Source organism: Ochlerotatus camptorhynchus, unplaced genomic scaffold (genome assembly GCF_037179485.1).
Source record: "Ochlerotatus camptorhynchus isolate MF236.1 unplaced genomic scaffold, CSIRO-AGI_Acam_v1.1 ptg000529l, whole genome shotgun sequence".
In the NCBI taxonomy this organism is placed as follows: Eukaryota; Metazoa; Arthropoda; class Insecta; order Diptera; family Culicidae; genus Ochlerotatus; species Ochlerotatus camptorhynchus.
The window spans coordinates 110,053-235,320 of NW_027041013.1; the positions used below are offsets into that span (position 1 = coordinate 110,053).

General features: G+C 40.7%; 2 protein-coding genes across 2 annotated transcripts; both read left to right on the top strand.

Annotated features, from left to right (window-relative positions):
• Positions 1-29,816: 29,816 nt before the first annotated feature.
• On the top strand, positions 29,817-75,867 carry LOC135713003 (uncharacterized). The gene is made up of 5 exons (XM_065236089.1): positions 29,817-29,997; positions 30,887-31,032; positions 58,923-59,372; positions 59,437-60,496; positions 75,260-75,867. Exons 1-5 carry the CDS (start codon positions 29,817-29,819, stop codon positions 75,865-75,867), a joined length of 2,445 nt encoding a protein of 814 aa, XP_065092161.1.
• Positions 75,868-82,975: 7,108 nt separating this feature from the next.
• On the top strand, positions 82,976-84,269 carry LOC135713004 (fork head domain-containing protein FD5-like). The gene has a single exon (XM_065236090.1). The coding sequence runs from the start codon at positions 82,976-82,978 to the stop codon at positions 84,008-84,010; it is 1,035 nt and encodes a 344-aa protein (XP_065092162.1). The 3' UTR covers positions 84,011-84,269.
• Positions 84,270-125,268: the final 40,999 nt, after the last annotated feature.

The window sequence follows — 125,268 nt, forward strand, 5'->3', positions numbered from 1 at the left end:
AGCTGGAAGCTTATTTCAAAACGTGTGTGTAATCCATTCATACTTTTCGGAAAAAAAAATGTCTGATCAGTAGACTTTCAATTCATACCACGTGATCAAACACAACGGCCGATTTTGGTTAAAATTATAGCCCAAAGCTCACTCATCAATCGACTACCTCCGGAGCATCGCTTCGTAGCCGCAAAGATCTCCTCTCGCAGCGGGAGAGCCGAATTAACCTGGCGTTGATTATACCGCGCGATATCTCCCGAGAACACGGTCCCGAGCCCACAGCGGTCCAATAAACTCGCCGAAATTAGACTACCATAAAGCCGGTATCCTTTGGTCAAACAAATAAAAATTATCATTTTTCGTGTCCGCGCAGGAATCCCGCAGCGGTCGGAGAAGAATGTCCGGGATTCAAATGATTTCGGATCACCTGGGGCTAAATCAACAGTTTGGGTGTGAAGTGGAATGTTATTGCGCCCGCTCGGAGAGGGGTCGGCTCATCGTCGCTATTGTTGTCGGGGCTGGATGAAAAATGTGGATCCTCCGAGAATGAGGTTCAAATTAGAATCAATAAAAGTGTAATTCTCTGAACGTGGCAACTGGTTTATGGCTTTTCGACTTTGTAGTCGGTATTCTTTATGTTTATTTGATTTGAGTCCCCAGTTGGTGAAATTCATCCCAAAAAGTTAATTAAATTCACCTGACCGCGCTCGGAAACCTGATTTTTTTCCCTCTTTTCTTTGGTGAATCTAGTGAAAAATCAACTTTCAACAAAAGACCACTCTTCCAGGAACTGATCAAACAAACACATTGCACAAGTCACTTGCAACCATAAATCATTTCACACCTATATATGCATGCAAGAAGCCAAGCCGAGATGCTGGTTTGGATAAAGCACCGCACTCACTCATCGTCGTTCGTTTGGCCAGTTTAGGGTTCCTTCTCTTTGCGGCATCGGAACCGATTATTAATTCCACACTTCATCATTTATCCATATATTTGTTATTAAATTTGTGCCTATTTTCTCACTTTTTATCTTGCCGTTTGTGTTCGCCCCCTTTTGCATCTTTTTCTTGTATCGCTTTGATTTTGTTGCGGGGCTGTGAGTGAGTGACCACCCCCTGCAGGGAGTGTGCGAAGGTGCCAGGATCATCATCATCAGCAGCAGCAGCCGCATCATCTCCGATCGTCGTCGCTTCCCTTGAAGAGCTATTACCGACGGATAAAAGGACCCGCTCGGATGTTCGTTCATTGCCAGAAGTGACGTTCCGGTAAATGGAAATCTGTATCGATTAGAGGAAGAGTGGTGCGTCGGGTGTTTTCTCATTTTTCAAATTTTGTTGAAACATTAAGGGGAGAGCAGAGCAGATTGCAGCTTGTTTCAAATAGGCTCTTAGAGTTGTAGCTGGGACTTCTAGTGTTCACCATTAACCCCAGTCTTCTCTAACTGGCAAACGCACTGATGATGATCATCGTCATTGGTGCGAGGGAGATTTCAATCGCCATACCGGTACCGATATTCGGGTGTTTGTTTGAGAGAGTTTTGTCTTGCTTTTGTTGCAATATCTTTTGGAGATTTTTGGTTTTGTGTTTGGTGAGGTCACACAATACAACCCGCTGACAATGCACTGTAGTAGAAAAGGCACCATCATCTAATAATAATGGGAATAGAAAATAAATCTTCTCGCCCTGTCCCCCGGCGTTATTTAACATACCACAGATATCAATCTAATTATTGTTGTAGGTTTGACTCTTTGTGGGCAGATGATTGTTTACTAATTTCAGAGCGGCGGCGTCTTTGACCCGGGTCGGCAAATGGGACTTTTGTGTGTTTTCCACTGTTGCTTGATGCGTCCGGATTGACTGAACGGAAAATTTATGTCAACGTGGGCGAAGAGTGTGGTTTTTAAATTCATTGATCCAAGCACGAGGCAAGGTGACCGTTGGATTAGGAAGATGTCCAAAGGTAAGCAAGTTGGTTAAATGTCTACAACCAAACTACTTCAAATAAATCGGGCTTTTCAAAAGTTTGGTATTTGGGTACGGCGTTGTGGTTAACATCCATACTTATCACGCCAAAGTCACGAGTTCAAATCTAATGCCCGGATAAATTACTCGTCACGAATCACTCAATAATAGTAAAGGGTCTATAATAATAATACGTATGCTCCCGTGCTTGCTTTTCCCGTGTGTGGTGGAGTTTTGTTGTCGGCATCAGCAGTGCTTTCGGCGCGGGGTGTTCAATATTGTTCTCCAGTACCCAACGAAAGGCTGCCTGCAAGCAGTGAGCTGCAACCCACGAGCATCCATAGAAGGAGGAAGAAGACGCACCGCTATTGATCGGAATCAGTAGTTCTTCGTGAGTCGCTGTGGGCCATCTATGTCAAGCGTGTCATACTATAGAGTATAAACAGAGAGAACCCTTCTTAAATTCCTATTCCTACACAAAACACAAGCTCCTGCTGCAGTTAAAAAGTAAGATTTATTATATGTCCCTTGTAGTTTTTATATTACAAGGCCTGTATTTGGACGGGTACAGGTGAGTGTCTGTCTAAGCTTTTCAAACCCTCCTTTCGGTACGTCCTGGTGCGTTCAATCATTCTAGACACTCATCGGAAGTCACCAAACCAGCACCATGTCGGAGGCGAAAATCAAGCAGAAGGAGCTCAAGCAACGCAACATCATGGATTCTATGAATCGCATCGACGAGCTCGTGAGCATGTTCAACGCCGAATGAGATTCCGAGGAGGTAACAATACGGCTGAGCAGATTTGAGGCGCTGATGGAAACCTTTGAAGCAATACAAAGTGAATACGAAGCATTCGATAAATCCAACAAGTTTGTGGGTGCCAATATGAGCATTGGAGCAAAAGTGGAAGAACAATATTTTCAGGTGTAAGGTTGTTTGTTCAACCGCAGTTCAACCGGCACCGGTAGTTCCCACAATTTCCCATTTGATAGGTGTAAAACTTCCGACGATTTCGCTACCGCAGTTTGATGGAGATTTGAACGAGTGATTAACATTTCACGATTCGTTCAATTCATTGATACATTCGTCAGCAGAAAACCGAAGCATCCAAAAATTCCAATACCTTCGATCAGCTTTGAAAGATGATGCACTCAAACTGATTGAATCCTTGACGATCACTGCACATAATTTCGGTGTTGCTTGGGAATCTCTGCTGAATCGGTATACTAACAAATACCTGCTGAAAAAGAAGCACTTGCAAGCCATAACATCCCAACCCAAGACCCAGTGCAAGACTGCTTCAACACTTCATGCCGTGGTGGAAGAATTCCAACGACATGTGAACATTTTGGGACAACTGGATGAACCTACAGCAGAATGGAGCAGCTTATTGGTTCAGTTACTTTGCTCAAGGGACGACGAGCAAACCCTCATGGATTGGCAGGAGTTCGTGTCTGCTGAAAGAAATCCTACGTACACAAATCTTATCGAATTCCTCACCAAGAAAATCCACACGCTGGAATCTCTTTCGATCACTGCTGATCATTTCGCACCATCCTCACAAGGCAAACATAATCTCCCCTCAAGGCAACCAAAGTCGTTCCATGGTCCTCCTTTCTCTCAGATTAGTAGCTATGCTGCAACAGAGAATTGCCTACGTGGATGTCACGCATACAGTCAACATAATCTCCTGTTGAAGTGTCCCGTCTTCGAAAAAATGTCACTGAACGTGGTCAACTCCAAGCAGATTTGCAGCAATTGCTTCCGCGGAAATCACTTCGTCCGCAAATGTTCCTCCAATTTGTCGTGCCGTCGTATTTGCCAAAACCAATACCACACTTTACTGCATCCTAGATTTAAAACATCGGCAACTAGCAACGGACACACTAACCACGGTCATGGTCATGATCAAGGTCAAAGTTCCCAACCCCATCCAGTTTACAACGATGTGAAGTCGAAACAATCTCAATTACTACTGAAGCCATTGCTTCTACCAACTCGGTATCTGACCCTCGAAAAGTGAATGTGTTCCTATCTACTATCGTGCTCGTCGTTGTGGATGGGTATGGGAGAGAGTACCTAGCTAGAGCACTATTGGATTCGGGCTCACAATGCTGTTTGATTAGCGAAAAACTCTGTCAACAATTGCGATTGGTTCGGCGACGAATAAATCAACCCATCTTCGGCGTCGCACAGTGGGGCAGCGAAGCCATTCGTGTGGCCAAAACCTCTAGCGCCGTTGGTTTGATTTGTACAGCAATACAATGTTCTACTAAGTTGCTCAATACTAAAAGCGCCATCTTTTGAATGTTTCATATTAGTTCATTTTTACGCCACATAGGTGACGCTCGAGTCTATCTTTTGAACGAATCATCCTAGCCGAATGGTTTTCAGGGCAAAATTGTGTAATTTGAAGTGTTGAGAAATGTTGTCGAGGACATCAAAACTCTATGACTTATATTAAGCGAAATACCGAGCAATTAGGAAAACTACCCTCTAAAACTGCGTTTTTTCCTTTTTTCACCTATTTACGTCAAATGGTCACTATAGAGCAGAAAGATACCAAAATTCTATCACCCACCGCGCAGTACTGTGAGGATTTCTACAAACGCTCGGTATCCCGGGATTTGACTGGGCGATATATAGTCAAATACCCTAAAACGGAAGCCTATTTCCGTGTGATTGGTAACTCCTATCACAATGCCTTGCGACGGTTGGAGAGTCGCGAACGAAAATTAGATCAGAACGATGAGTTGAAGGAGAAGTAGTATGCGTTCATGCAGGAATTCATAAGCCTTGGGAATATACGCGAAGTTTCGCCGGATGAAGAGGAACTCTCTATTGTTTGCTATTTCCCCCACCACAAGGAATCGAGCACAACCACAAAGGTCCGTGGTGTGTTCGACGCATCGGCGAAAACCAGCTCCGGATATTCCCTGAACGATGCACTTCTGGTTGGCCCCGTTATCCTGGAAGAGCTGTATGTCATTGTTCTATTGTTCCTCAAATACAGCATATATAGCAGATGTACCGCATGATTAATGTGCATCAGTTATTTCGCGGTGGTAAAAATGGCCTCCAAGCGTCACGACAATGGCGTGGTCGATGCTCCTTCCAAAAAGAGCAAGAGCTCCAAGTTAGACCCAGCTCTGAAAGAAATGTCACAAGCCAATTCCAGTAATGCCGTACTTTTTGACGAGCTAGTCAAAGCACAGGAAACGATCCACTCGTTGCAAACCAGTCTGTCTTCCGCGAGAAGCGAATGCGGAGAAGTCAACAGCGTAGAGTTTGAGAACGATCCAGGAGCACAAAGCAACAGACTGGGCACCGGAGCGATCCCACGATCGAATTATCTCGGTTCGTTTCCTCGATGAACCAGATGTCCGTGGCATCAATCAGTGTGTCTGGCGCACGCTAACATCATCTTCTGTCAAACTGTGCTGCGAGCTTAGCAAGAAATTCGTTTATGTTGCCGTGGTAAACTAAAAATAAAGTCGATGAAGGGTTAAGCGAAATGTTAAGCAAGAACTCGCGTGCAAATATGGAAAACAAAATTCACGCTTGAATTTTTCATGCATATTCACTAGACTGATGCAAAATTTGAAATTTTCGCTCCACAGTGCTCAAACGGTTCCAAATTGGGCCCTGATTAGCCTCCCAAAACTTGAACTCATTTAGTGAGAAACTGACTTGGCACAAACCATTTGAAGTTTATATGGAAATTACTATGCGAAAACAAAACTTTTTGTTCATTGTCTTCTTGCCTTTTTACAAACTGTACTTTTAACAAGTTCTATTGCTATTCTTATGGGAATTTTTATCAGCTACAACTTTGCAGAAAATCGTTTTTCAGCCAAACGTCAAATTAAATAGTTATTAATTGTTTAAGAGATTGATAATCTTATGGCAAGATTAAGCAACTGTATTGTGGGCAACACTGTATTCTGCAGTGTGACATAGTAGCCATGATTTTTGTCCTCTATTCTACGCGCCATAAACACCAATGTTGCCTGCTGAACAGTTGATGGAGCATAATCATAAGACATCAGTGACTTGAATCATTAATAACTTTTGTTCCTTATATTTGATCGAAAAGTGGTCTTTGACAAAGTTGTAGCTCAGAAAATTTTCAACAAGTTCAGCTATCATTTTCTAAAGTAGAGTGAACTGGTGAATTTTGATGTAGATATGAACCTAAATTATGGTTTCTCCATAGTAATTCCCATATAAACTTCAAATGGTTTGTGCCAAGTCAGTTTCTCACTAAATGAGTTCAAATTTTGGGAGGCTAATCAGGGCCCAATTTGGAACCGTTTGAGCACTGTGGAGCGAAAATTTCAAATTTTGCATCAGTCTAATATTCACGCACTCACACTCACAAGCAGGAGTAGAAACTGTTGACGTTTTTACGACGCTCGCTTCGTTGTCATGCGCGCCAGTTTGTTTTTATTCGTACTCTCATGCTCTACCGTCGTCTCTCTTACCGAAGACAACAAATCAAGAAGACTGGCAACTTTGCCAGAATCCAAGCGACAGATACAGTGGCGCTGCGCTTGAGTGAAGGTGGAAGCAACGCATAGAAAAATGCTATCAAATTCGTTCGAAGCATTTACCTTTGAGCGGCAGATGACGCGATTGTACCTGTCTCATACACACTTAGAAATAGCTAATTTTACACGTGAAAGAATCCATCTTTGACATAAAGGATGAGACGTAAACTAACATGTAATGTAAAATTAAGTGCTCCGAGACTGAAAAGTTCAAAATTACGTTTGATTGAGCTGAATTTCGTTTCGAATTTGATTTTTTCTAAGTGTGTAGCGTACGTACACCCAACCGAGGGATGTAAGATTCGCTTATAATTATGTGGGATTCATCATCAGAGGATGTTAGTGGAGACCGCATGAACCGAGGATGCGATATACCTAGCTGCGGTCCAATGCAAGAAAATTGGAGACCGAAAAATGTAGAGTGTATTAGTGAGGTAAATTAGTTATGTCGAAAAAAATATGAATCCGATTGCCGACTGTACTCGAACCAAGAACGCTTCGATTATCAGACCTGTGGTTTCTCCACTGCTCTCTCCATGCTCCTGAATATGAATAGCCTAAAAGCAAACATGATGCGCTCATTTTCTCGCATACTCGACTTCGTATGCTTTTTCTGCTGGAGAGATTCGAGGCAAGTGTGTGCGTCGTTCTACAATGTTCTACAATGTGCGTCGTTCTACAAGCTTACTGGTATAGTCGAAAGCGTAGATAGAACACGAAATGAAAAAGACAAAAAACCATTACATCGCCTGTAAGGTCAACTTCTAACATTCGCTGCGATGTTCATGAACAGAGGATGATAGGAAACGAAACTAACATTCATTGTAATAGATTTTTGGTTTGCGTGTATGAGAAAATGGAAGAGTTGTCAGTCTTCTTGATTTGTTGTCTTCGCTCTTATACAACACAAATGGTAGAACAAAATTCGAGCAAAAAGAAAATGATCAAATAACTATCATATGACATGTGTGATTTACTTCTAATTCCTCAATATGGTGTACATTTATTTATTTATTTATTTATTATTATTATTATAGTCCATCTTACTCAATAGTCTCAATGGAACACTTAAATCTAAATGTAGTCACTCGTTAAAAATTAAAAATTGGCCGACAGCAAACGATGACGAAACCTGGAGGCATTGATGTCAAAGTCAAATAGGTCCGAGGCTTCGTTGAATTGATGAATCATGGCGACAAAGGAACTGTTTGCAGCATAGTTGGTTGCATGCACTACTTCATGTAGCAAGGTTCTCGGACGGAGTGTTTGGTCAGGAGCATACAGATTAATTTTGGCCAGTAATTTAGGAACATCATATTCTGCGAGTAAAACTTTAGCAACGAAGACGACCTGCGATATGTTTCGTCGCTTCCCTAGTAGCATTGCAAGTTTTATCACGGTTTTAAAGCATTCTACAAGCTTAAATCATGGTCTTCAGAGCCCTCATAAAACCAAAATTGTTACTTGGGTTAGCAAGAGTATCCAAACCCAGTAAACGACAGCGGTCAGCATACGGTGGCAAATTCAGCGGATCACTCCATGGAAGATAGCGCAGTGCGTATCTGACGAATTTGCGTTGAACAGCTTCGAATCGTCCACTCCATACAGCTTGGTAGGGATTCCAAACTACACTCGCGAATTCCAGTAGTACACTCACTACTGGAATGAACAGTGAAGGGCTTTAAAACACAGAGGATCACGAAATTCCTTAGATATCTTGAACATGAATCCAAGTTGTCGATTAGCTTTGTCGATCGTGGTTGAGAAGTGGCGGGTGTATGTGAGCTTTTCATCCAACATGACACCGAGGTCTTTAACGTGATCGACACGTTGAACTGCAGTCCCAGCAACGTTATAATCAAACAAAACGGCAGTCCTAGTTCGACGGGAACTAATTACGCAGCACTTTGAGACGCACAGGACCATAAAATTACGTTCACACCAATCATTAAAGATTTCAAGAAGGTTTTGTAGTTCTAAACAGTCGGCATAGCCTCGAACGACTAGATAAATCTTCAAGTCATCGGCAAAAAACAATTTACCTCCACGTAGTAGAACAAACGTTACATCGTTCACAAATAAAGAGAAGAGCAGTGGTCCCAAAGTGCTACCCTGTGGAACTCCTGATCTGTCCGAGAAACAGTACGATTAGTAGTTTCCAATGCATACAGTAACTTCCCGTTGCACGAGGTACGATCTAAGCCAGCTACAGAAGAAAACATAACATCCAATTTGTTCAAGCTTTGCTAGCAGAACGTCGTGCACAACTCTATCAAACGCAGCTTTAAGATCAGTGTAGATAGCATCCACTTGAAGTTTCTTGCATACATTTTCCATACAGAACGACGTAAAACTGACGACATTAGTTTCCACGGAGCGGCCAGGAAAGAAACCATGTTGACATGTACTTATGTAATGCTTGCAGGAAGCAAACAATCTCTCATTTAACAGCGACTCAAACAACTTAGATTCGACCGCAAGCGAGGTAATCCCACGGTAGTTTTCCACATTGCGTTTGTCTCGTTGCTTCCTGTATTAAAAAATAATAATCTTTAAAAATGATTTCATTGAAATACAACTGAAGGTTATGCTAACCTTTAAACCAAATGGTGTTACACTTATTTCCTATGATAACTTTTTAAGATGTATGCGGTAAAAAGCAATCTCTGTGATCAACTGCTTGTTTTCACCATTTAAACTCATTTAAGTATCAGATCGAAAGGTACAATTTCTACATTAGGTACAGACAGATGTTTTTGGTGTTCACTACTTCAGTGTTGAGTATTTGACTTATAACCGTTAAGAAGGAATTGCTCCTTCAGTAAGGGTCGCTAGTTTGGACATCATATCACTTTTATTTAGTTCTAGCTCAATATTCATCAAATGATTTTTTTAGTTTTGTTGGTAACGATACCTTTTGATGGTATCAGATGTAATGAATCCTAACTTTTCAATAGGGCCTGTGTAGAAAAACACTAATGAAATAAACATACCTATATGGCAAAAACGGCGTGCTTGATTGCTATGGTGTCTTCGGGAAAGTTGTGCAAAATTAAAATGCGATTCTTGAAAAAATATACACGGTTGAAAAACATGTGTTTTTAATGAGCTTCAATGAGTCTTAAAACGAAAATTTTCAAAAATGCACTTTTTTAATAACAAATATAATTTTTTTCTTTGAAACAAACGAAATTTGTTACAGTGTATATTTTTAACATTATTGCAAAAATAATATCTACAACTTTGCTGAAGACACCAAGTCAATCCAACAACGTTTCAGCAATATATATTTTTTAACTCATTAGTACTATTTTTACACAGGCCCTGTTAGAAAAGTAGTCGTGATTCAATTTGAAAAACTGATAGCACAAATTGGAATTTTTACTAAAACAGAACAACTGTGCAAAATTTTCATCAAAATCGGAGCCGACAAATTAAAAAATATTAAAAAATTCGTCAATCTGTAGAGAATTGCTCAATAACCTGCAGAAAAATCATCAAAGAGAATTTTATTACCATTGGATTTGCTTTGAGCATTATTCCATGAGCGGTGTTCTGCATTAAAATCACCAATAATGAAGAATTTAGACCTATGACGGGTAAGTTTCTGAAAGTCACCCTTGAGCAAATTTTTTTTTTGCTGACCTACGCATTGGAATGGCAAATAGGCAGCTATAAACGTAAGTTGTCCAAATTTTGTTTGGACAGAAACTCCCAAAGTTTTAAAAACTTCTGAATGAAGAGAATATTATGTTTGATTCGTCTATGAACAACGATGGTAACGCCACCACAGGCTCCACCAAGACGATCATTTCTATAAATGAAATAATTTGCGTTCCATTTAACCTTTTAGTCAGGTTGAGAAACGTTTCAGTTATTACGGCAATATGCACGTTATGAACTCTCAAAAATTGAATAGCTCGTCTTCATTATCTTTAAGAGATCGAGCATTCCAATTTAAAATATTTAATGATTTAAAATCCATTACTGAATTTCAATGTCATGACAAAATTTAACTCCAGTTTGAACAGCATCAAACATGGAGTTATTTTAAAGTATATCAGTAATCATGTCAATTCATGATTTCTGTAAAAATTCCATTTTAGGAGCAGTAATAGGAAGTCAAAATTTTCGTTAGAATAACGTTGGCTAGTATTTTGATTTCTACATGCTGCACAAGCAGCATAGGTGGCTCCATTAACTCGTTGAACATTGTTAGCAGCGAGGGGAACAGCTATTTTTTATAATGAGAGAGAGAAGGATTAGTATTTTCCATTTAATTCCACTACTTTATTTGCTTATCCTTGACAGATACGCGTATTTCGTCTACAATGTGCAGACTTCTTCAGTGTCTTGTACTAATACTCGAGTCTTGTACTAAATAACAGTCGAGTATTAGTACAAGACACTGAAGAAGTCTGCACATTGTAGACGAAATACGCGTATCTCTCAAGGATAAGCAAATAAAGTAGTGGAATTAAATGGAAAATACTAATCCTTCTCTCTCTCATTATACAGGTATTCCACTAAGACGCCCACATTCATCAGGAGCTATTTTTTTTTTCTTATCTGTAGAGCCTTTTTACAACTGCGTCCATTACTTAGGAATATTTTTGTCTTACCCATTTTATTTTGGTGCTGGTCACATATCCACTCGTGTCCTACAAAGTTGGGATGGCAGCGGATCTGAAATCCAAAGCAATGTGTTTGGACACATGGCCCTCTGGCATAAGATTCCGGGAGTTCAAAGACACTGGTAAAAAACGGGATTTTTTAAAGCCAGTCCTATTGAACCCACTACCATCGTCAGCTTCCGAGACAGTGAATGCGAGCAAGTAGGCTCTTGCTCTAATCCCGCAAAAATGGTTCAAGCACTTCATCGTCCGAATCCACCAGATGCGCTCCCCCTCACAATTTTTTACCAGAATGTCCGCGGATTAAGAACTAAAACTAGCGATCTTCGTTTGGCATTATCATCTTGTGACTATGACGTCATTGCGCTGACCGAAACGTGGCTTGGCAGCGACATATTAAACTCTGAACTCTCGTCCGACTATGTGATTTATCGTCTCGATCGGAATCCAGCCACATCTCAACTGCTACGTGGTGGCGGCGTACTGATCGGTGTCAAAAAGCATTTACGTTGTAAGTTGGTTCCACTAGTTAATGCCAACTGTTTAGAGCAAGTGGCCGTGCGTGTTTCGTTGCCAATGCAGTCGGTCTACATATGTTGCGTCTACTTAAGGCCTAGCTTGTACTGCGCCATGTACTCCAATCATGCATCTTGTGTTTAAGAATTGTGTGAGCTTGCTGAAACTACCGTTACAGTCATAGTTTTGGGAGACTATAATCTGCCTAGACTATCATGGCAATTTGATGCCGACATGAATTCTTACATCCCGACCAACGCTTCATCTAAACAAGAAATCGCTTTGACCCAGTCGATCCTTGCATGTGAATTACAGCAGGTTCAGGATGTACGTAACGTAAACGAGAGATTACTTGACCTGGCTTTCGTTAGTGATACTGACAGAATCGAACTTTTCGAATCGCCCTGTGGAATTTTTAAACTCGACGCTCATCACAAATCTTTTATCATCAAATTTGACTACCTTCGTAATACTGACGACGTTGGGCTGGACCGCTGTTATTACGATTTCAACTTCTGCAATGAACCCCTTATAAACGCCCGGATAGGCTCGATAGGCTGGACGACGCTTTTGACTGATTGTGACGTTGACGATGCTGTTTTCCGGTTTTATGGTGCCATTTTCGATATCATCCACGAATATACTCCTATTCGACGACATTGCCTCCGTGTTCACTACAATTAACCATGGTGGACAACGGAACTTAGGAACCTCTGAAACAGGTTACGGAAAGCAAGGAAACGTCTTTTCAAACAACGGACTGAGGAAAACAGGTGATTACTTCACGACATAGAGGAGCACTACACCAGCCGGTTGAACACAGTTTTCCATGAATATGTATTGCGCATTGAGTCGGAGGCAAAGTGGGATCCATCGTCTTTTTGGACCTACGTGAAGAAACTTAGGCGGAATGGCGGTATACCACTCGATGTGTCCTATAAAGAAGCTCGTGCTGACTCCGAGAAAGAGGCTTCTGATCTCTTCGCAAAATTCTTCAAGGATGTTTTTTCGACTACCCCTCCTGCTCATTCTCCGGATGATCGTCGTGACTGGATGAGCAGCATAAATAGCTCATTACAACTTGCATTTGCCGCAGTTGAATGTATCTGTTGAAGAGGTGATGAAAGTTCTTTCATCTGTAGATCCTTCTAAAGGCCCTGGTCCAGACTGTTTGCCGCCGTCGTTCATTAAGAAATTTTCTGCATCTCTCGCTTTAACTGTGTCGATTATCTTCATTCGTTCGCTAGTTAGTGGTGTTTTCCCCACAATGTGGAAAGTTGCGTCCATCACACCAATTCACAAAGCTGGAAACATCCACAACGTTGAAAATTATCGCGGAATTTCGATTCTAAGCTGCCTCCCAAAAGCTCTGGAGAAGATCGTACATGAGGTCGTATATCAAGCGGTTAGGCCAATAATTACCAAACATCAGCACGGCTTCGTGAGGAAACGCTCTACAACAACCAACTTAATGGTGTTTGTCAACTCGCTGATCAACTCCATTGAAAAACGACGACAAGTTGATGCGATCTAAGTGGTTCCACATGTGCTTGCAGTGGACAAAATGAGGTGTATGGGATTAGCTAATTGGGCCACGAAGTGGCTACAGTCTTACTTAACTGACCGCTCAACCTATGTGAGCATTAACGGTGTAAATTCGCCTAGTTTCGAGATTCCCTTTGTTGTTCCCCAAAGTAGCCATTTGGGGCCTTTAATTTTCATCCTGTTCGTGAACGATCTGTGTAGTCGACTGTGTTTTTCGAAACTTATGTTCGCCGATGACTTAAAGATCTTTCGTACAATTAAGTCAAGATTTGACTGTTGCGCACTCCAGAAGGATATTGATTCCCTTTTGCGCTGGTGTACATTGAACAGGTTAATGTCACAAAATGCTGCGCAATATCTTTTAGCCGTTCACGCGAGCCCTTACGACATGACTATAGGATAGGATTCAGTAGTTTGCTCTTCGTTTCTTCAGTTAAGGATTTGGGTGTTATCATCGACTCTAAAGTCAGATTCAATGAGCACATCTCTATGATAACTGCTAAAGCATTCGCCACATTAGGTTTCTTGAAACGAAACACAAACGCATTCCAGGACATCTACGCGCTGAAATCACTATACTGTGCTCTCGTCCGCAGTCTTCTAGAGTATGCTGTTGTTGTGTGGGCTCCCTTTCACGCTATTCAAGCTAACAGAATCGAAGCCATTCAGCGAAACTTCGTAAGATACGCTTTACGTGTTTTGCCCTGGAACGATTCGGTAAATTTGCCGCCTTACGAAGAACGGTGCAGGCTGATTGACCTGGACACGTTGGTAGCAAGGAGGAAACTACTTCAGCGACTCTTCGTGTTTTGATTGCTTAACGGTGACTCTCTTGTGAGCCAAATCTACATCAATGCTCCTCAAAGAGTTCTACGTAGTTACACGCTTCTGTGGCAACCTACCCATCGGATTAACTATGGATTCAACGAACCGTGGACTTTCTGCTGTCGTGTGTTTAATGAAACGTTTGATGTATATGATTTTAACATTAGTAAGTCTACTTACAGACATAGAATTCGACACATACACAACAAAAAATAAATTTTAATATTACATCCAAGAGGATGCACTTCAGTCATGTCGAAAATCTCATGTAATTTTTATGGCAACAGAAATAAACAAATGCATTAAAAGCAACGTAATGTCAGTTCATACACTGTATTAATGATAATTTTGCCATATTTTCGACACGATTGAAGTGCATCCACTTTGATGTGATATTAAAATTATTTTTTTACTTTGTAGCCTAGAAAATATCTGTACAACATTATGTTGAAGATTTAATTAAATAAATAAATAAAATTAGACATTTGACATCGGTGTGATAGACATTTGTTGACATTGCACGCTGTCCCAATCAGGCACAACTAGTTTTATATTGTCTAATACCAGTTTTTGAATTGCATTGCCAAACTTCAAAGGGTTCTAATATCCCTTTTCCAAATATTGACATTCTTTGATTGAACAGTGCTCCACAGCTGCAGAGTATATGTTCAGCAGTATCGTTTTCAAATTGACGCTAGACGTAATTTTTCCTATTTTATATAAGTGATATCTGCTAGGGCAGTGACCAGTCATCAGACCAGTTGTAAAGGGTGTCCACGATGAAATTGCCACACTATGAAATTGTTCTAACTTTTTAACCGTTGGGTAGAATTTAATGAAAATTTGGGTGGATTTAGTGCATTATTTACATCCTATAAGTTTTAAAGTCCTGTGATCAAAACTCGCGGAAATGGAGTCGAAAGAACAGCTCGTGCGTGATAAAATCTTGCGCATTCATCACGAGAACAAGGATCTCTCGCATCGTTCCATCGCTAAAACGTTGGGAATCGCGAATTCCACGGTGTCGCGAGTGATTAAGCGGTTCGAGGAACGGTTGACCACCGATCGGAAGCCCAGAAGTGAAGGAAAAAGTATTCCGTACAACACCAAAAATCACAACCGCGTAGTTGGGGCCTTCAACCGAAATCCGAACGCCTCCGTTAGGGATGTGGCTAAGAAGCTGCACCTAAGCCGAAGTTTTGTCCAGAAGGCCAAAACTAAGGCTGGGCTTCGAACGTTCAAGGTACAAAAGGCCCCTAATCGCGACGAGAAGCAGAACAAGTCCGCCAAAACCCGTGCCAGGAAGTTGTACCTCAACATGCTGACGAAAGTTGAATGCTGCATCATGGACGACGAAACATATGTGAAGGTCGACTTCAAACAGATCCCCGGCAACCTGTTTTTCACGGCCAAGGATAAGTTCAGCGTTCCGGAGCATGTCCGCACTCAGAAGATGTCCAAATTTGCAAAGAAATTCCTGGTTTGGCAAGCCATCTGCACGTGCGGGAAGCGGAGTGCACTTTTCGTGACCCAGGACACGATGAACGGACAGGTGTACATAAAAGAGTGCCTCCAGAAGCGGCTGCTTCCTCTCCTGAAGGCCCACAACGTTCCAATAATCTTCTGGCCGGATTTGGTCTCATGCCACTACTCCAAGGACGTGCTGAAGTGGTATGCGGACAATAAGGTCAATTTCGTGCCGAAAATGTTCAACCCTCCCAACACTCCGGAGCTCCGCCCCATCGAGAAGTACTGGGCGATTATGAAGCAGCACCTTCTTAAACGACCTAAGGTAGTGAAGACAGTCGAGGAACTGAAGAAAGTATGGGTTTACATGCAAAAAACGGTTGATTCACAGGTTGTGCAGAATCTTATGGCCGGGGTTAAGGCCAAGGTGCGGGCATTTGCGTATGGACTGTAAATAAAATAACTGTAAGTAAAATGGTAAAATGAAGTTTAATAGTTATTTCTCAATCCCTGAAAATTTGATGGCAATCGGATGAAAACTCGAATTTTGCGAATCAATTTTGTGTGTGGCAATTTCATCGTGGACACCCTTTAAATTACCAAATGTATTTTCTTGTTGGACAGATGTTTGCACATTCTATGATTGCTTGTATTTCTGCCTGAAATACTGTGGGACTATGTCCCATTGGAAAAAAAATTACTGACTTCAGGGCCAAAGACTCTGTCGGTGTAAAATACAATAGATCCTGGACGTATGTTTGGCCCACCACACTCCCATGTATGGCGGCGTGGTTTAACCACACACAATCCTGCCCTACCTCTAAAAGTCTATTTTGACGGTTAAACTGTAAAGCACTTTTTGCTGCCTGTAGTTTAACAAATTGGTGTAAGGGCAAAATATTGAGAACGGCATCCAAAGCATCTGATGATGTGCTTCTCATTGCTCCTGTCATTGATATACAAGCAAGTCTTTCTATTTTTCTTAACTTCAATTGAGCGGTTATTTCATTTGTTTTGGGCCACCATATCAGTGAAGCATAGGTAATTTTTGGTCGAACTATGGCCGAATATATCCAGTGTACCGTATTCGGTCGTAGTCCCCACGTTTTCCCCCATAGCTGTACTACAGACCCATAGCGCATTTGTAGCCTTAGTGATAACCTTGTCCAGATGAGAGTTCTAGTTCAGTTTCATATTCAAAGCAACACCTAGGTATTTAACTTCATCCGCAAACTGAATTCGAACTCCATCGCAGGTATAGATGAAACATTTGAAGCAGGGGTGATATTTGTACCTACGGGTACGAATGTAGATTTTTTTTCTCGCTGATCGTTGTTAACAGCAGAGGAATTTGTACCTGGTCGGGAACGTGAAGCGTTTTCTACCAGACGCTTAGAACGAGATTGTAGGATCGCTTTACGAATCTTACATTCCCAAAAAATGGATGTGTGGTTTTCATCACAATTTGAACATGTGAATTTCTTAGGATCTTTCCTCACAGGATAGTCGTCCTTTGTGTGAGATGAATCACCACAATTCATACATTTAGCTGGCATGTAGCAATTTTAGATTCCGTGACTCCATCCCTGGCACTTACGGCACTGGGTGTGGGATTGTAAATTTCCTCCAGTGTTCCTGAAGTTTTCCCACATCACTCGGGCATGGAGCATAAGGCTAACTTTTTCTTAGGCCTTAGGGTTGTTTAGTTCACTAGACTTGAAGTGAACCAAATAAAATCATTAGAAATCCCGTTGCGCGAATCGCCAGGACGGGCTTCCATTTTCATTTTGATTACTTGGAGTGGCACAACTCCAAGTAATTTTGCCAGCTCATCTTTGATCTATTCCAGGGATTCACCACTGGGCAGTCCTTTCATGACAACCTTGAACACACGTTCAGTTTTGGTGTCGTAAGTAAAAAATTGGTGCTGCTTCTTAGTAAGATACTTGAGAAGACATTTGAATCTGTCCAAGGTTTCAGCCAATACACGGTATTCACCCCGACGTCTAATTTGCAGTGAATACTTAAATTTCACGAAGTTCAAAAGTTCCGTGCGAAGAGCACGGAAATCGAAAGTGGTTATCACAATATGGGAAATCTTTTTCTTCTTGGCATTAAGCCGGAAAGTTTACTGGAATTTTTCCTGGATGATGGATCATTCTCATCATCCGTGAGCAAATCAAATTGATTGCTCAAATTAATTTCATCAGAAGGGGGATCAAGAGTTTGCCCCTTTCTTTTGCGTTTAGGCGCCATGGCGGCAGTAAATTTGTATCCAAATCGACTTCCAAGCAGATTACTATAAGAATCTGTAGGATCGAAGAGGAATTTTCCAAATCGATATCCAAGATGGATTACCTCGGGTAGGGTCCAAACAAGGATCGAAGAGGAATAAAAGTTGAACAAGGTAGAAATTTTCCAGGTTAAGCACTGAAAAGTGCTATTTAAATTTGTTGTAGCTTTAGGTAGTAGTAACACTTCCTTCAGCAAAAAGCAAATAGATCCGCACGGCAAGAGAGCACGATGCGGACTGACGCAACAGGCAGTTGTTTTCCTTATCAGAAGATGATATTTTCAATATTGAGCAAAATGTTGGTTCATATGTCAGCAAAGTAGGAGAGGAAGTGGTAAAACTATCGTACGGGATTTAAGCAACCGATGGAAACTAACGATTTTAAATTGGCTCACTACTTGACTAGCCTATTGGTTCCAAGTACATCTATAATCGTACCCCATTCTAGTCGAAATTCTAGTACTACACTATGTTTGTTTTGATTCGCTATGAAAGTTTGACAGATAAAACTAGGGGTTCGTGGATTTTCCTATGTTTCGAAGGGTGCATCGATTAGCTTGGGACCGAAGATAGTACCAGAGCTGAGCCAAAAAGTTGAGCACGTTTTTTGGGGACTTACTAGTCTCAAACGCTGTCCAGACTCTAGAGTTATAACATGTTATAACGGTTGTCGAATAATTGCAACACCGAAACCACCATCAAGATAGCGCTTTAACATGTTATAACTCTGTAGTCTGAACGTACTATTAGAGTTACCTCTATGGTTTAAGAACCCCTTTGTTCTCTTTTTTGGAGGACAAGCCTAACATAACATTATCATGTATCATTATTATGTAGTTTACAGTATGTTCGCAGAATGATGCAAAATAGAAAACTGTGACTTTTCTCTAATCAAACGTTTGGTTATCAAAGAGTTGATGCTTAGTACAACATTAATTGAAAATAAGGGGGATTCGGTTATCGCAATTCACAGTTTGAGTAAAAGCTCGTATTTAGTTCCTCCACCTGTTCAATGTTTTGATAGTAAGCATCATAGTTAAGGTACACCGGGCTAGTTTGAAACGGTACGTATATCTCTTAGTGGAAGTGAATATTCACTGGGGTGTTTCGTACTAGTTGAACCCTTCGACTCCGTCGCTGGTGATCACGCTGTGATCCACCACTAGAAGTGTTTACATCTGTGCGGATTTGCTAGCGCTAGTGTACTAGCCAACTAGCGAATGCTGGTAGACCCTCATGTCCTGCTTACATTATGCTGGCTACTTTTTTGCACAGTGCTAGTACATCCGCATAGATGTAACACCATATTAAACGCTGACTTACTCCTGCTTGTTGCAGGACCCAGTGCCACGCCGTCCGAAGCTGTAATGAGCAGAGGCACTGTTTTATATCTTTGTTCAACCAAGTGGTACTTTGTCATTTATAGATGAAATTAAAATCCAAATACGCCAATCGATAAGATATGTCTTTACAAATCTGCTGGAATAAATATTTTTCCTATTAAAAAAAATAAACTTTTGAAAACTGTACAAATTGTAATTTTATCACTATTTTCAAGAAATAAACGTAAACGGCGCCGGTGGTGTAGTGGTAAGCGTGATTACCTCTCACCCCAGCAGGCCTGGGTTCAATCCCAGTCGGCGCCGCCGGGATGTTCTGAGGCATAACATCTCTGATCACGCCTTCCTTCGGATGGGAAGTAAAGCCGTTGGTCCCCGGTTCATGATTTGATGGGTCGATAGGTAGGGTCCAGGTGTGGGAGCTGCCTTCCTGGCACGTCGGTAGCATTGGTGCTCAGCACGGAAAACAAGATCGACGGAAAAAACAAACCAAAGGTAAAAAAAAAAAAAAAAGAAATAAACGTTTACTCCAAACCCACTGGGGTTTGACGATTATGACGACTGGGTTTGGAGTAAACGTTTATTTCTTGAAAACAGTGATAAAATTACAATTTGTACACTTATCAAGTTTTGTTTTTTTGAAAAAAAAAAAAAGGGAAAATCTTTATTCCAGCAAATTTGAAAAGTAATATCCTATCGATTGATGTATTTGGATTTTAATTTCATCTATAAATGACAATGTTACAAGCGTTCAAAACCTAACATTATTTACCCACACATATTTTTTTGATTTCCTCAGTATAGTCGACAAAGACGTAGTTCTACGTCAAAACAATCAAATAAGCAAAAATTCGCGAAGAAGAACCACTACAATTCATTCACAAATTATACTATTACATTCAGAACCACTTTCACGCTGATCCACAGTGCTCAAGGTGGGATTTTCCCCTGCTACCAAACTCCCATGAAATTTGTCAGCCACTTATTCATAGTACCGATCTTCTCTTTTTTTTAAAGTTGTCACTTCTCCTTCATATTCCCTCCCTCGCCCCACTTTCCCTTTGTTGATGTTGACGCGTACATAAAAGTGTCCAGAAATTGCTGACAAAGTGGGGAGAAGTAAATTATCTACCGTTAAATTGGATTTTTGTCTTCCACCGTCAGCTCTTTTCTACGGTAATCCCAATTCTTCCCTGTTTCCTATCTCTCTATCTCTCTCTTTCGGTCTCTTTTTATTCTGTGTGACTCTATTTGCGGAAAATTTCTGGTCGTTCCTCTCCACCCAACAACTAACGGACGGCCAGTACCTACCTTTCCTACACTGTTATGTATTTTTCATGACAATTTTTTTTTGATTGCCGATGGGAACGGTGCCGGAGAGAGAAGAGCTTGTTTAGCGAGACTTTTGATTACAAATTAATTAAACTTTTGCGACAAACGTGCCGTTTCCGGAATTTTTCCCATGCCGGGCAGAAGGTGTAGTGCTTGCTTGGCACTTCCCACGGAATCGGGGGAATGGTTTGAAAATCAACAGAAGGCACCTGATTGAATCGTTGCAACGGGCAAGTGATTTATGTACGAGAAGAACGGAATTTGTTATTTCACACTTTGCGGTTAGCCTGTTGCTGCTGCTGAAAAATGGACTCCATCATTTGAGCGTTGGGTTTATCATTGTAACGGATTGTATTTGCTTGCCTTTATCATGGAGCGGTAGGAAACAATTCCGGTGCTTTTGATATGGTCAATTTTTCATCATCAAATGTGTGATTGTGCCCTACTGATGAGAATGGCCGTTGCCGATGGACCACAGTCTTCAGTGAGTCAGATTAGCACAAGTGCTTCGTTGTTATTTTGTTTGTGGTGTGAATGGCTGACGATTGATCGCAATGCTTCCCGATGAGGAAGGCACTTTTCTGAATTGCTACAGGTTTCTTTTTATTGTAGCAATGTTGAACTTTATTTCCCATGATTACAGGGAATGATTGAACATCAAAATGGAGCTATACATTGTTTGCTGAATACTGAGGGTACATATGTGAATAATCATGCAATCAACAAGAAATGATAATGCTGTATTGATAGCACTTGACAATTTTTAAATTCATCCGTTTTGTGAAGATAAGATGAGTCGTATAATTTCAAAGCATTGCTTATTCGTTGTTAGAAGCATATATGTTAATACAATAATGGGTTATTTTGTAGCCGTCAATCAAGAAATAAATCACAGACTTCTACTTGTCACGTGAATTACGTCTCAATTAGAGCTATAAGCCTGCCATCAATTTAATGTTCTGTTACAACTCCCAAGGGTTTTTTTTTTATAGACGTTACCATTTTGGCAATACTGCTCTCCATTTGATTCCACTTAGTATTTTGTATCCATAATTATTTCGTATTTCGACTGCAATGTGCAGTCTTCATCAGTGTCATTCCAACTAAAGACCTATTGGAATCTAACCCTCTTAGGTAATTATCCCCTGTCATGTCAAGATCAGGTATAAAAATGAAACGACAAAATGCCGAATCAAAACCTACGTAACTAATGACCCAAGATTCATCTTTTTTGCTCTTGTGAGTATTCCACAAACAACCCAATTCATAACTTTCATTATGACGGCTACTAACCCTTGGGCATTTCTCCTTGCTAACTAGTTGTTTAGAATGAGAGTTAGATTTCAATGGGTCTTTAGTGGGATTGTAGTTGAAATACGTATCTGTCATGGATACAAAATACTAAGTGGAATTAAAAAGAAAATAATCACTTTTGTGTTTGCTGTTGTGTGTGAGTATTTAACTCACAACCGAATTAATAACTTTCATTTCAATATTGCTCTGCTAAGCATCCCAAGATCACGCCCGCTTTAGTTTGTAATGCATAAAAGCTACAGATTTGAGTTATTGACAAAAGTAAAACCTTCATGCATCATTTTTCGGAATTGTGTTGATGAATCCAGTTAGAGGCAAATTAATGGAATTAATGCACAAAATGAATGTTATTATTTTTCACGCCAGGTTAGAAGAGCAGAGCAACGGGTAAGCATCTAAAATAAGCTTCTGAAAGATTAAATGTTTCATAAAAAAAATATAAAACGAACCGATACTAAATTTTAAATCTGCAAATATAAATGATGAAATGTTCTATAGAAATTTATGGAACATATTTCTATTCATCTGCTATGGCCTCAGCCGGCGCCGGTGGTGCAGTGGTAAGCGTGACTGCTTTCTAACACCCCGATGGGTCTGGGTTCAATCCCAGCCGAGGTCGGTGGGATTTTTCTGAGGCATAAACATCTCTGGTCACGTCTTCCTTCGGAAGGGAAGTAAAGCCGTTGGTCCCGGCCCATGTATGTTGTGAATGAGTGCGATATCCTACGCAGGTGTGGAAGCTGCCTTCCTGCACATTCGATTGCCGTCAATAGATGGCAAACAATCGATGTCCGTCGGTGATTGGCACTAGATTGCGGAACAGAGACCGACGTTAAATAAAGGAAAGGAAGAAAATGCTATGGCCTCAAATTTCAACATCAATCCGAGTAGGAAATTAACCAGTAATAGACCCCAATACGGTAGAGGAAAATATACCCTCGACAACAGCAGCAATTACAAGGTCGCACTTTTTTTTTACTTTTACATTAAATGATCCTTATTTCTTGAATTTGTGTGGTTTACATGTATGAGTTATCAAGTGACACAGATGTGTCTTTTCAACTTTAGTTCATTTGAAATCCAATTATAATTAATCACAGTTCTTAATCCTATTAGGCCTGTTTAAGAGAATGAAAACCTTGGTGGGATTGGTTTGTTTTAAATTGGAAAAAGGAGACTACTTATAACTGCTATACACAACTTCAACTAACCTACAACTACTATATACAAATTACTTATCAAAGCATGTTCTGATTTGTTGTATTTTTGCACAAACCTAGTCTTAATGTCATCAATTTTAAAATCTAGGTTTGGAACGTTCGCCTCTTGGTGGAGGTCTGAAATTCTTGTGTCAAAAGGACGATCAAGAACCATCCTCAGCACTCCATTCTGAGTGACCTGAATTTTGTTCCTGTGAGTCTATGCACCAGAGTTGCGTAGAGGATCGCAGGTGCTATGATTTGTTTATAGACAGCCAGTTTGTTCACCCTTGAGAGGCTAAATCTGTGACAAATCAGCGGATACAGACACCTAACCAAGGCAGAACACTTGACTACAGTTTTCTCTACATGCGAACGGAAGAGGAGCTTTTCATAGAACAACATCCCGAGATAGGTTACTTCGGCAGACCACTCAACCCTTGTGCCATCCATGATTACAGTACAAGAGGGAGCCGGTTTCAGTTTGGGCGATTGCCGATGGAGGAACATGATCGTTTGAGTTTTGAAGGCATTGATTTTGATTTTCCACTTGGTGGCATAATCAGCAAAGGCGTTAAGGCATCGTTGAAGTTTGTTCGTTATTTCGCGAGGCATCCTTCCTTTGACGGCTATTGCGGTATCATCTGCGAACAGGAAGACCACGCAACCGTCTCCGAGGGGAGGAATGTCAGAAGTGTAGATTCTGTAAAGCAAGGGGCTCAGCAGACTGCCTTGCGGGACTCCTGCAGGGATGGAAAACGTGTTTGAAAGGATGCAAAGGAAAGTTGAAGTTACAAAGTTTGTTTACCAGCCCATTGTGTCAGACATTGTCAAACGCTTTCTCAACGTCTAACAATGCCATGGCAGTGGAGTTGGATATAGCCTTGTTTCTTCGGATGTTATTCATCACCCGTACTAGCTGATGATTTGTGGAGTGCCCCTTTCTGAACCCGAACTGATCCGGTAGGAGAATGTTGTTTTCCTCGACAAACTTGAGCAAACTATTGAGAGTAAGTTTCTCGAACAATTTGTTCAGCGCTGAAAGGAGGCTGATCGGTCTGTAGCTTGAAGCTAGCGTTGGGTCCTTCCCGGGTTTGCAGATAGGTATGATTTTCGCTCTCTTCCAGATACTTGGAACGTAATGCGGTTCCAAGCATTTGTTGAAGACAGCGGCCAGCAGAGAGTGAACCTTCATGCGGAGGGATAGCACAAGGGGAGGAATCATGATTGAGTACGCATTGCTTATCCTGAACTTCGAGCGGACTTTGGATGTTGGTGCCAAGCAAGTGCGATTTGACAATAAAGGGTGATACGGTCAAAATTTGGTCAATATCAACTTGACGTATTTCTTTCAATTTTGCATTTAAAAAACCTGAACACCCCTCATTTTGAAGGTGTGTGTGTGTAGAATGTTGCTCTTATTTTGATTTTGGAATTCACTCTTCAGTTGTCAAAATGCCGTCCAAGCAAGAAGAGCAGCGTATCAAAATTTTGCTCGCGCATCGCGAAAATCCGAGCTACTCGCACGCAAAGTTGGCAAAATCGCTAAAAGTTGCCAAATCAACCGTTACAAATGTAATTAAAGTGTTTGGGGAACGTTTGTCGACAGCCAGGAAGTCTGGATCGGGGGGAAATCGAAAACCGGAAGCCGTTGAGACAACAAAGAGAGTTGCCGGTAGTTTCAAGCGAAACCCTAACCTCTCTCTCCGAGATGCCGCAAATAAGCTGGGTGTATCGTCTACAACCGTGCATCGAGCCAAAAAACGAGCCGGACTATCGTAGTGACTCCAAATCGCGATGATAAACAAAATACGACGGCCAAAGCGCGATCCCGGAGGCTGTACACGACGATGCTGACGAAGTTTGACTGCGTGGTAATCGACGACGAAACCTACGTCAAAGCCGACTACAAGCAGCTTCCGGGACAGGAGTTTTATACGGCAAAAGGAAGGGGAAAGGTAGCAGATGTTTTCAAGCACATGGAACTGTCAAAGTTCGCAAAGAAATATCTGGTTTGGCAAGCCATCTGTACCTGTGGCTTGAAAAGCAGCATTTTCATAGCTTCCGGGACTGTCAACCAAGAAATTTACGTGAAAGAGTGTTTGAATAAACGTCTGCTGCCTTTCCTGAAGAAACACGGTTGTTCCGTACTGTTTTGGCCGGATTTGGCATCTTGCCATTACGGTAAAAAGGCCATGGAGTGGTACGCCGCCAACAACGTGCAGGTGGTTCCCAAGGACAAGAACCCTCCCAACACGCCAGAGCTCCGCCCAATTGAGAAATACTGGGCTATTGTCAAGCGGAACCTAAAGAAGACCAAAAAACTGCTAAGGGCGAGCAGCAGTTCAAGGCAAACTGGCTTTCTGCGGCGAAGAAGGTGGACAAGGTGGCTGTACAAAATCTGATGGCAGGGGTCAAGCGTAAGGCCCGGCAATTCGGATTTGGAAAAGTGGAAGCCTAACTAAATATTTTTCCTGAATTTTATACTAATTGAACTTGAAAAAGAAATTTAATTTGATTTTTTAAATAAACGATTTCACCGATTTACACGCGTTTTCCCTTGACCAAATTTTGACCGTATCACCCTTTATGCTCACCAATCGCATTTGCTTTCTCCTGAGGGGTGATTATGAGCCGATCGTCATCATTTTCATCTTTGAGTGGTGAAAGGGGTTTGGGTGCGTCTTTAGGACCTTGGCAACTTTCCAGAATGGTCTGGAGCGGTCGTCCAGATTATGGACGAGCCGCCCGAAACTTTCGTTCCGGAGTGAGACATTCTGGAAGCAATCTCCTTGTTCAGATCGGCCATTTCACGTTTCCTCGCTAGATCTCCGGTTTTTTGGAACTGGCGTCTACGAACATTTCTCAGGCAAATCAAGAGTTGGGTGTGGGAATTAATGGCAATAAACTTACCCCTCACAGGAACTCGTTGGACGCACGCCTCGTCAGCCACGATTATGGCTTGGTGGAGTCCCTCCAACGCTCGGTCGATGTCCTCCACGGTGTCAAGCGGCGGGTTGTCGATGATGTGCCTGTCTACCACGCATCCAAACTGGGCCCAGTTTACGCGGTGGTAGTCCTTGTGCAGACTTGAAGCAGGGGCCACATTGTAGCCCAGTTCAGCCACCACCGGTTGGTGGTCGGAGCTGAGTTCGTTCAAGGCTACCGGCTTGGACAAGCCGGCATTTGTCAGGAACAGGCCTAGCGTCGATGGGTTGCCCGCCAGTGAGATGAATGTTGGCTCATTCGAAAACCAAACGGAGTACAGCCCATGCTGCGAGTGGTCGAACAGCAGACGACCGTTCTAGTTCTGCTGGTAGTTCCGCCAGGCCTCATGGCGAGCATTTAGATCTCCTCCAACTACGAAGCGGGAACCGGTACGGGTGATGGTAGACAGGTCCTTCTTGAATTTAGCCGCTAGTCCACTGCTGGCGGCACACTGTCGAGGGCAGTAGACGGCGATGAACTGGACGTATCCAGTCGACGACTCCACCTCCACACCAAGGGCCTCGATGATAGAGGTGCGAATAAGGGACAGAGTGTGGTATTTTATTCCTTTCTTGACGACGACCGCAACACCCCCCCCCCCCCTGGAGCTGGTGCGATCAAGCCGGATAATGTTGCGGTCAGGCAACCAGAAGCTGCCGCCGGACTTTAGATGGGTCTCGGTAAGAAGGCCCACGTCGATGCTGTGCTTGCGGAGGAAGTCGGCAAGCTCAATCTCTTTTGCTCTTACAGAGCAAGCATTCCAGGTGACGATAGTAAGCGGTTTAAAAGCCATACTGGATAATGAACTTACCGAGCACTTGGATCTGTTCGGGCTTATTGCGGCACTTACGAAGAGCACCGGACATGTTGACGAAAATTTTCATCAGTTCGTCCGCTGAGAACAGATCGGGGTTGTTGTTTTGCGCTGTTGGCTGTTTCCAGAATCCAGGGGGATTGAGAGATTTGGCAAGCAGAATCCCCGGAAGCTTCTTGAGGGGGAGTGGGTTGCACCCGAAAATTCGCTTGCCTTTGCTGGGGACCACGAAGAGGCGGGAAATCCTCCGTCCTGAATGCTGGGGTTTTGTCGTTCTTGCGTCCTGGTTGATTATTGCTTGACGCCTGCTTCCGGATGCGTTTGAAGACCTTGCGTTTGGAGCACTGTCTATCGGAACCTTGATGTGCACCACCAAAGTAGGCGCATTTCAACGCCATGGCTCCATCCGCAGGGCAGTCAGAAGTGGCGTGTTTGCGAGCGCAGTTGCTGCAGCGTTGCTTGATGTTGCAGTTGCGGGTACCGTGTCCAAAATTGAGGCACCGCTGGCAATTCGTTACGTTACGATGGTCGCCACGGTATGGCTCCCACCGTATGATGATGCAGTAGATTGAGCGGATGGCTTGCAGCGCATTTGAGCGTCACCGTCCCTTTCTGGAAGTGCGCCAGGAGAAGGCAATCCGGGTACGTCTTCAAGTTTTCGTCTCTCCTTGTCATCCGAAAGACAGCAATTGGGGCCAGCTTGTACTGATCTTTGATTTCGGCTTCGATCATCTTGGGGTCGAAGTTTGGTAGGCCCCCGATGACTACCTTGAAGGGCTTCTCACCGGGGATGTCATGCGTGAAGAATTCCGCCTTGGAATCCTTCAAATATTTTACGGCCACCTCGTACTCCGCTTTCGTATGGAGCATCAGCTTGGTGCCGATCCTGCCGAGCTTAAACTCAGCTGCAACGTCCAGCGATGAGAGATCGCCAATCAGCATGTTAAGTGGCACTTGCTTCACCACCAGTGGAGCAAGCTCCATTTTTGGCCCTTTCGGACCGGCAGAATTCTCATTGTCGACGGCGTCGCCGAAATCACCGATGACGCTGACGTTCGTCGCGGTAGCATCGTCACGTCCACTCGTACCATCGGACTGGCCCTGATTTTTCTTCCTTTTCTTGGTCCGCTGGAGGTGGTACTACCAAGATCGGTGGGAAGAGTAGCGTACCTTTTCGAAATAGGTACACTCAAGCTACCCTCACCGCTGTTCTTGAACGTTTGGAACAAACTAGACACTTTCAAACAATTCGACAGAGCGAGCAAAAACCGAACTGTACTGCTTGACGATCAAGCAGAGAATGAGCACTCTGATCAATTCTGAAAAAAAAAAAACTCGACGGTATCTCTATTTATGCTAAGAGATACGCATCGTAAGTCCCTCCTACTTGGAGAATTATGCAATCGAACGGCTTGCTATGCCTTGCCCCCATCAGCAAAAAATCTGGGATTTCATGAACCGTTCTAAAGCATAATTTTCCAAGTAGGATGAACTTTCATAGCTTATCTAAAAGCACCCTCTAAAAGGTAACGTCTGATAATTTCAGTGCTTGGTACAGAAATCTGTATGTATTTTTTCCACCACAAAAATACCCCGTTTTCTTATGCAAAACAATGGATGTCGATAAACGAACGAAATCATTAAAAAAGCGATATTTAGTATATTTTTAATTCAATCAATAGATAAAAGATGTACCGAGAATTAAATGGAGGGATTTCAAGCTAACATTTTCTGATCGCGAGATATTCACGATCAATTCCTAAATTTCGCATATATGTCCAACCCGTTTTGTGAGTGTGCTACTGATTTTCACTGTTGCCCAATGCTTAGGGAACTTTCATAAATAACGTAGTAGTTGAGTGAGGAAGAGGGAGGGGGGTTTCAGAAGTTGTGACCGGCCATGCATGGCCACAGGTATAGCAAAACACGCTACGAGGGAAGGGAGGTTAATTGCTTTATACAAATACTACGTTATTCATGGATGGTTCCTAATTTTACTTCCAAGGCTGTGTCCCAATGGGAGAGTTAAATTTAACTCGCGGTTTAAAGTGACGTGAGTTATCGAGATGAGTTATAACTTTCAAAATGTCACGTTTAACCACGAGTTAAATTTAACTTGGCAATTGGGACACAGCCCAAGAGTATTTCTCGATTACTTTTTCGAAGGGACACTTTTGTAAACAACGCAATTGATCGTCGATTGGGGATAACTGGTAGCTCACCCACGCATGCTAACACTACCATCAGATAGGGGAATTTTTCCCCTACCTAATATAGTGATGTTAGTAGTATGCGTGGGCGAGCTATCAGTTACGCCGAACCGACGATAAAATGCGTTGTTTACAAAAGCTGATATGTCCTTTCGAAAAAGTAATCGAGTTTTGTAGAACGCGGGATCATTATCATTCAGGCAAGGTTGATCCACTTCGGAGTGATTGCGTCAGCAGCCAGAGATCTCGACGGGAACGACGCGCAGGGTTCGAGGTGAAAAACTCGAACGCTGCGCGCTTGGCAGATATCCGCTGCCTTCCTACTGTTGCTGCGGCTGCTGCTGCTGCTGCTGCTGCTACCTCCTCACCCGCAGCGATTTTTATATCTTTTCAGATACAAGAAGCACGATGTGAAACCAAATGGTACTCGATTATGACGACTGGGTTTGGGGAGAACGTTAATTTCATGAAAACAGTGAGTGATAACATTATCTATTTTTAGTTGTACATTTTTCAACAGTTTTTATGTAAAATTGAAAAAGCATTATTGTAGTAGATTTTGAGAGTTATGTCCTATCGATGGGTGTACTTGGATTTTAATTTTATCTAAAAATGACAAAGCTATAGGTGTTCAAAACCTTACACCTTAGCGTGACGGTCGCAATTTTAGATTTTTGATTTACCCCCAGTACCTTCCCGTAAGACGTAGTTTACGTCAAAAACAATACGCATCTTGGGCGTTCCAGTTGATCGCCACTTAACCTTCACGCAACACTTCCAGAGCGTTAAGAATAGTTGCAAGACCCACCTAAACCTTATCAAAACAATCTCCATGCCGCACCGCACCAACAACCGAGCTATCCGGCTGCATGTAGCCAAGGCAGTTATTGACAGCCGTCTACTCTACGGTCTGGAGCTCACAGCAATGGCCAAGGACAAACTGTTGCAAGTCCTTGCACTGGTTTACAACGGTTACATCCGGGGAGTTTCAGGTCTCTTGCCCTCGAAGCCGGGTACTTCCTTTCCTGTTTCGAATCGACACCGCAGTCGCCATCAAAGCGGCTGCCTACTTGGCAAAAACATCGGGTAACGAATGGATCTATCTCCTCGAGGAGGGGAACATAATCCTCCATACAGCAGCCAATAGCGACCTCCTCCCAATAGCCAAGAGCCACTGGCTGGGAGGAAACAGTTGGCAATCGAGACCGCTAAACATCGAAAGCCGAATTAAGGACCAGTTTATTCCGACATTCCGTCGCGGAGATGCTAAACTCCGAGTACCCCAGACATACGCACCGTTTTACGGATGGGTCCAAATCGCACAACGGAGTTGAGATAGGCATTGCGGGAAAGATCTCGTCAACGAGCTTGAGCCTACCGCCACAATGCTCTGTTTTTTTTTTTTCTGCAGAGGCAGCGGCGATTTTCGAAGCAGTAATCACACCATCCGACCGACCAGTCCTAATCCTCACTCATTCGCACAGCGTAATTTCTGCTCTCCGGTCCAACATGCCCACTCATCCGTGGATTCAGGGGATCATCAGACATGCCTCACCCCTCCCCCCCCCCCCCCCAAACAGCATTGTGGTATCACTGGCAACTCCAACGTTGGCAGAATGGCCGGGGCGGGACCATCTGGTTATAGGTACACCTATGAAGTTCCCCTTCTGGACAACAAGCGATGGGTTGAAACTTCCATGCAGGCTAGGTGGCAAGAAAAATGGTTGGCAAACCAAGGACCACTTCTAAGGTAAATCAAGGAGAGCACGCGTCCATGGAAGGACCTTGGGAACCTGAAGGAGCAACGAGTCATCTCCAGGCTTCGCACAGGTCACACCAGGCTGTCACACAATTTCGGCAGAGGAGTTTTCCGCAAGACCTGTGTCGTATGTAATAATCCAGCCACCGTCGAGCATATCCTCTGCGAGCACGAGCTCGTGCGGCAACACTACAGCCTTTCGGGGATTATCGGCGACATACTGGGCGACGAACCTTCGATCCTGGCTACCCTGATCTCCTTCCTGAAGGACGCTGGTTTGTTTTTCAATGTTTGTGGAAACGTCACCGTTACTTGGCGCTAGCATCTCCTGATTTCCTGTATACATTTTCCACTTTCGCCCAGTTTGGCGCTAGTGTCGATACATTTTTGGTTGAAAATTACCACTCAGCACTACCGGCACTTAGAGTCTAGTGTGAGTTGAGCAACACCAGCGCCATCTTGTTGTCAAAGAGGGGTTTTAAATGGGGAAGTCGGCGTTGGTGGCGCATAAAAGTTGAATAGGAATCTTTACACAAGTTTTTACAGAAATTTTGTTCGAGCCTCAATGTTTGTTCTTTGTGGTTTTACGTTGTTCTTAAACATTTTCAGAATATTAATCGTAATAAATTCATTCAAATTGTAATGCCTCCTATACTGAATGAGTCTTTAAATATTATAATGATTTATTTTTGTGATGTGATTTCTCCTAAAAACTGTGAGATGAATCAGATTGCGGCTGAAAATCTTGATAAAAGACACATACACACAAATCTCCAAGAACAAAAATGCTTAGAATGAACGTTTTTCCATTTAATGAGTTTTTGTACAATTGTTTTGGTCACTCTTTCACTTTCACTAATTTGACTTTGTGCCAATCTATCCTTATATTTCCGAGTCGTTTTAATTTATCAATTATCTTCTTAAAACGCTCCGTAAATAAGAAAAGCTTAAAATCACCTGGTATACTATGTGGCATGCCCATTCAGTCTGCAACAATCTATAACGGGACCAGGAATCGAACCTTCCTTCAATATTGCTACTAAAATATGTAGGCTTTCTTGCATCGAGTATGACCCTCGAGGTTTGGTAGGCAAAACCATACTTTTAATTTTAAAATGCTTCGTGGAACTATCGATGGAAAAGTCAAGATACTGCACATTAACGTCACGTGACGTCACCCATCTGGAAGCCACTAACCTTTCAAGTATCAATCTAACACCACGAAACCACTCAGAGCGATCTCTATCAGCGTTAAAAACAATTTTGCTACCGATCTCTCAACGCAACAACTTCTCCACCGCCGGCCTAGACAAAGTGGCATCAACCTCAAAGTCCACCCCCTTCACGCGCCCGGATTCTTCGAACCCATACGTGGATCCATTAAACGAAATCCATTTTCCATCTCAAATCTATTGACTTAGGAAATGTTCACCGCGTGCTCGACTCTCACTTTGACCGTATACCTCACCCACCTATAAAGTGTATCTCGAAGCTCAATCTCGCACGCGGGAGAAAGAACGCGTTAATGTTCGCGTCAAACTGATTGGCTAACAAAGAGTTGAAAGAGGCTCAACCGCCGCCGTCCGGCTTAAACGGCAAAACGACGCGAGCCGCCAAAAAATCTACAAGCATAAAACACTTAAACATAACAAATGGTTATTATGATTTTTGATTATTAACTGAATATGTTTCTCCCTAGCACCGAGCAAAAAAAGCGACTCGAAAAATGAGAAATGCTTCTCTCCATCACCGTATGTGTATTATGTGCGAGAGTGTACAATACGCCGCCGCAGGAGGTTCTCCGAAATGAACTCTCCACCACACCAAAGTGCATACGGTCGACGACGGTCCAAATGCTCCCGAGATCCGAACAAAAAGCCATCCCCGTTCACCGTCTGCCTCTCAGTCCGAGTTAACCCAAATAAACGATCCAGAAAGTCCCGTGTGAGGAATCATCATCAAACATCTATAAACATGATATTAATTACCTGAATAACACCTTCATATGTTTGTTCAAAGGACACCGCCTGGTTCTCTGCCGGACGAACCTCAGATCTAAGCCATAAGCACAGGCACCTCCCGGAGGCAATCTTCCCGTCTCTCCCTCGTCCTAATCCCCGAGAAACGTCCTAAAACGAGAAACGGACCGATCATCAACGAAAGAAACGGAACGACCACTAAGCCGGAGCGCTCGACGTGCAAAAAGTGAGGGTGTTTATTAAATTTCTGCTCGTTTCTGGAGTTTGATGTTTCCTCTCATTCACCGCCAAGTCCGAGTTTTCGGGTTTCGGAATCACGAAGCCCAAGCCCCGGCGTGATGGTGTTGATGATGATGATTGCGGGTAGCCACGGCCGGGCGAGAAAATGAGCCCATTCCTAATGGTGTGAAGTTATAGAGCGGCAGCTGACGGGTTTTTCGTTTGAAAAATTGGTTGCGACGGATGATCTTCGACGCGCCAACAACGTGGCAAATGATGGCCAACTGAAGCGCAGGGTGTTATGAGTGGAGCAGCATTGGATGCAACCAGAAATATGCATGATTAGAAAGCGTTTGCATTTTTTTTAAAGATGACTTCTGTTCCGTGGTGACACCTTACGGAGTTCGTGCTTCATTATAGCCCAGCATCTTTCGATCGGCCGCAACTCCGGTGTGTTTGGGGGATTGAGATCCTTCGGCACCAAGGTGACCCCATTCGTCTTGTACTACTTCAGAACGTCCTTGAAGTAGTGACAAGAGGCTAGTGGTTGAAAGCAGAGCAAAATGTCGATTCAACCGTTGTACAAAACCTTATGGGTGACATTAAAGATTTTACTCGAAAAAAATGCAACACTTTCTTATGTGTATAACTTTTTATTGCATTTGTAAAAATTGATGAAATTTTGAGTAAAACTAGTTTAGAGTGCAATGTAATGTGATAAATCTCGTCACAATCTGGCAAGTTGTTATCGAGATGGCTTCCAAGCAATAAGTGCTTCGACAAGTAATTATAGGTGCGGTCGTGGAAAATCCAGGCCAGTTCCACAGGTGGATCGCGAAACAGTTTGGAAGCAACAATTCGACCGTGTTCCGTGTGGTAAAATAGATCAAAGAGACCCAGACGACCCAGCAACGAGCTGGCAGTGGAAGAAAAGCGAAGACGGACGATCCCGTGAACGCAAGGAAGTTACTTCAAGTGCAATCCGATCCTTTCGATTCGGGACGTGACCAAGAAGGTCAATTCTTCCGTCTGGTTCGTCCAGCAGACAATGAAGCAGGCCGGACTTCATGCCTTCAAGGAAAGGAAGGCCCCTAACCGAACCGATAAACAGAATACGGTGGCCAAATCCCACACCAGGAAGCTGTACCGTGCGAGTGGTTGGTGCAGCTGAAATGCATCATAATGGACGACGAGACGTACATTCAAGCGGACACCTAGCAGATCCCCAGCCTGGAGTTTTTCGTCAGCAGTGCGGCAAATTCAGCAAGCCGTACATTACGACCGGCACCATCAATGGCCAAATATATAAAGAAGAATGCCTGCGGAAGCGTGTGCTGTCCTTCCTCCGGCCCCACGAAGGTGACACTTTGTTTTGGCCGGATCTGGCATCGTGCCATTACGCGAAACCGGTAATGAGAGTGGTAAGAAGCCAACGATGTTTTGTTTTGTGCCGAAGGAGGTAAATCCGCCAAACTCGCCAGAACTTCGCCCAATAGAAAAAAATTTGGGCGATTATGAAGGGCATGCTCCGGAAAATAGGGAAGGTATTAAAAAACGCCAAGGATTTGAAGAAAGATTGGGTGAAAATTTTTAAGAAAGATGGCGCAAGTGTTGCACAGGATTTGATGGGTAGCGTTAAGTCCAAGGTACCGGCATTTAGCCTAGGAGAGGAGGTTGAATAATGCGGTGTTTACACTTATGCTATTGCACTAGCGCTAATGAGCCAGCTACTAGCAAAAAAGCTCACCAGCATACCCAACAAACAATTGAGAGCTCTTATAAAACACCTGAGTTGATCAAACGTTGAATAATAGCTTCCAGAGTTGTACAAGAATGTAGTTGTAGTGCCATTTGGTTAAAAGCTTCAAAAACTGCTTGGAGCACTCTTAAATGATTGTTTACGTTCGGTTAAACTGTTTGACAGGAGCCATATAGGATGTGGAATAAACGCATCAAAACAAACCATTGGAAGCTCTTATAAAACACCTGAGTTGATCAAACGTTGAATAATAGCTTCCAGAGTTGTACAAGAATGTAGTTGTATTGCCTTTTTGATTAAAAGCTTCAAAAGCTGCTTGGAGCACTCTTAAATGATTGTTTACGTTCGGTTTACCTATATGCTTTATAAGACCTACGATAACTTTTATAGCACCTTTGTTAAACTGATTGACAAGAGCTATATAGAACGTGAAATAAACGCATCAAAACAAACCATTGGAAGCTCGCTCTTATAAAACACCTGAGTTGATCAAACGTTGAATAATAGCTTCCAGAGCTGAACAAGAATGTAGTTGTATTGCCATTTGGTTAAAAGCTTCAAAAGCTGCTTGGAGCACTCTTAAATGATTGTTTACGTTCGACCAACCACCAACCACAATTTTGTTGCTAAAAATAGCACAAGTGATAGGCACGTTTATATGACCATAAGGCAATGATTATTCGACTGCAAGAGAAGTCACTCAAGATGAGCTTCATATAATTCTCTCATATGATCAAAATATGTATTCAAGAATAGAGCAGATGGAAACAGAAGCTGCTGGCAATCCGGGATCATGAGTTCGAATCTTGCTTCGAGAAACCCTTGGTGGAGTAGAGGTAAATTATATATAGGTGTTATTAATAAATGCAAACATTAATTTAAGACATATATCATATAATCAACGATAACATTTCTAGATAAATTCTCTCAATTAATGATTAGAGAGATTAATTGAAAGAATATCAATCAAAGATTAAACAGATGCTTGTTACTACTTCCTCCATGATCACAGAATGTGAATTATGGCATAATTACATATTTTTTCAATGTGTACAAATAAATTAAATTAATAAAAACTGTACAAGCAATTATTTTGGCGTACCACGACAATTGTTAAACTAATTTTAATCTGTGAATATTGTGAGTACTTACACAACGGTTATTAAGGAGTAATTGAAAAGTGCTATAAACGCTTTTCACCGCTTGCTGTATAGTGATTATTTAGGAGTCATAAAAGAGTGTAACAAACGCCTCTCATGTTCAATCTCTAATACATTTCGAAGCAACTGTTAGGAGGTGTCTACAAACGTTGTATTAGAGCTTTCACCAAAACAATAAAGCTTGAGTTTAAATATGTATCTATAAACGTTGTATAAAAGTTGTTTCTATCCGGTTATTAAGGAGTCATTGAAAAGTGTTATAAACGCTTTTCACCGCTTGCTGTACAATGATTATTTAGGAGTCATAAAAGAGTGCAACAAACGCCTCTCAGGTTTACTCTCTACTAAATTTCAAAGCAGCTGTCAAGAAGTGTCTACAAACGTTGTATAAGAGCTTTCACCAAAATAATAAAGCTTGAGTTTAAATATGTATCTATAAACGTTGTATAAAAGTTGCTTCTACTCCTATACCGCGTATACATATAATGATGTAGTTGAACAGGTTCTCCAAACCAGTGTAAACAAGAGTTTTACAGAAGTTGTAATAAACAAATTGTACAGTTATTATTCAGCATGCAGTTGAATAAAATCACAATGGAAGCATTTCTTCAACAAGAAATTGATTTTGGGTAAACGTTTTGCTGAATACGTTAGACAACACCTTTGTGTTGCAGTTGTATAGGTTCTCCAAACCAGTGTAAACAAGAGTTTTATAAAAGTTGTGGTGAACACATTGTGCAATTATTATTCAACATGCAGCTGAACAAAATCAAAACGAAAGCGTTTATTCAACTGGAAATTGTTACTTGGGTAATGTAAACAGGGCATCAGCGTCTACCAGCATGAGATTTCAAGAGCAACTGAAATTCGTGCTAGTTGGCTAGTACACTAGCGCCAGTAAATCCGCACAGATGTAAACACCCCATAAACCAACTATGCAAAAACATAGCTAATAAGGGAAATGACGGCTTCGACATGACATACTATTTTCGGCAACCCAAATTGAAACGCTGATTTCACTGGATTTTCTTTAGAAAACACTTCGCTGAAAGCATTCAAACTATTCTTTAGGCTTTCAGCTTCAATTTGATTATATGTTTACCACTGAGAAAAAGCAATCTAGCAGGGTTTTCTTGAAATGAAACACACGCACTACAAAATGCTGCTGATTGCGAGTTTCCGATGAAAGCACAGCTGATTACTTCGTAGCTCAAATAGAAAGGTAGCATAATAAAAAGATGCTGTTCCCCCAATAGTCGCTCTCACTAGAGAAGATTGGAGCATTGTAAAAGCGTTTCAAAATAGTTTTTGACAATTCTTTCGACTTAAATTGTTAGAACAGCTGGCAGCAAAAAATTTTAAGCAAACCGCCCTAGTAGCAAGCTTGTCACAAATCAATTGTAGAAACTTATATACGACTTATTTCAGTCATAAACAAGTTGCTGTAACTAATTGTAATGAAAGTGTGCTACTCGGGCAATTCTGTATATGTGTGCGTTCCTTAGAGAAAAAGGCTATAGAAAGATGGTCACTACTTAGGTTGCCGAGAAATTTTAAATTCCCCTATTTTGTGTTGTTTATTAATTTAGTTGATAAGGCTCAAACGAATTAGCTTTACAGAGCCGAGGATTCTTGGTCACTATACAATACATCTTAAAACTATAGTCAAAAGGTACAACACAATAAACACTATATCTTCCGCTATCCAAAACGCCTCCTCCATCAGAACTGGAGCCACATCTAGTGGTTTAATTATATAGCAGTTACGCCAACGGGGGTCAGAGCCCTTCCATTTCAGAAATGGATGCAAAACGTGGTCAGCACTTACACACTCATCACTAAACGGTTGCTTTCCAAAGTCGACGACGCATCGATCGAAGGAACTGCTGATGAAAAACAATGAGGAGGACCACACAATGGTTGCTGTCGAGAAAACAGACGATCGTGTTTCACACATCGAGAGTGGCCTGCTTTTGTCGACAGCCGAGTGAACACTGAAATTCACCTATGTGTTTATTTATTCCCTGAGAGTTTCAAAAATGCCCGGAATGCAGTTTCGAACCCCTTCGAATACGGTTGTGTTTTAAGTTTGCTCTCTGTTTTGTGCGTGCGTTCGCTTTCATAGTTTTTGGCGGCATTTGCCGGATTAGCGCTGGCACTCTGCCTCCCGGACGGTTATACGTGTGTGATTGGTGGTTTTACCGCTTTCCGGGAAGTTTTAGAATCGAGAAAGAAAACGTGATTCATCATGTTTGCAAGCTTCAGATGAGATGTCACTATCTGCGTTGTTGGATTTTTTGTTTCTCCCGGACCAGAAATTTGAAGCATCGCGAGTGATAATTTTTAATTTAAGTTTACTTACCCGCTGTAATGTGCGTGAAAGAGCTCGGCACGGTCGATGTTGATTCACTCGCAATAATTTTTGCAAAAAATTAAGTGTTTTCGACCGAAATTGATACCAAAAGTGTATCAAAAGTGCTTCTGAGCGTGTTTCGCAGTTGGGTGTGGTGAAATTCGTGCATTCCCGGTTGATTTTCAGTGGAAATTCCGTATCACAAAATTGCTCACCGAGTTCCTTTTTTTGCCGTTCGAAAACGGCGGGTTTGCTTTTGCGAGAGTGACGTTTATTGGATCCGTTTCTTTGCGAGGGTGTGTTTTTTGTAACCAGCGGTGTGTAAGTGTGCTTGTGATTCTCATTGCCTACCGGGAGGCCGGTTTTAAGTCACGCTTTCGGCGTGTTGTTCTATCGAGAGTCTCGTCACCGTGTGCGAGTTTGAACACTGTCCGGTTGGTGAATTAGCCGGGGAAAGTGCTGATAATGTGTTCGCCGCGAGTTTTGGTGGTGATTCAATGGCCAACGTTGCCGTGAATCAGCAAAAGTGCTCGTCTGCTGGTCTCTCGCCAGTGTTGAAAATTGTGAGCAAGCTGAAGGATGCCTCACTGGATACGCCCAAGACTTGACGGGCGATAGCTGATTGCCGTGATCGGTTGCTGGGGAAAGCACTAGACGCGGACCTCCTCCCAGATGGCCATAGCAACGCAGGACGTATTACAACAAAGGTAATTGCTATTAGATATTTTTGCAAACAGTGACAGATAGCAGACATGAGGCTCAAGTGGAGGTGCCGTGCAAAGGTGTCATATCCTAGACAAATGGTAAGTTACAAACGCACTGTTTTCGTCGTTGTAGGCGCCGTCGTATTCACCGTCGTAGTTGCTTTCGTAATCGCCGTCGTAGTTGCCGTAGGCAGTACCGTTAGTATATTTAAAATTAGCCATCAACCGCTGAATCTAGGTTTTTGAATAATCGCGTATTTCTGTTGTTCATTACATACAAAGTGAAATTCGAGAACACAATTTCATTTTAATATCTTGTTTAATCAGGGTCTTAACAATCGTTACGTCGGCCATAGCTTGTTATGATGTAAGACACTAGGAGGCACGACCAAATCGAAGCATTGAATGTCGCGTGAAAGTGGAACTTAATGAAAGCCTAAGTACTCTTTCGTTGCTTTTAGTTTTCGGATTTGAAAGATCGTCGGTGGCAGTGGCTTGCTTACTGAGCAGAAAAACACGGTCCCAGGTCTTTTCATATTAAAAATGTATGGGAAGATCGCTTGTTTATCGTGTATTCTGTACAACTTTTCGTTGTCGTCGGAGCCGGGTTTGAATAGTTATAACAACTTGAGTAACGGTATAATGTGATATGAGAGGCTCGGTGGCCTTAGAGCAACCATTTTTGCTTACTGAGTAGAACATCATGAGTCTAATATCAAGCCCATCCACATTGAAGATTTGTCAATCGTTTTAGTTGTTAACATAACTACATAGTAATAACAGCAACTCGATGGTTAAAAAGGAGCTCGTCTGACTAGTGGCAAAAGTTTTTGCTTAGAGAGCAGAGGACCGTGGGTTCAATCCCAAGCTTCTTCGCGTTATATTATCGTTTCGACATCAATTCAGCTTATCGTTTACCAAAACGAACCCTGCTGCAAACCCAACCCTATTACCCAATATCCCAGTGATTCCTCGTGGAAGTGCAGAGGTGTTCTCGGCTTCCATCAAAGCGAGTGTCACGTCAACACATTCCTACCCCTTTCTTTCTTGACCTGTGTTCGGGCGCGGCCGACGCTGATATTGCCTAGTTTGAGATCACCAGTTTTTTCACATTGAGGATGATTGCTAGTACCAAGCATCGTCTATTGGTTCTCTGTGTAATTACAGCTGGTCTGGCAATAACAGAGTAGCATTTTTGTCTGTTGCATTTTTTTCGACAACAGTCCTTAGATACGTAAACCAAGCTTATATAGGGAAAATGGCTCTAATGTTGGCCAATGGATCTAAGATCAGACCCATTGCAAAAAATCTGATATTTATCAATTTTATCTAGATGAACGCGTCATTGGGACGGTACTAATGGATATTTTTGATCGCTATTGAAAATTTAGTCGATTGCTGAATTAATGTATGGGCCCAAATAAGGGGCATTTAGGCCAACATTACATCCATTACCCCTATAGTATTACATTCCCTGAAAATTTCATGAAATCGGTTTAGAGCCTTATTTTTGGCGAGTACTTCTAAGTGATACAATTTAACCCTTTAAGTTAGTAATAGTAGACTGTCTGTAATTTAAAACTCACGTTGGCATCTATGGAGAGGGGGTGTCATTTTGTGTTGTATGAACGATTATTCAAACAAGGGAAGGGAGAATCAAAATTCTATCAAAATCTATTTTCTTAGTTCATGGGCAGTCCTCAATTAATCCTTGCACAACAACAGAGGGAAATACCAGAATCCCGATCCTCCACCATTCGAGGAACGACTAATTTATGAAAAGCTTTATCTTAGTAATAGTAGATAGAGAAACTTACTACAAACTGATTAAAGACAGTTGGTCGTAGATTTCTAAATAGCCGTCGGAACAAATTCAAAATTATTCTCCCTTATTGTTTACACGAAATGATACACTCGCCAGTTGACTAGGTAATATACGGCAGAAATTGATATCGCGTATCATACCCCTGTATGTTTCTACTCTGAAACAACGCTAGAAACGTGTATGATTTATACACTCCTCGGTATCCGGATCCGTTTCCCGCTCTACCATATCCACATTAGCAATGAACGGTACCTACATATATTGTTGTAACACTGTCTTCCACTGTTGCAATGCGCACCCAGAATGTGATTTTTCATTCCACAATACATTTCCTCTCCGCGGTGCAGCCTAACGAGAAACGAACGACTTTTCCGGAACGAACCCTCACCGAATACCGTCTGTTTCGATTCCCGCGCCCAAGGATACGACCGTGGAAAATGCTTGTACTCTACAACAATGGCAAAGGCAAAAGAAAGGGGTAAATATTTGCCCTGTCTTCCCCTCGCCTAGGAAGCCTGAGCTGTGTTCTCAAATCGAATTCATATGAAAGGATTCAGGCGAGCAAGCAAACACATTGCTGTTTCACGGTGCGTATCGGATTTGTTCGTTGGTTGAAGGAACGAAGCTTCTATAAGGGAGAACAGCCCATAATGCACCCCTGGGGTAAAATGCCCACTTATAGAAAAACAGCGATAACTTTTCCTCAGATGCATTTTCCGGGTAACGGATTGTGTTTGTTTTCAACTTGAGGTTTCGCAAATGATTCTTGATCATAAAATCATATATTGACCTACTGATTCCCTTAAAAAATAGCATTTTGTGCAAAATATGATACAGTTGTTAAAATCGTCGACTTCAAATTAAGCTTTTAACAGCATATATCGCAAAAATTTAACTAATTCACTTTTCGTATATTTTTTAGATGTTTTACTTAATGAATCACAGTTTAACACTCTATTGCGACCTTATTTCTGATGTAACATAAAGGAATAATCATCAGGCGTCAGATCACCATGAATCAGGCGTTTTGCCCCGCTATCATATTGAAACCAATTTATAAAATACCTTGAAAATCATGAAAATGCATCTTTCTGTAGTTCGAAATCACTTGATCTTCGTAGAAAACATGGTAATGAACCAAACACCATTACTTTCTTCTTGATTTTAGCTTCCATACGCCAGCAATTGACGATTTTGCTTAAACGGTGCGTTTTGCACCATCCTACCCTATAGGAAAGGAATCCAATTCCGCAAAGTAAATGATCCGTGTAAATGACAGTGAATCTGTTTTGTGCAGAGCCAAAATGTCACTTGTTGTCGTTGTTTCGCATTTGGGCTAGGGTTTGTTGTTGTGGAGAGTTAGTCACACAGGAAGTCATCATAATTGAAAATTACACTGATTTATAGAAGAGCAATGTTTAAGGCTCACTCGGTCCTTTCCTCCCGGGGGCATGGATAATTTGATTATGGCATGTTTAACAAGCGGGATTATGACAGAATTATTAGTTGTCATATTTACGCTGTGGGCCATTAAGCTTTAAGGCGTGCCGCCGCTCTCGGTTCGGAGTCGGGAAATCCGCAATGAGTGGAGAGGTAATTTCGAATCTCAGATTGGATCATTTGTCATCGCTGCAGAGCGTCTGTTTTGACATCTGTTGGTTGGTATGCGAAATGATGGTAGCCAAACAAGATTGACTGAGCATAGGGTCCGTCATACTAAGCAAAAGCCGCACTTAACCTCTCTTTTTCGAACGGGTTAAAACTAAAAATTGAATGTTTTTCTCAAAGATGAGCTCTAAATTGATTTACACACTTAGATAGAATCATGGAACGTAAACAAACATTTCATGTAAAATTAAGTGTTTTCAAACCGAAACATAGGTAAGTCGACGAAGAGAACGTTTGATTGAATTGATTTTCTTTCAACTGATTCTTATGTCAAAAGGGCTGCTTACATGTGTCGGTCACAAGGAACTGAAATATAGTTGTCTTTTTCGTAGTGTGTAGATTTGATAAAGAGTCACACATTGTTAAGATATTGTTAAAATCTAACAATGCTTCTTGATTCCATTTCCGTCATTCCAATTTCAATTCCGTCCAATCACATTGAAACGTCATTTGATTCACTTAGAGCACCCGCATCAATGCGTTGCTATTCGGGCTGCTAGTTTGACAACTTTAGCCATTGCTATTTTAGTTAGCAACTTGTTTACGCACCGGTCATTGCTATCACGATTGTGAATTTACGTTTTCGGCTTTCGCACCGATAGTTGCAAAACTTATCGTCGAACTTCGAACTTAAATTGATCACAAAGTTTCGTGATTGTTTTTTCGACAATATTGATATACCTAAGCACGAAGACTGATGATTGAAGGTTAAGATCCAACTACAGACCCAGGTACTCAAGAAACGGTCTTCCGGAAGATCCAAATAGCCCAGCGATTTTTTTAAATCACTTGTTGTGATGCTACATGATTGAATTTGAATCTGGGACCAGCATACGCACACTGGTGGTTACGAAACTGTCCTCTGGGAGATCCGGAACATCCATAAAAATGGTCAATACGTAAAAATGATCGAAATATCGATCTTCGTAGGCTCATCTTATAAAAGTTGCGCACCAAAATGCATAAAGGCATTTTCGGATGCTCATTTTGATTACTAGATTAAATATTTTTGCTTGTGAATGTATCAAGCTCGGTTGGTCGAATTTAATACGGGTAGATCTATTAACATCAGAAAAAAATTGAAACCTTTAAGAAGTTCTGATTGATAGAAATGTGGGGAAGTTAAAAGATCTTTAAGAGTAAGTTTCTACAGCTCCAGGCAATCTAATAGATTTCAGGACAATTTACTTCATTTACTTACATTAAATTCAGGAAAATTTCAGCTTAATGACCTATGAGTAAGTTACGTGAACTTCGGGTAAGTTCTGAAAATGTTAGGGCAGTTCCATGAATATCAGGAAAACTGTGAGAACTTGAGGGACGTTCCTAAAATCTTAGGTTCGTTTCTAGAACTTTATGGCAGTTCCATTTATTTCAGTAAAATAGAGGATTCCATCAAGAAGTTCCGAAAATTGTAGGATAGTAAACAACTTCAGGGAATGAACTTAAAAACATTAAGAAAGCTACACAGAAGATCTATGTTTAAAGGGAAGTTTAAAGATCTTCTGGGCAGTTCCATTAATTTCTGAACAATTCCAGGAACATCATCAGGAGAACATAAGGGAAGTTCTGTAAGCTTCAGGAAACAATAGAGATCTTCAGGAGAGTCTGAGGAATGATTTAGTACTTAGTACAAGTACTTCAGGAATGCTTCGAGAGCAGAAGGACTGATCAGAGAAACTAAGAACAGTTCAACTAATTTCAAGGAAATTGAAGAATGTTTAAGAAGTTCCAAGAAGCTCAGGGAATTTCCGAAACTTCATCAAAGTACCAAGACCTTTATTTAAATTTCAGAAACATGAGCATCAGGAAAATGTGAGATTATTTTAATGGAGTTCCATGGTTTTCAATGCAGTCTAAAGAACTGCAAAAAAAAATGCAGGAACGATCAGCGACGATCTTTTAAAATGTTCAGAAATCTTCAAGAACGTCTAGAGACCTTCATTGAAGTATATAGATTTTAAGGTAATTTCATTTTTTTTGGGAAGTTCTTGGAACTTGGTAGATGATAAGAGATATCTTCATATCAGTTTCATTTATTTAAGAAAAATTGCAGGATATTTCAAGGAAATCAAAGGAATTATGGGATATTTCAAGAATTTCATGAATTTTGCTATGCTTCAAAAACAATGCGAGGTCTTCAGGAAATTTTATAAAGGGAAAATGTAGGTAATGTCGGCCTACATGTCCCTAATTTGGGCCCATACATAAATTCAGCAATCGACTAAATTTCCAAAAGCGACCAAAAATATCCATTAGTACCTTCCTAATGGCGCGTTCATCTAGATAAAATTGATAAATAGCAGAGTTTTAGCGATGGGCCCAAATTAGGGACATGTAGGCCGACATTACCTACATTACCCTTATGTATGATTAAAATTTCCGGAACAATAGAAAAAATATTACAATTCAGGAAAGATTCAAAACCTCAAGGAAGTCCAAATAAAACTAGAATTTTTACGCGAATTGTCTACTTTTGTGGATTTTCAAAATCTTCCAGAGAACCACACCGCTACCTGATTGCATATGCTAGTCCTAGATCCTAATTCATACATGTACCTTCAGAATAAGTGAATCGTGAAGCTCTTTAATCTTTTTTTTATGAATTGATCACTTTTACGCATGGTCCGGACCTCCCGAAAGACCGGATTGTGGCCACCAGAGTTCGCTGGTCCCAGATCCAAACTCATTAATGTAGTATCAAAATAAGTGTGAACACCGGTACCGTCGAGTTGGTCACCCTACCCTCAACCGGTTCCACCGGTTGACTGACAAGCTGATGGCAACGATGAGAACGAGTAAACAAATGTAGAATAGTAAAAAGATAAACAATACAGATAGACAAGGTGGAGTTTATTTCAATAGTCTACTAAAAATCAGTTGTTCTGCAAATGAATTATTTGCCTAAGTGCTTAAATTTACATTCCTTTACATACTTAAACCTAGTGAAGGTAAGAACGCTTAGTGAAATCTTAAAATTAGACCCTTAACGTTAAATTAATTTTAAACCTACTTAGGACCAAAACGTAACCTAGAAGTTGGACGGTAAATAGAAAGGATTAATTCTATAGGGCCCCTGAAATGTAAGTTTGCATTGTATTACTAAAATTAACCGTTCACTAAATTAAAACAATTGTTACAGTTTTGAAGCATACGTCAATATAGCTGCGAAAATCAGTGCGTTGCCTTTCCTGTCGCAACAATAAATGATTTATAAAATACAGAGCTCTAGGATCTTTTCTATGAATCGGCCCCCTTTACGGATGTCCCGGATCTTTCGAAGGTCCATGGCCACCAGAGTGCACGCACATACTGGTTTCAAATCAAAATTCATTCATGCAGCATAACAACAAGTTGATAAAAAAATCTAGATCCTTTTTACAAATTTTACACATTTATTGATGTTGCGGTTCTTCCAGAGGAATGTTTTACTGTCCCTTGGGTCCACATTTTTGTTCCACATCCAAAATCATTCATATATCACAATGTACAAATGAAAAAAAAATGGTTGGGTTGTGTACAAGACACGACCGCATGGTTGACGTAGACTGCGTTAAGCTGTGTAGTGAAATTCTCGTGCATGTTTTCTAGATATTGATTTAAAATACAACAGAAGTAACCTATGAGTTCGGTCCTAAGCACATATTTTGGATTTCCTACTTAGTCAAACTTGGTTAAATTCAGGACATTATCAAAATGCGAATACATATTCTATTACATTTGGTTCCTAAATTATAATCAGATATGAGTAAGGCTTTCTTCAGGTGATTCATTGAAGCGTCCAATAATGACCGTCGTGATGGATGATATTCCCTATCACTTCAAGATTTCTAGGACACAAATCTTGGATGGTTGTGACATCACTCATGAAATTGAAACACCTTGTGTACTGGACTGCAACAAACGTGAAGTTCCAGTTTCTTTGTTATAAGTTTTGTGAGAGCTGATATCTGTACTCTTGAAATTTGTATGTTGTAATGAGATTGATGCTCAGCGATTCAGCTTCAAAACGATAAAAATAAATGCACACACAAAACCGGAGTTTTGGAGTTGGCGCTGTTCCGCTGGTAGGAAGTGACAAATAAAAATTGAGAGAAGTGGGAATAATTCGCTTTCGGTGCATATTCAGGTGAAAAAAGTGAACGACAACCTAAAGAAATTAATCAGGGTCTTTGTCGTTCAGTTTTTTCCCCGGAAATTATTGTTAAACAAGCTACAATTAATTAAAAATGATTTTTCCTCATACAGTTTTACCTGCTTTACTACCAGTTCCCAGAGAGCCAAAAAATTCAAATTTGAGAGAGAAAATTTGCTCTCACGACCTCAATTACTCAACATGCCATGTATTTTGTTGACACTCGATTTGTGATTTCCCTTTCACAGATTACAAAATAGAGTACCTGACACTACAAAACATGTCTGGTACCTCTATATATGCATTTACTTTAACATTTGAAATCCCTCATTTTTTACATACTCTGCGCAAAAGATAATTTATGCCCCGCTCCATACATAAAATTCGGCGGGAAATTCTGTGAGGGGTGAGTTATTTTGTGTGCAGAATGTGTAAAAAAGGAGGGACTTCGAATAATTTTTTTTTTTTTGTTATAGTCACTTTAACACTCTTGGGTTATTCGTGACTTCGAATAATAATCTAAATGCATATATAGAGGTACCAGACAAGTTTTGCACTGCAGTGTCCTCTGTGAACAATTATAGCAAAACAGATTGTGTGTAGTTTCCGATAGATGTCACCGCAAGCAACAGCAGTGACATCTGATGGAACATGAATGCAGAAGCTTGACAAAATGATTAATTTTGCATCAATGTTATGCAACATTTCAAAGTTGATCGAGATGATATCAATTAGCCATGAATCCCTCCAATAAGTTCTCGGTACACATTTATCTACCGATAAAACAAATAAAAAATACTGAGGTTGTGTTCCATTTGGAAAATTTTCACTCAGATTTGACACTTCGAACATAAATTAAGATGTTCGTAAATCCTTCTGTTTTAGATCGGCCGATTTTCGAGAAAGCGTCTTTCCAATAATTGATTCCTTGTCTGTCAGAAATAAGTCTACAGGAATAGTAGGTTCATTTGAAAACTTTTCATCTGTCAAGTATGAGTAAAAATTCACCAAATGGAACACAGCCTTAATAACTTGAGCACAGAATCGTTTCTTGTTATGGTTGTCGTATTAGATGCTAGATAAAAACTTCTTTTATCGATATGTAGCATAGCATAGCATAGCATAAACCAGGTTGCACAATGTCGTAGGTGGTACGAGCTCTAAACTGTTGTTAAGAAGGAGGCGCATCCTCATCCGTTGCTGTTAGATAGTAATTTGTGATTAATTAAACTTCTTTTATCGATTATGTGTGCTGAAAATACCTGGGCCGAGTGGATTCAAGGAGATAGTCGACGAAGAGAATCTTTTAAGTGTTACTTAGGACTTAATACAATGTTCAGCTTGAATTGTTTCGCTTAGCTGTAGCAATGTAAACAGAAAATCGATAAAGAGAATCGAACATTACAAGTAGGCCCTTTTGAACGCTCACTCTCGAATTTCAGAACCTAGCACTGAAAAAATCTCGACGGTACCTCTATTTATGCTAAGAGATAAACATTGCAAGTCCCTCCTACTTGAAGAACTATGCAATAGAACGGCTTGCTTTGCCTCGCCCCATATGCTATGCCTCGCCAGCATAATTTTCCAAGTAGGAGGGACTTTCATAGCTAATCTAAAAGCATAAATAGAGGTACCGTCTGATAATTTCAGTGCTTGGTACAGAAAACTGTAATCTGTGTAGGAAAATCCTTTTAATCACCACAGAAACACCCCGTTCCCGTTTTCTTATGCAAAATAATGAATGTGCGTTCACAAGAGGCACGAAATCTTAAAAAAACCATAATAAGATTTTTTTTAATCTTTAATATTACTACTTTGGTCCATGATAATAATTTTACTATAACTTGTCTTCACAACTTTCGTTATCAGATTGACTGCTGCTTGTATGAAATCAATCTTAGTTTTATAGTGCTCATAGGTAAAATGAAGTGATACGTATATAATGTTAATGGTTTAGGTATAAATAACAGAAGGGCATATAGAATTATGATGCGATACGTTGACTTCCAAAATCTTTGTTTATTCGAAAGAAGATCTCAATTTAAATTTTATTCATACCTAATTCTTTATGGATAATTTGAGCTAAGAATTCTAAGTTCCTATAGGAGTATCGGATTGTGCCTCAGTAGTAGACAATATAATCAATTATATTATTTTCTAATGATATAAGCCCTTTTCATATGGAATTCTTGATTAATCCAAGTGATTAGTTGCTGATTAGACAAAATTGAATCACAAATGGAGCTTCATTGGGTTTTGAGATGATTTTGAGCTTCACTGGTTTAGTTTTGTGTAAAAATGGTACGTTAAAAAAAATCAGTTCAGGCATGAAAAAGTTTTTGTAAGAAAAACTATTTTTTTCTTAAAAGTGCCCATCTCGCGATGTATGGACGGTTGGTAGTAAACATAATTACCTATCTTGAGGCAAAGTTTCATCCAAATCAAACATGGCCATTTTTTTTTTAAATCAACTTTAAATTTTAAAAATCAATTTTTTTTCAGTTTTTTTTTTTTTTTTTTTTTTTTGATAACTTGGACAATTTCCTAAAAGTCATCCATACAACACATTTTTGTAGGAGTTGTCATTTTTCCATAATATTTTTGTGAACAAAATCGGCAGAAAAAGTTTGACCCTTCTCAAATGTTAGTCTAGATAAATTTTGGAAAAACTAAGTATGCAAAGTGGCATATTTAGTCAAGGTCCACACATCCAGAAAGTTTCATTGAAATCTGAGAGGGTGCTGCCAGCTCCGAATACGATTTGGCACGAAATGTGTCAATTGGTACACAGCCCAAGAAGTATTTCTCGATTACTTTTTCGAAGGGACGTATCAGCTTTCGTAAACAACGCATTTGATCGTCGATTTGGCGTAACTGGTAGCTCGCCCACACATGCTAGTACAACTATCAAATAGGGGAAAATTTTCCCAACCTGTTAGCGGTGTTAGTATGTGGGGCGAGCTATTAGTTATGCCAAACCGACGATAAAATGTGTTGTTTACAAAAGCTGATGTGTCGTTCCGAAAAGTAATCAAGATTTGTAGTTATCATTCAGGCAAGGAGCGCTTGCGGCGTCGCCTCGACGCCGCTACCAGCAGCCAATGATCTCGACGGGAACGACGCGCAAAGTTCGAGGTGCAAAACTCGAACTCTGCGCGCTTGACAGGAACCGCCTTCCTACTGCTTCTGCTGTTGCTGCTGCTACTGCTGCTGCTGCTGTTACCTGCTTACCCGCCGTCCGAAGCGAAAATGAGTTGAGACACATTAGCAGCGCTGTTTTATAACTTTTCTGATTCAAGTAGCACGATGTGCAACCAAATTGTACTTGATTATGAGGACTGGGTTTGGGGAGAACGTTTATTTCATGAAAACAGTGATAAAATTATCACTTTTTATTAGTACATTTTTAAAACAGTTTTTATGAAAAATTGAAAAGCGTTTATTGTAACAGCTTATTTCCCATCGATTGGTTTATTTGGATTTTAATTTCATCTATAAATGACAAAGTTATTAGCGTTCAAAAAATTACAACTTTTCGTGACGGTCGCAATTTTAGATTTTCGATTTACCCCAGTACCTTCCCGTAAGACGTAGTCTACGTCAAAACAAAACAAACATTTCATAGATAGCAACGCTTGGGTCGGTTGCTATCGCGCTACTATACATTTGTCAACCCGCTGTTCACCGAGCGGCAGATTGTGACCCCCAGTGCGGTTACTGCGTTATGGTGGAGGGTGCTAAAATAGCTTTAGCAATGCATTGGTGCGGGTGCTCTTAGGCACAGTGTTCGGAAAAACTCAAAAACTCAAATCTTATGCATGAGTTTATGTTCCAATGAGTTTAGGCTTGTAAAATTCAACGTCGAAACGTGCATTACTTTATATTTTGGCGTTATTCATTGTTTTTACTAGGGGTTAAAACGGTTGACGTTTTTTACTACACTCGCTTCGTTGTCGTGCGCGACTGTCAGTCCGACTGTATCACTAGGACATCGTTGCTTGCTATATTCAGAATTCACACAAGCACAACATCAGCAGCTCTTATTATGAGAAAAACTATAATACATACATTCGCGACGGTCTTCGGCAGCAGTGTCGTATGACAGAGCCTGTCATATGACATTTTAGTTGGGTACTGTAATTTGACAGCTTGTTTTGCAAGTGTCGCAAGCAAAGGCAGTCGATTATCACAGAAAATGTGTCGACAACGGTGACCGCTTAAAAATGTATTATGCCTACAGCCGATCATTTCCGATAAAAGCACAACCTGCTTTATTCAACTCGACACTCGAACGCACACTTGCAACTAGCCTTGTGGAAGCCCCTGATCCTATAATCGCAGTCGAGCCTATGCTTCCAGCGTTCAACAGTCGTCCCAGCCCTGCGTTTGAGTTAGGAGAGGGGGTCTTCCAAACTCCAACTGTAGGCAAGTACAATCAGCAAGCAACAACTGCTCTGTCTGAAAAATTCTTGGATTCCATAGTGCCATTGTATATGTCTGCTCCTCGACAATTGTGGTCTGAAGATGACATTAACAGTATACCAGCCCCACCATACCAGAAGCCGAGACGCTCCACAGAAAATTCACCGGAAGAAGCATCCAGATCCTCTGATCTAGTCCTGCCGAAGATTGACGACTTACACCATTATGATGAATCAACTTCTGTTTGTTTACTGGGACGCACTGCCGTTGGCATCATGGAAGCCCCCGAGCCCCCCGCCACAGTCGAGCCATTCCCGCCAGCGACCTGCAGCCGTCCCTGCCCTGTGTGCGGGCCTGGTGAAGGGGTCTTCCAACCACTCGTTTACAGCAAGTATGAACTCGTCCATGTGAAAAAAAAACTGTTGATCCGCCACTTGGTTTCAGTTCATCTTCGCTTATGGCCACCACTTCGAGCCTTTCAACGCCAGATGATTTTTCGCTGCCTGATAGTTCACCGTTCTCTCGTTCGGATCCTGGACAAGTTACCATTGACACGGGTCGCAACCGAACCCTCTAGCGGTTTACGAGTCTACTATCAGAACACCAGGGGGCTCATGACTAAATTGGACGATGTTTATCTGGCTGCGCTTGACGGGGAATATGACGTTTATGTATTCACGGAAACTTGGCTCGATGGGATGATCAGTTCAGTGCAACTGTTTGGTGGCTCTTTTACTGTCTACAGATTAGACCGTAATTCATCCAACAGCATTCGTACTCGCAGTGGTGGTGTCCTCATCGCTGTTTCCAACGCATTCGCCTCCTGCGTAATCGCCAACGAACTATTTACTACAATTGAAGCGGTTTGGGTTAAGGTCAGCCTCACTTCGCGGAACATCCTCATTGGAGCGGTGTATATTCCCCCTGAACGTCGACATGACTGCAGCACAATGCAGCTTCATCTGGATGCTATAGAATTTACATCGTCCATGGCTGATATAACGGATGTGCTTCTTCTGCTTGGTGATTTTAATCAGCCTGGGCTTAGTTGGTCACCCTCAGGCCAGGGTTATACGTTTCCAGATCCGATTGCATCTTCAACTACTCCTGCCAGCCGCTTGCTTGTTGACGGCACGGCTTTTCATGGACTGAGCCAGATAAACCTTGTTCCCAATTTCCAGTCTCGTTTTCTTGACTTGGTTTTTGTTAGCGAAAGAGCACTTCTGGACTGTGTTGTCGCTGAAGCGCCTGATGTCATCGTTCCTCTTGACAATTTCCTCCCTGCTTTGGATATATCTATCGCGAACGGATCTCAAATTCGTTTTGATGAAACCACGACTGCCACTCGGCTCAATTTCCGGAAGACCGATTTCCGTTTGCTGAGGCATTCCTTGTCTCGGATCAACTGGAACGTGTTGAATGACCTTGATATCGATACAGCAGCCGCTCGCTATAATAGCCTTTTGCGCGACTGTGTTTGTTCTTCAGTACCGAAGTGCCTACCTCCAAGACCGCCTTGGTCTAACGCTACTCTCCGCAACCTGAAACGAGTGCGATCTAGAGCTCTCCGTGCTTTCACTCATCGACGATGTACCCTTATCAAGCGAATTTTTTCAATTGCCAGCAATGATTATCGCCAATTGTCATATTGAAGTTATGACAAAGGTCGTATATCAGGGTTTAGCGGTTGTCATCGTACAGTTCCCCCCAGCCCATGAGAGTTAAAATCTCCTAAGATCAACCGAGGCTCAGATAAAGCTGAGCAGATATCAGAGAAACCTTGGCGAGAAATCGCAGTTCTTGGAGGAAGATATACTGAGGTAATACTGAGGCTTTTACCTCGAATATTTACCTGACATGCGACAACTTCAATGCCTGCCACGGAAGGCAGATCGATTCTATAAAAGGAATGGAGCTTATTAATCCCGAGAAGCACCTCTCCATACGAATCTGCTCGATCAAGGCGAATAATGTTAAAATCGTGGAAAGGGAGATCGGTGTCTAAAGAAAGCCATGTTTCACAAAGAGCAAATGCATCACAAAGTGAGTTGTGAACTAAAAATTTGAATGTGTCAAATTTCGGTATAAGATTTCTACTGTTCCACTGAAGAACAGAGATCATATCCCCGACCTCATTCGGAAAATTATCCATCAAAGGATATGATCGATGCCAGAAAGGACCACCTAGAAGCTAGTTGCTTCAAAAGAGTTTTCACAAATGGAAGCACTAAATTAATAATGTTCCTAGTTGAGTCAGAGACGAGAATATATTGAAGATGCTCTCCACAATTCCGGAGAACGTGAACATGGGAGCATGTTCTTGCTGATTTTTCAGCTGTTCTTCTGACTGAAAAACTGGGATATCTGGGGCTTTAGATGATCCCAGAAGTGGCGGAAAGTCCTTGTTAAAATTACAAGATTTAAATTCCGGTTTTGGGGGTTTCGGTACATATCCGCTACCTCTTAAATTTGTCAAGGTAGGTTGAGAGTCCATACGAGAGGTCTTACGAGGATTTTGAATGACGTTTTTTTTTTAATCGCTTTATCGTGTTGCCTTTATAGACAAAGGGACTACCTTCACCAACCTCTGAGTCAGAGCCCTGATCAGCATCTGGCAAAATGGAGTATGTGTTTTTGCTTTTTGGGGTGGTTTGGGAAGATGAAGCGGTGTTTTTTAAGAGTTCTGCAAGTGACGTCTTGGAGCGAGCTTGCAAAGACCGCTTAAGTTTTTCTCCCTGCTGTTTGTAGGGAGATTCGTCACTTGAATGCCCAAGGATACTCTTTGCAGTAAACACATTTTGGTGTAGCCCAGCAAGGACCATCTGCATGCAGCTCACAACATTGATCGCAGCTCGGTTTGTTGGAGCAGAAGTCAGCGGTGTGACCAAGTTGCTTGCATTTTAAGCAGTTCATTACCCGCGGATCAACAATGGATGTCGCGGTTTGATGTTGCAGTGGCGTGATGGCGTGAAATTTGTTGGTTAAAGATGAACAGTTCATCAGCCGGACTCAGCCGGAAATGACTGCTTCCTTTCTCGAACGATTGAGCGGCAACTGCAATTCCGCGATGCTCACTACACTGATGTATACTATAACACCACTCAGTATGAAAGCGGATTAAAAAAACCTCAATAAGGAAAAAAACTAGTACTGAAAACGGAATTCAAGCAACACTAGACCGAAGCAGTCGAACTTTCGATGCTGAATGATTATTACGAAATTAGTTCAAAATTATTTAACTGATAGAAATCTGCAGGTAAATTTTCAAATTTCCAAATCTGATCGATTACCTGTTAGAGCAGGAGTTCCTCAGGGTAGCATGTTTGGGCCTATATTGTATAACATTTTAACAATCTTTGTTCGCCGATGACACAAGCATTTCTGCAAAAGGAAGAAGTCGTAGTATTTGCAGCAGACTACAGAAAAGTTTAGATATTTTCTCTTCTTATTTACAAAAATGGGAGATTTCTCCTAACTCAATTTATAATATTTCCACATAAGCCTAGAGCTTCCTTTTAGAAACCTAGTAGTAGTCACTTGGTCACTATGAACGGAGCTCCAATTTCTTGGTTAAGTCAAGTGAAACATCTTGGAACTAGATGATGATGATGATGGTCCCACATCTTACCCCTACAAAGGTTTGAGCTGGACGATTTATCTTTAAGATAATTAAATATAACATTTAACCAGGTTAGCAAACAAAATCGAACTGGTTTAAGTTACAGTTATAAATTCCCTCTAGAGTTTACAGTTGCTTCACAGTGATAAAAATGTGGAAAAGCTCAGGCGTCCATCTCTTTTTGTCCACCTAAGTGTACATAAGTATTACAAGCAATCAAGAGTTAATGAGCAATCAACAAAGCATCCTATTACACTAGCAACCCCGCCATCTGATGCTATCATAATTTTCAGCAATGTCAGGAATGCTCACGAACCCCCAACATTTGGCAGAAAACTTACTACTAAATCAAGGTATCTTCCAAATAAGCTTCAAATTTGCATTTTTTTTATCAAATTTTAAATTCAGTCCTCTATATCCGTAATACGCGCGCGAGGCTCAAACCTTTGTAAACTTTTTTTTTAAATCTACTACTATTAAATCAAATACTAAAAATCCATCATCACCCTCGTGGCGAACAGAAATAGTTTTTGCAGCTCTACAATAACGATTAAAAAGTCGTTATGACAGCTATCCATACAAAATAATCCGTTAGAGATAACTTCGTCAAGATACATAATTTGTCAATTCATAAAAACAAATCACTGGATAACTGTTCAAAAAACAGTTTTAACGTGTGAAATGCAGTGTCTTTTAAATTCTGTAAGTGCTGCTAAACATTTGATATGTCTAGGCATCGAATTGAAAACATTTATTCGTTTATAAAATAATGAATTTTGTGAAGCACAAGTCAAGAAATGTGGTGTTCTTATTGCAACCGCGTTTCTATTATTATATCTATGAAAGCCACTTCCTTTTTCAATTCGATCACACAAATATCGAGGCAGCAAACCGTTAACTACTTTAAAAATGAACACCATAGTCAAATATACAATTCTTTGCTTCACCGACAGCCATTGTAAGGCGTCTAGCATCAAAGTTGAGGAAGTGAATCTAATGCATCTCAAAATCAAACGCATTATTTTATTCTGCAAGCGCTGTAATCTCGATATTTGTGTGCATTGGCCAGAAATAAAATGGAAGGGCAAAAGTCAAGATGAGGAAAGAGGATAGCTGTATTTTACTGGCAATAGCTAAATAATTTTTCAGTCGACATATAATTTCATACTTCTTGGCAATTTTCTTGATGACATTGTCAATGTGTGAGTTGCACTTAAGTGTGTCATCAATAATCACGCCAAGATATTTAATCTCCCGAACGCGATCAAAAGTCTCATCATCAATTTCAACAGAGACGTTCTCATTTACTTGATTCTGCGAAATTACCATAAATTTAGTTTTACTTGTAGGGTAGAGAACTACTTCGGCCTAATCGCCCATTTTGGGCCTATCGAGCAGAAAACTTCAAATAAATCCATGATTTCAGAGTTAACAAGTCAATTATGCGGTTGGTACGAAACTTTAGTTAATAAGCTACCGAACGAAGTCAATGAGAACGCGTGATATGAAGGTTTGCACCCATTATTCCAAAAAACAAAAGAAGCGCTCCGACCGAATCATGTTTTATCTTCATCCGATAGGCCGAAGTGAATTCATAGGCGTTTCAATTGCGTTTCAATGCGTTAGGCCAAGTTTAGAATCCGTAGGCCGAGTTTGGCGTCAAGAAGCAGTGTTAGACTTTTGACAATATCTCATCAATTGGTTTCTCTTTATCAAATCTTACGGTACGTACGGAAAGGTAAATAAATTTGGAAGCCATCAGTTATAATAACATTCCGTTTGGTGCTAAACTGCGCTAGATTAAGAAAGACTAAGTGCGGGTTGTGCTTAATAGGCCGGAAATGGGGTAGTTAACCCTATTCAATTCTACTTAGCGAACGCAAATCTTCATTCAAGTGCAAAACGGCATCATCTAAATCCTTAGCTGCAATGAATAACACAGTATCATCTGCAAAAAGATTAATGTCGCAAAATCATAAAACACGTCGCAAGTCATTAATGTACATAATAAATAACAGGGGCCCTAATACACTTCCCTGGGGCACTCCAAGGTTTTTCCCCACGGGACTGGAAACAGAATCATTAAAAACAGTCCGTTTAGTTCTGTCAGACAAATAGCTTTCAAACCATTTATATGCAGCACTCGTAATTCCAAAGCGCTTGATTGATCTTAACAATAAGGGCCTAGAAATTGTTTCAAAAGCGTGTTTAAAATCCAAAAAACAGCAACAATCGTATCTTTACACTCCAAGTTATTTTTTCACTTCGCCACCAAATTCAACGCGGTTTCACAAGAATGACCTTCCCGATATCCCAATTGTTCCAGACCAAAAATTAACTTTGAAAGATCACATTAAGGGCATTCAAGCCAAATGTAGCCAAATTGTAAAACGTTTGTATCGACTCATAAACAGGAGATCCAAACTTTGCCTCAAGAATAAACTTCTAATATTTAAACAAGTTTTTAGACCGACCATGCTTTGCGCTGTGCCAATATGGTCTAGTTGTTGCACTACCAGGAAAAAAAAACCACTTCAAAGGATTCAGAACAAAGTTCTGAAGATGGTTTTGAAGTTGCCCCTAGTACAGTACTACCGAGATACTTATAATTTGCGAATGTTGAGACTGTAGAGCAAATGTCCAACAAAATAATTAATAATTTCAGACATACTTAGATAAGATGCAGTTTAAGTTTTAAGTTTTAAGATATCAATTGTTATACTGACATGCATATTTAGAACCTCCATTGCGTACGATCCTTAATAAATCTCAAAACTGACACAACTCACAATTGACAAGCTCACGAGAATTAAATAATGCCAAAACAAATAACTCTTCAACATGGTAACGTTTCTTGCGAAAAGTGAAGCGAAAAATCTTTTGAATTGCTTCGAAAAATTGCAAGGACCATCATGGAACCAACAGCTGGACCTTCGACAAAATCAGTGCGAAACCGAAATTTTTTGTCAGTGCGAACCTCAACCTGAGCTGGGTTTTAAAAGCAAGCGAACAAACTGACGTTTGTCAGAAAATAAGCAGATCTAATAATAAACGAATTCGCTTTTAATTTTAGCGATGATTTATTGAAATACACTGTGTTTCCTTACGGAATTCAAAGTAAAGATTTGCAGATTTCTTTGTTGATGGATACCAATGGTTGCTTTGATTGTTGAAAGCTCAAGTGAAGAAAATGTGTATTTATAATGCACCGTGCAATAATTTAAGACCAACAATTGCAAAGGCCTCAACTAAATTTTGTAAACAAACCTTGCAAAGCCATTCTGTCTCGAACCGAAGTCCGTCAACGCAAACGAACAAGGTAGGGAACAGGTACACTGAACCAAAACATCCGCAATACTTCGAATGATTATTGCATTGCTCGAGCCCTTTAACAATATGCATTCGAATTTCGGATGATTTTCTTATGGTTGAATTCGTCGTCAGATGATGAACATCCATATGACTGTCATCCAAATACAGGATGATTTTCGTTTGAAAATTAGCTATAAAACATATGGCACTTAGAGTACAAACATTTAAGAATAGTGTGACATGCAAATGCTTTTAATTAGATTTATAATTTGATTATCTACAATTCCATACTGAATAGCCATCATAAGCCATTCCATTATGGATACAAAAAATTTTCGTGGTAGAGAAAACCTCCTCCACCACGAATTAGCCAAACATTGGTTTTAAATCCTTTACCTTTGTTCGTAAAAGCTCTGATAGCGATGCATATGCTTCCACCTCGTTTGTCAGCTCAGATCAGCAAATGACGTTCGATAGAATTATTTACATCATCGTTTTGAATGATTTGCGTTATGGGGCTGAACCAAAACCATATTTATTTCCATTTACCTAGTATGACAGTCATTCTTCAGAGAGCATTACGCATTTCAACTGAAGGCCCTATCCCTTCTCATAACAAGTTTCATCCTGTATTCGAGAGGAAAATCATCTGATTTCAAAACAACCGTCATCCGATTGCAGCTATCATTCGAAAAAGCGATTTCGGTGTTTTGTTTTGAATGGTCTGAGGTTTCATTCGATCAGAGGATGATGTTTGTGTACAGTGTAGGGAAAATTCTCCTCTTCCCGATTTTGATTTAGGTTTGTGAATAGAGTTCTCCAGATGCACAAAAGTGTGCGTGAGACCGCGCGCTACATTTTTAAGTAGTTGTGATATCGCTGAATGCTGGAGTTAGTGTTAGTGAGGAAACAAATCAAAACAAACTCCTGTCAACAGTTATGAAAAATGGTAAGAAATGCAGCCAAATTTATTTATAATTATGGATATTGAAACATTATGCTGATTATTTCTAATTATTTATAGGATTCAACTGAAGCCACGGATCGATATCAACAAAAGAAAGGGTTTTGCCATGGACTTGATCCCTACAGTATAAAGGTTACACAAAAAAACATTCCGTTGAATGTGACATTCGCGAAAATCTACCAGTTTTTGGTGCTGGATCCATGTCCTTTTTCCGGTAACCCGAAGGATTGTTCGAAGGCCATGGACACAATCCTTTACTTTAAGAATGGCTGGGTAAAAAATGTAGCAGGAGCAAAAGTTCAAAATGTTCAGGTTGTTCACGGATTTGTGCACCACTCGTTTGCGCTGGAGGAGAAACCGTTGCAGCCGTGGATTATAATTAACGAGGAAGGCACCATACTAGCGGCCCACTGTACGTGTGCCATCGGAATCATGGAAGCTTGTAGCCACATAGGTGCAACGCTAGTTGCCCTCGATGGAATCCGTGTAGCCGTTTTTGAGAAGAAGGTGATTCCCATTGTGTTTACATAAAATTAAATTCATTATTATTATTATACTGTTATTTTTCCAGCTATCCGTCACGGATCTTCCGGCTTATTGGAAGAAGCCACCGAGTGCCATCACCGAGGACCTTCATAAAAAGTTGTCTGAAATCAACTTCGGGCGGAAAATAGCTCGAGATAATTCCGTTCAGCAATCCGAAGTTTCATTCGATTCGCGGTGCCGAGACTTGTTGCTTCTGATTCAGGAAGATGGCTGTGAAGTAGCTGCCATGTCGCAGTTCTGTGGCGATGCGTCTATCGATTTCAAATGTTTGCCATGCAAGGAGGATGATTGTGTGCAACAAACTATACAAGACTTCTTTTTGCAACAACTATTCAACAGTGCCAACCAAACCAAAAGTCTCGATGAGCTGCGGAAAATGGCTGTAAGAATTTTTAAGCGATTGCCCCGGGATCCAGAAGTGATTGCCGATATTGAAAAGCTCACCGTTGAGCAAAGCAAGTGCAAGTGGTGGAATTCGGTTCGAAGCGGTCGTATCACCGCGTCCGTTTTGAAGGATGTTTGTAATACTTCTCTAGTTAAACCATCTTTATCGCTTGTTAAAAGAGTGTGCTATCCGGAGCAGATGAGTTTTTCTTCACCATCTGTGAAATATGGTCTTAGGCATGAAGGAAGTGCAGTTGATAAGCTTTTTTTATCAGTTTCAGAAGTGCACCAAAACTTAACAAAGCATAAGACGGGATTGATAATATCACCAGATAATCCACACTTGGGAGCATCTCCAGATGCTGTTTTTCGTTGCTCTTGCCATGGGTCAATAACAGTGGAGGTCAAATGTCCTTACTCTGCTAGAAGCAACACAGATACGTTAGATGTGTTGCTTAATCTAAACGATCCATATATATTGAAGGATGAAAATCAAAATATCTGCCTAAACACTAGGTATAAATATTATTACCAGGCTCTGATGCAAGTCCATGTGGCCCAAGCATCTTTCGGGTATTTTTACATCTGGACTCCAAATCAGACACTCATATTTGAGGTTAAGAGAAACAATGTTTTTTGGAATTACTGTAAAGACAAGGCGACAATTTTTTTCAAACATGTTATCATTCCGGAACTTCTGGGTAAGAAGATAACAGTGTAAGAGGATGAAGGAAAAAATTGATTATTCCACATTGCAACAATTGATTATTAAACTTTTTTTTGTTGTTGTTCGTTTTTATTCAATAAAACTTGTTCCAAAAAAATTCCGAAAAATACTTCCGAATAGTCATAATATAAGACAAACTGGTGCCCACTGGAAACTAAATTTTGCTGAAGGGTGGTCAACTATCTGCTCAACAACTTTCCCAAAGACACCAAGAAGTTTTTTCTTCCAAGTTCTCCAAAATCTGAGTTTTCAAAATTTTATTACTTAAATGGATCGTGAACACTCACCCACTCTCTTTACCCTTCCCCCCTCCTCAAATTCTGTCATCGTAGTATGTGAATACCCACCTGCAACTAAACGTATTTTGACTTTCTCGAAAAAAAAAATGAAAAACATTCTTTTATTATTTTTGAAGTTTAATCATCATGTAACTACACTAGGACACAGATTTACTAATGCCGCTGCAATGACCCAAATTTGATCAACAGCGAGCATTCCGTTATTCCATCGTTCCAGCATGGATATTGGAAGCGTATCCGAAAGAATCAAAAAAATTTGTCGAAGAACGCCAAGAGACGCTCAACGTGGATTCGAAGTGATGACAGCTCCTTAGAATGAATGGCATCCATTGGCTCCAGTTGACGGGTTTTCTTCTTGAATGCAGGATATGCAACGCTGGCATTCACCGTTAGTAGAAGATTTGCTATCAAAAAACCTCGATCGGCTAAAATGAAGTCTCCTTCTTGCAAATTATCTAAAATGCCCGACAATCGCACAATCTGTTTGTCAGATATTCTACCTCCGAAAGTGGGGGATACGAATATTATACCTCCGGAAGGACTAATCCCTATGAGTACTTTGACTGTTTTATGACGTTTATAAAAGTAATAAACGTTCGCGTTTGCTGCCATGGCTTTTGGATCAGGTGAGGATCATATCCACTTCAAAGAAGTCGATGATCACTGTTACATTGTCTTCGTACCTTTTTTTAAATGTAAGTGGCGTATGCTTCTTCAAAACATTCGGTGGAGGGAAACGCACCAACTGCTTCATAAAAGGATACTTAGCATTTATAGTTGCATAGAATCGCTCAGAAATCGTGGTCTGAGAATATTGATAAATGTAGCCCAGACTACAGAATGCCTCGTTTAGCCTCAATTTCCGCAATACCATAATAAGTAACTGATCCTTCGGAAATTCGTGAAACTCTGGTAGATCTTGTTGCAGCGCATCAAATAAACGTTTGAATACTCGTCAACAGCTTAGACTGGTATAGTAGCGACATTTCTTATCATCAATGATCAACAAAGCCGCGGAGAAACGAGTGCCCTCTTTAGCGATGTCTGCATCATTCTGTAACCGTGTCATTTTTTTCAATGAAACTTCGTACTTTTTCTCCACACGGCATAGATTGTGTTTCAAGTCCCGTATTTCTTTTTCACCGTTGCCATTGGTTTGCGTGCACACATCAGAGTTAAATGTCTGTTCCTTCATCTCAGCACCGGAATTAAATGACTGCTCCTTCATCTCAACATCGACTGCATCACTCGAAATCAAGTTCACGATCATGTTTTCGGCGTTGCCGTTGGTTTACGTGCGCACATCAGAATAAAATGAGTTCTTCTTCGTTTCAGCATCGCCTGGCTCACTCGAAACACACCCTACGTAGGAATTGGTATGCTTAGTAATATTATCACCACGGCAGTGGCCTTCAGTAGATCTAGAATAGAATATTGATATTTCAGTTCAATAAATTGAATCAAGTATTTTCTTTTATTTTTCATCATCACTGAAAAACATGCAACACTATATTTTCTATTCAATGACACTAGAAATATCCACTTTACCTTTTGGCAATAGTTCCGATCGTCAAGGTAGGATTATCGTTAAGTTTCAGCGGGAGATTTTTCGTTGGTATCCAATCGATGTTGTTGATGTCATCTGGATTGGCTGGCTTTCCGGACACAAAGTGGCGGCTGCACACTCGATGATGCTGTCTTGGAACTGCCGGAAGCTGGCAATTTCGTACCCACTGTGAGTGGCGAATTTCCAAAAAGTTTCGGTGTGCCCCGGTGGCACGGATATCAATTTTTGGGATCCTGAAAAGTTGGTGGTTCTTGTTGTTTGCGTAAACAAGACAATCCGGCACATTACACTTTAGAGTCATATCGCACCGATCACCAATTCTTGCAAGAAATTATAACAATAATCACTAGCGTGCACAGGAATCTTCTTAAGGAGGGGCATTTTTTTCTATGGTGCATTTAATTCTGGGGATGGGGAGTACTCCAAAGTGCGTGGTGAATGATGCTGTCCACCCACCACTGTTCCCTACTGTTCAATTTAGCTAATTTTATTTATTTTTTACTGCGGTGGTGGTTCATCTTCTTCAATGGAAACTGCTTTCAGACAGCCAATGGAATTGGCAATTTAATCCCATCGACAATGTCGATGATGATCAGTTCGTCAAATGGTTGTAATAGTAGGGCTTTAACCGAAATGATACATTTGCTGCAATGTTGCTGCCTTGGTGGTTGGATTCAGCTGAAGTCACTTCAGATAAGGATGATAGCTACTACAAACCGACATGAATTACCAATAAGAATCGCATTCTCCTTTCGCATGCACACTGTGTCGACAAGTACAAGGTTCAAACAGTTCGCATAGCAGTGAATATACAGTATATTGCTCTTGATCAATCCAATCTTGATCAGTGGTGTTGAGTACTTGGCACTGATGATGTCTGCAAGTAGTAGACGAAATTCGCGTTTCTGTCAAAAGATAAGCAATTATAACGGAATTAAAAGGAAATAAACCAACACACTCGAAGCTCTTCATAAAGCGATTCCGTTAAGAGGTTCGACAAATTTAAGGGCTTGAGAAAATCAAATTTTTAGTGAAATTCCAAAGGGATTTTATGCAAAATTCCGAGGATAATTTCTAGTTTATTACAGGAAAAATTTCTGAAACTCTAAAGAAATTTCAGTTCCTAGGTGTTCTGAGAAAAAATCATGAAGAGTTCTAAATATAATTCCAGTGGACTTCTGAGAAGAATTTCAAAAGAGCTCTTAGGAGAGTTCTAAAAAATCCGAGAAGAACCTCAAGGATATTGAATTCTGAGGACAGTTCCAAAGGATTTCTGGGGAGTATTCCAAGAAAATTCTGCGAATAATTTCTAGTAAATCCTGCAGATAGTTCCAAGATAATTCCGAAAAGAATACCAAGGAAATTAAATTTTAAGTTAAATTCCAAAGGGATGTTGAGGAAAATTTCAAGGGAATACCGATAATTTATAGTTCATTCCGGGAATAATTTCTGGATAATACTGAGAAGATTCATCTGAAACTCTAAGGGAATTTCAGTTCCAAGGTGTTCTAAGTAAAAGTCAAGAAGAGTTCTAAAAATAATTTCAGAGGACTTATGAGAAGAATTTCAAAAGAGCTCATAGAGTTCAAAAATTTTTGAAATGAACCTCAAGGAATTGAGTACTTGGCACTGATGAAGTCTGCAAGTAGTAGACGAAATACGCGTATCTGTCAAAAGGTTAGCAATTATAACGGAATTTAAAGGAAATAAACCTACACACTCAAAGCTTTTGATTTTCTCGGTATTCCTTTCGAAATTATCTTGGAACTATCTGCAGGATGCACTAGAAATTATCCGCAGAATTTTCTTTGAATTCTCTCCAGAAATATTTTAGAACGATCCTAAGAATTCAATATCCTTGAGGTTCTTCTTAGAATATTTTAGAACTTTTTTTTTCTCAGAACACCTTGGAACTGAAATTCCTCTAAAGTTTCAGAAGAATTTCTTCAGTATTCTTCAGAAATTCAGAAATATCCTAGGAATTTCTTTGAAATTTTCCTCAACATCCCTTTGGAATTTTATTCAAAATTTGATTTTCTCGGTATTCTTTTCGAAACTATCTTGGAACCAGTGTTCGGAAAATCATTCTCAAATCTCATTCATTGAGCCTCTCTGCGAGAATAAACTCACGTGTGAATGCGGCAAACAAAATTCACGCTTGAGATTCTCATGCATATTCACGCACTCACACTCACAACGCCGAAAAATCATTCCAGCTTTAAACTCATAAAAACCACTCAAACGTCAATTGATATCATGCCTATGCATGTTGTGTAAGTTTTCCAACTGCTGATGCACAAACAAAAGTAATAGCAATGAATAACGCCAAAATATAAAGCAATGAATTTTTGAACCTGAAAACTCATCGGTGATTTTTGCGACGTTGAATTTTGCAAGGCAAAACTCATAGGCGCATAAACTCATGCATGAGATTTGAATTTTTTGATTTTTCCGAACACTGCTTAGAACTATCTGCAGGATTCACTAGAAATTATTCGCAGAATTTTCATGGAATCATCCCCAGAAACCTTTTCTTTTGGAACTGCCTTCAGAATTCAATACCCTTGAGGTTCTTCTCGGAAGTCAATTTTAAGTTGTCCGTCCATTCACCAAAACGTTGTAGTTTTTCTACCAAAAATGTTCAATGAAGCTTGCCCCTCCATTCGCCAGAACTGTGAAATTTTTACATCCGGAATTTTAAAATCAGCTTGCCCCTCTGTGCAGCAGATTCTTGCAAATCTTACACCAGAAATTTTTAATACAAACTTGCCCCCAGAAAATTTTATGCCAGAAAATTTTAATTGACTAGAACGATGCAAATGTTCCATCGTTAATGTTCAATAAAATTTGCTTCTCCAATCTACTGATTGGTACAGATTTCCTTTTTCCATTTTCCACCAGACATTTTCAATATAGCTTGCTTCTCCTATCATCAAATGTTGCAGGTTTTCCATCAAATAAAGCTTGCCCCTATTTCCAGATTTTTCATCATAAATTTTCAGTAAAGCAGCTTCCCTCCAATCATCAGAATGGTGCAAATTTTACACCAGAAATTATGATCAAAGTTTGTTTCTCTATTCAGCAGAAGAATGCAAATTTAAGACCAAAAATTTTCCGAAAAGCTTGCCCATCCGTTCACCAGAACGGGGCAGATTTTCCACCAAAAATTTTGAATATAGCTTAATTTTAAATAAAGCTTGTGCCTTCGTTTACCAGACCAGTGCAAATTTTCCACCAGAAATTTTCTGTTAATTTCATTTATCAGAGCGATGCAAATTTTACACCAGAAATTTTCAATAAAGCATGCTCCTCCATTCACCAGAACGGAGCACCAAAAATTGTCAGTGAAGTTTGTTTCACCATGCACCTTTGTGGTGCAATTTTCAGGCTTTGCCTCTTGATGCACCATAAATTTTCAATGAAGCATGCATTCATCAGAACGATAAAATTATGCACCAGAAAAATTAATAAAGCTTGCTTCTACGCAACCTTAAATTTACCATCTTCTTTTAACCCTCCATGAACAATCTTGAAAAAAAATTTAGACCAAATTTTTTTTGTATGCACTACTGTGGTGTAATTTTTTGACCAATTTGTGGTTCAATTTTCAGGCACAATCTCAAAGGAATTGACGCAATAAAAGGTTTTCAGTGCCCTTATATTATGAAATGAAGTTATTTTACCTTCAAATCAAGTTATCAAGAAATCAAGTTATTGTATTTCATAATTTTGTAAATGTGAAAATAAAAATCTTATTTATTAAAGGGGGGGGGGGCAATTGCCCCATCTTGCCCCACCCTGTGCACGCCAGTGACAATAATCATAAATACATATTTATCGGTTTGAAAACGCACGGCCGACTAGATTTGACAAAGAAGTGTAAACAATGTCTGCGGCTGTCACCATCTCATTGTGTGCGAAAGGTTATTCTTCTTCTTGTTCCTTTTTTATGTATATTATACGTTGGACTTAATGCTGGGCTTAGACTAGGCAAGTCAAATGATCAACTCAGTTGAATTCAATTGGCTTGCAAAGTTGAGCCTGGTTCAACTTTTTTCAATTCAAGTGAGTTGATCAAGTCAGTTGAATGGCATGGTTTACACGTTCAATTCACGTTCAAGTCAGTTGAATTCAACTGACTTGATCAATTGACTTGCCCTATATAAACCCACCTTAATGCTGGGTTTAGACTAGGCAAGTCAAATGATCAACTCAGTTGAATTCAACTGACTTGAACGCGAATTGAACGTGTAAACCATGCCATTCAACTGACTTGATCAACTCACTTGAATTGAAAAAAGTTGAACCAGGCTCAACTTTTCAAGTCAATTGAATTCAACTGACTCGATCATTTGACTTGCCCTGTCTAAACCCAGCTTAAGTGTTCGTGATATCGTGCTTGGAGATCTCTATGTAGGTTTCGTTTCGCGAGAAAATTGCCTTACAAGGTTTGTTTACAAAATGGAGTTGAGGCTTTTTCAATTTTTGGTCTTGAATTGTGTAAGCATTAAAGAGGGATGGGGTGCTTTCAATTTTCTAACGATATCTTTACTAGAGAGGGACATATCTTATTTAAGGATGAAGAAATCAAATGCAGAATGCTGTAGGATATTAATAAGAGTGGAGGAGCAATTGGTATGATTTTACAAAGTCCTACATTGCAATGCATTGGGAGATGACGTGTTGAAAAATTCCGAAAAACTGCTAAAGTTATTGTATGACACTTGAATTTAATGCTTGTCGACTTTTTTTCTGAGATAATCCTGAACTGTGGTAAACCAAGCAAATATTGTATTGTGATATACAATGACTTGTTCAACAGTTCAACGTTTGATTACTCAGCAATAACACCTCTAGCTACAATTCATATTTAGAGGGGAATTCCTATTTACGAAAGGATTTTTTTACGGATCCCTTGATACTTCGGTTTCGGTAATGTGGATACGATATGTGGTCAGCATCCTGATTATTCGAGCTCAAGCGTCACAGTATCCGGAAAAATGAATAGCTGCAAAATCTCTATCCATGAATAAGCATTCTTATCTGCAGGTAGTACGTGTTCATGCAGATATAATAATTTCTGGTAAGACTTTTTCCTTGATACATCCCAACTATCGCCTTATCCGTGATTTTGGAAGAGGAATGACCGTCATAACCGTATTTATGCTCGAAATGAGATGACGGTCAATTTATATGTCTTTTTATTTTTCCTCGGAGATATGATGGTACCACATGATAGATGTTAGTGATATTGCGAATGAGTGAGAAAAGCAAAAAACGATATCTCACGATTGTTGTATAATACTGGTGAGAAGTTTTACGGAGAGAGGATTCTCAGTTGTTTTGATTATTAACCGTAGGAATCTCCTTTGTCAATCTACAGGCTGTCAGGTCCGTGATGCAACTCAGCACTGATTCCACTTATAAAGTTCACTTGCACATTTATCATGATTTGATATGCAAGTTTTCAAAAATCTATTAATTTAATCACAATTGTCAACAAACGAAGACAAATTTACATGCACGAGTAATTTTCAGTTTTTATTCATCGAATTGAACTTTCTTTTTGGAAAATGATGCAGGTTGTAAATGTAAATCACAAAATATTCCCATCTGTGAATCACAGGAATTCACCGATACAAAGATTTAACCAAAATTCAGAATTCAGCTGGTAACCCTAATAAAAATTGTATGGTTAATTTGCTTAACGACGTGTTCTGGGTATCATCCAAACCATTTGTGGAATAGTTCAATGATTTGGGTTATCGTTCGTTTATTGTTATTTTTTATTAGGGAAGCGCAACGATAGCAGTTTTGTTTTCAGCCAATTCTTGTCCGAGTAATGAAATGATGATTTTTTTACGAAATTGCATGGTACTAAACTCTAGGCGGTTAATCTGCATAGATCATTACTTCAGTAATGTACTCACCTAGAGCATGTAATTTTTGTGTGCTCAGTTAACAACTTATATTCTGCTCTCTAAGAACTCGTTCAAGAAACAAAAATAACGACAATCCTCCGATTCCAATCCGATACGGTTCTTTCTTGTACACATAAATTTTGCATAAATTCCCTGCATCGAATCTTCCCTGTAAGACATAGCGGACAGGCTCGGTCCACCCTGTTTTCTCGGTTTCACCCTTGCACAGGCATACATACATACGCAAGGAACGATAATGGTGGCCATCTGCTTCCAGAAGACGCCCTTTTCGTTACCTTGTTTGTAGCGGTCGACCCCGTCCGTCGTCGACGCGGTTTCTGAGGTTCACTTTTTATTTGTCGGATCGTTATGGGGATCTCTCAACAAACCAGATCCACAAACATGATCCTTGGGCCTTGCTGCTCCGTCTTCCCGGAGATGTGAAGCATATTTGACGCGCGATAAGCGCTTTATGATTACATTATGGTGATTCATTTCGATCCGTACCAGCCGGAAAGGAGCCGTCTGGTTTGTGCGTGTGTTGGAAGATATATACCTTTACCCACAACAAGGGGAAAACAGATACCTACCGACCAAATGAAAGGCCGGAGGTTTCGGTTCATAAGATGGGAAGATAAATATTTTACTTCTTCGTTGGTTCTCGGCGCTGCTGCCGCAGCAGTATTATTACTTTATTTAGATTAGAATCTTCCGCACGGTCGCTAGGGTTTGGGGGGGAAACATCGTCACTGACTTAGGGTCGTTGCTTAGATGGGAATCGGACGATACCAGCTCGGCAGCAAGCGGCGAACGATGTCTTGACAAATTCGAAAATAAGCGATCAATAGCTAATAATGTGCCACGATGGTTTTCCCCCGATACGGTGTTAGTCAATGATATGATGGCCAGCGCCATTTCTGTTATCGCTATTCGTTATTGTCTCGAATCTACTACCCAATACACGATATGATAACTTAATAACCCCAATTATGACTTCCACCACTCTTCGCCTAAACTCCCTTGTCGACGAAATCCATGAACCAGACAGCCAGTGAAGCCAGTGTGTGGATCCCCGGCGGCAATAATGATGACAGCGGTAAACGTTCCGACATTAAAACATCATCAATAGCGCGTTTTCATGCAATCTAAATCAATAAAAAAAAATAAGAGCTACATGTACCTAGTACTAGGAAACAAAAACAACATCAACCAAACACGGAACGGAGAGAAAAAGACACAATTTGTCGTTGGTAACAAAACATGCCACCGATTGTCCTCAAATTAAGTTATTATAAATTCATTATTTGCGGACTCCCTCTGCGCTCAGACAATTGCTCGGGATGGATCGACTCCTACAACGACACCATTGCATTGGTTGGTGCTGGCTGGTTGGCCGGCTGTCTGGCGGAAAAGTGCTGCCACCGCCCCCGAGGAAAAATGACAGATCGATGTACAAATGTTTACCGATTTTGTACCGGGTCCCAACTTCCTATGCTTGGAGAAGATTGCGAAAGAGTGAAAAAAAATTCAACACGAACAACACTCTGGGCAAACAATAAATGGGCTTCCGATGTCCGTCCGGGTGAACAACGCAACGAATGCCACCCAAACCCAACCGGAGAGAGGAAAGTGTCAATTATATCGGGAAATTGTGTTTGAAGTGGCACGTTGATGGAGAAGCAAAAACAAAACCAGGAATGGTGACTATGGGTATTATTAGTTGTTAAATATTCATTAGGGATCTAGTTTTTCACAATGGGGGTGGAATTAATGGCCGGCTGGCTGGTGTTGAGAAATTTGGTGGAATGTTTTGTTTGGCATTTTTTGTATGGCATATTCATGGAGGTTAAATCAACCTGCTTGAATTTTTAATTTGAAGTTTATTGAAAAGTAGCTTTTATAGGGTAGAGCACTACTTCGTCGTAATCGCTTATTTCCGTTCTATCGACCAGAAAAGATCAATAATATCAATGATTTCACCATGCACAAAACAATAATCGGTTTGTTCCGATGCGCTAGTTCATTTGCTACAACATAAATCATGTTTGAGCGCATTGGATGAATATTTACGCTCATTGTTCTCAAATCAAAAGAAGCGCTCCTAGCGAATCCCATTTTTTTACGTTTATCCGTAGGACGAAGAAAATCTAATAGCGTTTCAATGCGTTAGAACGGAATTGAAACGCGTAGAACGAATTTAGAATCAAGAAGCAGTATTAGATTTTAAACAGTATCTCAACAATTTGTGGCTCTTTATCAAATCCAACGGTATGGCAAGGTGAATAAATTTAGAAGTCATTTTTGACAGAAATATTCCCTTTTTTGTACAAACCCATTCATAAATAAGAGGTAAAGCGCAGGGCGTAGTAGGACGGAGATTAGATCAAAAACCTTACCTTACTTTAACTTAGCAGTAACACAGCCCCGGGGAATTACCCAAATTCACATTTCCCGATTCCAAAGAAGCAGCTTTTTTACAGAAACCATATGATTTTTCTGAAGAAAAAAAAGGGAAATCCCAAGGGGTACTCAACTTTTCACACTGTACTGTCAAGTGTTTTACCACTCGTTGCAACTTTATTTACTCCTAGGAGCTTCACAATTGGCTCGAAAAATGTCGAGGAAAATCTCTTAAGTATTTCCTGCACCATGAATCTCACCGAAACCAACAAATCTCAACCGATTGCAGGTTCATATCCCGTTAATACCAAAGGTCTTCCGGGATGGAAATTTTCCCGATTTCCCCTACGTTTTTCATCAGATATTCTTGCCAGTCATTGGTTTCAATAGGCGATTCCAATAGAAATTAAGCGATTGTTTCAGCCTCTGTCCGTCAATAGGGGAACCCTCAAAAGAATGATCACGGTGGAAATTTTCACCGGGGTACCCGTGATCTCTGCTATATGCAGTCGATTTATGTGTTTCTGCAAATGTCTAGCATAAGAATTTAATTCGTTTGACTTTTGTATCTCTTTATTAGTTTTTGTTTGTCAAGATTTTCATCGTCGCCCACTGCACAGTGGTGCAGAATGCAGATTTAGGTGGAATGATATGTTTTGAGCCTGAAGTTAAAACTTTAGACTAAAAGTCTTTTCTACAACGTTGTTCCTTATAGTTGGGCCCTCATTTTTTTGGCAATGAATTCTTGGGTGGTTCGGAACGTAGACAACATATTTTAATATCATATGGGTGGAAAATTCGTAGAACAAATAATTTCAAATTCTTCATTTTTCAAGATATATTCGAGCATGAAACTAAGTCAAATTTCAATAAAATCACTTTGAATAGTCAACCTTTGGTTACAAAGTTGATAGATAACACGTTAAGCTTTGCTATGAAAGTTGTTACAGCAGTTTTCAGTTGTTTCAGTCTCGAGATGCAAATATTATAAGCCGTAAATTACCTTAAAAACATAAAATTAACTTGAAGCACCTCTAAATCATCACCGATTTTGCTGAAAATTTGCACAGAAGTTCAAATTAACATGACGAACAGTAATCACGGTTGACTTGTTACATTCCGAACATTTCGTTTAAAATGAACAGGTCTACTATACATTATTGGGTAAAGTTATAGCTGAGCTAATTTCAAGCAACTTTGTTCAAAACAACTTTTTTGTATCTCTTAAATTGGCCGACTTAGAGCTATTTTCTTGAATTGAGTTAGGGTGGCTCTAAAAAAACAGTTGTTTTGCTCTAGTTTTCTTATTTCGAATTTTCTCAGCAAAGGTGTCTTCAAATAAATTTTAGTGTGCATTGTTTGTTAACAGCAATTAAGTCCTTTTGAAATTTTAACACTAATTTGATGATTTTCATTGGTAGTACATTGCATAAGGTAGCACAACTACATAAGATCGTGAACTTGGTAAGCATGAACGTGTGTAATTGGGCGCTGGAAAGAACACCATTATCAGCGACACGATAGGCTTGGGTGGTTTCTTCGAGGTCACGTACTTCTGAATCGATCAGATGAACTGGTTCGAGGATCTTTGATTTTGTTGGGGAACATTTCGACCACCATCAATCAGGTTACACCTTCATTTCTGCAGACGTTTCTTTTGGACTGGTCAAATTTGCGTGAACACCGTATAGGTTGGATGCATCCCAGTTTTTTTTTCCACTGCCCGCTCCGCTCACTTTCAAATGAGAATGAAGCTTAATGTTTGCCATATTTAAACCATCAAGGAAATTAAAAATGTAAACACTATCACCAAAGTCAGTAAAACTTCAGGATTGCCAAACTCATGAGATATTGACACCTTGATTGGTACAGTTTGGTCTACTTCGGCACGTTTGGCACAGCGCTTGCCACAGCTCTCGGAACAACTAAATCTTGCCCGTTGGGAACCCTGAAAATTTACTTATCTGATTTACTTCGCGAAATTGGAAGAACCTAGCAGTCGTGTCATCAACACCACTGCGACCAGTAATTTGATCTATTGTAGTATATCCCGTGTCCTTAGTTTAGTGCATGTCGTATTACTCCATCACTATTGAGAAATGATGAAGTATTCGATTTTTTTTACAGTTGTCATTCTTGCATTTATCGCAAGGATCCTACTCTAATTGAAAGGTCCCGCTATTTATACCCTTGGGAGTGTAAGAATACCCTCCAAAGGTGCACCCCTTTGTCAGTCAAAATTGGATTCCTTACCAACAAAATTAATCATGCATCAGAACCCTAGTCTTAACCACTTCAAACTAGATAACAACGAATAGAAGATTAGAAATCACATCGATGAAGACTAACTAACTCATTTTTTTCCTTGTTTCAAGATCATCCTTGGTTGGCAAAGCGTCGCGAGTCTTTTCACTATCAACAAGGCATAAAAAGTAACAAGGACTAAGATGTGTTCCTTGTCCTTGGATTGCTGAAAAATCCTGTTTCCCTAGTTTGAAGTAGTCAGGACTAGGAATCGGTAGTAGATCTCCCGCAACGCACCACGAAAAGGTGATCTACTCACGTTACGGGGCACTAGCGACAATTCGAGAGACCCTAGTGATCTGAATAATTTCGCTCCAAGACAGTAACCTCCTATATCGCCAGGTTCACGGGATATTCCACTTTGGAGCCAATTCAGACAAATCCCATATGCTACGTGTACTCTATTTACGCGATTCCCTTGCACAAATGGAATCACTTTAGATCAACGTAAATGAAATTAATTTCATGTATTGTGGAAAATATGTAATGCTATTGCGTAGTTTTGCCATTCTACATGACGACATGCAATAGTACGGAAGGTAAGGAACATGTTTGACACAACAAATGAAATGGAAGTAAGTTTGTCCAGAATGCATTTTTTTTTTGTATAAAACCTTCGCGGAATGATTTTCTAGACGCAATGCATTTGGGGAAAACACTTTGTTCGAAAATTAAGATAGCATAAAAGTTTCAAAATTAGTGGTACGAAGCCAACGGGGCCACTTTCATACCCAAGGGCATGACCTCCCCCCCCCCCCCCAACGCACCGGGACTAAGGTCCATAGAAAAATACTAAATACTATGCAGCAAGCACTATGGAAGCATCCCAAGGAGGTCAAATCTGAGGAAGACATGAAGAAAAAGTGGGTTTCCGTACAGAAGAAGCTGCAGCCAGATGTTGTACCGCCGGGTAAAGCAGTGCATAAGAACGCTCGTGAACGGTTGTCGGGCTCTGCCAGACGATCGACGACTTGCGATATCTGTGCATCTGAACTCCGATTCTTACCTCCACGCGGTGCTCGGTGGAGTTGCTGGCTATGATGCGTTGTAGCCAGAAACGCGAACAAGAACGGGGGAGTCCGAAGGTTTTGAGTGTGTGCAGGATGGGACCTAGTCATGTCTTAGGCCCATCCGATTACCGTGCTCAACCTTTCTGGCGGCAGTCAGTGTATGGACCTACTTCTAGCGTCCACGTTTGAATCAACGGAGCGATTCGGGCTGGCAGATGGAACCTCCCGTCTTAAGTGTTTCCGTTCAGTGTGATAGGGGTGAGGCACTGTCCTATATTTTTTCCCCTAAGGTTTGCATTGGGAACAGACTCCGGCGGCTTCGGCCCGAGAGGGTCTTTCCCGTACGAAATAGTTGATGATGCAAAACAGAGTCAGCTATTGTTAGGGTCGACGGACCCTGGCGAAAAATAAACGCAGCGGGAAGATTGTTCTCCTCACGGAGGCAGTCAAAGGAGGTGGAAAAGTAGCGTGGAACCATCTCGACGTGGCTTCAGCGGTTCAGCGTTCTGCTGGGCATACTGTTGAGGCCCACATGGATCGGGGTGGTTCGCGTTACGTGCTAGAGGTTAGTGATCCTGCTGATGCTGAAAAGCTGAAGCAGATCACTGAACTTAGCGGAGGATTCAAAGTTCGGGTGGGTGCACACCCTACTTTGAATAAAGTTCGTTGCGTGGTATCAAGTGTTGATATCATCAACGAATCGGAGCAGACTCTGAAGGAGCATTTTGCTACACAAGGTGTAGTAGATGTCCACAGAATCTGCAAGGGTAGTGGCGAGGGGAAGGTTAACACCTCATCCGTGGTGTTAACTTTCGTGGGGACCAACTTTCCGGAAACGGTTAAGTTTGGTCTCCTCAGCATTAGGACCCGAGCGTACTACGCCTTGCCCTTGCAGTGTTACAACTGCTATGGGTATGGGCATGGTCGCGCGGGTTGCAAGAACAAGACCAGGTGCAGGGTCAGTTCAGGGGTCCATCCGGTTGCCGAGAAATGTGGAGCAAAGGCCTTCTGCTCCAATTGTCGAGGCTATCATCAGCCGACTAACCGTAGGTGCCCTACCTACGTGAAGGAAGCTGATATTCTAAGGATCAAAACTAACCTTGGTGTCTTCTTTGGGGATGCCAAGAAGGTTTTTTAGCGACGAGCGAAGCGGGAAGTCTTATGCAGCGGTTGCTGATAGGACGGCACCTGTTGACTCTGGTAAGGGTCAGCAGGTGCCATTTTTGTCTTCCCAAGGGAAGAAGAAGAATAAGGCCAAGCAGGGAGCTGCGAAGTCGAACCCTCAGGGCAAGGGAACAGACGGAGCTCCATCTGCAAAGGGTGCGAAGGCCGGCAAAAAGGGGACTACCCAGTGCAAGAGTACTGGGGTTGGTGCTAGTCCACCTGCCGGTCTTACGCAAGTTGCTACCAAGAGTGGAAAGACTACTGGTAGGGAGGGCAAAGTGCTAACCCAAGAGGTTGGCACCGACCCCTTGCCTGATGCCGAAACACCAACCGATAAGGACAAACAGCTCCTGGAAAAGTTGGTGGAAAGTCTACGTAAGGAGGTCGCCCTTGACAAGGGGAAGATCAAACAGCTCAAGGAGTCCAAGACTCGCCTTGAGATGGAATGTGCTTCCCTTGTTGGACAACTCGAAAGAGTTGGCGTTAACCTTGACTCTGATGAGAGCGAGGCTACTGCTCCCGTGACCCGTAGGAAACGGAAGCAGACCGCTGGCCTCGAGGACACTCGAGGTAAGAAAAGCCGGAAAAAGGAGAAAATACAGCACCTTCTCCCCCTATTGACTCGGTATCGGAGCGCGAAAGCGATGCTGTTGCCGGTAAAAAGTAGTTACCATGTCTGATGTCCCACAACAAAATGGTAAAGAGCCATCGAACGTAATACTGCAATGGAATGTCCATGGGTTGCGATCAAAGTTATCTGAGATCTAGCTATTGACAAAGAAACTGAACCCTTGTGTCATCGCTCTCCAAGAAACGATGGCAAAGGTAGCAGATCTACCTCCAAACTATCTCGGTGGTAGATATAAGTGGTATATTAAGCCTCACATTAATGCCTATATCCACGGCACTGGATTGGCTATTAGAGAAGATATACCACCATTCAGTTTCCGTATAAGCTGACTGTTGTTAGCTTATACATGGCTCCGAGGAATAGGGTTGGCAAGGAAGTGAACGTCATCGGCAAACTGCAAGATCTCATCTCGCAGCTGCCTGTCCCTTATGTGATAGTGGGCGATCTGAATGCGCATCACCCCTCCTGGGGATCACATAAGACGGACGTTCGTGGTGAGAGGTTGTATCAGCTACTGGACACGTTGGGTTGTTCAGTGCTGAACGATGGCAGACCGACTCGGTTCGATCCCACCACCGGGGTAGAGTCCGTGATTGATCTGGCCATAGCCTCTTGGGATGTAGCCAGCCAGTTTATCTGGCGGGTTGACGACGACTTACACGGAAGTGATCATTTTCCTATCTCATTGTCACAGGCTGTAGACTAGGGTGTTTCATTTTGAAAAAAGTGATGAATTTTTGATAGGCCACCCTCCAGTTCGATTCATAGCCCCAAAATATGAACCTGTGCAAAAAATGGTAAAGATTGATGAAGGTTTAGAGGTCGCGCCAATGATTTGGATTTTGTATGGAGATTTTGGTGAATTAGTATGGGAAATTATTGATTTTCGTTTACATTGCTCTAACTTTGGTTGTAGTTGTCCAAACGTTGAAAAAAAAAATATGTGGTTGTCATGACAATGATCAACAAGCCTGTTGTTGTTGCGATGAAATTGGCGTTGTTGCCTTGTACATATTCATCTGTCAATTTACCCTATTTTGCCATTTTTTCACATTTTTATAATTCTTGATACGCTGCAAAACTGAGCGTAGCAACTGTAGGCTTTTTGTTTATTGCCATAGCAATAACATACTAAATTTTTTCGACATTTGGACAAGTAGAAGCAAAGTTATAGCGAAATAAGCGATTTTTTAAATTCTTCCATAGTAATTCCCATACAAATTTCAAATCATTGGCGCGACCTCTAAACCTTCATCAATCTTTACCAATTTTTGCACAGGTTCATATTTTGGGGCTATGAATCGAACTGGAGGATGGCCCATCAGAAATTCATCACTTTTTTCAGAATGAAGCACCCTACTGTAGACCTCCCGTCTACTGTGACAAGGCTGAGATGGAACCTTGAGAAGGCAGATTGGGACAGCTTTGGCAAAGAAGTCTGTCGCCAACTGCCTGGTGATGACAGGATATTGAGACCAGGTGACAGGACCCAAATCTTGAGTAAGGCCGCTCATCGTCATATCCCAAAGGCTGGAGGGAGAGGAGGTATGAAAACTGTTCCTTGGTGGGGGACAGAAGTTCATACAGCGATTAAGGCTAGACGTAAATGTCTAAGGGCGCTGCGTAGGTTGCAGCTTGATGATCCTTCTAGGGCCGATAGATTGAGGGAGTTTCAGCTTGCTTGATCTAAATCTAGAAGCGTAATCAAAGCTGCAAAGCGGCATACATGGTCTGCTTTCACCGCAGACATATCGGAAACCACTAGCTCTGGTGAGCTATAGCGAAAGGTAAAGTCTGTCGGTGGTAAGAACAGACATGTTGAGAGGGTTATTAAGTTGGATGGCGATTACACGAAAGACCCAGGACTTATCAGTGAGGCCTTTGCTGATCAATTTGCCAAGGTGTCGGCAAACAGCAATCACAGTGATGAGTTCCTGCGTGTAAAGTCATTGGCTGAGGGGAAGTACCGCTACTCCCGTGACAGGCAGTGTAGTCTAGTTCAAGACTACAACAGGGTATTCGTGCTTGGAGAGCTCAACTGGGCCCTGCGCCGCGGCCTTGGTAAGGCTGCGGGCCCTGACGACATCGGGTATCCCTTGCTTAGGAGATTACCCTTTGTCGGCTGATCGGCTCTTCTTGCTACTATGAACGAAGTCTGGCTTTCTGGCCAGATGCCGGATGAGTGGAAAGAAGGGTTGGTTATTCCTATTCCCAAACCTGGGAAGGATAAAACCCTAACAGAGGGTTATCGACCGATAACCCTGCTGAGCTGCATGGGAAAAACACTCGAGCGGATGGTTAACCGTCGTCTGTCAACCGAGCTGGAGAAGCAAGGACGGATCCACCCACGGCAACACGCATTTCGATGCGGCTATGGGTCGGAGACGTTCTTCTCTGAGCTCGATCATTTATTGGACAAGGCCTCGTCGGAAGATTTGCATGTAGATGTAGTCTCCCTCGATTTGTCCAAGGCATATGATATCACATGGAAGCTTCCTATCTTGACTTCCCTCAAGAGCTGGGACTTCCAAGGATGTATGTTTAACTACGTAGAAAACTTTCTACAGAACCGTAGGTTCCGAGTATTGAACGCTGGCGCAACCTCTTCTTCGAGGTTGCTGGAGAATGGCATCCCGCAAGGGTCTGTACTCTCGGTTACACTGTTTCTCATTGCGATGAACTCAGTGTTTGAACGCATTCCCAAGGAAGTATACATCATTGTATACGCCGATGATATTACCCTTATCGTGTTAGGTAAATACGGTAGATGCAGGATGCAGTTCAGTCTGTCGTTGACTGGGCAGATGGTGTTGGGTTTGTGATTTCCCCCGAGAAGTCCAAACTGCTGCACGTCTGCTTTGGTCATCATCACAGACCGAACCTGCCTTATGTTAGTATCGGTGAGCATGCGGTCAAGGCCGTACGCGAGATGAAACTGCTTGGTTGTGACTATTGATAACAAACTCCGATTTGTTAAGCACGCCAAGTTGGTGAAGGATAACGTCAACAATAAGTTCAATTTCCTTCGGACCCTAAATGGTCGCTTCTCTGAAGCCTCTCGTAGTACATTGACCAAGGTTGCTAGGGCTCTGGTTGTCCCTAGCATCCTTTACGGGGCGGAACTGTGGAGCAGGGGTGGTGTCTCCCTGCTCAAGATTCTGGAACCTCAGTACAATGAGGCGTACAGAATTTGTAGCGGAGCGCTGAGGTCTTCACCAATAGCTTCTCTATTGGTGAAGAATGGAAAGGTTCCTTTGGTGAATGTTGTCACCGAAGACCTGGCCACCAAGGCGCTAAGGCTCCTAGAAAGGGATCCCATTCTCAATGACAGGCCCACGGTTGCAAGGGCGAGAGAATGGTGGAGCGGCCCAGCGAGCTAGGCTGTGACAACGGGCATGGGATGCTACTGCCCCGAAAGTTGGTTGGAGGGTTAAAGCTATATGCGGGGCGGGGGCTAGCTCTAGTGTGGCGAAAGCTGCATTTCGGGAGGTCGCTGCCTCATACGAGGGAAGGCTCAAGCTATTTACGGACGGTTCATTAATCGAAGAGGAGGTTGGTTATGGGGTGTCTGGGGAGGACATAAGCCGCTGCGGCCGGTTACCCGGTCTCTGTGGTATCTTCTCAGCTGAGGCCTATGCTCTTCTGCAAGCTTGTAGGCTAGCAAATGGGTCTCAGGCCGTTGTATTTTCTGACTCTGCGAGTTGTCTCTCTGCCCTTGAGCATGGGCAAGTTGGACACCCGTGGCTGTTAGAGGTGCAACGGTACGCTAACATAACCTTTGTATGGGTACCTGGACACGCAGGTATACCAGGGAATGAGGCTGCTGATAAACTAGCTAACCAGGGTCTTCTTGCTCGACTAGAGGCCACTCCGGTGCCCTATAGTGACGCTACCCGCTGGGTGAAGCAGACCTCGCGATACGCATGGAATGTGTCTTGGCATAACAACCGTGATGCATTCCTGCGTCGTATCAAGAACACTACACAAGAGTGGAAGGATGCACCTAATTCTCGAGATCAGAAAGTTCTGACTCAGCTGAGGATTGGTCATACACGGCTCACTCATGGACCTCGTTTTAGCGGCAGTGTGGCCTACTGCCAGGGATGCGGAGCGGTATTAGATGTAAATCATCTATTGGTGGAGTGCCCGGCAAGAGAAAACTGTACTCAACTTCCTGAGGGCGTTAGACTTATACGATATGATATAAGCATGAGTAAGTTGAAGTGGCATTAGAAAGAAAATGACTGGTAGTCATGCCACTTCATTCGACAAGAGGCAGTCTTAAGGTCTAAAGACCAAGGTGTGTGAGGGAGAACGACCGACCTAACGGGGGACACAATGATGAACCAGCTGATGTTTAAAACCCGTATCGAATGAACTAAATTCTCCTCTTGTAGGGGAACAGTTTAAAGAGACGTTAATAGACGTATCCAGATGTTTTACAGAACCCAATGAGTGGAGTTAAGCGTAAATGCCAGCGTACGGTTATGGTATTGAAGTCGAATGAAATAAATATGCCAAAACTTACTAATGGGTTATATGTTTGAAAAGGATCGATCAACTAGGTAATTTTCTACTGCGTTTTTTTTTTTCGTGATGCAATTTGATGTGGGAACACCCTTTATACAAATAGACGCCATGTTCCGTTTGGAATTCCAATTTATCCGTCAGTGTCATTCCAATTCGGCACGAGACCTGTTGAACCAAAACAATTGCTACTGTTATTGGTGGTGATTGGAGAAGAATGTCTACCTGCTTCATCGAGCTTTTCAGGTATTAACAGGTACAATCTCTAAAACCAAGCGCAATGAAAAGGTAAATTCGTTTGATTTAAACTGATTATCAACTTTAAATAGAATAACAACAAACGTGACCAAATTGAAAGTCAAGCGAAATTTTGAACAATCACAGTGTTGCGCGCATTGGCTGCCTTGGTTGCTAAATGGTGTGTTTTCAAAGGGATCAGATAGCGTTTCTTAGTATATTCTAGTCTCTTTACCCAAAACTATAATTTTAGTCAAAATGATACAAATATATTTCCAGAGATTCCTACCAATACAAGCACCGTTTCTATCGTTTGAAGTCCCCATCATTCGAAATTCATCCCAAACTCATGGAAATACTCACCCTCTATTGCTCTGTCATGTTAAAAGCCATTTAAACCACAGCTTACATTTGTATTCTCAGCTGGGTGTCAACCGCCTAGAAAAGGTTTCAAAATCATGCAATTGCTCTTATGAACATTTAATTGCACTATTTATTATGTTCAAAATTAATTCTAACACTTTTTCTATTGGCAAACCATTTGCCTGACTGGAATCGAAATTTTCTTTTAACCAACATGCAAATAGGAATACCCAACCGGTACATCACCCCAAATAGCATACCGCAAGCAAAAAGGCAGAACAAAAAATCGCCATCACCCATTAAATGAGATTATCCGCTCCGCTGGAAAAAGCATGAAGTGCGAAGTAATTTAATTAATTTTGCGTCAACCACCTATAGCATTTTAAATTTCCCGCTACTGCCATGATTCACGGCTAAACAAAACGCCATGAACCGGAACCCTACTGTGGGTCTTCCTTCCCACAATACACAACACCGTTCCAGACGAGGCGCGTGAAAAATCGATACAGTTACTGGGTAGAAAAACGGCACACGAAACTAGTTTTTCCGTCGAAATTTTTAAATTCATCACTAATCCGCCGCTCTCTACGTACGCAAGCCTTACAATTGAATCGATTCAATAACGTATTTGATTTATTTATTGTAATCCATTTTGCAGAATAAATTATCCTGCAGAGAGGCAAAACAAAAATTTATTCCATCCTGTTGACGTTGCCCGATTCCCGTGGTTTTCCGATAACGCCAACAAGGGCTCCCGCCATCATCACACAACGATTCAGATCACCACCACCGACCGGGAGCCCGGGTGAAACCAGCCAGCAGCGAACGAACGGCGGCAAGCTTTTCCTACTCCCCATTTTGAGCCCATGAAATATTGTTTGTGTACTTTTCGCCTCGCTCGCTCGCTCGCTGGCTCGCTCATCTACACTCGCAGTCAAACATTGATTTTCCACCACACCACGCGCCCGCAATGATGGTTAGCTGACATGGTAGGCCACGCCTACCCTTCTCGCGACGAAGAAGCTTATGAATATCGGGTGATGGGAAAGAAAGAGTGAGAGGGAGAGTTTATGTGTGGGCAAGCAAAGTTACACAAAGTAAATGGAGGAAAACAAACTTGTTCAGCGAGCGGGAGAGAGCCGGAACGAAAGCCGTGTTGAAAAGAAGGGAGAAAAAGAGTAAATATGTACAGAGAAACCATTGTTCGCGAGGCACCGACGGGGTTCAGCAAATATTATGAGAGTCGAGTTTTTCTTTCGGTGTTCCACTTTGTGCGAGCGTTCGCTCGCTCTCTGTGCGGTTTCACGAACACATGCTCACTCACGCGGAGCGAGAGGAAAATGCGCGTGAGAACAGCGGCTGAGAGTGTGCTTTGCTCAATCTCAACGAACGAGCAGCGCACCTCAGCCACTTTGCACGCGGTTGCATGGCAGGGGCCCTCTGCTGCGAGCCCACGCCTCTTTGTTGATTTTTTTTATGTCGTTTCTCTTCTGCTCGCGGAGCGATAGGATTCATGTTTCATGTTGTTTTGCCATCGTGTTCCTTCTTTCGCGTTAAGCTTCTTAGTGTTCGCCTTTTTTTTTTGCTTTTACTTGCTCGCTTGTTACCTCCGCCACTACTGCTTTAACATATCATTCTACATTTCAACACCTTCGGTTGTTGATTTGATAAAACAGTCTATAACAAACAAGCGAGAGAACGGAACGTGTGCGTTACCAGGGAGCTGTGCACCGCGAGTAGTCTCGTGTTGAACTCACGCCGTCCCGTGTTGTGTTGGTCTTCTCGGTGAGCGGCATGGATAGCCGTGACTGTTATGAATACTTTTGGATATGAAGATTATTCAGTGAACTTGTGAATATCAGAATTCTAATCGAAAAACAAAATGCACAGCTACTGCTTAAGGCCATACAAGGTCATGTGTCCCCAGCCGGTGTGATCCTTCGGAAAACCCGTCGGTCAACGTATAGTTCCTACTTGTTCCAAGAACCGATCCAATCCGAGTGTAATTGTGATCTAGAAAACCCAGCAATATGCCACGACCATCTCGGGAATCATATGGGGATCAGAAACCGCCCTACTCGTATATCTCGCTGACGGCTATGGCCATCTGGAGCTCGCCGGAAAAGATGCTCCCGCTGAGCGACATCTACAAGTTCATCACGGACCGCTTTCCCTACTATCGGAAAAACACCCAACGCTGGCAGAACTCACTCCGCCACAATCTTAGCTTTAACGACTGCTTCATCAAGGTGCCAAGACGGCCAGATCGACCTGGCAAGGGAGCCTACTGGGCTCTCCATCCGCAAGCATTTGACATGTTTGAGAACGGTAGTCTTCTCCGACGGCGAAAACGCTTCAAACTGCACAAAACCGACAAGGACATCCTGAACGAGGAACTCGCAGCCCTTGCCAACATCAACCGGATATTCCTAGCGCAGAACTCCGGAGCCGACACCTATTGTCCCACAATGGTAGACCCAATCCACCAGCCGATGCTGCACTCCCCCATCGAACCACATTCCCCAGTATCCGCACCGGCTCCGATTTCGCCAATATCCATAACCGAATCCTCCACGCCCCTACGGCCCAAGCGGGCCTTCACCATCGAGAGTCTCATGACCCCGGACGGCCGATCCACCCCTCACGCACAAAGCCCCAAGAAATCCTCCAAATCTCACAACGACAAACTGAACCTCCTGGACGACAACCCTCGGATACCGGGACTTCTTCAAACACAAACCCTCCCACCGGCCACATCCCTCCCCGGAGTCAATATCCCGCCATTCTTTCCCTACCCGCATCCCGCTTTCAGCGCCTACGATCTGCCAATTCATCCGCTTCTAATGATGGCCCCCCTCGGAGCCATCCCACCTCATTACTTTCACCATGCATCCTATCACAATCTAACGCTACCACCGCAAGGAGCAGGAGGAGGAGGAGGAGGTGGAGGACGCAGCGGTGGTGTAGGTGCGCGAACAGGTGCGATAGACTCCGGAACCGGTTCCAGCGGTGATGCCGGTCCAACCGACCTCAGCCGGCTGGGACACGCACTGCGAACGGTGTGAACGACGTGTGACAAATCACACACCCGCAATTAACCCTACTTGCGATAGAAGGCTGTTTGTTGTTTACTATTTGTCGGAGTTTTTTCGATTGTTTGTAAAGTGAGTAAGTGTCGTTAGAATTATTAAGATCTGCAACCTATGCAAAGCAAAAGTATTGATTTTCCTTCGATTTTACGAAAGGAAGTGACTGTAAATCTGTCATGATAGCAGACCTAGACTAGAACATAACCTAAACGAATTGAATACGTAACAGTTCAAAGTGTGTGTGTGTGTATAAAATGATTGTACAGAGAAATACAAAGTGGATGTTTATTTATCTGAACGTAGGAATCCTAAGATGAAGTACGTGAGTGAAGGATCAATCAGTTTTTTTTTTCTCTTTTGGCAATCGACAACTAAGTGTAACAACAGTTAATCGTTTCTGCAAAGCTGCGGATGGAAAACTGACAAAATCAACTCTATGTGGTATTCGTGTAAGATTGTATACAAGTATTTAATGCCAATAGCACAATTCAGCAAGTAAGAAAACATACGAAAATATAAAGTGTTTAAAAGATTATATTAACAGTGATATTGGTTTGGTATTAATAGAATTATTGGGAAAGCCGTGAATTGTTTAAAATGTGGATACAGTCAACTCTCCATATCTCGATACTGAAGGGACCATCGAGATATGAAGGGAGCGAGATATAGAACAAGATTAGTCTATCGAGATATGGAACATCGAGATACGAAGAGTTGACTGTAATATGGTACGACGATGCTTACGTTAACTCATACAGGGTTTCCGGTTCCTTAGTGCAAATATTTTAAGAGGTGATAGAAGACCATATTTGATGAACTAAATTGTCTTAAAAATTACTGAGTTATTGAAATTTTTCTGATTTGATTTATAAATTGGATCTAATTCGATAAATATGATAATTAGCACAACATTATTGCCACCATTGAACAGCTTACAAAATTTCCTACCTAATTACACAGAGAACAGACGTTGAGACTCGAACAAAATTTCTCTAAAAATTAGTGTAAAGATTCCTAATCGACTTAAGCGCCACTAACGGCGACTTCCACACTTAAAACCCCTTTTTGACAAACTGAAAGCGCGGGCGTTGCACAATTTACACTAGACACTAAGTGCTGGTAGCCCCAAGTGGCAATTTGCAACAGAAAATTTATCGATACTAGTGCCAAATCGGTCGAAAGTGGAAAATTTATATAGGAAATCAGGAGATACTAGCGCTACGTAAGGGCGACGTTCCCACTTATCGCGGTTTCGTCAAACCGCGTGGAGTGGCAGTCTGATAAGTGTGACATGAACCTAAGTGGAAGTGGAGACAATAGGGGGACTTTTATGAACCAATTTTCTGTCAAACGTGGTTAGGCGAACGTATAGAAACGGGAGAATTTTTGCAACAGGGAATCTACCCAAGTAACAATTCAAGCTGAACAGTAAGAACAGAAGCTGATTATTGGTTGATTTAAGGTGTACAAAGCTGATTAACATCAGTTGATTAGTAGTGCATGAATCGAATTGTATCCTCATAATCCAACCTCAATAAGTTAGCTGATCTAAAGATTTAAGAAGCCTTAGTTTAGCTTAACACTACTCCACAAATCAGCAATGCGTTACACATTTGTTAAATTTCGTTAGTGTCTGTGTCACTCGTTGCATTTCCGGCAATTAAGTTTTTCTAAATTCACTGCCTACCTATAAAATTACAAGCAGTAGCAGCAGTAGAGACAAGGAAGAGGAGATTTTTAGGAATAGCTCCAGGTAGATGTGAGCTGCGACGACGGCGGAAGTATTGACATTTGTATTCCTGTGTTTTGTATGTTATAGGGTTAACTACCCCATTTCCGGCCTATTAAGCACAACCCGCACTTAGTCTTTCTTAATCTAGCGGAATGTTATTATTACTGATGGCTTTCAAATTCACTTACCTTTCTGTACGTACCGTAAGATTTGATACAGAGAAACCAATCGTTGAGATATTGTCAAAAGTCTAACACTGCTTCTTGACGCCAAACTCGGCCTATGGATTCTAAACTCGGCCTAACGCATTGAAACGCCAATGAATTCACTTCGGCCTATCGGATGAAGATAAAAATTGATTCGGTCGGAGAGCTTCTTTTGTTTTTGGAAATAATGGGTGCACACATTCATATCACGCGTTCTCATTGACTTCGTTCGGTAGCTTATTAACTGAAGTATCGTACCAAACGCATAATTGACTTGTTAACTCTGAAATCATGGATTTATTTGAAGTTTTCTGCTTGATAGGCCCAAAATGGGCGATTAGGCCGAAGTAGTTCTCTACCCTATTGCACTGAATTTTCAAACCGCATTCCAAAAATTTAACTCAATTATGGCACTAAAATAGCTTCCGCATGACCATCGAAATAAATCGCGCACTTGTGTACACATTGAACTGCACTTGAAAATTATATAAAGTTTTTACTGCCAACAATTGGTGTTTAAAATTCTGCATTCCTGTATAATACTCTTCCGGGTGCTGTTATTCAACTAAAATTTTGACGTGCTTCAAGTTAATGATCATACCTTTTGCCAAACATATGCTTAAGTAGTCCAGTAGGTATGGTTGACACCTGTGAATCAGTGACTGCCGGTTCGAATCCCGAAATGCAAAGGTAGTTTTTAGACTTATATTAACAATATAAATTTGTAAATTAGTCAGCAAACAAGTTAAAGCAGATCCATATAAATGCATAAGATATGAAGCGGTATTCCATTATTATTGTTTAAATAAAACTAAGAGGCTGAACAAGGATGGAAAATTACTGTTATTTAATGCCTTAAAAAGCTTATAGTGTATATTACTGTTAAGCTATTGGCTGATTAAAATCACCAGATTTAGATGTTAAAAAACTGAGCAAAGGTTAACGTTGGCTATGTACAGCAATTATTCAATCTAAGTCTGAATTAAAATCGATTAAACAACAAACTAAGATTTTTTACAGGAGTCAGTATTTTTACGGGGTTTTTGAATTGCTGAAAAAGTCGGAAAAAATTCAAATGACCGTTATGCGTAAGGAATCAATTAAATCTACCAATTTTATTTTCTATCATTAAATGGGCTTAACAGAACAAAGTATGTATTTTCTCATCAATAAATTTTCCACGGATTTTAAAGCTTTTACCAAACAGTTCCGCAATTCAAAAACTCAGTAAAACCGTACTGACTCGATTATTGTGAACATTCGTTAAGAATCAAATTGTTACCTGGATATTTTCATGTATTTTGACGTCCGCGAGAGAAGAAGAACACGTCACAGACAAAAAGAAGTCAGTAGTCTCCTCTTTCTCTTAGACATGAACAACAATGCTGCTGACGGTTCCACACGGCGATCAAGTGTGCTGTGCGCGCTGCATACAGACGTTAACAGTAACACACGGTTGGGTTGAATTCGTGTTTATTTATGGCAAGCATAGACCAAAACAGAAAAAGTTCAATAACTCAATAAACTTTAAGAGAATTTCGTTCATCAAATATGATCTCCTATCACCCCTTCAAATATTTGTACTAAGGAACCAAACACCCTGTATAACAAACTTCACAAGTTCCACTCATGTCCTCTTTCGTGTCCAGCAAGGATCAACCAATATTATGGAAGTGTATTTTAAGTTGTTTCTGTCCTGACTTGATGATTGAAGTGACTCCTGCAGAAAATCATAGTAGGTGACCACCATGCTTTAAATGTGTTAGTTTGGTTTGGTAGATTTGATGCTAAGCATTGTTGTTGATGTTTGGATCTATGTACATTTGGATGGGTCATCATGATAATTTTTTCAGAACAATGTTTGTTTGGTTCCATTTGGGGTCCCAAGCAACTGTGAAAAATTTGGGGTCGATTGGTTGTAACTCGGCTTTCCGCATTGCATTTGAAATTTCTATGGAAATTAGTATGGGAAAACCTACTTTTTTGCATCTTTGCACTAGGGACCATAAACCACGGATCTAAATACGTTAAAGTATAGCTTAGGAAGTGCCTAACAACTTTGCTCAAGAATGTATTGTGCTAGAATGCCCCTAAAAAAAGTTATAGCTGTTCAAAGATCAATGTTTCGAATTAAATCCCTTTTTCTGCCAACACTGCCGGTGTAACAATGAAAGTCAGACTCCAAATTCGAAGTTAATTATTTTATCGTTTTGGTATGTTGAGATGAAATATTCAAAAATAATAAATCTATCTCAAATGCGTAGTCGGAGGGGTGATGGGGGGGGGGGGGTCACTCATATCAATAGAAGTAAAGTTTCAAACTGAAATAACTTCGGAGTTTCTTATCTTATCGATTTGGTATGTTCAGATGAATTATTCAAAAACAATTTTTAATTTAATATGCATATTAAGAGATGAGGGTGGGCGCTTACCCATATGGATATGTTCAGATGTATTCAAAAACATGTGCTCCATTTAATAGCGTAGTTAGATATGGGGGGGGGGGCTTACTGTATGCTTTCCGGCCCTCACTTATATCAATGAAAGTAAAGATTAAGACTAAAATAACTTCGGAGATTCCCATCTTTCGAGTTGTTCGGATGGGTTATTCAAAAACATTTACTTAATTTCATAAGAGCAGTTGTAGAGTGAGTACTACCATTCTCTTCCCTACTCTTTTGGTGCAATATACAATGTCAGATATATTCACACAAATGTCATTGGAATCTAGTGATTATATTTCATTTTATTATATTCTACGATTTCTCAGGGTACTCTTTTCGATACTGTTCTATCCCTTGAGGCAAATATTGCTGTTGAACTAGGTCTCGTCTGGATTTCTTGATAATTCAGAAATTAGCTTCACCCCTCATGAAATAATCTGTATCATTACTCCACTCGGTTTTTGCATGAAGCCTGTCGAAATTTTGAAAAGGAATCAGCACTATTAGAAGTGACGTTTGGCTTGGGAGCTCAACTGAAACTTAGCCCACTTAAAGTTAGCCCAACAAGCGAAATCCGACTGTACCTGTGTCTGAGACTAAGCTGGTGAGGACAGTTTTCGTTTTCTCTTGTTTTTGGTTCTTGACGTACGACTACCTTTGTTTTTTTTATATGTGGGTGGCCCGAATGGCAGTTTAATATTTCAAATAAAAGCTTTGTATAGAAATTTAAAATTTTCCAGCTACTAATAATTCAAACAACTTCTCCTCACTAACAAATGAACCGACAAGTGGATATTAAATATTTACACTACAACAATTTTCGTTTTAAAAACTGCATGCAGTAAGCCCTTCCCCCCTCCCGCACACCCCGCTGTCTAACAACGCTTATGAGATTGAGCAAATGTTTTTGAATAATTCATCCTGAACAGACCAAATCGATAAGATAAGAAACTCCGAAGCTATTTCAAACTGAAACTATTGATATGAGTGAGGGGGATGGGGTATATTATTAACTCCCCCCCCCCCTTCTCCAACTACACATATGAGATAGAGCAAATGTTTTTGAATAATTCATCTGAACATACCAAACCGGTAAGATAAGAAAATCCGATATTCTTTCAGTTTGGAATCTGACTTCCATTGGTACACCGGCAGTGTTGGCAGAAAAAGGGATTTTTGGTGTTTAATTCAATCCATAAATATTTCAATTGTTATAACTTTGTTTAGATACATTATAGCACCATACTTCCTTTGGCAAAGTTGTTAGGCACTTCCTCGACTATATTTGTACATACTTAGTTGATGCAAAATGTGATCTCTAGGGATAAAAATGCAAAAAAGTTGGTTTTCTCATACTAATTTCCATACAAATTTCAAACGCAATACGGAAAGCCGAGTTACAACCAATCGTTCCCAAATTTTGCACAATTGTTTGGGACTCCAAATGGAACCAAAAAAGGGTTGTTCTCGATTGGTGCGGTAAAGTTTGTGTTTTTCCATATAACGATGACCAACTCTAATGTACATATTGAGGTCCATTTTTCGAATAAGTAGGTATTCCCTGAGAATTTAATAAATTTATGATTTATCCTGTGGTAGATACCATTCTAATAAACTGTACACTTAATCAGCAAAACCAACAGTGTCGTTCGGACGGTACCCACCACAACACTGGAATCAAAAATTATTGACTACCCAACAATCAATCGCCTATTGAAGTAACAACTTTTTGACAATTTTATTCAACTGCATGCTTAATAATACTTGTATTATTTTAAATAATAACTTCTGTTCAGGCTTTGTTCACACAAAACTGGAGAATTTATTCAACCACAACACATTGAAGCTTTTATTCGACTTATATGAGTTGTAACAGAGCTTATTCGATAAAATTTTTGATTATTCAGCGTTTATTAGACATCACTGCTTCCCCTTAAAAAAGTGATGATCTGTATACACTTGATTATCATGTGAAGTAACGTTTGATTAGACATTGTTATACAATTATGAAACGATTTTTCAAACTGTGGGAAAATAAGCCCGAAAATAAGAGGAACGGGGGACAGGGAAGGGTGTTTCTTTAGTGATCGTTTACATACATATACATGTTCGTTGCATAGGATTCGAACCTTCCGATCACCAGCCATGTGAGCTATTCTAGAATTCATCATATGGGCAGCTCAATAATCAATAAAAACTTGCTTGAAAGTGAATACCAAGGTAAGCACATATCATCGGTAAGAGGCGTGTGTGTGAGAACATTGGCGAAAAAATCTAAGGGCACCTTTGGGATTCGAACCCACAATTCCCATTCAGTACACGGGTGCATTGCCAATTATACAACGGTGGACCTATGGTCTACGGATGTATTTGGCTAATGACATTTGAGTTTCGAATCCGTTTCCCTCCCTAGTCTTTTTGCGCAAGCGTTCTCTAATACACACCAATCGTTCGGAGGTGAGACCAACAACTCATTGCTCTATTCATACTGCATTGGACATCCCTTATCCAACATGTGTGATGTAGAACATATACTAGCTGTGTTTTTTCACATCGACCGATACTGAGTGGTTGCGGTACAAGCACATATCGTCGATAATAGACGATTAGTGTGGATTAGAGAACACTTGCGCAAAAAGACTAGGGAGCCCAAGCAACATTGCAAGTTTTAACGCGGTTTTATAGCTATCTACAAGTCTAAATCATGGTCTACAGAACCCTCATAAAATCAGGAATGTTACTTGGGAGGGAAACGGATTCGAAACTCAAATGTCATTAGCCGAATACATCCGTAGACCATACATAGGTCCACCGTTGTATAATTGGCAATGCACCCGTGTACTGAATGGGAGTTGTGGGTTCGAATCCCACCGGTGCCCTTAGATTTTTTCGCAAATTTTCTCACACACACGTTTCTTACCGATGATATGTGCTTTCCTCCCAGTATGTTCAAACTTTCTTATAAACCAATAAAAATCAGTTTAAAGAAACGTGAAAATCAATTTAACCAAACGTTTGCTTCGTCGATTTGCTTATGTTTTGGTTTGTAAAAGTAAAAGTAGTTATTTCTATATGTGTGGATGTACTCTAATTGGTCATACGGCCAGTCTATGACTTGGGCCAAAATTCATCATACCAAGACCAACAATTGAAATGGCCTTAACTCCATTTTGTAAACAAACCTTGTAAGGCCAGTTTCTCGCGAACCAAAACCTTCATTCGCAAACCTAAACCACAAGCGGGTAGAGGAGAATTTTCCCTACCTGTTCATTATGTTGGTTTGGCTTTGCGGACTTCGGTTCGCGAGAAAATAGCCTTACAAGGTTACCTGTTAATTTTCTACCTTTGTCCGACATTTATTCCTCTTGGACCCTATCTGTCAATCTCTTGATCCCTCTTCTGATGAAATTAAGTTGAGCAATCAATTTGATTTACTCACGGATGATGAGAATGATCCATCATCCAGGAAAAATTCTAGTAAGCTTTCCCGGCCTAATGCCAAGAAGGAAAAGATTCCCCCTATTGTGATAACCACTTCCGATTTCCATGCTCTTCGCATGGAACTTTTGAATTTCGTGAAAGTTAAGTTTTCACTACAAATTGGACGTCGGGGTAAATGCCGTGTATTGGCTGAAACCTTGGACGGATTTAAATGTCTTCTCAAGTATCTTACTGAGAAGCAGCACAAATGTTTTACTTACGACACCAAAACTTAACGTCTGTTCAAGGTTGTATTGAAAGGTCTGTCCAGTGGTGAATCCCTGGATCATATCAAAGATGAACTGGCAAAATTACTTTGAGTTGTGCCACTCCAAGAAATCAAAATGAAAATGAAATCCCGTCCTGGCGATTCGCGCAACGGGATTTCTAATGATTTTTATTTAGTTCACTTCAAGTCTAGTGAACTAAACAACCTTAAGGCCTTAGAAAAAGCTAACCTTATGCTCCATGTCCGAGTGAAGTGGGAACACTTCAGGAAGACTGGAGGAAATTTTCAAAACCTCACTCAGTGCCGTAAGTGCCAGGGATGGGGTCACGGAACTAAAAATTGCTACATGCCAGCTAAATGCATGAATTGTGGTGATTCCTCTCACGCAAAGGACGACTGTCCTGTGAAGGAAGATCCTAAGAAATTTAAATGTTCAAATTGTGATGAAAACCACAAATCCAATTTTTGGGAATGTAAGACTCGCAAAGCGATCATACAATCTCGTTCTAACCGACAGGTAGGAAATGCTCCACGTTTCCGAACAGGTACAAATTCCTCTGCTGTTAACAACGGTCAGCGAGGAACAAATTCTACAGTCGTACCCGTAGGTACAAATATCACCCCTGTTTCAAATGTTTCATCTGTACCTACTCCCCTCGCTGCTAACAATGTTCAGCGAGTTAATGGAGCTACCTATGCTGCTATTGCAGCGGGTAGAAATCAAAATACTAACCAACGTTCTAACGGAAATTTTGACAATTTTGACTTAGGAAGCATTCCTGCTCCTAAAATGGAATTTTTACAGAATTCATTAATTGACATGATTTCTGATACGCTTAAATCTAACTCCATGTTTGATGCTATTCAAACTGGAGTAAAATTTGCTAATAATATTGTCATGACTTTAAAATTCAGTAATCACGCGATCCTGCCATAAAGTTATCTGGCGGGATTTGCAAAAACAAATTAAAAAACGATTCTCTGCCCTGAGGAACAAAACTTTTGAAAATAATGTTTCTAAATTAGACCCGAGTTCCAAACCCTTTTGGAAACTCACAAAAATTTTGAAAAAACCTCAAAAGCCAATTCCAGCGCTTAAAGAAGGTGGTAAAATTTTGATCACAAATTTGGAAAAAGCTCAGAATCTTGCTAAGCAATTCGAGAGTTCCCATAATTTCAGTTTGGGTCTTACTAGTCCTATTGAGAATCAGGTTGCTCGGGATTTTCGGAATATTTTCTCTCGGGAAAATATTTTTGATGATTCCTGGGGGCCTGATTTGGACGAAGTAAGGTCTATAACTAAAAAAATTCAAAATATGAAAGCTCCAGGTGATGGAATTTTCTATATCCTCATCAAAAAACTCCCAGAGAGTACCTTGTCTTTCTTGGTAAAATTATTTAACAGATGTTTCCATTTGGCATACTTTCCTGATAAATGGAAAAATGCAAAAGTTGTTCCAATTTTGAAGCCGGATAAAAATCCAGCTGAAGCTTCTAGCTACCGTCCAATAAGTTTGCTTTCGTCAATAAGTAAACTTTTTGAAAAGATAATTTTGAATAGAAAGAAAGGGTCTGGACCTGACGGCATCGCACCCATATTTTTGAAAAACCTTTCTGAAGAACTCGCATTTCCTCTAGAGCGTCTTTTCAACATGTCTCTGAAAAATGGAAAATTCCCTGAAATTTGGAAATCATCTTATTTGGTACCTATTTTCAAATCAGATGCAAAATCAGACATTCGAAATTATCGTGGAATTGCTATTATTTCTTGCATTCCAAAACTTTTTGAATCAATCGTAAACGGCAATATTTTTCAGCAGGTGAAAAATCTAATTACAAGTAAACAGCACGGCTTTTTTAAAGGTCGCTCAACTACCTCTAATCTTCTAGAATATGTATCTTTCATTATTAAAGCGTTGGACAGTGGCAAGCACGTTGAAGCGCTATACACCGACTTCAGTAAAGCATTTGACCGCATCGACATACCATTATTAATCCTCAAATTGAAGAAAATAGGAATGGAGTCTAGACTTTTGAATTGGCTTCAATCATACCTAACACATCGTAAACAAATAGTTCGCTTTCAAAATAAACTTTCAGAGCCAATTTCAGTCACCTCTGGGGTACCCCAGGGTTCTCATTTAGGCCCACTTCTTTTTATTTTGTACATAAACGACATTTCCTACATACTTAAAAAAATAAAATTGCTTGTATATGCAGACGACATGAAGCTCTTTATGGAAATAAGTAATTCTAGCGATGCAGAAGAATTCCAGAATGAAATCAATATATTCCACACCTGGTGTAGTAAAAGTCTACTTCAACTGAACGTAAAAAAATGTACTGCAATAGCATTTAGCAGAAAAATTGAAACACCGCATATTGAAATATCATTAGGCAATCAAATAGTAGAAAAAAGCAAAATTGTAAGAGATCTAGGTGTAATCCTAGACTCCAAACTAACTTTTATAGAACATTATAATACTATCATTAGTAAAGCAAACAGAATGCTAGGCTTCATCAAAAGGTTCAGTCATAATTTCGAAGACCCATACACTATTAAGCTTTTTTATACCACATATATAAGGCCAATTCTGGAATACTGCCACATAGTATGGAATCCATACATTTCCATACACGAAGAACGCATAGAATCTGTTCAAAAACAATTCCTTTTATATGCTTTACGTAAATTGAATTGGACTGCATTTCCATTACCATCTTATGAAGCGCGCTGCATGCTCATCAATATACAAACACTTAAGGAGCGCCCCCAATTTGCAATGCTTTTCTTCATCAACGACATTATTTCAATGCGCATAGATTCGGCAGAAATTCTCGCACAATTAAATTTTTACACACCTTGTCGATATCTTAGAACACGGAATTTATTTTCAGAAACATTGTACAGAACAAAATGCAAAAAATAGCCCAATCAATCGAATGATGCGCCTATATAATTTGCATTGCGGAACTATTGACATCACTATGTCCAAGCAGCAAATAAAAACTAAGCTAAAACAGAATAGAAGTAATGCATAGTATGTAAGTAAACATTGTAATAATCATTGTATGTAGTCTACACTGGCTTGACGAAATGGAAATAAAAGAATGATGCTTCACATCAATACGAACTAAATTTTTGCAGATGAGCAGTTTGGATTTCGCCATGGGCATTCAATTCATCAACTCTTAAGAGTTACCAATTTAATTCGTTCAAACAAATCTGAAGGCCACTCAACTGGAATTCGACAGTGTTTGGCATGAAGGTTTGATTGCTAAATTGAAAAAGTTTAATTTTCCACTTAACATCATGAAATTAGTTCAAAATTATTTAACTGACAGAACTCTGCAGTTAAATTATCAAAATTCCAAATCTAATCGACTACCTGTTAGAGCAGGAGTTCCTCAGGGTAGCATTCTTGGGCCTAAATTGAATAACATTTTCACTTCGGACCTCCCTGATTTGCCTCAGGGTTGCCACAAATCTTTGTTCGCTGATGACACAGGCATTTCCGCTAAAGGAAGAAGTCTTCGTGTTATTTGCAGCAGACTGCAGAAAAGTTTAGATATTTTCTCTTCTTATTTACAAAAATGGAAGATTTCTCCCAACGCTTCCAAAACTCAACATATAATATTTCCACATAAGCCTAAAGGGTGATACGGTCAAAATTTGGTCAAGGGAAAACGCGTGTAAATCGGTGAAATCGTTTATTTAAAAAATCAAATTAAATTTCTTTTTCAAGTTCAATTAGTATAAAATTCAGGAAAAATATTCAGTTAGGCTTCCGCTTTTCCAAATCCGAATTGCCGGGCCTTACGCTTGACCCCTGCCATCAGATTTTGTACAGCCACCTTGTCCACCTTCTTCGCCGCAGAAAGCCAGTTTGCCTTGAACTGCTGCTCGCCCTTAGCAGTTTTTTTGGTCTTCTTTAGGTTCCGCTTGACAATAGCCCAGTATTTCTCAATTGGGCGGAGCTCTGGCGTGTTGGGAGGGTTCTTGTCCTTGGGAACCACCTGCACGTTGTTGGCGGCGTACCACTCCATGGCCTTTTTACCGTAATGGCAAGATGCCAAATCCGGCCAAAACAGTACGGAACAACCGTGTTTCTTCAGGAAAGGCAGCAGACGTTTATTCAAACACTCTTTCACGTAAATTTCTTGGTTGACAGCCCCGGAAGCTATGAAAATGCTGCTTTTCAAGCCACAGGTACAGATGGCTTGTCAAACCAGATATTTCTTTGCGAACTTTGACAGTTTCATGTGCTTGAAAACATCTGCTACCTTTCCCCTTCCTTTTGCCGTATAAAACTCCTGTCCCGGAAGCTGCTTGTAGTCGGCTTTGACGTAGGTTTCGTCGTCCATTACCACGCAGTCAAACTTCGTCAGCATCGTCGTGTACAGCCTCCGGGATCGCGCTTTGGCCGTCGTATTTTGTTTATCATCGCGATTTGGAGTCACTACCTTCTTGTAAGTCGATAGTCCGGCTCATTTTTTGGCTCGATGCACGGTTGTAGACGATACACCCAGCTTATTTGCGGCATCTCGGAGAGAGAGGTTAGGGTTTCGCTTGAAACTACCGGCAACTCTCTCGTCTCAGCGGCTTCCGGTTTTCGATTTCCCCCCAATCCAGACTTCCTGGCTGTCGACAAACGTTCCCCAAACACTTTAATTACATTTGTAACGGTTGATTTGGCAACTTTTAGCGATTTTGCCAACTTTGCGTGCGAGTAGCTCGGATTTTCGCGATGCGCGAGCAAAATTTTGATACGCTGCTCTTCTTGCTTGGACGGCATTTTGACAACTGAAGAGTGAATTCCAAAATCAAAATAGGAGCAACATTCTACACACACACACCTTCAAAATGAGGGGTGTTCAGGTTTTTTAAATGCAAAATTGAAAGAAATACGTCAAGTTGATATTGACCAAATTTTGACCGTATCACCCTTTAGAGCTTACTTTTAGAAACCTAGTAGTAGTCACATAGTCATTATGAACGGAGGTCAAACCAAGTGAAATATCTTGGATTAGTACTTGACCAAAAATTAACTTTTAAATTGAGGGCATTCAAGCCAAATATAACAAATATATAAAATGTTTGTATCCTCATATAAACAGGAAACCAAACTTTGCCTGACGAATAAACTTCTAATATTTAAACAAGTTTTTAGACCGGCCATGCTTTACGCTGTGCCAATATGGTCTAGCTGTAGCACTTCCAGGAAGAAATTACTTCAAAGGATTCAGAACAAATTTCTGAAGATGATTTTGAAGTTGCCTCCCTGGTACAATACTACCGCGGTACATAAAATTTCGAATGTTGAGGCCTTAGAACAAATTTCCTACAAAATTATTAATAATTTCAGGCAAAAATCGTTGCAATTCTTAATTTCAATGATTAATTCCCTTTATACTTAGATAAGATTTGTCGTTAGTTTTAAGATGTCAATTGTTATACTGACATGTAGGTATAAAAAACCTGCTTAAAATATTGAATTGCCAATGCAGGAACAATGTAAAAACACTTAGATACATAGCATAACAATTAAGGCTGGTAAGCACTTGGAGTAGCTGTACCACCTATTTTCAATTTGGAACAAATAAAGAGTTTAATTTTTTTTGCTATTCTCTAATTCGTAGCGTGCTTGAATATGGAGCGCTAATTTGGGCTCCGTATCATGCTGTACATGTATCACGCATCGAGAAACTAAAAAAACGCTTCGTTAAAGCTGCATTACGGCGACTTCCGTGGACCAATCCCGAAAATCTACCTACACTTTCGTGCTAATTCTCTTTAGAATTAGGTTGAAAATGTCGTCAATGCTGGGGGAGGCATCTAAATTGTGGACGCATTGCGTCACCTGATTTTCGAGCGGACTTTGGAGCCAAGCAAGTTGCAGCAATATGATCACCAATCGCATTTGCTTTCTCCTTCGGTGTTATGAGCCGAGCGTCATCATTTTCGAGTCTTAGAGGTGGAACAGGTTTGGGATGAGACTTCAGCACCTTGGCTACCTTCCAAAATGGACGTGAACGGTCAACCAGATTTTGGACAACATGTTCAACACTTTCGTCTCGGAGTGAGTCCATTCTGAAAGCAATCTGCCTGTTTAGATCCCAAGTAACAATTTTGGTTTTATGAGGGTTCTGTAGACCACGATTCAGACTTGTAGAATGCTATAAAACCTCTATAAAACTTGCAATGTTACTTGGGATCGGCCGTTTCTCGTTTTTTGTCGAAATCTCCAGTGCTCTGAAACTGGCGTCTACGAATATTTCTCAGGCAAATCGTCATTTGGGTGTGGGAATCAATGGTAGTAAACTTACCCCTCACAGGAACTTGAAGGACACATGTCTCGTCAGCCATGGATATGGCCTGATGAAGGACTTCCAGCGCCCGGTCGATGTCATCTACGGTGTCAAGCGGCGGATTTTCGTCGATGTTTCTGTCCACCACACGTCCGAACTGGACCCAGTTTACGTGGTGGTAGTCCTTTCGTTGGCGACTTGGAGCAGCAGCTACTTTGACGCCGATTTCAGCCACCACCAACCGGTTGGTGGTCTGGGCTAAGGTCGTTGTATGCCACCGGTTTGGATATACCGATGTTCGTCAGGAAGAAGTCCAGCGTGGAATGATTTCCAGCCGGAGAGATGAAATTTGGTTCATTTTTTTAAACTCCACTGTGTACAGCCCATGCTGCGAATGATCAAACAGCAAACGTCCGTTCGGGTTCCGCTGGTAGTTCCGCCAAGCCTCGTGACGGGCATTCAAATCGCCTCCAATGACGGATCGAGAGCTAGTGCGAGTGATGGCGGTCAGATCGTTCTTAAATGGGCTCCTAATCCGTTGCTGGCGGTACACTGTCGAGGGCAGTACACAGCGATTAACCGGACGATTTCGGTTGGCGATTCCACCTCCACGCTGAGATGTGTGGATGTGGGGAAGAGTGACGAACTTAATACCCTTTTTGATGATGATCGCAACACCACCCCCCCTCATGGAGTTGGTGCTACCAACCCGGGTGATGGTGTGGTCAGGCAACCAGAAGCTATCGCCGGTCTTAAGGGGAAGTTCACCGCTTCGAAAAAAATAATTACGTTTTGATTTTTCTAAAAATATTGAAAAAAAAAGTATCAAAAATCTAAAAAAAAATCACATTTTTTCTAATTTTTTAAAGAAAATTCACGTGCAAAAACATGTTTTATAAGTCATTATGGCATAAAGTTGGACTCAAAAAACCACAAAACATCAACTTTTCGGTTTTTCTGAGAGTCCAATTTTTTTTCATGATGGGATAGAAAAAAAAATTTTGCATGTAATTTTTGACAAAAATCTAAGGAAGAAACTGATTTTCTTGGATTTTTGAAAATTTTTCCCAATATTTTTAGAAAAATAAAAACGTACCGAAAATATTTTTTTTATTTTTGGGCCGGTAAGGAGCCCCACGTCGATGTTGTGCTTGCGGAGGAAATCGGCAAGTTCGATCTTTTTTGCTCGTACAGAGCAAGCGTTCCAGGTGACGCCATACTGGATAATAAACTTACCGAGCACTTGGATCTGTTCAGTTCATCGGCTGTGAATAGATCAGGATTGTTGGTTTGTGCTGTTGGTTGACTCCGGAATCCAGGGACGATTCGCAGGACCCTGTTTCGTTGGGTGGAGTGGCGAAAATCTTCCGGCCGGCGCCTTCTCCTTCCTTCGTCCTGGTTCATAGTTTGCAGACGTCTGTTTTCGGATCCGCTTGAATTCTTCACGTTTGATGCCTGTCGTTTCCTTGATGCGCACCTCCACAGTTGGCACATTTTCCACAACGTGGTTTGATGTGGTAGTTACGGGTGCCGTGTCCGAAATTCAGACAGTGCTGGGTCTCATCGCGATGGCCGTCACGATATGGCTCCCATCGAACGATGATCGAGTTGATTGAGCGGAAGGCTTTCAACGCATTTAGCGTCACCGTGCTCTTCGGGAAATGCATCAAGAATAGGCAGTTCGGATATACCTTCGTGGTCTCGTCCTTTCTCGTGATTTTGAAAATCGCGATGGGAGCCAGCTTGTACCGGTTTTTAATCTCGGCCTCGATCAGTTTCGGGTCGTAGCTTGGGAGACATCTGACAACCACCTTAAATTGCCTCTCGATATCATATGTTAAAAAAAATTCGTACTGGCGTTCTACAGGTAGGCGACGACCAAATCGTACTCAGTCCACTTTTGTTCGAAGCACCACTTTGGCACGTCCCTACTTGTATTCCGCTTTCAAACCCAGCAGTGTCTTCGTGGAGAAACTGCTTACAGTGCGATAACAGTGGCTCCATAACAACTAATTCGAAGAGTTTTGAGATAGCGCATAGCGAGGGTATTCCACAGTAGTTGTCTACATCCTTCCTGTCCCCTTTCTTATGACCTGGATACATTTGTGCGTTCTTCCAGCAGATCGGGAAGATTCCAGTGCTCAAAGACAATCCGAAGAAATGACAGTGTTCATAATTGTTTGGCATTCCCTACGAATTCGCAAATCGGTTTATTTTTGTATTTTTTGATTTGTTCAAAATTTGCAGAAACGTTCCTTATGACCGACAATGCCATTTTGCATCTTCATATCGCCATTATGAATCCAGCCTTATTTTTGAAAAGGCATAATAGAAAAATATCAAGTTTATCTTCAGAAAAATTTTACTCGAAGACTGTTTGTCCGATCAGTTTGGTGTCTTGGGCAATATTGCAGATAATGGATGAGACTATTTGAAAAAAATATGCACTCTAAAAAAAATTACCCAACTTTTTTTTCAAATTCAATTAAAATCTTAAAAACAATTTTTCTCGAAAAATGATTTTTACATTTTTTTTATTTGTTGATATGTTTTAGGGGACATAAAATGCCATCTATTGCACTATATGTCAAGATGGATAAATGATACACAAAAAAGTTATAAAGTTTAAAAAAACTCAAGTTTTTGGGAAAATATCCAAAACTTGGTCCAATTACTGTTTTGACTTTATATAATGATTTATCTCATCTAATACTCACATCTAAATTTAGATTTTCCATTCTTTAACTAATGACAAGCTCTTTTCGCAAACGGCATTCGACCGCTCAAAGCAAGTCAGTCCCATTTGTGTTTGTGTAAAATCTGAGTTTTTCAATGGAAATGCTAGGTAATCACCCATATTTTCCATAAACTCAACACCATTGTTCTGGAAATGTTTGGAAAACACCCAAACGGCACTGGTACGAAGCAATCTTAAAACGTGTTTTCTCGACTTGCTGATTTGTGCTATGGGACGGACTTGCCATGACCGGTATTATATATATTGAAAATCGCACGCATTTTTTTCCATCATCTCAAAAACACAACATCCAATCCATAATTCATTCAATAGAGTGCTTTGTGCTGGTCCCCCCTCGTATACATTAAGCGATTCCATAATAACATTACCAATCAAAATCATCTCATCATTATTAGCTGCGACCATCTCTTTTCGGCACCGCCTCGCCGGCAACACATTTCGCCCTCTGCTCGTGTATGTTTTATTGAACGGCTTCTTTTCCGAAAAATCCATCCATCCACGCACGGAAAACAAATGAATAAAAACCTAAACTCATCCCACGATGAGTGCGCGTATTATTTAATCGTGTTAGCTTTCAGAAGTTCTCGGTCATTAACGGAGCCTGTTGGAGTGAGCCGCTCCAAGATCAAACAAGGCCCTAGCGCGCTCACTCACCATCACAAGCACCTCCCTCACGTGCGCGGATTTCAACGGATCATCGAATTCGATCGCCCATTTTCCACACCGACCGTTCCGATCTTCTAAAGGTGGAAGAATGCGTGCCACAGCCGCAGAGATGAGGGCGAGATTCGATTGGGGAAACCTTTAAATTGGGATAATTCGTAAAGTGATGTAATTATTAGGCTCCCGCGATGAGAGCAATTAGCATCTTGCAGCTTTGGAGAGTTGATTCTTCTGTTGGACGGGGACCTTGGCTACCGGGTGCGATGTTGATGCTGAATCATGTACTTGGAGCGTGAAAGGGATCTACGAACAGATTTGGACTCGTGCTGGGCACGATTTAGACGGTAATTAGCTCCTAATGGGTTTCAATTGATTGTAACAAGATAGTGGAGTGGAGCTTCACACGGCAAAACAACACATGAAATTTGTGGAATTTGAGACCCATTGATGTTGAGCATCGGTAGGTAGGGTTTATTTTCAGCAGAAACATGAAAAGAACACCTTTTGAAGACAGTGAGATTAGTTTCTTTATTAAAATGCGCAAAAATAGCCAAACAATGTCTGTGCCTTCAGGCCAGCAGACCTCAAGAAAACAATAGATTCTCTTTTTTGAGGATTTAATTTTTCCTCTGTTTGCCACTTTGGAAAGTGTGGGCGTCGTTGACGCCCATTCCGGCTGCATTCCGCACGGCTCATTGTAACCCATTTTTCACCTTTTTGTCAATCTTCTTATTGCTCTAATTTTCTGCTTTCGGTGAAGTGTATATACAATTTGAAAAGGTATTGAATCTGATGGGGTACAAAATGTGTGCATTGTTATCAAATTTAATGGGACCTGTGTTGTTCTTTGTATAATATATTTTTGCTTTTTGGGTGATATACTTTTTTTTCCACCTATTGAGTTTCGTTTGCTTGAGGCTAGAGAATGGTAGGGAATTAATTGGAAGAACGTGTTTCATTCATCTTAGGGAAACCCACATTAATCCACCTAGCGGTGAAACGTACTTTTTTTTTTGTAAGCAGCATATGAAAAAGGAGGAAATTGGCAAAACTTCACTACGTTGTAGTACGAAAAAAATGTAGTTGAGATTGTGACCCAGTTTGCCAACCTTCTCCTCTAAGTACAGTAAAAATAGGGTAAAATAAAGTTAAAAAGTGCTATAACTTTGCATGAAATGCACATAGAGCATTTCCAGTCCAAAACGAAAACCGGTCGGACATGAGTGTTTTCGATTTAAATGAAACATTACTCAAATGTTCGCTACTGCCAATGGTTGTATTTTTCATTTAAATATGATTAATTCTTCACAGTAGCTTTTAAAATGGGCGTATAAAAATGGATTATAAATTTGTTTAAATCATAACATGAAAACTATTGATCTGATAAAAATGACATGTGAGAAGATGTTGTAGGTAATTAAATTATTTCTGAGGGAATAATACATTGAAAGACAAAATTTAGAAAATTATTATTGAATCTATTTCAATAACAATAACAATAACAATAACAATATTCAGGACCCGATTTGAAACTATTTAAGCACTGTGGAGCGAAAAAGTCAAATTTTGCATCAGTCTAATGTCCACCCTGGGTGGATACTTGTTTTTACTTTGATCTGGGCCGTGGTCCAAATTTAATCGACTAGCTTGACGTTCTTGTTGAGGCTCTTCTCTCAGCTCCACTGCCATGACTGCTGCCTCTGCTGCGATATCTTGCCTGGTTCTAATTAATTCAGCACTTGCTTTTGTTTCCGCCCCTCCATTGTGCATCGTCGATTCACCTAAGTGAAGGTTTCTGAAATTCTGTTGATATCGACTTTGGATCTGTCGGATTCAGTACAGCTATATTATTCCATATATATTCGGTACATCTTAAATCGTCTTCTAGGTCACCATATGCCTCTATCATTGTTGTTTTGAGTGCCATTGGCCATATTTCATTGAGTAGATTAAATTTGATATGATAAGGATATATAATGAATTTAATTTGATAAGATAAATAACAAATTTATCCATTTAGAACCATCATCTTGAATATCTGAAACCTATAATATTATATGGTTGTTACTTGAGTGCCATTGGTCATATTTTGTCGAGTAGATGTGATTTGATATGTCACTTGATATGATTCCAAAAGATAACGAAATTTACCATACGGAACCATAATCCGATGGCCATATGAATCTATGGTTTCCATTTTCAAGGCCGTTGGTTATATTTCTTCAAATATATGTGATTTAATAAGTCGCTTGATATGGTTATTAGAGATATCTACTTTAACCATATGGAACCATAATCAAAAATTATCGGAACCGGTTCTAAGATGGCCATTAGACTGATGCAAAATTTGAAATTTTCGCTCCACAGTGTTCAAACGGCTTCAAATCGGGTCCTGATTAGCCCCCGAAAGTTTAAACTCATTTGATAAGAAACTGACTTACAAACCATTTGAAGTTTATATGGAAATTACTATGGGAAAACCAAACTTTTTGTTCATTGTCTTCTTGCCTTTTTCCATGCTGTTAACAAGTTCTATTGCATTTCTCATGGGAATTTTTATCAGCTACAACTTTGCAGAAAATCGTTTTTCAGGCAAACGTAAAATTATATAGTTATTAATTGTTTAAGAGATTGATAATCTTATTGCAAATTTAAGCAACTGTATAGTGGGCAACACTGTATTCTGCAGTGTGACATAGTAGCCATGACTTTTGTACTCTATTCTACGCGCCATAAACACCAATGTTGCCTACTGAACATTTGATTGAGCATAATCATAAGACATCAGTAACTTGAATCATTAATAATTGTTGTTCCTTACATTTGATCGAAACGTGGTCTTGAACAAACTTGTAGCTGAGAAAATTTTCAACAAGCGCAGTTATGATTTTCTAAAATAGAGTGAACTGGTGAATTTTGAGATAGATATGAACCGAAATTATGGTTTCCCCATAGTAATCTCAAAATAAACTTCAAATGGTTTGTGCCAAGTCAGGTTCTTTCAAATTTTGGGAGGATAATCAGTCCGATGTCCGATGGAGTCCGATGTTCAAAATTAAAAGTCGATAATTTTTTTCATTGCTTTCAAAATAAAAATTCAGAAGAGCCATTTTGCTTTTGTACTCTTATTGTTATATTTTTGTGAAGATAATTGTATATTTACAATTTTGAGGTTCCACGATAGTGTTAATAATGTCTTGATCAAATAGTAATAACCAAGACCAATAACCAATTGAACCAACCGGCGGAAACTAGCGATTTTAAATTGGCTCACTACTTGACTAGTCTATTGGTCCCAAGCAAATCGATAAACGTACCCCATTCTAGTCTAAATTCTAGTTCTACATCATGTTTGTTTTAATTTGCTATGAAATTTTTACAGATTAAATTAAGGGTTCGTGAATTTTCCTATGTTTCGAGGGGTGCATCGATTAGCTTGAGACCGAAGATAGTACCAGAGCTGAGCCAAAAAGTTGAGCTCGTTTCTTTGGGACCTACTAGTCTTAGAGTTACCTCTATGATTGAACCAAAAATTGCCTATTTGTTCCCAAGATCTTAGTTTTTAGTAAATGAATTGTGTTTTGAAACTTCATTCAAACTTGCTTTGTTCTTATGATGTTATTGACAACTTTTTATACTACCATTACTTGTTTTATTAGATTTCACCACAGACAAACAGACATAACTCTTAGAAGAAAATTCTTCAAAAAATATCGTCAAGCGTATTTTGCATGCGCACTAGCACCATCTATCATCCACATTCCCAAGCATTGATGTGCAACTAGAGCATCTCTCGTTCATGCCATTTTTTCACCAGTTGCTTTTCCCTCGTTCTGTCTACGCGTCAGCTGTGTTGAATAAAAACAAAACCGATGGAGGTCAGTGATGTCGGTTCTACTAAAAAAAAAGACTTTTTTTTAGGGATTTGTTTTGTTTGTTTATTGTGCTTTTTCTTTTGCTCGAAACAAGTTTTTAATCAAGGTAATGTATCACTAATTAGTGCCCTTTCTACCACCGCTCATCACTTTAATGTGTGTACAGCCAAAAATTAGTATATTTATCAATCAATTAAATTCATGGTGAAGTATTGAACATCAATAACTGGTAAAAGGGGTAAAAGTTGATAGAATATTACAGTCATCAGCATGATTTTTTCTCGCATTCTGTGTCAATCTTACAGCGTAATATTTTAATTAATTAATAGGAACGGAATGACTAATGTGCAGCACTTTTGATGTGCTATTCAACAACTTTTTTTTCTGTATTCGTCAGATGTGGTATGTGTCTCCAGTGGGATGCCTTGACCACCTATCATTTTCAAGAGCTGACATCTACTATCTAGACGTGAAAAAGAACTGGCATCACTGATAAGTTCAAAATTTGGTGGCTTGCTCAATGCTTCAGTGGCGCCACCATGACAAATGCAAGCACATTCCCAACTAAATCATTATTTGCGATTAATGTGATTGTGAGTGTTATGTCTGTTTTTCTGTGATTTCACTTGCTGTGCTTTTTTGCAATAGAGCAGTCATGATATAAAGGGTGTACCACATCAAATTGCATCACGGAAAAAAAACGCTGAAGAAATTACCTAGTTGACCATTCCTTTTCTTAATTTCAGACAGTAAAATATAACCCATTTTTGGCATATTTATTCTATTCAACTTCAATACCATAACCGTACGCTTGCAGCTCACGCTTAACTTCACTCATTAGGTTCTGTTAAAACCCTTTTTTACTTCATGTGTTCACGTATGACCTCCTTGGGATGCTTCCGTAGTGCCTGTTTCATAATAGCTCAGTATTTTTCGATGGGCCTTAGTTCCGGTGCGATGGGGGGAGTTCATGTCCTTGGGTACGAAAGTAGCCCCGTTGGCTTCGTACCACTTCAGGACAACATTTGAATAGTGGCACGAAGGTAGATCCGGCCAGAAGATCGTAGGGCCCTTGTGTTGCTTCTGTAGACACTCTTTGAGGCAAATCTCCCCGTTTACGCACTCCGTTTGCCACATGAGCAGATCGCTTGCCAAATCATATATTTCTTGGCAAACTTTGAAAGTTTCTGCTTTCTTACTTTCTCGGGAACTTCAAACTTGGGCGTGATGAAGAACAGTAGTCCCGGAAGCTGCGGGAAGTCCGCCTTGACGTAAGTCTCATCATCCATGATAAGACAATGAAGCTTCGTCAGCATCTGGGTGTACAGTTTCTGGTTCCGTGACATTCCCACCGTATTTTACCGTTCGTCACGATTTGGAGCCTTCTGCACTTTGTACGTATGCAGTCCCTCCCAGTCCCTGGCTCTCTGAACGAAAGACTTGGACAGATTCAACTTTTTGGCCACATCCCTGACTGAAGCATTGGGATTCCGCTTAAATGCTTTCACGACACGCTTGTGATCCTGATCACTAATGGAACATCCATTCTAACCGCATTTCTCCTTCCATTCGATGCTCAGAGTATTGTAGTAACGTTTACTCACACGACTCACCGTTGAATGCAAGATTCCGAGTTGTTTTCCGATGTCCCGATGAGAGAGATGAGGATTTTCCAGGTACTTGCGCGAAATCAATTCGTGACGTTGCTTTTCGGGTGACGCCATTTTTTACAACTTTTGAAAAACTGACAGCGATAAAAATACAGTGTAAACAATACACTCTAAGCTACTTATACCCAAATTTTCCAGAGAAAATATCCAATGGGTAATTTTCTACAGCGTTTTTTTCGTGATGCAATTTGATGTGGGATACTCTTTACATTTACTGAAAACTAATAACAAGTTCTGCCCACTTTAGTTCGTCATGCATAAAAGGTACAGATTTGCGTTGTTGACAAAATGTTAAGTTTATATTAAGATCTACAAAGCTTCTTACATAAATGTTGATGGAAAAAGTAAGATGCAAATGAATGCACGAAATGAATGTCAATGATTTGCCATGCCTGGTTGGATATGCTTAACGTCAAATATTAAACTTAAAGTGGCCATTTTATGCAATAGATGAGGAGATGAAAGTATAGTGTTGATAGTTTTGTTAGAGCACGGCAGTGTGAAAATTGTATAAAGAGAGTAGAAAGCGAGCAAAGGTCAATTTTAAGGAAACCACGAATCAGGTTGATCATTTCCTTTACCAAACTGTCGAAAAGTACAGTAGCAGCACGTCCCTACCCGTTTCTCCTCGGGAATGTTAAGTTGACGATGACAAGAGCACATACAGCGGTAGAGGCAACAATAGCTGCAATGTCCAAACCTATCGACTAGATGCTTACGTCAGAGCACGACTTGATTGTGAAACAATCGATAGAACTCTTTTCGCACATCGAAGCTACGTGAGCAAATCGGTGATCATCTATTTTGCCTGTGGTGGCGGGGGAAGATACCCCTCACCATTCCTCCCCCAACAGGGGAGTTTGGTAAAGGAGGTGATCAACCTGATTCGTGCTTCCTCAAAATTGACCTTTGCTCGCTTTCTACTCTCTATATACAATTTTCACACTGCCGTATTCTAAAGGAACTATCAATCCTACACGGTAAAACGTTGTCATATCTAATCCAAATGCTCTTGCACTTGGCTTAGTCTGTCATGCAGCACTATGAATCGAAGTGATTTATCATTGATTTTCAAGTGATTTGCGTTAGAGACAGATTTTTTTTTTTTTTTTTTTTTTTTTTTTTAATTATAGTCACTTTAACGCTCTTGGGTCATTCGTGACTTGTCCGGGGGTGAGATTAGAACTCGTGACTTTGGCGTGAGAGGTATGGATGCTAACCACTACGCCGGGGTCGAAAAATATGTACTGTATAACACCTTCAAATCAAAATGATTATCATTTGAATTGGCACCACTGTTTTTATCCATTGAATTTGATTAGTTTTGCTTTTGGAAGCAAATGTCAAAAACGCACATGCCAAACATTACTCGCGAAGCTGGTAAGTGAACAATAAATGAAGTCAAATGAGAGAAGCGATAATTCTTCATTTCAGCCCAAAATAATTTGCATTCTAGAGCGTGAGTATTATGAAATGGATACTGTATTCAATAATAGTGTATAACAGAACTTCTATCACAAAACATTGCCAAACTTATCAAATTAATTGCTTAATGTCTCGTCTTGCTTCTACTACAAGCCTTGCAATGTAGTTCAATGTCACTTGGAAACATGTGATCTGGATAGTAATATGATACATGTTCTTTAGCCATATTCTGAATAACATATAACAAAGCTTGCAGTATGAACAAGGCAATATATTTATTTAAATCCATTTTCAGCAAACATGAAATCCAAGGATAAATTAGTAATTAAAGTGATAGATTGTTAATATCAGTATGGTTGACATTTCGAGTTCAAAGCACAGCACATCAACAACGATGTGCACTACAATCTAAAATGAAGTGATTTGCTGTTGATTTCATCGTGCTTCGATATGATCTCTTCCAAAGGATTTGCACATCGAATTGCAATGTTTGGCAAGTAGTGCAAATTCAACAGCAACCCACTTTACATAAACATGATGTGTTTTTACCGTGCATACTTTTATCTCCTCATCCACTGTATAAAATGACCACTTTAAGTCTGATATTTGACGTTCAGGATCTCCAACTATCGAAAATTTATTTTCTATGTGGGAGCAATGGAGTATTAAGAAAGACACACACACTTAGATTTTTTTGCCGAGATGGGCACCACCGAGCAGCTCGGCATTTTATTTTGCTGAAAATTCAGCAAAAAATATGTTTGTTAGCTGAGCTCTGCAAAATTCCCGTTTGTTAGCTGAATCTCGGCAAGTTTTTCACTGAGAACCAGCAAAATAAAATGCCGAGCTGCTCGGTGGTGCCCATCTCGGCGAAAAAATCTAAGTGTGCAAGTGAGCTTCCTCAACCATGTACCTACAATCTTTCTACGGGTCTTAGAAACAATGGAAATTTTACCCAACTGCAACATGAACTAAGGGTCCTCACAAAGCCTAGGCAGGTATTACCACAGACAGACATTCAAGCTTGAATTTCCGCATGTGTAAAACTCCGTAACCGTCATTTCAAATTAAAGATTCAAGTGGCAATAAGCATCAAGGTGGCGCAATTTTCATTCACCTGTCAGAAGTAAGTTTTCATTTTTGACTTGGACTTGGACTAAGAGGAAGAGGTGACAATTGGCTTCTTCCTCTTTTATTTCAATCTCTATCTCTATCTTTATCTATCTCTGTCTCTATCTTACGCACATGAAATCGGCCAATCAGGAGCTGGTTCACGTTTGACAGAAAAGTAGTTTATTTTCGCCCCCGTATTGTCACCTCTTCTCTTAGGACTTGGACGCTAAGCACTTGGACTAAGGACGTCCATATTCAGAGTCCTCGTTGAATTGATTTCGTACCACCAAAATCTACTCCAGAAGATCCTTCCACAAACAGGTTTTCCCAGCTGTAGTCAGCGTCCAGGGTGCAAAAATCGTAAACGGAGTTGCTCACCGTTTCTTCGCGGCCAATTTTACACAATGCTTTTTTTTTTCTTGATTTGTTTTCCGTCGATCTTGTTTTCCGTTCTGAGCACCAATGCTACCGACGCCAGCGAGGCAGCTCCCACACCTGGATCCTACCTATCGACCCATCAACTCATGAACCGGGGACCAACGGCTTTACTTCCCTTCCGAAGGAAGGCGTGATCAGAGATGTTATGCCTCAGAACATCCCGGCGGCGCCGACTGGGATTGAACCCAGGCCTGCTGGGGTGAGAGGTAATCACGTTTACCACTACACCACTGGCGCCGTTTTTACACAATGCTGTCGGTTGTTTTTGCTATACATGTTGTGGTTGTGAAAATGTCTGCCTTACGATTTGATAGTAGTATAAGTACTACGGTGCATAGATAGTAATTTCCATAGTTAGTCTCTAGCAACGGAACCATTTTAGGAGACCCTTAGCATGACCGATGGTTAAATTTTGGTCTCGATGTTGGTAGGTAAATACGAATTTCAAAAAAACAACAGCTCGCATGGAATGGTGCAGTAACAAGAGGATCTTTTGATTTTTTTTTAGGCGCGAGCAGTGATAGAGAGAGCGGTAGCATCTGTCAATTTTAATGTAGCAATAAGTAACCTACCTAGTGTGCAAGTCATTTACCAAGTAACAATTCTGCAATCATTTGGCATCCACTCTGATTTATGATGGTTTTATAATGGCAATGAATGATCCATTTAGAGAGAGAAGGATTAGTATTTTCCATTTAATTCCACTACTTTATTTGCTTATCCTTGACAAATACACGTATTTCGTCTACAATGTGCAGACTTCTTCAGTGTCTTGTACTAATACTCGACTAGTATTAGTACAAGACACTGAAGAAGTCTGCACATTGTAGACGAAATACGCGTATCTGTCAAGGATAAGCAAATAAAGTAGTGGAATTAAATGGAAAATACTAATCCTTCTCTCTCTCATTATACAGGTATTCCACTAAGACGCCCAAATTGATCAGGAATCCATTTAGTTTAAATACAGTATTTCACAGTGTAAAAGGTTCCTGCTTAGTAGTTCACCTTTTCGCTGTTTTAAAAACCTTTTACAGTCTGGAGAGAAGTCGAAAACTGTTTTGCTTTAAAATTAAATTTAAAGTAGTTCTCAATCCCACCATAAAACTGTTCTATAAATCAATCGTAAACTGCATTAGCATTTTTTTATTAATGTCTTGATAAAATACTCTATAAACATTTTCTATCATTATAAAAGGAACCATAAAACCATTAGGTTTTAAATGAGAGCCAAACGCATATCTTGTTGCCTTTTACGCTTTTTAAAGTGTATCATAAAATCTCCTCTGTTTACAAATTGAATTTTAAGGATGGATGGAACCAAATTTATGACAAGGATATCTCGAAGGATAAACGAAGTTGGAGAAAAAATTCAAGCGATGCTAACGACCGAAGGGAAGTCGATTTCAGTAAAATTTAGTTCTTAAGAAGAACCAGCACGTCCGGCGGAACGGGTACCATCAACGACTGAGCATCTGGTGGAGAAGAGTGGAGTGAGCGTGGTCCTCAAATTCACAAAACATTGTCAAAACAGTCTGAAAACAGACCAGCCTTCTCTAGACCTTGCGAATAGATGAAGATCGGACTAACTTGTGTCAGTACCGACAGCAAACCACTGAAACTGTCAGGTTTCCGATCCATAGATGCGATTTTATTCGGCGAAAGGGTCATCACTTGGAAAAAATTCATTCAACCGTACATTCCTGCATTGTTTGATGGTACACTTCCAGAACTATCCGGAAGAAGGGAATCTTTTCGGGAATGATCAAAGTTACAGCTGTGCAAAATGTTGTGAACACTTTCTGAGTAACTGCTTCCAAGCTATCGGGAGAGAATCGCCTGGAAAAACGCTGAATCGCTCAGCGCAACTATGGAAAGACGTTTAACATTTTGTAGGCAACATTGCCGCCATAAATGCTGCCATAAATCTGAACGGGCTAGGATCAAGCAAAATGACTTTAGATGAATACAATTCAGTCTACAAGTTTTCTTCATAAAAGCCATTTCAAAACCTTATGAATTTGTTAAGGATTTCTTGAAAGCAAAATAACTTTTTCACAAATGGCCCATGAAAATCAACTTTTATGCCTCCGCCATATTACAATGATTTTGTTTGTTTTTTACAATCTTCGATTTTAATCGATATTTCCTTGGATATAACTTTATTTTAGTTAATTTAGCAATGAGAAAATATTTAGAATGCAAAAATCATGAGAAACAAAAATCTCGGCTAAGCTTAACGATCGATCTGAAGAATGTTTTTTTTTTCTTAATGTAAAATAATTAGTAAAATCGAAGTTTTCCGTGGGCGGACTCAAGTTTTTCGATGTTTTCACGTACATTTTACATCAAATTTTATATGGCACATAAAACTAGGCCACTTCATGAGAACTATGTTATAATTTTGGAAATACGGCAGGATTTTTATACCATCAGTTTTTATTTTAATTATTTTGATAAGATCGGATGGTATTTCCTTTTTTATCTTGATTGTTGTTTTTCTAGTGAACTTAGAAAGCAGCTAGGGTAAATGGCTCAGGTAATGGTTTAAATTGATGCCAAATAGCTTTTATTGTAGCTTAAATACGGTTTTAAAATGGATCTCAATGCGTTTATCGCACAACCATTTTGCAGTAAATCAATCTTGAAGAGCTTCGAAAATATAACCTTCAGAACCTTCTCCAGGGTGGGCCAACTAGACAGATTCTAGCATCAATGAGGTTTTGGTGGATGCATCAATGGCAAAGCAGTCTTGACCAGGGTTTTATGATTGTTGTTTTATAGTAGCATTGTAGTATTTCATAAAACTTAAAATGTTACTTGGGTTCTAAAGTATTTTAATTTGAAAATTTACACAAAATTTTTGACAAAATTTGCTCCAGTTTGCACGTCTATTTGTCGTATTACCAAGCCAGAGGCAGCGAGTTCAATTTTCGGTCCGACCGAAGAAATCATTCAAGTTTTAATTTATCTCGACTGCCCTGCACGGACGATGCCGACAGAAAATTGAGTTGAATTCGACTTAAATTATCAAACAGTAAATTTGCACGCAAAAAGAAAAAAAAAATCCACGATTTTCCAGGAAAATCTTCTCGAATATGAGGAAAATCCATGAATTTTTACTCAGTCTAGGAGTGTACTACTAGACTGAGTTAATCCTCTCTCGATTTTTCACATATTTGAGAAGCTTTTCCTGGAAAATCGAGAGAAATTTTACTCACTTTGTTGAGCGTACTTTTTGCAAAATTGAGTCGAATTCAATTCAATTTTGAGTCGCTCTCATCGTCCGTGTGAGCATTGAGTATCGGTGTATACACAATATACAAATTCTTGCCTGGGTTGGCTTAGAAAGCTCTCAATGAATAACTGTGGAAGTGCATCTAGAAGACAAAATCGAGAGCCGGCAACACGCTCGCCACTGAAGCTTTGAAGAAAACTAAATAGAACATGAACCAAGTTCTAATTTTAATAATCACCTAACCAACTTCGCGGAACACCCAGTGGATCACCGAACCGATGCAATCTGAAATATTATTCTTCATCCGCGATCAACCGCAGCGAAACAAAAGCTTCAATTCAACCAACCCACCTCGATTCATGCAGCGTCATCTCGCCAGATCCACGCAGTCTGCGAGTCTCGATCCACGCATGGGACCGGCAATTACCTTACTGCCAACAGGAGAGCTTCAATCAAACTGCCAGAAAAAGGATACCGCGTCTATTTGGATAGGCAGCTTTAGGAGCGGCCGACTCTTTGTAGACAAAAACGGAATCCATTAGGCCACTGGCTAGCAATAATGTGAGTCGCCTAGGATTTTCGATAGAGATAGAAGCGATTCAGCTGATGAGGAACGCAGGGTCTGCTGGTTGATGGTTGAGATCACGACACTAGCGGATTCGAGGTCAAGAAGCTGTTAAAAGTTTTGGAGAATGCGCAGGAGTGACCATATGATGGACGTATATAGAGCTGATCCCGTGTTGATTTTGAAAAGCGATGATTGAAAGGCTACCGCAATGAAGCACATACCTAAGGACGCGCACCACTCGACTCGGAGTGGCTCCACCATGTCTGTCCGTACTTTCCCATGCGCTGAGGTGGTTTAAAAATATAGTGGATAAAAAAAGCCCCGCTGCAGAATTTTAAATAATGAATTATTAATTAGCCTGGCTGTTTCCAAATTAGACAGCTTTAATAAACAACGAAAATATACACCGCTGCACATTGCCAGTTGCATTGAAGATGCATCGCTGGATCCGATGTAAATGGCCGCATACAGCTGACCATTCCACCATCCGTCGCCGTCATCATCATCGTCATTCATTCAGTCTGAATCGTTTTCCCCCTGTTGATTCTTTTTATTTTTTGTTATATGATGTGCCGGTCGTCAAGTGCAGCAAAAGCGAAAAACAACATTTTTCGAAAGATCATCAGATTTCGGACATACCGCGCAGTGGCAACGCCTTCCTGCTTCCTCTTTATTTTACCTTGTTTTTTTGGGACTTCATGGTGAGTGAAACAAACGAGGACCGCTTATAATCGTGATCATAAAATCATAATTTGAATTTTATCGCGTGAAGACGAATGTATGTATCGTGCATGTCGAGGCTCGGAATTGGGGAGCACTTTGTGAGTGTAAAATTAATTGGACGGGACGGAAATATTTTGGCCATTGCGGCAGAACTTGATGGAACAGATTATGAGGTGCCTGTGTGTGTACGTCGTAAAACCGAATGATGTCTCAACCGGATGAACATTAGGGTAGGTTATTTCTAATAGAAGTGGAATTTATAGACACTAGGAATTGCGATAACATCTCTGCACTGATGGGCAAGGCTGGATGAAAGTGAACTATATACTAGTTAGAAGAACTTTACGAAAGGAATAAGCAGATGTAGAGTAAGGTGGGAAAAAAGTTCGACCACTGTTGAAAAAATTAAAATTTCTCAAATCTCCAAGCATTTGCAATCAAATTATTTTCATACATAGGATCCCTCATTCTAGATTTACAACTTTCTGTAACAGAACTTTGATGAGTTTACAGTCCAGAACGACTTTTGCCAAAAGTTCGTTTCAGAAATAGGGCAAAAAATTGCAAACTTAATAGCAGATTTTGATAAGTGTTGCCACTACAAATCTTACACTACCCCTTTATGGTGGAAAATACTTAAATAAACCACATGTTTGTGTCCAGAAGTTGTCAAAACTTGATTAAATAGCATAATCTTCATGAAAATAGTGTTTTTCCACAGTAAATGAAACAGAGTAGGTGAGCCATTTGTGGCCTTAGCTCCAGTATTTGGCCCAAGTCGAAATTGTAGCCAATATTAAGATAACGTGGATGAAGTGTGCTCTGGGCGACTGTATTTCAGCAGAACAACATATATTGAGTTTAACGACAAAAGTCCAGCTTATAATTCTTTAATTCAGTAGCATAACATTTACTTCAAAATACTACTTCGCTTAGTGGGACACTTTCTTTGCCATACGGCAAAAAATCGAACATTTTGTTTTGCGATAGTTTATCAAAATATGTGAAACTTTGATAATCTTCTGAAAAGGTTAAATTCTTATCATGCGTGTGTCTTTGTGTTGTTTCATGAATGTAGACATCAAACTGATTAACGGTAAATTTATGTTTAATTGATTACAACCTTTCCATATGCACTACAATGCCTTCCTTAAGTTCCACTTTCACGCGACGTGCAATGTTTCGATTTGCTTTTTTCAGGCTATCACCAACGACGTGACGATTGCTTAAGCCCTGATTAAACAAGCTATTTAAATGAAATAACGTTCTAGAATGCAATCAATAATGTATCCCAAACTGGATCAATCAGCGCCCTATTTTTCTAAACATTCTGAAGCGTTGCGACTAATATCTATCTGTTACGATTTTTTACCATATTAGCCTGGATAAATCGTAATGTCTTTCCCCCCACAAGTCCCAACTATATTCTTGCACTCAGGTGCACATCTTACCGATCTAGCTAAAACCGTAAAATAGATCACGCGCGATCGAGGTTATCCTGGCAGGAAACAAACGGATTGTTTTTAACTGGAACAAGCTCCGTTAGTTTCCCATGCAGTGTCGCTGTAAGACAAACACCTAGATATTTTATGTACTCACTAGATTGAAATGAAGTTCCATTGAGTGTTATTTCCTTTACTTTTTTTTTGATTGATTTGTTTTCCATCGATCTTGTTTTCCGTGCTGAGCACCAATGCTACCGACGTCAGGAAGGCAGCTCCCACACCTGGACCCTACTTATTGACCCATCAACTCATGAACCGGGGACCAACGGCTTTACTTCCCTCCCGAAGGAAGGCGTGATTAGAGATGTAATGCCTCAGAACATACCGGCGACACCGACTGGGATTGAACCCAGGCCTACTGGGGTGACAGTTCCTTTACCTGAACTGCTTTATTATTTGGGAGTGTAGCTAGTATTTGACTCTTTCCCTATTGATCTTCAGTCCTACTTTTGCTAATTTCTCTTCACTGGAAATAAGTTTATTGTTGCCATACATCAACAGGCTGGCTGTAGCCCAAATGATGTTAATAATACTAATCATAATAATAATAATAGTAAAATTACATGTCAAATAATCACAGAAAGAGAAACAAAGCAACATGGTCAGAATGTAAAAAAAAAACATAAATGTAAATACACTAATTTTCTCTGTCAGTCACTGCGGCCGGCGAAAACAGATGAGAATCTCCGACGAAGCGCATCACGTGTGAGGTGAAAGTCGAATACAGATGCGACTCTGTTGAACACACGCTGTAGTCCACAAATCGCACCATATGCCCCGTAGTTCGTGCGACGCAGTGGCAGTCTCAGCATGAGGTTGTTACGGAGTGGTCGGGGTTGCACGTTTAGGTCAATTTGCCTTAGAATAGCCTCACAATCTATTCGTCTCTGTAGAGTGTCGGCGATAATCAAAGCTCTGTTGGTGTCCCTTCTAATCCGGAGAGGTTCAAGGTTTATCAGTTGGCAGTGACTCTCGTAGCTGAGCAGCCGAAGCGGATCTCTCCAGGGCAGTCTACGAAGCGCAAAACGAAGAAAGCGACGTTGAACAGATTCGATTCTCTCGGCACCATTGTTGTAATTCGGATTCCAAACCGCAGAACAATACTCAAGCGTCGATCGTACGAGGGAGCAGTAAAGAGATTTTAAGCAGTAGACATCGGTGAAATTCTTAGCTATCCTGAAGATGAATCCTAAAGTCCTAGACGACTTATTGATGACATAAGAAATGTGTTGCCTGAATGTTAGCTGTGAATCCAACACCACACCCAGGTCTTTCACCTGATTAACGCGTTCGAGTGTCGTTCCAAGCAGGTCATAGCTGAATACAATCGGTTGCTTTTTTCGTGAGAACGTTATGGCAGAGCACTTTGCTGGGTTCACTACCATTCGATTTAAAGTACACCAACTGGCGAAGACATTAAGCTGATGTTGAAGATTGTGGCAGTCAGCGATCGAGCAAATTCGTAAAAATATTTTGAGGTCGTCTGCATATGCTAATCGAGGTTCTTCGATAACCAGGTTCACGTCGTTGAAGTAGAGTAGAAAAATCAACGGTCCCAGATGGCTTCCCTGCGGTATACCTGATGTGGCAAAGAAGCTAGCTGATTTGCAATCTCCTATAGCAACCATAAGTTGGCGACCAGTAAGATACGAACGGAACCAACTCAAGAGATTACCGCTCACCCCAAGCCTGTCAAGTTTAGCAATCGCAATGTCATGATTCAACTTATCGAATGCCGCGGATATATAACGTCCGTCTGTACCCGTTCAGTCATACTATCGGTAATGTAGGATGTGAGGCATAGCAGATTGGTGGTTGTAGAGCGACCGCCAGTAAACCCGTGTTGATCAGCACTCAGATACTGCTTGCTGTGAGAGAGCAACGGTTCCATTATAACAAGCTCGAATAGTTTCGAAACAGCACTCAGCGATGTAATTCCACGATAGTTATCCACGGCTCGTTTGCTTCCCTTTTTGTGGACAGGAAACATGTGTGCACATTTCCAGAAGGATGGAAATATACCACTGGAGAGAGACATCCGGAATAGACGGTGAAGTGGAGTTAACAAGCAAGCAATATGTTTCTTCAAAAACACGGACGGAACTCCGTCGGGTCCAGGGTTGAAGGACGATTTGAGCTGCGTTGCAGCGTTAGAAATCATCTCAACGTTGACATCAATTGCACTCAGCGTTTGACCATTTAATGGGATGTTCCTGGCTGCGAGGGAAACATGGTCGTCACTTAGTCTCTCATCAGTGAACACACTGGCAAAATTGACAGAAAAAAGGCGACAAATATCCTGCGGAGTGGAAGCGACTTCACTGTTCAATTCCATTGACGATGGGAGGCCAGATTCTCTGCGTTGCTCGTTCACGTAGTTCCAGAAGGATTTCGGGTGAAGTTTAAGGTTACGCTGAATACCTCGTTGAAATTGCAGAAAGCATCGACGACTGGCTCGCTGATACTCGTGATTAAGCCTCACGTAGTGATGTTTCAGAGGAAGCGTGCGATACTTCGTAAATCTTCTCAATGCTGCTCTTTTGATCGACTTCAACCTACGCAGCTCAATCGTCTGCCAGGGAGGGTGAGAGTCTTTGCGTTGAATTCTTTTCGGGACGTGTCTGTCAATGACATATGCCAAGACATGAGAAAAAGTTTGCGCAGCGGCCTCAACGTCGTCATGATCGAGAATGTTCTCCCAGTCCATGTTTGACAACACATCTACAATGCTTCGATGGTCGGCCTTTCGAAAGTCATAAGAAACCGCAGCAGGAAGACTATCGAAATCACGAACGAGATTGTCCTCAACAGTGACAATCAGAGGAGGGTGGTGCGGAACAAGCTTAACTAGTGGACAAGGTGCTGTGAAAATGAACGGAGCATTGTCCTGAGTGCTCACGAAGCAGAGGTCCAAACTACGGTTGTTCTCGTTGACTACGTAGTTAATTTGATAAAGCGTTGCTACGCTATAGTTATCGAGAAGGCCGATAGCTCCTGCATGAAATACAGAACGTTCTGGATCTGGATAGAGGAAGCCGCTATGGGATGGTCTCCACGAAACGCCTGCTAGATTGAAGTCCCCAAAAATGAATAGCTCATCAATTGGAGTCGCTCTTTCCATTACTGTGAAGACTGATTGACAGTGAGTCTCGATGAGTTCAAGATCACGAACTCGATCTGGTGGCATGTACAATGCGCACAAAAATAATGTGCGATCGCCCAGTTTAATGGCTGTCCAAACCTGTTCGATTGCTCTCGCCTCCAATCCGGAACGGACAGCCACAAGAATGCCACCACCAGTAGATTTTCGGCTGTTGTTTGGATTCCGATCGCAACGAAAAACCTCATAATCGGATCCGAACACCTGGCTGGAAAGCGTTCGCGAATCGAGCCACGTCTCGCATAGGACAATCACATCATAGCAACGATCCGATACAGCAAGCCAGTAGTCGTCAACATCAGAATTCATTCCGCCGGCGTTTTGGAAGAAAATCACGATGTCCTGCTTGCGGCTTACAATCGAACGTCTGTTCTCCCTAGAAATCACGGAAGCATCAGACAGCGAATGAACATTAACAATACCATGCGGATACTCGCCATAGTGACTGGGTTGGAAGACCCCCTCTCCACATCCGACTACAGGTCCGGAACGACTATGGTGAGCGGCGGCAGCAAATGGCTGGACTGAGACGGAGGGATCAGGCTTCCACGAGGCTTTCTACGGCGCGTTCCGGGCTCCGAGGTACGAAAGTTGATTCGGCGGCATTCAAGGTGCTGAAATTTGGATCGGCATCAGCCATCGTATTTGCGCTATTAATTATGTACTCGCCTGTTCTAGCAAGTTGGAAGACCCCCAATCCACATCTAAAGTCAGGGCCAGGACGACTATGATGAACGCTGACAGGAATTAGCACGACTGAGTTAGAGGAACCGGGGGCTTCCATAAAGCTTTCCACGATGCGTCCCGGTTGCAAAGCAGATTGGTTCATCCAGAGTTCAGAAGACATCGAGCTTACTACGTCGTTTTCAGAAGGCGAGGTTGGATCGGATGGTTGCGTTAAGTATTCGTTGCTGGAAGCGGAAGGTGGCTCAGAAAAAGAAGGTTTTGGAACGTATCGATACTTGCCTGTAAGTACAGGCTGGAAGACCTCGTCACCGATTCCAAAACCAGGGCCAGGACGACTTCTGATGATTAGATCTACAAACAGCTCGACTGGTTCGGAGGGATCAGAGGCTTCCGAAGCGCTGTGTTGTTGCGTCCCAGATCCGCCCAACAGCACGTTAGTAATTGAAAAGGAAGTATCCTGGAACTGGTGTCACTGTGCTGGACCAATACGGGTGATTTTGGTCACCTTCTTTGACCGGGAATCATCGAACTCACGAAACTGAATGCCCTCCGGCCACGAATCGCAGGAAAGGGCAACATCCCGTTTGTTTTGGTTGACGCCAACTTTGAAGGAAACGTAGTTTAACGTTGACGGATCTTTTCCTCTGGGAACCAACTTGGCAACCCGAGGTTTCTCGTCTGTTTCCAGACACAAACACTTAGAGACAAGAGATGAAATTTCATCGTTCGTAGTAGTGGGATGAAACGCCGATAAGTACACCCACACCAGATCATCGTTCAGGTCCACGGTTCTGACCGAGTCGATAGGTGCTTTCTTACCACACAGTATGGGCTTGTCGTCAGTGCTAGATGAAGTACGGCGACGTTTCGGGGTGCCACGACCGGAATCAAAGCGGTCATTTTTAGGCCAACGTGAAGTTGAGCTGACTGGGATCTTCGATTCCACTTTGGCTGCAAGAGCAATAACAGCCGAATTCAATTTCTCGATGTCCTCTTTCATCGAATCAACCGCGTTTGGAGGAGCCACAGAAGTCTGATTGACGTCACGGCTCACGATATTACGGAAGTGGCCGTTTGAAAAAAGCGCCGCAAAGTGATCGCACATCCAGAAGACATTCTTCTCGTACAATCCAAGTTGATCGAGAAGTTCGAGATCAACTTTGGCACAAATCACGTGAAATGTGTCACCACAAAAACCGCGACAAACAATACGTTCGGAGTCCGAAATGGTTTTTTGGCACTTCTTGCAAGCCATGATCACAAAAAATGCGACGCAAACTTTATACACGCAACAAAGACTACCACGCAACGAAAAACTATAGCAAATTTCCGATGCGCGAAACGAGGCAATCAGACGTAGAAACAACTTCACAGAGGTACACCAAACGAACTCGCACTCTATAACACAAAACACTACTAAAACAGTTCAAATTTACACGGGTAAAACGACGATTTGTCACCAGCGGGTTTACGTTTTCAACTGGTAGCAAGGTATTCTAACATTTTAAGTATTTTCTTTAGTTCTTCAACATTCCTAGCTATTAGGGTAAATGATGGCTTCGGCAGCCATCGACTGTTTTCGGCAACCACAATTTAAACGTTAATTTCGCTGTATTTTCTCACTGAAACACTTCGCTGAATGTATTTAAACGATTCCTTAGTCTTTCAGGTTCAATCCTAATACATTTTTACGACTGATAAAACCTGTTATGTCAGGTGTTTCTTCAAATGAACCATAAGCACATGAAAATACGGCTGATTTCGAGTTGCCGATAATAGAACAACTGGTTAACACACAGTTTAAACGGAAAGGTTGCCGAAGTAAAAGAGGCTGCCGACAATAGTCACACTCACCTGAGAAGTTTGGAGCGCCTTAAAAACGTTTTCAAACCGTTTTGGAAAGTTCTGTCGATTGGAATGGATAGAGTAGCTAGCAGCAGATAAATGTAAACAAACAAACATGCCATATGTGTGCGTGACACTGAGGAAATGCTAATAGAAGTGCGGTAGCTGCTTAGATTGCCAAGAATACGTAAATTCCCCTATTAAAATATCGTCAGCAAATGCTAAAACAATTGGTAGTTTAAGACAATCTACAGACTTAAACAGATACCCTGAGTTCAGTAAAAAAATATAACCGTCTTAAATCGGTAATGCTAAAAATTACAGATGTTTCGGTATTTTCTCGCTTTATTGCTGAAAACTGTAAATGAAATGACCAGATTTCGGTAATTTCATTTTAACTTAACGAAAACGGGAAACATTTTTACCGGCAGGTCTATAAATCATCTTCATCACTGAATACGGTGAAATATTTCACTGAAGTTTCGGTAAACAAAGCGTTCCATTACTAGGTTTGGTAACGGTCTCGGTAAACGTCAAATCCACCATATTGTGATTTTCGATCAACTTTGAAAACGTTCGTATTATTGAAAAATAAAAAAGGTGCAATTATGGAGGCTGTTATGCAACACCAAGATGAGTAAATCGTAGATATTTTCCGTAAGTAATTAATTTTCGTTGTCTAAATAAATACCGATTACAGATGGCCGATGTTGTCGCTTGTTTTTTTTTTCTGTCAGTCCAAGTTCCATTCCCGTTGGTGACGATCTGAAAACAGCATTTGGAATCTTCATCCAATGCTTCCCTGTTTTCAGTGTAGCGCCAAATCCTTCCGACAAAAACTTGTTGTTGTTCATTTGTGGAGCAATTTTCAACACTAACACATTGATCACGACTGCAGCCAAATTGCTGCATGGTTTGCAGTGACCGCCACCTTTAAAAAATATTAAAACAAATTACGGTTGAGTCGGTAACTTTTTTTAAAAAATTACAGATCTCTCGGTAATTTTAAATTTTCATATCGTCCTCAAAATTACAGTTCTCCGGTAAAGTCGACTACAAATCAAGCAATGCACATCGGTAAACGTTACCGATCGTTCGGTAAATTTGACAGCTAATTTTGCTGATTCAGTTTACTGATTTTTCGGTAATGTTCTCGATTACCGAAATCATTACCGACCGTTCAGCTTTTGAGAATTCGGTAAATGAATTGATTTTTTCTAAGTGTGTACATCTAACAATATGAGCTCTGGAATTCCATTTGTAAATTTGTGCAAATCCTCTTGCATTATATAATTTAAAACTTTTGGCGATAATGAACAGCCTTGTAAAATACCCTTTCCTCTTAAAATTATTTTGAATATTGATTTTACCATAAAACTCTAGTTAACTCATCCCTTACATATAATAGAACTCTATCATCTAACCTAGATGGTATATTTAAATTAGGCAGAATTTCTCTCAAACTTTGTACATTTTTCATTCTAATATCTAAGACTAGAATTATCAAAAAACTTCTCCTGCATTCCAATATTCCTCCATGATCCGAATAAGAACGTGTTTAGTATAACATTAATTGAAAATAAGGGGGACTCAGTTATTCAACGTCAAAATCAGAGCAAAAGTTCGTTGACAAGTTCTTCACCTGTTAAATGTTCTGATAGTTAGCATCATAGTTAAGCGTCAAACGTATGCATTTCCAAGGGCTTGTCAAAAATTATTTTGAATTTCCTACCTCGAGTTGAGGACCTACTCTGGCATCCCAACCAGTAGCTGGTGGCGCATTACCTCTGACTGCTTTCATGCTTTTAGATTAGCAATGTAGGTCTCTACATGAAGAATTATGCTTTGACACGGCTTGCTATGCCCCACCCCCATTAGAAAAAAATCCGGGGTATTATAATTGAGGCGCAGCATAGCAAGTCGTCCCATAGCATAAGTAGGAGGGATTTACAATGCTAATTTTAAAGCATAAATAGAGGTACCGTCTGATAATTTCAGTGCTTCGAACTGAAATCTGTAATCTGTGATAGGGAAATCACCTTTTCCCATTGCATTAACACTCCGTTTTCTAATGCAAAATAATCGATATGCGATGACAAAACGCACGAAATCTAAAAAATTGTGCACTCCGTTATTTGTGTGGGTTTTTTTTGTGTTCTGAAAAAAGCCCGTAACAGAATTTTATTGGAACTTTCTCATGCATTTTCTTATGGCAAAATTTCCCTTCATAGAGATTATTTCAGAATTCTTCCAAAAGAGTTTAAGGTTCTATCTGGGAGTCCCGAATAAAATTCATTTATAACAGTCTACAAATTAATAGCAGATTAATTTAAAAAGGCAAGCAATTCATCCTTAGCTTTTCTTTGAAGAAAATCGTTAGTTGGATGATATCGAGTAGATGCGAATTGAGTTTAATGCAAAAGCAGCTCATGGCATAGGTGAGTCTCCTCCCGAGCAAAGTCCAGCATCAAAATGACAGCAAATTGAAATCAAGTTTTGATATCAAGATCAAACTGAAATCATAATTTGATTTCAGTTTACGCAATTGACATATTTGATACCAAATTTTGTTTTCATTTTGCTGTACATTTGCTCTTCAAAAATATGTTGTTGCGGGTTTGTTTTCATTGCCTTAGCATAACATCAAATTGAATACTTGTTTTGTTATCAACAGGAAAAATTGATATCAAATTTAGTTTTCAGTTTGCTTTCACTGATAGCAGTTTTCAATGTGATTTCACAGGAAGATTTTTTTGCTCTTAACTTTGATGTTTTAACCGTTAAAACGGTCAAAACGACAGCAAATTGAGTAATCATTATTAGCGAAATCACAACATCAAATTTAGATTTCAATTTGATCTCAGACTTTGCTCGGGCTTCCACCCCACCGCTAGTTGTCATGGTGAGATCACTTATTCGTCTGATGCGAGGAAGTTTTCTGCACGATGGCAGAGAGAGAGAAGAAAGGGCAGGGGGAAATTCTGCCTCCTACCGCTGGCGATGATGTTGCTATTGCTTGCTGCTGATACCTTGAGCGATCTGCCCTCCACGCCGTCCGACAGGTTCAATAAGAACCCAAGTGGTACTCGATTATAACGATTATTAGTCCATTTTTAAAAGTTTTAAATTTAAACTTGGAAAAGTATTTATTTCAGCATATGTGTAG

What these genes read in the sequence shown, in the direction of transcription:
- LOC135713004 (XM_065236090.1), top strand. Translation starts at nt 82,976, where the DNA reads ATGCCACGACCATCTCGGGAATCATATGGGGATCAGAAACCGCCCTAC.
- LOC135713003 (XM_065236089.1), top strand. Translation starts at nt 29,817, where the DNA reads ATGCCGCACCGCACCAACAACCGAGCTATCCGGCTGCATGTAGCCAAG. An exon ending in TAGCCGTTTTTGAGAAGAAG is followed by an intron (nt 59,373 to 59,436) that starts GTGATTCCCATT and finishes TTATTTTTCCAG; the next exon opens with CTATCCGTCACGGATCTTCC. An exon ending in TATCATTCCGGAACTTCTGG is followed by an intron (nt 60,497 to 75,259) that starts GTAAGAAGATAA and finishes TGTCTTCCCAAG; the next exon opens with GGAAGAAGAAGAATAAGGCC.